This window comes from Bufo bufo, chromosome 2 (assembly GCF_905171765.1).
Source record: "Bufo bufo chromosome 2, aBufBuf1.1, whole genome shotgun sequence".
NCBI lineage: Eukaryota > Metazoa > Chordata > Amphibia > Anura > Bufonidae > Bufo > Bufo bufo.
In genome coordinates, this window is record NC_053390.1 from 38,485,753 (window position 1) to 38,629,931 (window position 144,179).

Genomic DNA, 144,179 nt, shown 5'->3' on the forward strand with positions numbered 1-144,179 from the left:
AACCAGCCCTGTACCTCACATGGATCCAGAGATCTCCACATTCATTGCTCCAATTATTCTGCTAGATTTATTTGAAGCTGGCAGCTCAGAGGGTGTGTTTTTTCTCAGAGAGAGTGTGCTTTCTGCTGCAGCTAGTGGCAGTTGAATGGAGCTGAGCATGTGCTTCCATCTCAGTGAACAGGACAGAGGAATTAGAACCAGAGCAAACAGAGGGTGGCGCTATACAGATAGATTTCAATGAATAAATCAGAAGCTACAATATTTTTTAATCCCATGCAATTACATTAGTATTCAGATCGAGGTGAAAACTAAAGAATATTATTTGTGGGACAACCCCTTTAACAAACAGCCTATTTAAAGGGTTTTTCCAGTTATAATGATATTTACCCATGTCTGGACCGGGCCATTTTCCGTCTTTTTGTTTCTTACTCCCAGCCTTATCAGAGTCATAACTTTTTTATTTTTCCATTCCCATAGCTGTATGATTCCTTGCTTCTTGCAGGAAAAGTTGTACTTTATAATGACACCATTTACTGTTGTATAAAATGTAGGGGGGAAAAAATCTAATGGGTTGAATTAGGAAAAAACTATTCCTTCACAGTTTTACAGGTTTTATTTTCACAGCATTTTCTATGCTGTAAAAATGACCTGTTACTTTCATTCTCTGGGTCAGTACGAATACAGCGATATCACATTGAAATGTTTTGGTTTTTTTTGTGCATTTTAATACAGTAAAAAAAGAAAAACTTTGGAAAAAACTATTTTTTTCTTTGCATCACATATTCTGACCCTGATAACTTTTTTTTATTCTTATGTGTACGGAGCTGTGTGGGGGCTCCTTTTTTCTAGGGCAATCTGTGATTTTTATTGATTTCGGAGTCTGTATTACTTTTTGATCACTTTTTGGTGGAAGTGAAGTGACAAAAAAATGGCAAAACGGTGATTTTGATGTTTTTTTCCCATTACATCTTTCACTGTATGGGCATTTTCGGCAATGCCTATGATGGGTCTTTTTTTAATTGTTTATTTTAATTTTGGGAAAGGGGGGTGATTTGAATTTGTACGGCATTTTATTTTATTTTTTATTTTATTTTTTAAAATGTGTTTTTTCTTCTTTTTTTTTTACACTTTTCAATAGTTCCCCTAGGGAACCTTAACAAGCAATCATTAGATTGGTTCTCTCATTGACTTCAATGCATTTACAAGGTGTTCAGTGTGTTTCTATGGAGCCCTGACCTATGTGTGGCAGCCTCGGTTCATTAGCTTCCCCGATCCCCACTAGAGGGAGCTGTTGTATTCTGGGGAGTGCACACTCCCAGGTTTTTGAGATCTCAGATGACGTAGTCACATTTGACCATGAAATTTGAGGGGCAAAATGTGTGCAACTGACGTTATTGTTGATCGCATACATTAGCCCGGGTGTCTGCTGTTAAAACAGTAGGCACCCTCTGGCTATGGTGCCCTCTGCGCTCACGAGCGGGTGTCATATTTAAATAGCCGACCTCCACTGTAAACTTACGGGAAGGGGTTAGGCAAGTGACTGCAACCTGCTCCCTGAAACAGAAGATTCACACTTACCTGCTCCACGCTGCCTCGGTCCTCTGCTCTGCCTCCGTTATCTCCATCTTCTGGTCCTAGCAGGCACTTACTTAAAAATCTTATTTACTGGAAAACCCCTTTAAAAACACACCGCTCAGTCTGATTTTTTATTTATTTATTAAAATAGGGTCCATAAGGTATCCATTTTTTATGGCAAATGCCTTCTTCTTGTTAAGGAGTGGATGTGGATCTGCTGTGTCACTTGAAGAGGTTTGACTTGGAGTTGCTCCTAAGGGCGTTGTTCTGGCGGCCCCCTGGTATCCACCATTTAACCCCTGTACAGGGATCTGAACTTCGCTGCAGAGGAACCACCAGGCCACTACTTCCTAGAGTAGTCTCTGTGTGAGCCAGAAGGGACAAAAGATACTTGTGCAGAGCACCGAGGGATCAGGCTAAACTGTAGTCAGGAACAGGCCGAGGTCAGGGCAGGCAGAGTTTGTGAGATCTGATACACACTCCAAAGTTAGGGCAGGCAGCTCGGGGTCAAAACGGAAATCAAGCAGAGGTCAGGTCAGGCAGCTCGGGGTCAAAACGGAAATCAAGCAGAGGTTAGGTCAGGCAGCGAAGGGTCCTGCCATTTATATTGATGACCTATACTCAGGATAGGTCATCAATATCAGATCGGTGGGGGTCCAACACCCGGCACCCCCGCCTATCAACTGCTGGAAGAGGAGGAGACACTCACATTGGTTTCCTGTTCATTGCACTATATGTCATCTCAGAAGTGCAGTGTAATACACTTGAATAGAGCAAGTACTTTCAATTACACTACGCCCCACAGGAGACGACGTGTAGTTGAACGACCAGGGAGCAGCGCTCGCATGGAGTCAAACAGTTGCTTGGCGCGGGTGCCGGGTGACGAATCCCTGCCGATTAAATATTGATGACCTAACCTGACAACAGGTCATCAATATAAATGGCAGGACAACCACATTAATAATCCATACAATGTAGTAGGAAGCTGGAATTTTTTTTTAAAATCACTTGGCCTCCCACCTACCATGTGCCATTTATAATACTGGGGTGTTGTTATATGGCGGAGTGGCCTTTGGTTCCCTCAGGCACCATGACCTGGATGCAAGTGCAACCTCTTCACTCCTATAGCTAGGCCTTCTCAGTGACCTGACCCCTCATGTTTTACTTGTTTTACTGCTGCAATCTTCAGGACCAACCTAAGAAGTGGGGGCTCTGAGCAACTGCCCAGTTTTTCACCCCCTAAAACCGTCCCTCTTTCTGATAGTAGCAAGATCCGTGGACCTTTTGTGTATTACCTTGGAGGTCCGCTCTAACACCATGGAATTTGGATAGCTCCTTCCGGCAATGGCTATTTCTCCCAACCGTACAAACGCATGCATGCTCAGTTCAGCCATGCATGCATGTATTCTCAATAGAAAGAGGGATGTAAGCCTCTTCCACACATCTCTGGTGGCAGCTTATCTCCTCTCAGCTGGAAGGATTGGGCATCTTGAAATTCAACTTATCCTTCTTTCTCCAACATCTTGGCGCATCGCAATAGTCATTCGATGATTGGTCAGTCCTGCCGAAATGGATGGGTACGGCCGATGTTCATTTAATGTGTTTAGTAATACAACAAATTCGAGCTGCCTGTATCAGAGCGAAAGCCAAATCTCAAACCTAGCACAAAGGGACTTTTCAATCTTCACATAAAAGCAAAAGGAAATCTCTGGCTTTGTTTTTTTTTGTTTCACTTGAGCTCTTCCTGCATATAATAATAATACTAATCCAATAAATACTCCGACCATCAGATTTTCACTGATTGGAAACCGCTGTCCATAGCAATTATGCTAAAAGGGGGTTGTCTCATTACAGACATCCCCTTTAATAGGCGGTGATCGGCTGATTGACATGGATCCAGCAGCTGTCTGCTGCTCGTTTCTCCAGCAGTGGCCACTACAGGAGAAATGTAGTATTACATGCGGCATGGCTATCTGTGTAATCCATGGACAGCTCAAGTCCTCCAGAACATGACCCTCTGGTAGACCTGGCCGAAGGAATTAACATTAAATATAAAGACGTTCTCTGGACACTGAGAGTGTTGCTTTGAAGTGACAGGTATTTTAGTGCTCACATAAACATTGTATTATGACACCCATGGCTTTAAAGACGATGTAGAAGAGAGGCATGGTGGAATAGGAAGGAAGCAGGAAATGGATCTCATTTCCCATCCATTTCAGGTTTGAGAAACTTAACTACACTGCAGAAAAACATTTCTTGGTAAAACAGATCAGGCAAACCAAGCTGTGAGGTTTCATGCTCGGTAAATAATATTAGGGTGTCATACTGGTGACAGTAGACAAGTATAAGTGTAATGGTACCCCACCCCCACATGTCCCCAAGAAGGTGTGGACCATTGATGACTTTGCCATTTTGACTACTTGCCTATGTTGTGGCTGGGGAGGCTAAATAAGATCCTACAAAATGGTATTCCAACCATCATCATGGATCAGCGACTAATTGTGGGGGTCCCATCGCTGGACCAGCAAGATGGCAGCCAAGAAACCTCTCTCCGATATGGCATCGCTCCTGAACAGGCATGAATGTATGTCTGTGAAGGTTCTCAATTTTCCAGGTCATGGTATATCTGTAAAGAATAAATCAAGGCAACTGGACTTACTGTAGATTTCTTGAAGGAGGCCATCTACATAAAAATTGAGAAGCCAAGCTTGAATAGAGGCGAGGGGGGGGGGGGGGTTAGACATCTATTGTCCGCCACATACAATGCTGTCTTGACACCTTTTTATGGGAGGTCATTGTCACCTACTGACTCCAATTAGGATAATGGAATCAACACCTTTGACCCCATGCTGGGTATAATGACCTCTGACCCCATGCTGGGTATAATTACCAGATGTTGATTCAGTTACATATTTATTCCCAGAGAATTCTTGTACAGTCACTCAGAATTGAGAAAGCTCGTTGGAAGAACGAGTAAAACGTTTTTAAGAAATCTACAGTAAGTCCAGTTGCCTTGATTTATTCTTTACAGATATAGGCATGAATGTAGCGGATTCTAGTTCCTAAAAATTTTTGGGTCAGGAATGGTGCTGTATAGGAGAAAAGCCAATGGGACAGGTCTGATCTACCTAGCATGGAAGCCTGCAGCTTGTTCTAGACATGGCAGAGTTTGGACCCTACACCATTTAGACATCTGATATTCATGGAAAACTCAGTCAAAGCCTTGTTACGGTTCTCACAAAAAAATCTCCACATTCTCCACCCTAAAACCACTAGTATGGTCTTTCTCAGGTAGATTTTCAGATCATGGTTTCTAGGTACGGCGCGTTGTCCAATGAAAAACATTCTACGGTTTTCAAACCAGCACCTGGATCTGAAGTCTTTTGTAATTGCATGTAATTAAAAAAATGTGTACAGCCACCGAGTTATTCAATGAAATCTCATTGACAGCGCCTCCTGTGTTTTTTCTTCTTACAATTTCTATGCTCACCTCACTGAGGTGGACTCACATGCTCAGTTCCATCCTTCAACTGCAGCTGCAGCAGGCAGGACATGCGGCCTGAGAAACAACATGCCCCCTAAGCTGCCAGCTTGAAATAAATTTAGCAGAGCAATTGGAGCAATGAATGGGCAGATCTCTGAGTCCATGTGAGGTACAGGGCTGGTTCTAGTTAGTTAGAAAGAGACTGTCATGTCCTACAGTATGTGATGTTTGATTTTCAATTTTACGTTAATCATGGGATAACTCATTTACATAGTGGGATTAAAGCTGGAAGACAATCCAGAGGAGTAAATGGAACATTACCAGAAGACAAGTCCATCTAAAGGCAATCAACTAGGGTTAACAGATGGTAAAGCCAGAAGGGACAACATAAAAGGGTAAATCCCAATGTGAAGCAGAAACCAGAGGTCACGATCAACACAGAAGAAAACACAGGTTAGAAGCAAGTGTCCGTAACTTACCCACAGGTAATGGTCAATGGGTTGATTTCTCTTGAAAGGGGTATTCTCAGCGATGGCATATTGCTAGGATGATCGTTGGGGTCCAACCATGATCTAGAGCAGTGGTCCCCAACCTTTTTAGTGGCAGGGACCAGTTTCACATAAAAAAAAATTCAGAGGACCGGTGGGGGAGTGCCCTCTTCACATATAATGGCCTCCAGTTGTGGCCTCTTCACATATAGTGCCACCCCCCCAGTAGTGCCTTACATATTGTGCCCCCCAGTAGTGCCTCTTTACATATTGTGCCCCCCAGTAGTGCCTTTTTACATATTGTGCTGATCTAGAGAATGAAGATCACTGGTGTGCTCCTGCTTCATTCCCATCACAGTTTTTATTCCTGCACAGTGACACCATGGCAGCTGTTTTGCAGGGAACTGGGGCATGGCCCTATTCAAGTGTTCCATGGTGGTCCCAGAGGTCACATAGGAATACCTCTTTAAATCTGGAAGAGGAGAGGCCACAACTGCAATAGTCAGGACTGGGGTATGATTAATGGAAAATTACCCCAGTAGAAAAAATAGGAGTCGGGAAAACTGAGATAAAAGGAGCTGTTTGATGGTGTTTTCACTTATCTATAGCTACTTCCAAGAAGGTCCTAAGTTTTGTGTCAATAAAATATCCCATCAGTTTCCCTAATGAACGCTTATGAAATTTCCTGCAAAACACTTTATAAACAGATACTGGACCAAGACACAAGATCACAGTAAGAGCACAAAGCAAACAGAATAACAGGACATCATAACAGTGGAGGGCTCAGTGGGGCATCTTCTCAAGAACATACCGGCAGGCGGGGAAGGGTCTTGAATACTGTATATAGTTTTGAAAAATAAAATTTCCTGTGTTCTCAGCTTATTATTTCCTGGGAAGATGAATCACCAATGACTCCACCAATTATAAATACCCAAAGGTATTTCTAATTTTATGTTCTATGTATACATCCTAATATTCCTCCTGAATGTCAATGAAGGTGACATTAGTTTACGAACACTGGTCAGCACAAGTAGTCATATCTTCTTGTCTGAGCTAAGAGGCACTAACTAGTGATGATCGAGCACCAAAGTGCTCGGGTGCTCTGGCCGAACACATCGGGATGCTCGGGTGCTCTGGCCGAACACATCGGGACCGAGCACCCGAGCATAATGGAAGTCAATGGGAGAACCCGAGCATTAAACCAGACACCCTCTGCTCTGAAGAGGGGAGGGTGTCTGGTTCATAGGAAAAGGTCAGAAATTGATGGAAACACCACCGAAATGGTTCTGGAACAGCATGGGGAGGATGTCTCGATGCATCTTGGCCTTCCAGGTCGCTGCTGGGAACCATGTTGTCCGAGTAGTACGCCACTTTTACAGACTGACAATAATGCGCACAAAACGAAAAAAATATATAACTATAGAGAAAAAATTGTTAAGAAACATTCTTTCTTATATATTTACTTGTATATAAAGTGCAAGTGCTGCCAAAAATTACAAGGAAGAGGCACTCCGATACAACCTGTATATCACATAAAGGAGGGCCTCATTTACATTGTGGTACAATTGTTCAGGTAGTGGGACTCCTACACTCATAAAGCCTATGCACTAAGGGAAAGGGCTGCCAAAAATTACAAGGAACCGGCACTACAATACACCCTTGTTACACATAAAGGAGGGCATCATACACACCCTTGAAAAATTATGATTGATGGCCTGCTGGTGACCCTCAAAAACATTTGGAGCAAGGGCCTGCTGATCTGACCATCTAAAACCTTAGGGGCAAGGGCCTGCTGCCGCATTGTTGACTCTAGATAACCTCTGGGCAATTGCACATCCTCGTGACGGCGACGATCCATTTGGATCAACTTTGGAGCAATTTTTCAACAAGGAACCTTCTGGTATTGCACCGTTTTTCTTGTCCTCTCCACCAGAGGAATCAGAGATGAGAAGTTCTCTTTGTAGCGGGGGTCGAGAAGGGTGAACAACCAGTAATCCGTGTTGTCTAAAATGCGTATAATGCGCAGGTCGTAGGAAAGGCAGCCTAACATGAAGTCAGCCATGTGTGCCAGAGTACCAACAGGCAAGACTTTGCTGACCCTGTAAAACATTATATGCGAGGGCCTGCAGTTGAGCTGACCCTGTAAAACATTATATGTGAGGGCCTGCAGTTGAGCTGACCCTGTAAAAGATTATATGTGAGGGTCTGCATTTGAGCTGACCCTGTAAAAGATTATATGTGAGGGCCTGCAGTTGAGCTGACCCTGTAAAACATTATATGCGAGGGCCTGCAGTTGAGCTGACCCTGTAAAAGATTATATGTGAGGGTCTGCATTTGAGCTGACCCTGTAAAACATTATATGTGAAGGCCTGCAGTTGAGCTGACCCTGTAAAACATTATATGCGAGGGCCTGCAGTTGAGCTGACCCTGTAAAAGATTATATGTGAGGGTCTGCATTTGAGCTGACCCTGTAAAACATTATATGCGAGGGCCTGCAGTTGAGCTGACCCTGTAAAAAATTATATGCGAGGGCCTTATATGCGACGAATAAGCATGTTGATATGGAGGAGGAGGAGGAGAAAATGAAGATTTAACCATATACCCTTTTTTGTGGTGGAAGGGGTGCATGGGAATACAGTGTATTGAGTACATTAAACAACACATTTAAAGTGCCTTTATGTTCAGCTGCTTTCCTCTGGTGGAGTCGAGAAGTCTGGGGCAATCCAGGCCTTGTTTATTTTTATAAGAGTCAACCTGTCAGCATTTTCAGCTGACAGGCGGATGCGCTTATCAGTTATTATGCCCCCAGCAGCACTAAATACCCGTTCAGACAAAACGCTGGCGGCAGGGCAGGCCAGCACCTCCAAGGCGTAGAGCGCCAGTTCATGCCACGTGTCCAGCTTGGACAGTAATCCGGGTCGCGGGAAAGGCAGCCTAACATGAAGTCAGCCATGTGTGCCAGAGTACCAACAGGCAAGACTTCGCTGTCATCATCAGGAGGATCACTCTCAATCTCCTCAGCCTCCTCTTCTGCCCACCCACGCTGAACAGATGGAATTAAACGTCCATGGGTACTACCCTCTGTAGCGGAGGCAACCGTCTCCTGCTCCTCCTTCTCTTTATCATCCAATTTACGCTGAGAAGACGAACTGAGGGTGGTCTGGCTATCACCCTGCCCTCTGCTGCTCACAAAGCCTGGCCAACATGTGGAACATGGAGTTCCAGCGCGTGCTCACGTCGCACAAAAGCTGATGAGCTGGCAATTTCAAGTGCTGCTGCAGCGTTGACAGACTGGCTGAAGCTGTAGATTTGCGGAAATGTGCACACATGCATCGCACCTTAACCAGTAGCTCAGGCAAATTGGGGTATGTTTTGAGAAACCACTGAACCACTAAGTTTAAGACGTGGGCTAGGCATGGGATTTGTCTGAGCTTGCCGAGCTCCAAAGCCGCCACCAAGTTACGGCCATTATCACACACAACCAGGCCTGGTTGTAGGTTGAGTGGCGAGAGCCACAGCTCAGTCTGGTCTCTTATCCCCTGCCACAGCTATGCGGCGGTGTGCTGTTTGTCCCCTAATCATATCAGCTTCAGCACGGCCTGTTGACGCTTCCCCACTGCAGTGCTACACTGCTTCCAGCTACCGGCTGATGGCTGACTGGTGCTGCACGCGGATAATTCGGAGGTGGAAGTGGAGGAGGAGGCGGAGGAGGAGAAGTGAGGGTTGGAGCCACTAACGTAGATGCTGGCGGAAACCCTGATGGAATTAGGGCCCGCAATCCTCAGCGTCGGTAGCACCTGTGCCATCCCAGGGTATGACTTGCTCCCGGCCTCCACAACATTCACCTAGTGTGCTGTCAGGGAAATGCAGCATCCCTGGCCGAAAGCACTTGTCCATGTGTCCGTGGTTAAGTGGACCTTCCCAGTAACGGCATTGGTCAGGACACGTGTGACGTTTCGGGACACATGTTGGTGTAAGGCGGGCACGGTACACTTTGAAAAATAGTGGCGGCTGGGGACAGAGTACCGCGGGACGGCCGCCGACATGAGGCTGCAGAAGGCTTCAGTGTCCACAAGCCTAAATGGCAACATTTCCAGGGCCAGTAATCTTGAAAGGTGCGCATTTAGTGCTATGGCCTGTGGGTGGGTGGCTGGGTATTTGCGCTTGCGTTCAAATGCCTGGGGTAATGACATTTAGACGCTGCGCTGGGACAGGGAAGTGGATGTGGTCGCTGATGGTGCTTGCGAAGGTCCAGATGCAGGGCAGGAGGCATCCTCGCCTGCGCCTTCGACAGGCGATTGGCCAGCACGTACCATAGGGGAAGAGGAGGCAGTGGTGTGACCCGCAGACACAGATTGTGGACCCAGGCATTCGTCCCACTTATTGCGGTGCTTGGATGCCATGTGGCTGATCATGCTGGTGGAGGTGAGGTTGCTAGTGTTCACGCCCCTGCTCATTTTGGTGTGGCACAGGTTGAAAACTACTATTCTTTTGTTGTCCGCACTTTCCTCCAAAAAGCACCATACTGCGGAACACCTACCCCTTGGCAAGGGAGATTTACGCAAGGGGGTGCTCCGTGGAACAGTTGCCGGCCTGTTTGGTGTGGCCCGCCTTCTCCCTTTTGCCACCCCACTGCCTCTTCCAGCCTGTTGCGGTGCTGCAGATCCTTCCCTCTCTGTACTGCTGTCATCGCTCAGATTTCCACCTTCCCAGGTTGGGTCAGTGACCTCATCGTCCACCACCTCCTCTTCCACTTCCTCACTCTGATCATCCTCTTGATTTGCCTTTCCCCACCGTCATGTTCTTGTGACTGTGGATGCTCAAGAGGTTGGGAATCAGGGCACAAGATCTCATGTACCTCTTCAAGCGTGCTTGGCGAGAGGGCCAAATCAAGTAATGGCGATAAAAAGAGATCCTCGGAATTTCCGAGTGTGGGATCACTTGTTTATCCAGACTCTCCATGGTGGGAGGAAGGAGGATTCTGTTGACCAGACTCTTGGCTACTGAGACTGGACTTGGTGGAAGACAGGGTGGTGCTTTACCGACTGGAAGCATTATCTGCTGCAATCCAACCGACCACCTGGTCGCACTGGTCTGACTTCAAGAGTTCTGCGACACCCTGCAAACGGGGACATGAAGCTAGGTATCGTGGATGATTGTTTTTCTTGTGTTCTGGCAGCAGGCAAAGTTTCAACGCGCCCAGGGCCACTGCCTCTGTGTGAACCATCAGCATCACAGCCACTTCCCCGTCCCTTACTGCTCACCTTGCGCAAATTAAATGTTATGTGCACGCTTGACACACAAGATGTGGCACGGATGTCACAGTTCACAGCAAGCACAGTATATGTGTTCAGTGAAACTCGCACCATTTTGCAAGCAAGTTCAGTCAGTATTGTCTGCAATTGCATTCGGTTGTTCATTTTTTTTTCCGCGCAGGTGCAATGCGTTTTGATGCATTTTTCACGCGTGTGATAAAAAACTGAAGGTTTACAAACAACATCTATTGGCAACCATAGGTGAAAAACGCATCGCATCTGCACCTGCTTCCGGATGCAATGCGTTTTTCACTGAAGCCCCATTCACTTCTATGGGGCTAGGGCTGCGCGAAAAACGCAGAATATAGAACATGCTGCGTTTTTCACACAACCCAAAACAGATGGGTCTTTCACAAGAGTGAGTTTTCCGCGCGGGTGCAATGCGTGACGTGAACACATAGCACCCGCACTGAATCCTGACCCATTCATTTCAATGGGTCTGTGTACATGAACGTTTTTTTCACGTATCAGTTTTAATTTCTATATTCTGCGTTTTTCACGCAGCCCTGGTTCCATAGAAGTGAATGGGGCTTCAGTGAAAAACGCAAGTGCGGATGCGATGCGTTTTTCACTGATGGCTGCTAAGAGATGTTGTTTGTAAACCTTCAGTTTTTTATCACGCGTGAGAAAAACGCATAAAAACGCATTGCACCCGCGTGGAAAAAACTGAATAACTGAATGCAATCTCAGACAAAACAGACTGAACTTGATTGCAAAATGGTGCGCGTTTCACTGAACGCACCCTGAACGCATCCGGACCTAATCCGTCACGCTAGTGTGAAAGAGGCCTAAGTCTATACGATTGTCATATTTTTCAAATTATATTATTATATTATATTTTTTGCTTTTCTCTTTTTAAATATTTTTAAACATTTGGAACCTTTCTATACCTTGATTTTGAAGGGGAGTTGATAACATGCTCAGCCATGCATGTTAACCCCCCCCCCCCCCACCCCTTCTTGGGTCATGTACTGTTACACAGTGAGAGGAGGATCGACACCTCTACTCCTGTCACTTCCTCTGACTCACATGAGAGCCGGCTGAAGGAGGGGCTATTTCAACCTGCTCTATCTCACACACTGTATAGGCTCAGGTATGTATTTTAAAGGGGGTTTACAGGATTAGAAAATATTGCTGCTCTCTTCCAGAGACAGTACTACACCCGTCCATGTTGTGTCTGGTATTACTGCTCAGCTACATAGAAGAGAATGAGGCTGAGCTGCAATACCACATACAACCTGTGGACAAGTGTGGTGCTGTTTTAGGAAAAGAAAACAGCCATATTTTTCTGATCCTGGACAACCCCTTTAAAGGTAAGTATTTTTAAAAAAACAAGAATGTGATCATGGTGGTAGCCGTCATGCAGCCAAAGAGGCTTTGGAAAGCAGGTTAACCACTGTACAGGGATCCAGACTCTGCTGCTGGAAAGTCACCAGTCTCTGTTCAATGACATCTGATGCAGGCAGTAGTCATGTCAGGCAGCACAAGGTCAAATTCAGTAAACACGCAGAGGTCGACCATGAGATATGGAATAATAGCATGCCTTTCTCATGGTGAAGGTGCCAGGGCATGCATATATTGACTGGAGAGAGATTTGTTTGTGGGCCGTGGCATTTTAGGAACCAGTGAGAACGTGTGCACCCACCCTAAGGAACAGGAGACAGAGCAGGACATGGGCACTGGCAGAGCAGCAGTTGAGGTGGGTTTTTTCGAAAGCTGTGGCCACTGAGAGTAGGGAGAAGCCAATGGCCACATCCCGTCGACATTAAACTATTAGCTGCTGAATCTGCTGAATCATGTCTGTGTTAAGTTTGCCTCTCTGTTTTTATCTGCACATTCTCCTCCCCCTCCCCTCTCCATAAACCTCTTTGCAATGATCTAATCTGATCCCTCAGAAAGAAGACAGCCTGTCTTGGTCTCTCAAGATGTATTTATCCAAAACTTCAGAGAGAAAGTTAGTTTAGAAAAGGGAAGGGGCAGCTGATAACTGGAGAACAAGGCTTTTTTTTTTCTGATAAGATATATTACAAAGTTTCTTATATTCACCTGTACTTTTGATTTATGCAAAGTGGTTTGAAATTACAATGACCATTTACGCTACCATAATCTCCACTGACATGCCCAAACTCACCTGCTGATTTCATTTTTAAATTAATTTGTCTTTGGTCAAAATCTCAGTGGTCTGCACCCACAGCTGTTCTGCCATCCGGACAGACATGCATGCCGCAACACTCACCATGTTGTTACACAGTAGCCCAGTCCCGCTGGGTCCTCCCTGCCATCCAGTAGCAGGGCTGACTGCCTGGGTTCTGTGCCTGGCATTGGAGGTTACAAAGTTATGCCAGATATATGCCTCCTTCACAGTAGTAATGCCCACATGTTCCCCTCATAGTAGTTATGCCCACATGTGCCCCCTTCACAGTAGTCATACCCAAATTGTGCCCCCTCACAGTAGTTATGCCCACATGTGCCCCCTTCACATTAGCTATGCCCAGATGTGCCCCCTTCATAGTAGTTATTCCCACATGTTCCCCCTTCATATTAGCTATGCCCAGATGTGCCCCTTGAAAATAGTTCTATTGAAGTAAATGGTTCCGCATATGGGCCGCAAAAAAAAAACAGAACGGACACCAAAAAAATGTCATTATTGTGCATGAGCCCTTAGAAAGAGGTTGTCATGTACTAGATTATGTATGATTTTTATTTTTTACATCAATCATGGGATAACCCCTTTAGGGTTCGACCACACTGTCACGTTTTCTGATGCAAGTTTGGAAACCAAAACCAGGAGTGAATAAAAAAAAGAAAAAAAAAGAGGAGAAGTTGTCTGTCCTTAATACTTTCTCTCTTTCCATGATCTATTCCTGATTTTGGCTTCCAAGACTGCGTGCAGAAACCTGATCATGTGGCCGTATCCTTAGCGTAACTAAATATAAATGTAAAAAAACAAACTGTAAAAAGTTTTTTTTTTAAATATATAAAAAGCCAAAATGGTATAAAAATTCTAATCCCCCTCTTTCCCAATTTTGCAAATAAAAATAAATAATAAAAAAGACAATAAATGTCAGATTCGCCGTTTTTTTTTGTCACTTCACCTCCCAAAAAATGTAATAAAAACTTGTCAAAAAGTTATACACGTCCCAAAATAGTATCATTGAAAAATACAGATCGCACTGCAAATATCCCTCACAAGGCTATGTGAATGGAAACGGTAAAAAAGTTAAGGCTCCTGGAAGGCCAGAGTAAAAAAAAAAAAAAATTGGAAGACTGCTGTATCAGGAAGGGGTTATCTGGGGACAATGCTGCTGCCAGTGGGGTGAGGGGTGTCCAAGGGGCAGTGGTGCTGAGAGGTATCGGATGCTGCTGGGGAGGCAATATGAGCTTTGTCATGGTATGTCTTGTTGTTTTGGAGGGTAACATATGCCCCTGACCATGTGATAAGGCATTTTTCTTTTCTACTTTTACTTCCTTTTTTTGCATTGATGATTTACATAACAGTATGAACAGGTTAAGCAAAATTTGCATAAGCATTGCACACCACTATTTTTACACGATATCTTATGTGGCTGGTGTGTAACTGTTGTGTAATTCTGGTCCTGCCCTGATCTCTTTTGACCCCTTATCTTCTCACTTGTCTCTCTTTTCCTACCCTCACTCTTCTTCCTCTTTTTTTTACTTAGTTGCTTAAACCTTTTCTCCAACCTCTTTATTGCATACAAGGCAATATCTGGAATTTTATGTTTATGTAACAGGTCCTCTTTTCCCTTACCAGAAAATCTTCCCTTGCAGCACATCTCCTCCTCTGTATCATCAGATCCTCCCCTCTGTTGCAGCACATCTTCTTTTCTGTAGCACCAGATCCTCCCCGCTATTGCAGCACATCTCCTCCTCTGTATCATCAGATCCTCCCCTCTGTTGCAGCACATCTTCTCCTCTGTAGCACCAGATCCTCCCCGCTATTGCAGCACATCTTCTTCTCCTCTGTAGCACCAGATCCTCCCCACTATTGTAGCACATCTTCTCCTCTGTAGCACCAGATCCTCTCCGCTATTGCAGCACATCTTCTCCTCTGTAGCACCAGATCCTCCCCACTATTGTAGCACATCTTCTCCTCTGTAGCACCAGATCCTCCCCGCTATTGCAGCACATCTTCTCCTCTGTAGCACCAGATCCTCTCTGCTATTGCAGCACATCTTCTCCTCTGTAGCACCAGATCCTCTCCGCTATTGCAGCACATCATCTCCTCTGTAGCATCAGATCCTCCCTACTATTGCAGCATGTCCTCCCCTCTATTGCAGCACGTCCACTCCTTTATTGCAGAATGTCCTCCCCTCTATTGCAGCACATCCTCCCCGCTATTGCAGAACATCTCCTGCTCTGTATCATCAGATCCTCCCCTCTGTTGCAGCACATCTTCTTTTCTGTAGCACCAGATCCTCTCCACTTTTGCAGCACATCTTCTCCTCTGTAGCACCAGATCCTCCCCACTATTGTAGCACATCTTCTCCTCTGTAGCACCAGATCCTCTCCGCTATTGCAGCACATCATCTCCCCTGTAGCATCAGATCCTCCCTACTATTGCAGCATGTCCTCCCCTCTATTGCAGCACGTCCACTCCTTTATTGCAGAATGTCCTCCCCTCTATTGCAGCACATCCTCCCCTCTATTGCAGCACATAATCCCCTTCATTTCTTCCCTTCTATAGCATCTTCCCTTCTATAGCATCACATACTATCCTCTATGGCAGCAGATAATCTCCGCTATTGCAGCACATATCCCTCCACTGCAGCATACAATCCTCTCTAGTACAGCACATCTTCTCAACCATTGCAGCACACAGTCCCCTCTGTTGCATCACATGCCCCCCTCTATTGCAGCATATCTGTATTGTAAGGTTGTTTTTTAAGTACTGGTTCTGTCCCTTTCATTCTGTTCCCTTTTATTATTACCATTCTGTGTAACGATGTGCCTTGTAATGTAGTACAATTGTGCTAATAAGACCACATCCCTGAGTGATCTCAGAGACATGCGTGCTGCACACTGGAGGAGGGGCTAAAAGGTTTAAACTCTGTGGCACATATACATTTGGGGGACTCCACCTGAAACTTCGTCCTAGGTAGGACGTAAGTATTGATTTGCCCTATCTCTTACACACCCAGGGTTGTCGGTCAGCTATGTGTTAGAATGATCGACTGAGTCTCACCCCATTTAGGCTCGTGATGTATTTACTTTGTATTATTCTGTATGTGATTTGTCTGTGTTTCCTTATATTTAATCACACTTAGTACATATATTTATTCACTTAGCCTGCATAAGCTTATTCATTCTCAAATCTTTTGAATTCACGTTTTGTAACAATATCATTCCCTTCAAGGCGACACACAATCCCAGTCAATTGCAGCATATCTTCTCAATCATTGCAGCACACAATCCCATCTATATCATCACATCTTCCCCTCGATTGCAGCATATCCTTGCTTCCATCACAGCACATCTTCCCTTCTATTGCACTGCATACTATCCTATACTATACTATGGCAGCACATCCTCTCACCATTTTGCAGCAGTCCTCAATACTCACTGCAGCACATCTCCCCCCCCATGAACACTATGCCTTGTCGCAGAGATAGCCAGCAGTCAAAACACTGGAAGTCTGACTACTCTCAAAAGGAATGGAGTAACAAGGAATAATTATTTTTTGTGTAATTATGACGACTTTGCACCAGGGCACTAGAGAAGAAGCTGCACAGTTCCCTTTAAATTGTACAGTTTTCAGAATCTGTGATGGTCCAGGAGACACTGAAAGTGAATGTAGAGAAGAATAACACAGGAAACTGCCCCAGCATCAGCAAAACAGAGCGCTTTCTTCATGTGAAGGACAAGGGTCATGGAAGGTCCTGCTGAGATCTTGAGAGGATGTCAAGGAACGTTCTGAGTAAACATCAGCGGCAGTAGGAGGACATAAGTCATTATGAACAGCAAGGACACATTTTCTATGGTATGCAGTAATGGGGGAGAGGGGGGGGGGATGAAATATTGGACCATTCCAATACTGTTGGCTTGGATGTGAGTGTCCAGCTGGGTAGAAGGCCAAAGGATCACACAAAAAACTGAGCTCGGAGCCAAAAATAACATTTCTTATCATATCCTAGGGGTGCATCGTCTCCTCATGGAATCTGGTAATTACGGATGCTGTAAATGAGGAGGGTCTGAGGCTTGAGAAATTGTGTCAAGAAATTTTGGGAAGTTCCGACCTAGCAGGAGGTCCAAAAAGTCATAAAACAGCCAATGAAAAGTGCGTCTTTTTTTCTAGAAAAGTCATAGTTTTATCTATTTCCGGGAAAAAACTAATATGGCTGCCATACACAGGGGCCTACACGGAACTTATGGGGCCCTATAACAAAACTTAGTATGTCTCATTGTTCCCTTCAGTACGAGATATAATGTGCAGCTTGCAGATGCCACTAAGGGAAGATCAGCGCACAGGAATGTATACAGTTACCAATGAACTTAATGGAAGCTGTAAAAATCCCTATGCATGAGCCCCCCCCTCCCCCTAGTGGCGGCTGGTGGAAAATACCATCAGTTTATGTTGGGAACTGAAGTTCCGTGTCATGTAGTGCCCAGACTAAATCAGCGTCCACACAACACAGATGACCTGAGACTGAATAGGCCCCACTGGCCCTTGTACTGACCACTATGGCCAACTCTGGGCTGAGTCAGTGGTCATGCTCAGTAGTGTACGTAGTCAGAAAACACAGTGATGAGAGGGGGAAGCCGAGAGAACTCCGCAATCACTGGCATACAGAGGACTGGCCTTCCTGAGTGGTAGTTAGCTAGGTAGTGGAGGTTGAGTGACGCTCGTTAATTGGCGCACCACTGTACGGACAGCCACGGAAGAGGACATTTCAGGAAGAACACGGCGGCCAGCTTGCCGCCTAGAGGAAAACAACAGTACAGAGACCAGTCTGAGTGTGACGACAATTCAGACATCCCAACCTGCAAAAACTCATTTCAGGGAGGTGCACTTCTCATTTCAGGGAGGTTTTCATTTTTTTTCTTTCACAAACTTTTTATTACATTTTCCAAACATATGCAGTATCTGCACACTTTGCTCTATGGTGTGGAGGACCGGGCTCATTACCCTGCCCCAAATTATCATATTTATGTATATGATTAAAGGGATTCTGTCACCACCTATAAGCCCTGTGAGCTAAACATCTGCTTATGTCCAGGGTAGCATTCTGATATCAGAGGTGGCCTTATAAAAGCTATTTGTGGCTTTTACTAACCTGTCAATCACTGAATTAAGGTGCCCAAGCAGGGGAGGTCTGTGGATGCATGGTGCCCGGCCGCACGCATCGCCTTTCGTGCCCAGCGCCGCCTCTCCCTCCCCCTCCTCCCGCTTTGAGATCCCGGTCGTGCGCACAGGATCAGCCTGATGCGCCGTTGCGGAATACTGGCATCGGCTTCTTCTTGCACTGTGCGCACGCGCCGAGAAGGAGACACTGCTACAGGTTGCCGCAAAGGTTTACTGCGAGTAAACTAGAGATGGAAAGTTCGGATCTTTCACATGAATTGGTTCATTCGCTGAGCTGACAAGAAGCAAGTGAACGGAAGCTTAGGTTGCGCAATGCGCATGCGCGGATGCTTCGATTCACTTGCTGACTCGCTGAGTCAGCTCTTGGTCTGAGTCAGGAAGTTTATTCTTTAAAACCCTGTATGTAAATATCTGCCCCACTGTAGGAAAAAAAACAAGCATCCAGGGGGGGTGAATTTAACACTGGGGTAAATAATATAATTAAAATGGAGGGTTAAATGTGTAAATGTATTTTAAAAAAAATACATCTCTCTCAATAGTTATATAGCTACTGAATGAGACAGAAGGAGGGATGCCTTTAACATATATATCTCCTTGAGAAGCCAATTTGACCCTAAAGGGTTAATTCAACCTGTAATGTAAACTCTGTCCTGTCACTTCTCTTATCTCTCTGCTCTGCTATCAGTGAACCTTTCTGGGATATATTGTCTCACATGCTGGTGTCAGGGAGCCGCTATCTAATAGAGGGAGACTCCCTGAACGTCCGGGAGACTTGAGATCCCTGACAATCACCGTGTCGTATATAGTAGGAGACAGCACACCATAGAATTCATATCATTGCTTTTTTTATTCAATTCTTATTTTTTTTAACAGAAAGGTAGAAAAGTAGAAAAGTGCATTTCAGTGCAATATAAATAATTCAGTAGAAATAATAAAATTGTAGACATTATTTATTCATAAAAGACAAACATAATTCAGAAGACACAGATGTGTTTGGGGCAGTCATAGGGGAGCGTACGGGCTGGAACCCTAAAGGGGGGGGGGTTATTTTATAAATAAATAATGTCTACTATTTATATCCATCAGCTTGATAAAGGGCTCCCACCAAGGAGCTGGAAACGTTGGACTGATGCACTGGTGTTGAAGAACAAGAATTCAAGAGGGGGACCTATTCAGGTGACGTGCACCCACGGAAGCCTCTAAAGGGGAGAGTGCTGTGGTCAACGTTCTGCATACGTCCCTCAGGACTGTGCGCGTGCGTGGCGTGTAGAGAAGCGCGGCCTAATATCATGCACGCAAAAAGCGTGTGCCGTGGGCTGAGGACCTGTGAAACAAAGCCGTCACCCCCTCGCTCCTGAGCTGGCGCTATATATGTAAATGGCGTGGCGCTGTTTTAAGAACAAAGCAGCCATGTTTTTCTGATTCTTTGCCAGTCAGGGCTCTGGGAAAGCTGTGGGTGCAGAGACTGAGAGACATCATTAGGTCACATGGCCGCCATACAGCGTGCAGCAGTTTGGGCGGGTCTTCTGACTGGCTGCACATGTGTGGTCTCCCATAGCAACCAATCAGATCATAGCTTTCACTTTCTAACCTCCACAGATAAATGTACTGGTTACTATAGCAACTGCCCCAGTCCTGCATACTTACAATGTATAATGTATACACCACCTGGTATAACCCTACATGGAATCTGTATAATGTATACACCACCTGGTATAACCCTACATGGAATCTGTATAATGTATACACTGCCCGGTATCACCCTACATGGAATCTGTATGATGTATACACTGCCCGGTATAACCCTACATGGAATCTGTATAATGTATACACTGCCCGGTATAACCCTACATGGTAATCTGTATAATGTATACACTGCCCAGTATAACCCTACATGGAATCTGTATAATGTATACACTGCCCGGTATAACCCTACATGGAATCTTTATAATGTATACACTGCCCGGTATAACCCTACATGGAATCTGTATAATGTATACACTGCCCAGTATAACCCTACATGGAATCTATATAATGTATACACTGCCCGGTATAACCCTACATGTAATCTGTATAATGTATACACTGCCCGGTATAACCCTACATGGAATCTGTATAATGTATACACTGCCCGGTATAACCCTACATGGAATCTGTATAATGTATACACTGCCCAGTATAACCCTACATGGAATCTGTATAATGTATACACTGCCCGGTATAACCCTACATGGAATCTTTATAATGTATACACTGCCCGGTATAACCCTACATGGAATCTGTATAATGTATACACTGCCCGGTATAACCCTACATGGAATCTTTATAATGTATACACTGCCCGGTATAACCCTACATGGAATCTGTATAATGTATACACTGCCCGGTATAACCCTACATGGAATCTGTATAATGTATACACTGCCCGGTATCACCCTACATGGAATCTGTATAATGTATACACTGCCCGGTATAACCCTACATGGAATCTGTATAATGTATACACTGCCCGGTATAACCCTACATGGAATCTGTATAATGTATACACTGCCCGGTATAACCCTACATGGAATCTGTATAATGTATACACTGCCCGGTATCACCCTACATGGAATCTGTATAATGTATACTCTGCCCGGTATAACCCTACATGGAATCTGTATAATGTATACACTGCCCGGTATAACCCTACATGGAATCTGTATAATGTATACACTGCCCGGTATAACCCTACATGGAATCTGTATAATGTATACACTGCCCGGTATAACCCTACATGGAATCTGTATAATGTATACACTGCCCGGTATAACCCTACATGGAATCTGTATAATGTATACACTGCCCGGTATAACCCTACATGGAATCTGTATAATGTATACACTGCCCGGTATAACCCTACATGGAATCTGTATAATGTATACACTGCCCGGTATAACCCTACATGGAATCTGTATAATGTATACACTGCCCGGTATCACCCTACATGGAATCTGTATAATGTATACTCTGCCCGGTATAACCCTACATGGAATCTGTATAATGTATACACTGCCCGGTATAACCCTACATGGAATCTGTATAATGTATACACTGCCCGGTATAACCCTACATGGAATCTGTATAATGTATACACTGCCCGGTATAACCCTACATGGAATCTGTACAATGTATACACTGCCCGGTATAACCCTACATGGAATCTGTATAATGTATACACTGCCCGGTATAACCCTACATGGAATCTGTATAATGTATACACTGCCCAGTATAACCCTACATGGAATCTGTATAATGTATACACTGCCCGGTATAACCCTACATGGAATCTTTATAATGTATACACTGCCCGGTATAACCCTACATGGAATCTGTATAATGTATACACTGCCCGGTATAACCCTACATGGAATCTGTATAATGTATACACTGCCCGGTATAGCCCTACATGGAATCTGTATAATGTATACTCTGCCCGGTATAACCCTACATGGAATCTGTATAATGTATACACTGCCCGGTATCACCCTACATGGAGTCTGTATAATGTATACACTGCCCGGTATAACCCTACATGGAATCTGTATAATGTATACACTGCCCGGTATAACCCTACATGGAATCTTTATAATGTATACACTGCCCGGTATAACCCTATATGGAATCTGTATAATGTATACACTGCCCGGTATAACCCTACATGGAATCTGTATAATGTATACACTGCCCGGTATAGCCCTACATGGAATCTGTATAATGTATACTCTGCCCGGTATAACCCTACATGGAATCTGTATAATGTATACACTGCCCGGTATCACCCTACATGGAGTCTGTATAATGTATACACTGCCCGGTATAACCCTACATGGAATCTGTATAATGTATACACTGCCCGGTATAACCCTACATGGAATCTGTATAATGTATACACTGCCCGGTATAGCCCTACATGGAATCTGTATAATGTATACACTACCCGGTATAACCCTACATGGAATCTGTATAATGTATACACTGCCCGGTATAACCCTACATGGAATCTGTATAATGTATACACTGCCCGGTATAACCCTACATGGAATCTGTATAATGTATACACTGCCCGGTATAACCATACATGGAATCTGTATAATGTATACACTGCCCGGTATAACCCTACATGGAATCTGTATAATGTATACACTGCCCGGTATCACCCTACACGGAATCTGTATAATGTATACACTGCCCGGTATAACCCTACATGGAATCTGTATAATGTATACACTGCCCGGTATAACCCTACATGGAATCTGTATAATGTATACACTGCCCGGTATCACCCTACATGGAGTCTGTATAATGTATACACTGCCCGGTATAACCCTACATGGAATCTGTATAATGTATACACTGCCCGGTATCACCCTACATGGAATCTGTATAATGTATACACTGCCCGGTATAACCCTACATGAAATCTGTATAATGTATACACTGCCCGGTATAACCCTACATGGAATCTGTATAATGTATACACTGCCCGGTATAATCCTACATGGAACCTGTATAATGTATACACTGCCCTGTATAACCCTATATGGAATCTGTATAATGTATACACTGCCCGGTATAACCCTACATGGAATCTGTATAATGTATACACTGCCCGGTATAGCCCTACATGGAATCTGTATAATGTATACACTGCCCGGTATAACCCTACATGGAATCTGTATAATGTATACACTGCCCGGTATAACCCTACATGGAATCTGTATAATGTATACACTGCCCCGTATCACCCTACATGGAACCTGTATAATGTATACACTGCCCTGTATAACCCTATATGGAATCTGTATAATGTATACACTGCCCGGTATAACCCTACATGGAATCTGTATAATGTATACACTGCCCGGTATAACCCTACATGGAATCTGTATAATGTATACACTGCCCGGTATAACCCGACATGGAATCTGTATAATGTATACACTGCCCTGTATAACCCTACATGGAATCTGTATAATGTATACACTGCCGGTATAACCCTACATGGAATCTGTATAATGTATACACTGCCCGGTATAACCCTACATGGAATCTGTATAATGTATACACTGCCCGGTATAACCCTACATGGAATCTGTATAATGTATACACTGCCCGGTATAACCCTACATGTAATCTGTATAATGTATACACTGCCCGGTATAGCCCTACATGGAATCTGTATAATGTATACACTGCCCAGTATAACCCTACATGGAATCTGTATAATGTATACACTGCCCAGTATAACCCTACATGGAATCTGTATAATGTATACACTGCCCTGTATAACCCTACATGGAATCTGTATAATGTATACACTGCCGGTATAGCCCTACATGGAATCTGTATAATGTATACACTGCCCTGTATAACCCTACATGGAATCTTTATAATGTATACACTGCCCGGTATAGCCCTACATGGAATCTGTATAATGTATACACTGCCCAGTATAACCCTACATGGAATCTGTATAATGTATACACTGCCCTGTATAACCCTACATGGAATCTGTATAATGTATATACTGCCCGGTATAACCCTACATGTAATCTGTATAATGTATACACTGCCCGGTATAGCTCTACATGGAATCTGTATAATGTATACACTGCCCGGTATAACCCTACATGGAATCTGTATAATGTATACACTGCCCAGTATAACCCTACATGGAATCTGTATAATGTATACACTGCCCAGTATAACCCTACATGGAATCTGTATAATGTATACACTGCCCGGTATAACCCTACATGGAATCTTTATAATGTATACACTGCCCGGTATAACCCTACATGGAATCTGTATAATGTATATACTGCCCGGTATAACCCTACATGTAATCTGTATAATGTATACACTGCCCGGTATAGCTCTACATGGAATCTGTATAATGTATACACTGCCCGGTATAACCCTACATGGAATCTGTATAATGTATACACTGCCCAGTATAACCCTACATGGAATCTGTATAATGTATACACTGCCCAGTATAACCCTACATGGAATCTGTATAATGTATACACTGCCCGGTATAACCCTACATGGAATCTGTATAATGTATACACTGCCCAGTATAACCCTACATGGAATCTGTATAATGTATACACTGCCCGGTATAACCCTACATGGAATCTTTATAATGTATACACTGCCCGGTATAACCCTACATAGAATTTGTATAATGTATACACTGCCCGGTATAACCCTACATGGAATCTGTATAATGTATACACCACATGGTATAACCCTACATGGAATCTTTATAATGTATACACTGCCCGGTATAACCCTACATGGAATCTGTATAATGTATACACTGCCCGGTATAACCCTACATGGAATCTGTATAATGTATACACTGCCCGGTATCACCCTACATGGAATCTGTATAATGTATACACTGCCCGGTATAACCCTACATGGAATCTGTATAATGTATACTCTGCCCGGTATAACCCTACATGGAATCTGTATAATGTATACACTGCCCGGTATAACCCTACATGGAATCTGTATAATGTATACACTGCCCGGTATAACCCTACATGGAATCTGTATAATGTATACACTGCCCGGTATAACCCTACATGGAATCTGTATAATGTATACACTGCCCGGTATAACCCTACATGGAATCTGTATAATGTATACACTGCCCGGTATAACCCTACATGGAATCTGTATAATGTATACACTGCCCGGTATAACCCTACATGGAATCTGTATAATGTATACACTGCCCGGTATCACCCTACATGGAATCTGTATAATGTATACACTGCCCGGTATAACCCTACATGGAATCTGTATAATGTATACACTGCCCGGTATAACCCTACATGGAATCTGTATAATGTATACACTGCCCGGTATAACCCTACATGGAATCTGTATAATGTATACACTGCCCGGTATAACCCTACATGGAATCTGTATAATGTATACACTGCCCGGTATAACCCTACATGGAATCTGTATAATGTATACACCACCTGGTATAACCCTACATGGAATCTTTATAATGTATACACTGCCCGGTATAACCCTACATGGAATCTGTATAATGTATACACTGCCCGGTATAACCCTACATGGAATCTGTATAATGTATACACTGCCCGGTATCACCCTACATGGAATCTGTACACTGCCCGGTATCACCCTACATGGAATCTGTATAATGTATACTCTGCCCGGTATAACCCTACATGGAATCTGTATAATGTATACACTGCCCGGTATAGCCCTACATGGAATCTGTATAATGTATACTCTGCCCGGTATAACCCTACATGGAATCTGTATAATGTATACACTGCCCGGTATCACCCTACATGGAGTCTGTATAATGTATACACTGCCCGGTATAACCCTACATGGAATCTGTATAATGTATACACTGCCCGGTATAACCCTACATGGAATCTGTATAATGTATACACTGCCCGGTATAACCCTACATGGAATCTGTATAATGTATACACTGCTCTGTATAACCCTACATGGAGTCTGTATAATGTATACACTGCCCGGTATAGCCCTACATGGAGTCTGTATAATGTATACACTGCCCGGTATAACCCTACATGGAATCTGTATAATGTATACACTGCCCGGTATCACCCTACCTGGAGTCTGTATAATGTATACACTGCCTGGTATAACCCTACATGGAATCTGTATAATGTATACACTGCCCGGTATAACCCTACATGGAATCTGTATAATGTATACACTGCCCGGTATCACCCTACATGGAATCTGTATAATGTATACACTGCCCGGTATAGCCCTACATGGAATCTGTATAATGTATACACTGCCCGGTATAACCCTACATGGAACCTATATAATGTATACACTGCTCTGTATAACCCTACATGGAGTCTGTATAATGTATACACTGCCCGGTATAGCCCTACATGGAGTCTGTATAATGTATACACTGCCCGGTATAACCCTACATGGAATCTGTATAATGTATACACTGCCCGGTATCACCCTACCTGGAGTCTGTGTAATGTATACACTGCCTGGTATAACCCTACATGGAATCTGTATAATGTATACACTGCCCGGTATAACCCTACATGGAATCTGTATAATGTATACACTGCCCGGTATCACCCTACATGGAATCTGTATAATGTATACACTGCCGGTATAACCCTACATGTAATCTGTATAATGTATACACTGCCCGGTATAACCCTACATGTAATCTGTATAATGTATACACTGCCCGGTATAACCCTACATGGAATCTGTATAATGTATACTCTGCCCGGTATAACCCTACATGGAATCTGTATAATGTATACACTGCCCGGTATAACCCTACATGGAATCTGTATAATGTATACACTGCCCGGTATAACCCTACATGGAATCTGTATAATGTATACACTGCCCGGTATAACCCTACATGGAATCTGTATAATGTATTCACTGCCCGGTATCACCCTACATGGAATCTGTATAATGTATACACTGCCCGGTATAACCCTACATGGAATCTGTATAATGTATACACTGCCCGGTATAACCCTACATGGAGTCTGTATAATGTATACACTGCCCGGTATAACCCTACATGGAATCTGTATAATGTATACACTGCCCGGTATAACCCTACATGGAATCTGTATAATGTATACACTGCCCGGTATAACCCTACACGGAATCTGTATAATGTATACACTGCCCGGTATAACCCTACATGTAATCTGTATAATGTATACACTGCCCGGTATAACCCTACATGGAACCTGTATAATGTATACACTGCCCGGTATCACCCTACATGGAATCTGTATAATGTATACACTGCTCTGTATAACCCTACATGGAGTCTGTATAATGTATACACTGCCCGGTATAGCTCTACATGGAATCTGTATAATGTATACACTGCCCGGTATAACCCTACATGGAATCTGTATAATGTATACACTGCCCAGTATAACCCTACATGGAATCTGTATAATGTATACACTGCCCAGTATAACCCTACATGGAATCTGTATAATGTATACACTGCCCGGTATAACCCTACATGGAATCTGTATAATGTATACACTGCCCAGTATAACCCTACATGGAATCTGTATAATGTATACACTGCCCGGTATAACCCTACATGGAATCTTTATAATGTATACACTGCCCGGTATAACCCTACATAGAATTTGTATAATGTATACACTGCCCGGTATAACCCTACATGGAATCTGTATAATGTATACACCACATGGTATAACCCTACATGGAATCTTTATAATGTATACACTGCCCGGTATAACCCTACATGGAATCTGTATAATGTATACACTGCCCGGTATAACCCTACATGGAATCTGTATAATGTATACACTGCCCGGTATCACCCTACATGGAATCTGTATAATGTATACACTGCCCGGTATAACCCTACATGGAATCTGTATAATGTATACTCTGCCCGGTATAACCCTACATGGAATCTGTATAATGTATACACTGCCCGGTATAACCCTACATGGAATCTGTATAATGTATACACTGCCCGGTATAACCCTACATGGAATCTGTATAATGTATACACTGCCCGGTATAACCCTACATGGAATCTGTATAATGTATACACTGCCCGGTATAACCCTACATGGAATCTGTATAATGTATACACTGCCCGGTATAACCCTACATGGAATCTGTATAATGTATACACTGCCCGGTATAACCCTACATGGAATCTGTATAATGTATACACTGCCCGGTATCACCCTACATGGAATCTGTATAATGTATACACTGCCCGGTATAACCCTACATGGAATCTGTATAATGTATACACTGCCCGGTATAACCCTACATGGAATCTGTATAATGTATACACTGCCCGGTATAACCCTACATGGAATCTGTATAATGTATACACTGCCCGGTATAACCCTACATGGAATCTGTATAATGTATACACTGCCCGGTATAACCCTACATGGAATCTGTATAATGTATACACCACCTGGTATAACCCTACATGGAATCTTTATAATGTATACACTGCCCGGTATAACCCTACATGGAATCTGTATAATGTATACACTGCCCGGTATAACCCTACATGGAATCTGTATAATGTATACACTGCCCGGTATCACCCTACATGGAATCTGTACACTGCCCGGTATCACCCTACATGGAATCTGTATAATGTATACTCTGCCCGGTATAACCCTACATGGAATCTGTATAATGTATACACTGCCCGGTATAGCCCTACATGGGATCTGTATAATGTATACTCTGCCCGGTATAACCCTACATGGAATCTGTATAATGTATACACTGCCCGGTATCACCCTACATGGAGTCTGTATAATGTATACACTGCCCGGTATAACCCTACATGGAATCTGTATAATGTATACACTGCCCGGTATAACCCTACATGGAATCTGTATAATGTATACACTGCCCGGTATAACCCTACATGGAATCTGTATAATGTATACACTGCTCTGTATAACCCTACATGGAGTCTGTATAATGTATACACTGCCCGGTATAGCCCTACATGGAGTCTGTATAATGTATACACTGCCCGGTATAACCCTTCATGGAATCTGTATAATGTATACACTGCCCGGTATCACCCTACCTGGAGTCTGTATAATGTATACACTGCCTGGTATAACCCTACATGGAATCTGTATAATGTATACACTGCCCGGTATAACCCTACATGGAATCTGTATAATGTATACACTGCCCGGTATCACCCTACATGGAATCTGTATAATGTATACACTGCCCGGTATAGCCCTACATGGAATCTGTATAATGTATACACTGCCCGGTATAACCCTACATGGAACCTATATAATGTATACACTGCTCTGTATAACCCTACATGGAGTCTGTATAATGTATACACTGCCCGGTATAGCCCTACATGGAGTCTGTATAATGTATACACTGCCCGGTATAACCCTACATGGAATCTGTATAATGTATACACTGCCCGGTATCACCCTACCTGGAGTCTGTGTAATGTATACACTGCCTGGTATAACCCTACATGGAATCTGTATAATGTATACACTGCCCGGTATAACCCTACATGGAATCTGTATAATGTATACACTGCCCGGTATCACCCTACATGGAATCTGTATAATGTATACACTGCCGGTATAACCCTACATGTAATCTGTATAATGTATACACTGCCCGGTATAACCCTACATGTAATCTGTATAATGTATACACTGCCCGGTATAACCCTACATGGAATCTGTATAATGTATACTCTGCCCGGTATAACCCTACATGGAATCTGTATAATGTATACACTGCCCGGTATAACCCTACATGGAATCTGTATAATGTATACACTGCCCGGTATAACCCTACATGGAATCTGTATAATGTATACACTGCCCGGTATAACCCTACATGGAATCTGTATAATGTATTCACTGCCCGGTATCACCCTACATGGAATCTGTATAATGTATACACTGCCCGGTATAACCCTACATGGAATCTGTATAATGTATACACTGCCCGGTATAACCCTACATGGAGTCTGTATAATGTATACACTGCCCGGTATAACCCTACATGGAATCTGTATAATGTATACACTGCCCGGTATAACCCTACATGGAATCTGTATAATGTATACACTGCCCGGTATAACCCTACACGGAATCTGTATAATGTATACACTGCCCGGTATAACCCTACATGTAATCTGTATAATGTATACACTGCCCGGTATAACCCTACATGGAACCTGTATAATGTATACACTGCCCGGTATCACCCTACATGGAATCTGTATAATGTATACACTGCTCTGTATAACCCTACATGGAGTCTGTATAATGTATACACTGCCCGGTATAGCCCTACATGGAGTCTGTATAATGTATACACTGCCCGGTATAACCCTTCATGGAATCTGTATAATGTATACACTGCCCGGTATCACCCTACCTGGAGTCTGTATAATGTATACACTGCCTGGTATAACCCTACATGGAATCTGTATAATGTATACACTGCCCGGTATAACCCTACATGGAATCTGTATAATGTATACACTGCCCGGTATCACCCTACATGGAATCTGTATAATGTATACACTGCCCGGTATAGCCCTACATGGAATCTGTATAATGAATACACTGCCCAGTATAACCCTACATGGAATCTGTATAATGTATACACTGCCCGGTATAGCCCTACATGGAATCTGTATAATGTATACACTGCCCGGTATAGCCCTACATGGAATCTGTATAATGTATACACTGCCCGGTATAACCCTACATGTAATCTGTATAATGTATACACTGCCCGGTATAGCCCTACATGGAATCTGTATAATGTATACACTGCCCGGTATAACCCTACATGGAACCTATATAATGTATACACTGCTCTGTATAACCCTACATGGAGTCTGTATAATGTATACACTGCCCGGTATAGCCCTACATGAAGTCTGTATAATGTATACACTGCCCGGTATAACCCTACATGGAATCTGTATAATGTATACACTGCCCGGTATCACCCTACCTGGAGTCTGTGTAATGTATACACTGCCTGGTATAACCCTACATGGAATCTGTATAATGTATACACTGCCCGGTATCACCCTACATGGAATCTGTATAATGTATACACTGCCCGGTATCACCCTACATGGAATCTGTATAATGTATACACTGCCGGTATAACCCTACATGTAATCTGTATAATGTATACACTGCCCGGTATAACCCTACATGTAATCTGTATAATGTATACACTGCCCGGTATAACCCTACATGGAATCTGTATAATGTATACTCTGCCCGGTATAACCCTACATGGAATCTGTATAATGTATACACTGCCCGGTATAACCCTACATGGAATCTGTATAATGTATACACTGCCCGGTATAACCCTACATGGAATCTGTATAATGTATACACTGCCCGGTATAACCCTACATGGAATCTGTATAATGTATACACTGCCCGGTATCACCCTACATGGAATCTGTATAATGTATACACTGCCCGGTATAACCCTACATGGAATCTGTATAATGTATACACTGCCCGGTATAACCCTACATGGAGTCTGTATAATGTATACACTGCCCGGTATAACCCTACATGGAATCTGTATAATGTATACACTGCCCGGTATAACCCTACATGGAATCTGTATAATGTATACACTGCCCGGTATAACCCTACACGGAATCTGTATAATGTATACACTGCCCGGTATAACCCTACATGTAATCTGTATAATGTATACACTGCCCGGTATAACCCTACATGGAACCTGTATAATGTATACACTGCCCGGTATCACCCTACATGGAATCTGTATAATGTATACACTGCCTGGTATAACCCTACATGGAACCTGTATAATGTATACACTGCCCGGTATAACTAGGTGATTTTCCTAGTCTATGACGGAAAGTCATGGTTTTATTAAAGACACGGAGGCGAGTATTGCTATCTCCTTCTTTACTGTCACCACACAGCAGCAAAGAAAAAACTTTACATAACATGACGTAACCATGGTAACATCACCCTCCCCTCATAGTCCATATAATAGACGGCTCCTCCTATAGATCCTCCTCTTTCTTTACGAGCCTGACACCATGACCGGAACCACCGAACACGAAACCGGAACCTTGAATCGGGAAAACGACCATCATGGAACCCCCGGAACATCCGAACGAACATCATCAGCTGAGATCACTGGAACCTTTCTTCCTTGAAAGCCAACATGGCTATAACTGGAGCAGAGCAATTGAAGCCCGCAGCGAATCAACTTCCTCCTGAAAGTGATAAACAAATTAAGCAATGGGCAGAAGAATACATCGCTAGTCATACGCGATCCTGCCATCATAAAAATCTTAAGCCGACTATGCAGACAAAGCATGCAAATCAGAATGAAAACCACAGAAAATACATTGTAAGGGAGGGAATCCCAGGGTGGGCAATACTCGCCTCCGTGTCTTTAATAAAACCATGACTTTCCGTCATAGACTAGGAAAATCACCTAGTTTTACAGCAAGACACGGAGGCTCCTATTGCTAAGTTTAAAGTTGAGCAATCACAGCAGAAAACAAATGTGGAGGCGGTCTAAAATAATACTCCCTGAAGGTCGATGCCGAAGACCAGTCCGCAAGACGTAGAATATCCTCCAATCGTGCCCCCGAAACAGCCAAGGCGGTAGCTGATGCGCCTCTAGCGGAATGAGCTGTAAATATGGAAGTATCAATTCCTGCTAACGACATAATCCACTTCATCCAACGCGCCAAAGTAGGGCTGGAGACAGGACCAAATGGATGCCGAATGGACAAGAAAAGCTGAGGAACCGAAGACAACCGGTAAGTACGCGTCCGAGACTCATACTCCTTCAAACAAGCCACCGGACAAAGAACCGGCGAGGCTGGAAACGATGGGTAAGAGACCGACCTAATGTTGGTCTTAGTACGTCTGGATATATTGAAGGTGACCCCTTCCGGAGTAAAAGATCTGGCGTCGTGATCAAGCGCCCGAACATCAGAGACCCGCTTACAGGATATCAGGCAAAAAAGAACCACTAACTTGGCCGACAACTGCCGTAAGGTTAAATCCGGGTTAACTGGCCAGTTGGATAAAAAGGACAAAACCAAAGACACGTCCCAAGTCGTGGTAAAGCGAGGACGGGGAGGACGAGACATGCGGGAACCGCGAAGCAAACGCGATACGGAAGGGTGCTGTCCCGCAGGGACACCATCAAAACCCTGATGCGTAGACGAAATAGCGGATCTGAACAAATTAATTGTCCGATAAGCTTTACCCGCTTCGAAAAGGGAGGTAAGAAAATCTAAAAGATGGGTCACAGGGGCCGAAACGGGATCCAAGTCCCGTTCCACGCACCAACTAGACCAAGATCGCCAGGCTGCCCGATAAGATTTTCTGGTGCCGGGAGCCCATGCGTTGTCCAAAAGGCGTCTAGTTGCCTCTGAAATATTTCCGATTTCTCCAGGCGTCCTGAGATCCGGCAGGCTATCAGACGTAGGGATCCGTCCGACAGGAGCGGGTGGTGTAATCCTCGAGGGTCCTGGAGGAGATCCATCCGATTCGGGAGAAGAAACGGCACATCTATCAGGAGACCCAGTAGTGACGGAAACCAAACCTGAGTCCCCCAGAAGGGAACCACCACTACCAATTCGGCCAGATGACGACGAACATGTAACATCATCCTCGGGATCATAGCAAATGGCGGGAATGCATACATCAGCGGACCGGACCAGGGTTGCAGGAACGCGTCCACTGCCTCTGCCGCCGGATCCGGGCGCCAGCTGAAAAACCGTGGAAGCTGGGTGTTCAGACGTGAGGCAAATAGGTCTATCGCAAAAGGACCCCAATTCCTGGATAACTCTGAAAATGTCTCTGGCGCTAGCATCCAATCGCTGCTGTCCGTAAGGTAGCGAGAGCCCCAATCCGCCCGACTGTTGTGGAGTCCCGGGAGGAATTCCGCTTGAACCATGACATCCCTGGAGAGACAAAAGGCCCAAAAATCTTTCGCTAACCGAGCCAAGGTAGCCGAGCGCGTACCTCCCAACCGGTTGATGTATCGCACTGCAGACACATTGTCCATCCTCAAACGAATGCACGCCCGAGCCATCCCGTTGGTGAAACTCCGAATGGCAAAGGAACCGGCAAGAAGTTCCAACGCGTTGATATGAAGTCGTGCCTCTTCTGTGGACCACCGGCCACCCGTGGAGATCCCGTTGCAGTGGGCACCCCAACCGTGAAGGCTGGCGTCCGACTCGACAGTGAAATCGGGATGTAAACCGAATATCGCTTTGCCGTTCCATGCTTCCAGGTTGTCGATCCACCAAGCGATCTCTTCCCGAGATTCCTGGTCCAGGATCAGAGTGTCTGCGAACGCAGCGCCAGAGCGGAGATGCGCTATCTTCAAGCGCTGCAGGGCCCTGTAGTGCAATGGGGCCGGAAACACTGCTTGGATCGAAGAGGCAAGAAGACCTATGATCCTGGCCAAATGGCGTAGGGACAGCCGAGGAATAGACAGGGCATGTCTGAGTTCCTTGCGTATGGAACGCAGCTTCGTTGCGGGAAGCGAGAGGGATTCGGAAACCGAATCCACGGTAAACCCCAAAAACTCCATCCTCTGCGACGGTTCTAAGCACGACTTCTCGTGGTTGACTAGAAAACCTAGACGGGATAGAAGGTCCGTCGTCCAGCGGAGATGTATCAACAGAGTCGAGGCTGACTGGTGCATGACAAGAATGTCGTCCAGGTATATTATGAGGCGTACCCCACGACTGCGGAGCCAGGCCACCACTGGTCGCATAAGTTTTGTGAAGCACCATGGCGCTGAGGAAAGGCCGAAAGGGAGGCAAGAGAACCTCCAGATTTCTCCCCTCCACAGGAAACGCAGTAAGTCCCTGGATGGGGCGGACACAGGTACTGTTAAGTAAGCATCCTTGAGGTCTAGTTTTACAAACCAATCGCCCGACATGAGGAGATCTCGGAGTAGATGGATGCCCTCCATCTTGAAGTGGCGATAGCGGACAATCGCATTCAGAGCCCGTAAATTGATAACAGGGCGCATCTGACCCCCTTTCTTCTGGACCAGAAAGATAGAGCTGATGACACCTGACATGCCTGGTGGTGCCCTCTCGATCGCCCGCTTGTGGTAGAGGGAAGTGAGTTCTAGGTCTACCAGCGCGGCGTCGGGGCGAGACAGCAGGGAGGTGGGAGGGGTTGGAATCTGGTCTGGCGAAGCCACGAGTTCCACGTGGAAGCCTTCTACAGTGGATAAAATCCAAGGGTCGGATGTTATTGCCGCCCAAGCAGGGGAAAAATGCAGGAGTCTGCCCCCTATGCAATGCTCCAAAGAAGCCCCCATCGGGGGAGGACTTACCGAAATGACGTCGTGAGGACTGATTTCCTCTGTAGGGTCTGCCACGCCATTGACCACCTCTGGCAGGGAAGAACGAGGATGGAAACCTCTGTTCCTGGAAGGCGGGGCGTTGCTGAAAGGAGCCTCTGCCCGCGTTGCGGGATTGAAAATTGGAACGGCCGGACAGACGGCCCCTAATACTGCCGGCCCTGGTGGAGACCCGTCCCTGGAATACTCTCTTAATTGAAGATTGGGCCTTATCTAGGGCAGTGAATGCTCCCACGAACCGACTTAAATCCTTTATAAAGGAGTCTCCAAAGAGATGACCCTGAGCGTCTGCGCCTGATTCAGTAAGGGCCAGGTTGGCCAGTTTCGGGTCAATTTTAAATAAAATTGCCTTCCTTCTCTCAATTGCTAGAGAGGAATTGGCGTTGCCAGCGATGCAGATTGCACGCTGGATCCAACCTCTCATTTCCTCAGGGTCGATAGGAGACCCATCTGATCTGGCATTTTCAGCCATCTCAAATAATTTGGCCAGAGGACCAAAGACATCTAGGAGCTTGTCCTGACAGCTGCGCAGAGCTGAGTCTAACCCCTTACGGGGATTCCAGCCGGACTTGGCGAGGAATTGTGTGACCTTGGGATCTACCACAGGGGTGTCACATACCTTATTAGGCACAATGGGCCTAGGGCATTCAGCCTTCATCTTATTTCTCGCCTCCTTGCTAAGGGGGCGGCGGACCCAATGTTCCAGGTATTTACCAACATGGTCCGTCGGCAGCCACTCCGCCGATCTGGGATGGTGGAGGGCGTTAGGGTCAAACATGGGCTCTCCCAAATGGTCAACAAGGGAGGAAGCCGGAGTGGCCCTAGCAGAGGAATCCTTCACTTGAGAAGTGGAAGGAGTGGGGCAGAGGGGGGAACTGGGCCCCGCATGCGTTTCATCCTCAGACTCAGCATTTGTATCAGCAAAGGCCTCCTCATCTGACCCAATCTCGGCGTCAGAATCGCTCAATTGTTGCGCTCTAGCGCATTTCCAAGGCCGCGCCCGTTCTGCCTGGCGCGGAAAGGCTCTCTTACGCGATCTATGCGCGTGTTCAAGGGTGGCCGGAGGCGCACCAGTCAATTGTACCTGTGACACAGGACTATTCATAGGAGGTTGCTGAGCTGTGGGGGCCGCAGGCTGCACAGACCCTGAAACAGGATGACCAGCCAGAGCCTGTGCTATCGTCTGAGATAGCACAGAAGACATGGAGTCCATTGCAGCAGTAATTGCGGCCGTGACAGAGCGCTGCAGCGCTACTGCCTGAGTGTCAACTCCAATGTGGACATCCCTATCAGGGGAGGAGGGTGTAGAGGCCTCATGGGTAGGCTCGGATCGAGGCATGATAGGAACCAGGACGGTCTCCCTGTATAACTGACTGATGGTGGGATTAGGCTAAACTGGTCTAAGGTGGGGCTAAAAGAGGGCTTAATAGGCCGGATATATGTTATAACGCAGGGCAAGCAGAGTAGGTACTTGAAACAGGGTTAGTCACCCGATGTGCAGGAGCGCCGGAGAAGGCGACTGGATCCTAGGACGGAAGCGGAGAACCAGGAAGTGCCGCCGAGATCCCGCGAGAATCGGCGGGAAGAAACTGAGAAAAACTAAAATGGCCGCCGAAATCCCGCGAGAACAGCGGGAGACGGCCAAAGGAGTACCAATATGGCCGCTGAGATCTCGCGAGATCACGCGGCCATAGGAAAAGACTGAGGTGAGCGCGGGAAACGCAGCGCCGATGGGGTAGGAATGGAACCTGCAAAGGAAAATTATAATGGGTACAAAGATAAACCGCAATAATCGGCACCTATTGGGCCATAGGGGGAGGACTAGGTAAACCAAGCCTAATAACCTTAATAAAAATGAAAGCGGTAAATGATATGAGCAGAGGGAGCAAAGTCCCAAGCAATGAACAGCAAGAGAAACGCTAGCAGAAGCGTGTAATAACAGCAAGTGACCAATACACAGTAATATAATCACATATATAAGGTATATATAAGATATAAAATCTAAACACAGGAGCTGCCAAAATGAGTACTTATCTTGGTGGCAGCAGCAAAGAAAGAGGAGGATCTATAGGAGGAGCCGTCTGTTATATGGACTATGAGGGGAGGGTGATGTTACCATGGTTACGTCATGTTATGTAAAGTTTTTTCTTTGCTGCTGTGTGGTGACAGTAAAGAAGGAGATAGCAATAGGAGCCTCCGTGTCTTGCTGTAAAACCCTACATGGAATCTGTATAATGTATACACTGCCCGGTATAACCCTACATGGAATCTGTATAATATATACACTGCCCGATATAACCCTACATGGAATCTGTATAATGTATACACTGCCCTGTATAACCCTACATGGAATCTTTATAATGTATACACTGCCCGGTATAGCCCTACATGGAATCTGTATAATGTATACACTGCCCAGTATAACCCTACATGGAATCTGTATAATGTATACACTGCCCGGTATAACCCTACATGGAATCTGTATAATGTATACACTGCCCGGTATAACCCTACATGGAATCTGTATAATGTATAGACTGCCCGATATAACCCTACATGGAATCTGTATAATGTATACACTGCCCGGTATAACCCTACATGGAGTCTGTATAATGTATACACTGCCCGGTATAACCATATATGGAATCTGTATAATGTATACACTGCCCGGTATAACCCTACATGGAATCTGTATAATGTATACACTGCCCGGTATAACCATACATGGAATCTGTATAATGTATACACTGCCCGGTATAACCATACATGGAATCTGTATAATGTATACACTGCCCGGTATAACCCTACATGGAATCTGTATAATGTATACACTGCCCGGTATAACCCTACATGGAATCTGTATAATGTATACACTGCCTGGTATAACCCTACATGGAACCTGTATAATGTATACACTGCCCGGTATAACCCTACATGGAATCTGTATAATGTATACACTGCCTGGTATAACCCTACATGGAACCTGTATAATGTATACACTGCCCGGTATAACTCTACATGGAATCTGTATAATGTATACACTACCCGGTATAACTCTACATGGAATCTGTATAATGTATACACCCGGTCTGGTATAACCAACGGCTCTATATGTATACACATTGGAGTGAAGCAGGCCCCGCCCTCACCAGCAGGAGGCGTGGCCCGCAGCGCTGATACGCCATATGAACGGTATTTGTATCACGACTTACTGTATACAATCACACAGACAGGCCCCGCCCTCGGACAGCAGGGGGCGTGCTGCGGAGCGCTCATACACTATACATAGACCCCGCCCCAGACACTAGGGGGCGGGCTGTGATTTATAAACACTGCTGTCTCCGTACGCGCTGAGACGGGCGCGTCCCCTCCTTCAGGCACTAGGGGGCGGGCTTCCCAGCGCTCATACACATACAGACTGGCCCCGCCTCAGACGCTAGGGGGCGGGCAGTGATTCATAAACACGCTCCGTTGTCTCCGTGTGCGTCCCCTCCCTCAGGCACTAGGGGGCGGACTTCGCAGTGCTCATACCTGATACACATACAGGCTGGCCCCGCCTCAGACACTAGGGGGCGGGCTGGGCAGCGGCTGGTCCTGGAGGAGACGTCACGGCGTCCAGTCTCCGCTGCTGGGATCCTGGGATGTGCACGGAGGAGGGAGCGGTGACTCGCCCCGCACACTGCTCACCGCTGCGGAGGACAGCGCCGGCTCATGTGAGTCAGGGGAGCGGGAGACACGCGGCGAGGGCCGGGGGCTGCTCCGGAGCCGCCACTCATTGTGTGTGGAGCATGTGAGCTTACATAGGGCTGCTGTGCAATGTATACATAGGGCTGCTGTATAATGTATACATAGGGCTGCTGTGCAATGTATACATAGGGCTGCTGTGCAATGTATACATAGGGCTGCTGTGCAATGTATACATAGGGCTGCTGTGCAATGTATACATAGGGCTGCTGTGTAATGTATACATAGGGCTGCTGGGTGGCATAGGGCTGCTGTGCAATGTATACATAGGGCTGCTGTGCAATGTATACATAGGGCTGCTGTGCAATGTATACATAGGGCTGCTGTGCAATGTATACATAGGGCTGCTGTGCAATGTATACATAGGGCTGCTGTGCAATGTATACATAGGGCTGCTGTGCAATGTATACATAGGGCTGCTGTGCAATGTATACATAGGGCTGCTGGGTGGCATAGGGCTGCTGGGTGGCATAGGGCTGCTGGGTGACCTAGGGCTGCTGTATAATGTATACATAGGGATGTTGGGTGACATAGGACTGCTGTGTGACCTAGGGCTGCTGTATAATGTATACATAGGGCTGCTGTATAATGTATACATAGGGCTGCTGTATAATGTATACATAGGGCTGCTGTATAATGTACACATAGGGCTGCTGTATAATGTATACATAGGGATGTTGGGTGACATAGGACTGCTGTGTGACCTAGGACTGCTGTGTAATGTACACATAGGGCTGCTGTATAATGTATACATAGGGCTGCTGTATAATGTATACATAGGACTGCTGTATAATGTATACATAGGGCTGCTGTATAATGTATACATAGGGCTGCTGTATAATGTATACATAGGGCTGCTGTATAATGTACACATAGGGCTGCTGTATAATGTACACATAGGGCTGCTGTATAATGTATACATAGGGCTGCTGTATAATGTATACATAGGACTGCTGTATAATGTATACATAGGACTGCTGTATAATGTATACATAGGGCTGCTGTATAATGTACACATAGGGCTGCTGTATAATGTATACATAGGACTGCTGTATAATGTATACATAGGACTGCTGTATAATGTATACATAGGGCTGCTGTATAATGTATACATAGGGCTGCTGTATAATGTATACATAGGGCTGCTGGGTGACATAGGGCTGCTGTATAATGTATACCTAGGACTGCTGTATAATGTATACCTAGGACTGCTGTATAATGTATACATAGGGCTGCTGTATAATGTATACATAGGGCTGCTGTATAATGTATACATAGGGCTGCTGTATAATGTATACATAGGGCTGCTGTATAATGTATACATAGGACTGCTGTATAATGTATACATAGGACTGCTGTATAATGTATACATAGGACTGCTGTATAATGTATACATAGGACTGCTGTATAATGTATACATAGGACTGCTGTATAATGTATACATAGGACTGCTGTATAATGTATACATAGGACTGCTGTATAATGTATACATAGGACTGCTGTATAATGTATACCTAGGACTGCTGTATAATGTATACCTAGGACTGCTGTATAATGTACACATAGGGATGTTGGGTGACATAGGACTGCTATGTGGCATAGGGCTGCTGTGATTGTTTCATTGGGGGTTGTTACAGATGATGGGGTGCTGTTATTTCACATGATGCGCACTGTTTATTATTTATTGGGTTTATTCCATGTCTTTCTACATGTATGTACCGTGTTGATGTGGCCGCTCCTGTCTCTGCAGATGTATAATATATATGTGATATTTGTGTTGATGGGACATGCTGTCGTCTGATCCATAACGGTCCGGCCTCTGGGACCCCCATAATATTTAGGTCACGAGAGTTGTGTCATTTGGTAAAACGCAGCGAAATACGCATTTTTCCACCCACACTGCGTCAAGCGTTACAGGAAGCGATTGTGGCAATTTCCAGGAAAAATGGGGGGGGGGGGGGGGGGGCAGGGCCTCTTTATGCCCTGGAAACCGAAGGGTTGAGGTATGGAAAAATCCGACGTCCCGCTCGAGCTCTATTGTTTTTAATGCAGTTGCACCATCAAAACTGTAATTACGTTATAAATGTGCCCCATTCTGATGCGAGGAACAAATTCGGCTCTGCTACATGTGGCGCTGTGTATACATTGTTGCTGTTTTTCATGCGGACAGAATGTATAGGACAGAGGCTTGTTTTATGGTGGATGTTTTCTGTTGTCATGGATCGGGGGGGGGGGGGGGTGAAATTCTGAAAAACTTCTGCAAAGAAGAATAAGTCCTGCAGATGTTCCATTGAGTCGCCGGCTGCTGATATATAATGTGTTGTGTTTCTGCTGTAGAGTTCCTCTGATTTGACATCCATGGGACCTGGAAGAACGGTCCGATATTCCAGATAATTCAGACGAGCGAGTTTTCCATCCCATCACATCCAGACTGAATCCTGACTTTGGGGTCGGTGCACACGAGCGTCGTTTATCGCCGGTCATCTCTGCGTTCAGGAAAAATCACAGCATCTAATATTTTGAGCGTTTTTCACGCAGCCCTGGCTCCATAGTAGTGAATGGGGCCTGTGTGAAAAACGGAAGGTGTCTGGATGCAAAGCAAAGACTGAACGCAATCGCAGAAAAAAACTTACTTAACTTGCATGGAAAACCATCAGTTTTTCCCTAAAAAGATCCATATTTCCCATGTGAAAGAGGCCTAAGAATCCCCCTTTAAAAGTGTAGTACGTTGTAAATCGGCGCACTCCAGATCTGTGTGGGACAAGAACGCCGCTGAGACGTGGATACTGTTGTATCCAGTCTAGACAATGCTCTGTGAGCTAAACAGCCCGGACTCCAGACTGATACATTGTAACAAACTAGCACAGTTGTATCCAGTCTAGACAATGCTCTGTGAGCTAAACAGCCCGGACTCCAGACTGATACATTGTAACAAACTAGCACAGTTGTATCCAGTCTAGACAATGCTCTGTAAGCTAAACAGCCCGGACTCCAGACTGATACATTGTAACAAACTAGCACAGTTGTATCCTGTCTAGACAATGCTCTGTGAGCTAAACAGCCCGGACTCCAGACTGATACATTGTAACAAACTAGCACAGTTGTATCCAGTCTAGACAATGCTCTGTGAGCTAAACAGCCCGGACTCCAGACTGATACATTGTAACAAACTAGCACAGTTGTATCCAGTCTAGACAATGCTCTGTGAGCTAAACAGCCCGGACTCCAGACTGATACATTGTAACAAACTAGCACAGTTGTATCCAGTCTAGACAATGCTCTGTGAGCTAAACAGCCCGGACTCCAGACTGATACATTGTAACAAACTAGTACAGTTGTATCCAGTCTAGACAATGCTCTGTGAGCTAAACAGCCCGGACTCCAGACTGATACATTGTAACAAACTAGCACAGTTGTATCCTGTCTAGACAATGCTCTGTGAGCTAAACAGCCCGGACTCCAGACTGATACATTGTAACAAACTAGCACAGTTGTATCCAGTCTAGACAATGCTCTGTGAGCTAAACAGCCCGGACTCCAGACTGATACATTGTAACAAACTAGCACAGTTGTATCCAGTCTAGACAATGCTCTGTGAGCTAAACAGCCCGGACTCCAGACTGATACATTGTAACAAACTAGCACAGTTGTATCCAGTCTAGACAATGCTCTGTGAGCTAAACAGCCTGGACTCCAGACTGATACAGTGTAACAAACTAGCACAGTTGTATCCAGTCTAGACAATGCTCTGTGAGCTAAACAGCCCGGACTCCAGACTGATACATTGTAACAAACTAGTACAGTTGTATCCAGTCTAGACAATGCTCTGTGAGCTAAACAGCCCGGACTCCAGACTGATACATTGTAACAAACTAGTACAGTTGTATCCAGTCTAGACAATGCTCTGTGAGCTACACAGCCCGGACTCCAGACTGATACATTGTAACAAACTAGCACAGTTGTATCCAGTCTAGACAATGCTCTGTGAGCTAAACAGCCCGGACTCCAGACTGATACATTGTAACAAACTAGCACAGTTGTATCCAGTCTAGACAATGCTCTGTGAGCTAAACAGCCCGGACTCCAGACTGATACATTGTAACAAACTAGCAGAGAAATTTGTGCAGCTGTTGCTGAAGAGTTTAGCTCTCAGAGCATTGTCCAGACTGGATACAACTGTACTAGTTTGTTACAATGTATCAGTCTGGAGTCCCGGCTGTTTAGCTCACAGAGCATTGTCTAGACTGGATACAACTGTGCTAGTTTGTTACAATGTATCAGTCTGGAGTCCGGGCTGTTTAGCTCACAGAGCATTGTCCAGACTGGATACAACTGTACTAGTTTGTTACAATGTATCAGTCTGGAGTCCCGGCTGTTTAGCTCACAGAGCATTGTCTAGACTGGATACAACTCTGCTAGTTTGTTACAATGTATCAGTCTGGAGTCCAGTCTGTTTAGCTCACAGAGCATTGTCTAGACTGGATACAACTGTGCTAGTTTGTTACAATGTATCAGTCTGGAGTCCAGTCTGTTTAGCTCACAGAGCATTGTCTAGACTGGATACAATTGTTTTCACGTCTCGACAGGATTACTGGCTCGGAGTATGTTCACATGTGACAGATAAGCTGTAGATTTTCTATCATGGAATTGCATATTATTGTACTAGTGAAGTGGATGAGATTTTAGGAGAGATCTGCTGCGTTATTGACCTGTGTTTTTGAGTCTGCAGTATGTCGCTCTGCAGATTTCCACCCTCTGGGATTACATAGGGTAAACTCTGCAGCTAATCCCTGTGTAATCCGTGCGGATTTTGCCACCGGTTTATAATATCTATAAATGCTGCTGAACGCTGTGGCTCCGGAGACAGAAAGTAGCGTCAAGTCGAAATGAATAAATTGTTGACCGGGAATATTGTCTCGTGAGCCAGCTGATTGCTATGTGTTTATGAACATTACAAAATCCTGGTGCAGGTCGGTGCCGTCCGTGCAGATGTAGCAGAGTTAAAATATATCCAGAAAAATTCCTCATCCTGTTCCAGTAGTGGCACCGATAATCGGATATTCTAGATTATGGAACGTCATAGTTTATAAAACTCATAAGGAGGAATGCACAAAATACCATCTTGATGCAAGTTTAGCTGCAATAATTCAGAAATCTGATAAATATTATACTACAACCCTGAACATTTCTTTTCTTGGTCGTCTTCTTCCAGACCTGTGAAATTCCACATCATATGGCGAGTCTGTGCTAAAAGCAAATTCTGGATTATGGCCTTAGCACTATATATTTTATTTAGTAGAGCGTTGAATGTTGGGGGCAGTGGAGATCTGCAGGGATATAGAAGCATTTCCCTTTTTTTTTTTTTTTTTCATTTTCTAAATTTTGTTGCATCCTCCTTCTTCTAAGCTCCTTGATATTGTCCGGGTAGAGACAGGGGTGTAATGGATGGGGGACAACAAAACTGTGGGAGCTGCTCTTGCTCGTTGGTAGATAAAAGGATCCTCTGGGCCATCCGGAGCCTGTGCTCCCTGTGTGCGCCCTCATGGAACCACTGCTCGTAACGCCCAGAACGGCCTAGATGGTGGGACTTTCCTCAAAAAGACCATCCTGCTCCTCTCAGTCCAGTGATGCGCCCCCTCTGTCTGTCAACTGGGCAAAATGTCTTTGAATGTGTCGTAGCAGTCAGCGATCTCTCACCCAGAGGTACACTACCCAAAAGTAGCCTCTGAGAGAGTTTTTATAGGGTAGCGGGGGAAGCACTTTTATGCCCTCTTGTGGCAAGACCCGGTGTCTAATCGGAGCCCATCTGTAATAATTTACATATCTGCCGGGGACAGAAAAGCTTTGCAGCAATCCGACATTTCTATCTGGTTGGTATTTTTTTGTTGTTTGTATAATCTTTTTTTTGTTATTATTTTCCCAAATCCAGTTGCGTCCATTCTGCTACTTATCGGTTACTGTTCCTGAAGAGCATAACATATCAAGGACTTTCATTTTTTATTTTCACTATTTACCAGTTTCCCAAGGAAGGTCGCTACTTTTACCTTGAAATCTATCCGATTTCCTTGAATTCTGATATTTTCCAGGTTTTGACCTTTTTATACTGAGACTACAAGGGCATAACTGAGATCTTTATGTCCCTTGAGAAGGTTATAGAGGGCGGTAGTATTGTAGAATGTGTTACGTTTCAGAACAGCAGCAGATGGTGGTGGTATTCCATTACTGGGAGTGCGGAGGTATCCTTAATAAATGTAGGTAAAGTGGTGCCGCATTCAGAAACTTTTTAGAGACTATGTTTCAATTCCTCGCCATTTCCTAGATCTGTTGTCAGTGAATGAGGACACTGTTGTTTGCATTCAGAGGCAGTAATCCTGTCCATAGCTGGTCCTGCTCTTAGGTGAGAAGTGGATACAGTTGTATTCAGTCTAGACAATGCTCTGTGAGCTAAACAGCCCGGACTCCAGACTGATACATTGTAACAAACTAGCACAGTTGTATCCAGTCTAGACAATGCTCTGTGAGCTAAACAGCCCGGACTCCAGACTGGTACATTGTAACAAACTAGCACAGTTGTATCCAGTCTAGACAATGCTCTGTGAGCTAAACAGCCCGGACTCCAGACTGATAAATTGTAACAAACTAGCAGAGTTGTATCCAGTGTAGACAATGCTCTGTGAGCTAAACAGCCTGGACTCCAGACTGATACATTGTAACAAACTAGCACAGTTGTATCCAGTCTAGACAATGCTCTGTGAGCTAAACAGCCCGGACTCCAGACTGGTACATTGTAACAAACTAGCACAGTTGTATCCAGTCTAGACAATGCTCTGTGAGCTAAACAGCCCGGACTCCAGACTGATAAATTGTAACAAACTAGCAGAGTTGTATCCAGTGTAGACAATGCTCTGTGAGCTAAACAGCCTGGACTCCAGACTGATACATTGTAACAAACTAGCACAGTTGTATCCAGTCTAGACAATGCTCTGTGAGCTAAACAGCCCGGACTCCAGACTGATACATTGTAACAAACTAGTACAGTTGTATCCAGTCTAGACAATGCTCTGTGAGCTAAACAGCCCGGACTCCAGACTGATACATTGTAACAAACTAGCACAGTTGTATCCAGTCTAGACAATGCTCTGTGAGCTAAACAGCCCGAACTCCAGACTGATACATTGTAACAAACCAGCACAGTTGTATCCAGTCTAGACAATGCTCTGTGAGCTCAACAGCCCGGACTCCCTACTAATACATTGTAACAAACTAGTACAGTTGTATCCAGTCTAGACAATGCTCTGTGAGCTAAACAGCCCGGACCCCAGACTGATACATTGTAACAAACTAGCACAGTTGTATCCAGTCTAGACAATGCTCTGTGAGCTAAACAGCCCGAACTCCAGACTGATACATTGTAACAAACCAGCACAGTTGTATCCAGTCTAGACAATGCTCTGTGAGCTCAACACCCCGGACCCCAGACTGATACTATGGACAGGATTACTCCATCTGACTGGTGACTACTGTTCTCATGATGGTGTCTACAGCAGAACCTCTACTTAGACATGCGATGGTTAAAACGGTAAAATACCAAACGGCGTGTGATTTATATTCACTAGTAAATGTTGCTTCGCCTTCCCTGTGTAAATCTGTAGCTTTCATTACTTATTGACCAGTCCTCTACCGGTAATGAATGCAGTCAATAATTAATCCCTGTGCCGCACCCCGGGGTCAGGTCTGATGCCCCCTAGGTCTATGTCATTGCTTGTATGAAAGGCAAAGACGATTTGTAATCCATTTGTATTGCCTTTTTAGAGGTTATTTGTGATGAAAACACATTGGGGGAGATTCCATCTTGCATTTTTCACAGCTGCTTTAGAAAATGTAAGGTGCGATCTGATTGGTTGCTGCATCTAAATCTACCCCCATTGTTGTAGTTTTCACTGCGAACGGCGCCACCCTTGTCCAATGGCTGTGTGTGGTATTACGCTATTTAATTGCATGAGAACGACTTGCCCTCTCACACACAGCCGGTGGGAGTTTCTGAGCAATTGTTCACTTGCTTTTCCAGGATCTGAAGGAGCAAATCTATCCAGAAGTCAGACATACCTGTGACGTGTGCAAGGGGAACTCATGTTTTAGTGGAATCGAATAACCTGAACACCCCCTTTAGGGATGGGTACTGTGGGGGTCAATGGCAGGGATCCCCTGGTAGGACATAGGGCTTGGTGTACAGATGAGAGCTTTGTCCACATTGTATACTTTTATATCCGCCTCTTGGTGTATTTAGTGATGCGTTTTCCTCCTTCTTGTTGGCTCAGCCTCTCGCCTCCACCAGGCATCGCCCGTTACATTGGCATCAGCTGAGCTTGGCATCCCTGCTTGCTGTTTCGGAGATTCTTGGCCCCGTGACATCACCCTCAAGGGCCCTTCCTCCTCGAGCGCTGTGACTTGGCTTTAGGGGGACAGCTGCTTGTTTATCTGAGAGTTTTCATTTTCCTGTCTCCACCTCTGCAAACTATTCTTCTAATGGTTCCATTGCAGCCTCGCAAGGAAAAGGAAAATCTCCTACCGTTTTCTGTCTACGGGACCTATTGCGACCCATCTGTCTCCATGGCAACAGACTACAAACAAATACTCTGTAGTCAGTCTGGTCCTGCATCTGTCAGTAAGGGCTCATGCACACGGCTTTTTCAGTGTTTTGCGGGCCGTTTTTAACGGATCAGTTTTCCCGTTTTTTGTTTCTGGTTCCGTTTTTCCGTATGGCATATGCAGTAATTACATAGAAAAAAATTGGGCTTGGCATAACCTTTCTAATAGACGGTTCAGCAAAAACTGAACGGATACGGAAGACCTACGGAGTACTTTTTTTTTTTTTTTTTGCAGACCCATTGACTTGAATAGAGCCGCGGTACGTGATTTGCGGGCAATAATAGGACATGTTCTATCTTTGAACAGAAAAACGGAAACGGAATGCACACAGAGACACTTCAGTTGTTTTTTTGTTTTTTTTGCTGACCCATTGAAATGAATGATTCATTACGCATTCTGAACTAAAAAAAACGGCCACTATACTGAACGCAAAAAATGTTCGTGTGCATGAGCCCTTAGGCCTCTTTCACACGACCGTTTTTTTTTTTTTTTTCTTCTGTTTACGGGCCATTTTTTGCGTTCCGTATACGGAACCATTCATTTCAATAGTTCCGCAAAAAAAACGGAATGTACTCCGTATGCATTCCGTATTTCCATTTTTCTGTTCCGTTGAAAGATAGAACATGTCCTATTATTGCCCGCAAATCACGTTCCGTGGCTCCATTCAAGTCAATGGGCCCGCAAAAAAAAACGGAACACATACGGAAATGCATCCGTATGTCTTCCATGTCCGTTCCGTTTCTGCGGAACCATCTATTGAAAATTTTATTCCCAGCCCAATTTTTTTTCTATGCAATTACTGTATATGCCATACGGAAATGTGGAACGGAAACAAAAAACTGAACAACGGATCCGTGAAAAACAGGCCGCAAAACACTGAAAAAGCCATACGGTCGTGTGAAAGAGGCCTAAGAATAAGGGGATGGCGAGAACAGGAGGGTTTATTTGTAGTCTGTTACTATGGAGATAAATACGTCTGCAGTGGAGCTGCATACAGAAAAAGGATTTTTTCTCAAATTGCCTAATTTCTCATTTTAGGTGCTATGGAAGAATCCAAAAAACTGTAAATAGGCCTCCCCTCCAGTGGGTCTGGTGCCCAGTCTTTGCCCACCCTCCTGTACACTTGGCTCAGCTGAGTATTTAGTTTCCCCTGACGTCTGCTGTTTCAGGACGCCTAGAAGGATTTCTAGTCCTGCCAAAGTCAACGGGAAACGGCAGACATTAAAGGGGATGTCTCGGGCACTTGACCTCTGTCCATATATTTTAAAGGGGTTATGTCGTCTCAGACTTTGAGGGCTTATCCTAGTGATATGACATCAACGTCAGATAGGTGCGGGTCGCACCTCTGAGACGAGCACCAATCGCAGGAACGGGGCCCCCAGAAGTGAAGGAGAAGACATCGCACATGTGCGTCGTGCTCTCCATTAATTTCTATGGAAGTTCTGAAACCGTTTTTGGAAGTGAATGGAGAGCACGCATCTGCAGCCACCGCTCCATCCACTTCTATGGGACTGGCCGAGATAGCCGAGCCAGCACTCGAATCTTTTCGGCAGTCCCGTAGAAATGAATGGAGGTCGGACTCGCTCCGTTCACTTGAGAGTTCCCGTTCGGGGATAGGTGTGGGTCCCACTTCTGGTACTCGCACCTATCTGACATTGGTGGTACATTGCTAGGACGTACCAATTGGTGGTACAATGTGTAAGATGAGACAACCCCTTTAATGGATGTTATAGCGCAGGGGTCAGCAACCTTCGGCTGCTGTGAAACCACAACTCCCAGCATGCACGGTGGCTTGGCTATTCTTGTAACTCCCATAGAAGTGAATGGAGCATTCTGGGAGTTGTAGTTTCAGAACAGTTGGAGTGCCGTAGGTTGCTGGTCGATGTTCCCTATTTTAGGACCCACTGTGCTACCAGTCATATTCTTCCCCTGCAGCTGATCGCCGGGAGCTTCAGTGCATTTGGAAGTTTTAGAAAGCAGTCTGAGCCCTGAATCTACTGCTGTCATGATTGCAGGGGGTGGGGGATTTAGTCCCTGATGTGATTGCAGCAGGGTCTCCAGCGTGGTGTCTGCAGCGTGCAGCCGTCCAGTTAGAACCTATTGACCGGCGCTCGCTGTGGTCAGCAGCACTCTCAGATCTGCTTTGTGGTTGACATTTGCTGAGTGCTCCAGTTTTAAGTTATCCCCCTCCCTGTGACCCTGGTGCCATTCAGGCTGGGGGTCACACAAGGGATGATCACTTTGATCTTGGCTGTTTAAAAAAAAATTATATCCCTGTAAAACAACTTCCCTGCAAGTCTTCATGCTTGTATGCAAATAGGAGGGAGATAAAAAAGGAAGTTGTGACCATGCTGCTGAAAACACTAGATGGGCGGGGGGGCTGGGGAGAGCAATGGAGACATGCCTTATTTGTAGTTTTTCTCATCAGGAGTAGTGTGACTATGAAGTTTTATTCTGCCAGAATCTTCTCCTGCAAGTGCCCAGGAGGTGGAGCTTCACTGTGAAGTGCTCTCTGCATTGAACTGCTTCACAGCCCCTCCTTTCTGCTTTTGAGTGACAGCAGTAGCATCCAACCAGGAGACCACTACAGCTGTCACTCAGTGCAGAGGGGGAGGGGCTGTGAAGCAGCTCAATGCAGAGAGCACATAATACTGAAGCTCCTGGACACTTGCAGGAGCAGAACCTGGCAGAATAAATACTTCATATTCACACTACTCCTTATAATAAAAGCTTCACAAATGGCATGTTTGTCCTCTGCTTCCTGGCCCCTATCTAGTGCCATCCAAACTGCTGACAGATGCCCTTTTAAGGCAATGAATGCTGACAGAGGCTTTTATACCCCCAATTGTGGGGGGGGGTGGGGCTGCTATAGTGGCCATGGCTGTCATCCAGCTGTCTCAGACCCCTAAAAGACAAACCTTCCTAATGATTTGCCTCCTCTTGTTGCCCGATTGGCCTTGTGGGCGCCTGTTTTATAAGGGTATAATGACCCTTGTGGACTCTAACGTTGGTCATGTTGTTTTTCAGGACTGACGAGGGCATTTTCCTCCCCTGTAGTTTATTCACGGTGACATTTGCTGATTTCCAAGAATAGCCTCCGTCTATGAAGGACATTAGATAATGTACTCGGCTCGTCATTGACATTACAGGGTAACCCGCAACTAAATATAGGCCTGATGAACGCCAGACGTGTAAGTAACGTCCACCTGATGACCCTCATCATTCTCCGCGCTGGAGCAGAATATTCTCTATTACCTCCTGTACGGTCACATCCCCTCGTTGGGTGGGAAAGCTCATTGGGACCGAGCATCCAGGCTAGACGATAATTATGTTGTGTCTTTCATGGTTTTCCCTTCTGTTTCATCTGGTTGAGTCTCTTGAGCTTCCATCTTTGTGGAGAACTCCACTCCCTCGGTGACTGGGGATCGGGGAGGAGATGCAGGTTTCCTGTGGTTAGCCTTTTTTAGCACACCTTTGTCTTACATCAGGTTTTTTATCTTTTACTTTTTTTTATTTTTTTATTTTTTGTTTTGTGTTATAAGCTGGATTTTTCCACCATTTTTGTGATCAATTTATTTTTTTATATTGTCTTTTTGAGTGTTTTGGGTTTATAGTCAAAAAAAGATTATTAGCCCAAAATGAGTTAAGCCCCTTTCAAACGAGCGGGGTTTTCGTGCAGTGCGTGACGTGAACGCATAGCACCCGCACTGAATCCTTACGCATTCATTTCAATGGGTCTGTGTACATGAGCGTTTTTTCTCACGCATCAGTTCTGCGTTGCGTGAAAAATGCAGCATGTTCTATATTCAGCGTTTTTTTTGTTTTTTTTTCACGCAGCCCTGGCCCCATAGAAGTGAAAGACACAAGCAAGTCCGGATGCAATGCGTTTTTCACTGATAGTTGCTATGAGATGTTGTTTGTAAACCTTCCGTTTTTTTTATCACGCGTGCAAAAAACGCATCGAAAGGCATTGCACCCGCGTGGAAAAAACTGAACGCAATCGCAGACAAAACTGACGGAACTTGCTTGCAAAATGGTGCGAGTTTCACTGAACGCATCAGGACCTATGGTAATCTGTCACGCTCGTGTGAAAGAGGCCTTATATGCAATGATATAAAAAAAGCCCCAAAAAAGGTGTCCATAGGTGCCCGCTTCCATCAGTCATGCGTTATATCAAAATGATGAATATATCTAAAAAGTATTTTAGGGTAACACTGTATGATCACCAGAAAAATGTACTTCCGTGTTGTATTTATTTTTTTGATATTTTTCAGACTATGAGCCCAAAACACTCAAAAAGACCATACAAAATTTGAGAAAAAAACACAACATTGATCACAAAAATGGTGCAATTCTTTTTATCTTGAGCCTAAAATTAGTAAAATGCAACGATAAAAAATTGTCCCCAAAAGTGTTCATAGCGTTTCATGTATATTTTATTTTTATAGTACTGTATTTGGAGAAAAGTACAGCAGCTCCAGTCACAGGGGAGATGAGCCCTGTTGGGGTACGTCCACCCGTGACTTGTGTACTGCAGATTTTACTCCCTGGAATTACAGAGAGAGAATTTGCAAAATTTTATGGCACCAGCAAAATGAATGTTGGGTAAACCGCATAACCTGCCGCGTTCCGCTGTTTCGCTAGCTGCTATGCACTGCAACGGAAGCTACTGAAACAGCAAGCAGCGGGTGCTCCACTGTTTCCAGGCCGGCTGGTGAACCAGACTGTGTCTCTAATCGCAGGGTCCATTCACACGTCCGCAAAATGTGGAAAGGGTGCCGACCTATTCATTTTCAATGGGACCGGAATGTGCTGTCCGCATCCGCGTATCCGCACTTCTGTTCCGCAAAGAAATAGAACATTTACACGTCCATTCACACGTCCGTAGTGCATTGCGGATCCGCAATGCACCCGGCCGGCACCCCCATAGAAATGCCTATTCTTGTCCGCAATTGCGGAGAAGAATAGGACATGCTCTATTTTTTTTTCCGGAGCCGCGGACCGGAAGATCAGCAGCACGCTCCGGAAATGCGGATGCGGACAGCACACTGTGTGCTGTCCGCATTTATTCCGTCCCCATAGAGAATGAATGGGTCCGCACAATTGCGGAAGGGATGCGGACCACAATGGAGGACGTGTGAATGGAGCCAGATGAGACAGCCCCTTTAAAAGATCTGGTAAGCCAATGCGGACTGACCGGGACACTGGGAAGGACCAGTAACACCAGGGCTGCTTCATGTCTCCTCCAGCGTTGGCTTCTGACGTGTCCTGTTCCCTGGCAGAGCTCCTGAACGTCAGCTGTTTTGGTTTTGGAAGCCATTGACGTCTGTTTGGGTAATCGGAGTCCTGTCCGAGTCGCCGAGAGCGGACCCTGCACCTGTTCGTGGTTCATTGGTGGTAACCTTTGGGAATCCGTGTCATGAATTGTTCAGAGAATGGGGAAATGTAGTATTACACAGGACGTCTACGGAACCTGCAGGGGGTTACTGAATCGGGGGTTGTTTTCATGAGACCCCTGTAACCCTTTCAGTTTATTTTCATTGAAGTTTGCATACCCGAAATGGTGAAAAATAGAAAGTACAAGGTGTCCCTCAGTACGGTCAGGAACCATTCATTCACATGGGCACAGAGAGCAAAGGTGAAAAAATTTAAAATTCGGTCCTCAAAGGGATTTTCCCAGTATTTTGATCAGATCGCACCCCAGAGAACCGCCTGTTTAGGGGTATCTTCAGTGCTGAAACTAGTCACAAACTACACGGCTCCGTCCATCCCCCGCTGCTCCCAGTATGTGAGCTGTGTAGTTCCAGGACCTGTTTCCACTGCCAGACCTCCTGCAGAACCGCCGACTGCTAGGGGTGCCGGGGTTCGAGCCTCCGTCCATCTGATATTGATCTTTCCTAAGGATATAAAAGTCACTGACAACAATCTGTGCCTCGGAATGTGGTGAGGTGTCACGTATGAAGCGCGCTGTGTCCTGAAGGCCAAGATTGGCCACGTCATTAAGGGGTTAATATCCGGCAGCAGAAGGGATTGTGCGAAGCGTCTAATACGTTTGTGCACTTCAGGGAACGCAGCGTAACAAGGAGGCCCATTGTGGTAGAGGAAGCTCACGCCGTCCCTTCTTATCAATGGGCGGCCTGTCTGGTCCAGGAGCCGGTAGTGAGGTGTACTGCCCGTTATGGGTTACAGAGCAGTGCACGCCCGTGTAACGGAGAGATGTTATTGGGGGGGGATGCTGCTGATGATGAGCTCTTGTATTGACCTCTCGCCCCTCCGCTGAGTCTCTGCTCTCTCACTTTGTGTATATACAGCTCTACCCTGTCGACAGAGTGGGAACAATATTGCAGGAGCCGTTCGCACCCCCAACTGGTAACATCCATCTGGACCTTCTTTGCAAACTGCTAGTAATTCATTCATAACTTCTAGAAGGAGTAGTAGAGGAAAGAGATGCTCTCGAACTCTTATTACACAAGGCGTTACTAAAACAGACATGTCAGGAGAGGGGGTAGGTCCTTTGTATATCTTCACAGGCGGGTTTAGACGGGCCGATTGTGAGAACGCTTCCTTCTAAAGGACACCTTTTACATGCAGCGATCTCCTTCACAGTATGAGGCCGAGCGATCCCTCATCACCATACAGAATCCTTATTTCTGGGAAGCCGATCGCCGTTTAGACCGCACAATCTGCCGCCCAGAAGCCATGATTGGTGGTGGCTGCACGAACAGCAGGATCACCCGATGGACGAGCGTTTTCCTCGTTTATCAAGTGATCGGCAGCACATTCGGCCAGGTTATCGGGAATGAGCGGTCGTTCCCGATAATCTGGATGATTATCGGTTCATCTAAATGCACCTCGACTGTTTTTGTTACTTTTGTTTCTTGTCTCTTCCGTTAGTAACTGTTTTATTATTTGGACCTTAGTGAAATGCAAACAAATGTTGCGGTTGAGGAGGCGCAGGAAACCTATACTCTGAAGGTAAACAACCACAAAATGCTTTCTGCTAATGAATAATGCAAATAGAGATAAACGCACAAGACGATCAGAACGCTGCGCAGGAGGGACGGTCACCAGAATATTCACGCTACATTATCAGATCAGCCAGTCCTGTCTGAATAGTCGGGTTAGGCCGATATTCATGTAACATGTATGTCCATTACTGCAGCATCCGACTACACAGGGAGGGTTTGTAGTCTGTAACAGCGGAGACGCATATGTTTGCCTGTGTGCTGTAAGATTAAAAATTAGTGGGATCCCATGAGGAGCCCTTATACTGTTACTTCCTTCCAAAAGGCCAATGTAATTAAGAAACGGTAGGAATAAAACAACTGGCTGTCGCCGTCTTTACCAGAATGCACTGTAATTCCGGACAGGCTGCACCGCGCTGTAGGTCTGGGATCTCGTATTGACCGTGGATTATTTGATATCTGATGTATTTTTTATATAGTTATCGCCTCATAGGTCGAAACGCGTCAGTCAGGTTCTCGTAAGGATACAGCTTGTTCTGTTTATTTAGGTAATTTCTCGGAGTATCTAACACTTTAGTTGCAATGAGCTGAATGATTGAGGTCAGAACGACTTCTTCTGCCAGCTGCCGCGTTTCATTGACTTCCCTAATAGGTACCAGATGACTGGGGTCTGGTCTGTGAAGCCTGCCGCAGGACGGGGGAACTTATCCCATTCCTATCATCACAATGTGGAATGTTCTGACGTGACCTTCTGTTTAGTGGAGGGTAGTGTTGAGCGAACTTGTGTTTTAAGTTCGGCGTCTAAAGTTCGGGTTATCGAAGAATCCCGTTATGGATTCCGCTACCAGGGACCATAACGGAATTTAGAATCCATAACCCGATTCTTCGATAACCCGAACTTTAGACGCCGAACTTAAAACACAAGTTCGCTCAACACTAGTGGAGGGTTTTCAAGGTGGACACCATATTTGATTGCCATGGTGAAGTGTTTTTCTTGTCTGGAACCCTTTTTATTTTTTTTTATTTTTTTTGAAGCCCAACACCAGAGTAGGGGCATTTTGACCCATAGAGATTTAAATGTTGGTGACCTCCTCCGCTGAACATTGTGGCCTCCTCTGTGACATCATGTCCATTGGTCCCAAGACTTTTCCACATCTAAGGCTTTGTCAGGTTGTTCCAGTAGAGTACTCTGGATCCGCCATTGCCGGATACTACTGCTTTCTCTCCGGACCCCATTAACTATAATGGGGTCCGGCAGAGATCGGGCCGCTACCCGCCAAATATGCAAAGAATTAGGCAGCCTAAAACTGCTGCACATAGCGGCAATTCCTGGCATTGTCTATCGGACATGCCGGCCGGAACACTCAAGTGAATGGGACAGAGCTGCATTCCCGAGCACAGCCACTATATAATGTACAGCGCCATACTTGGTATGTAGTGAAGAGACTACGACCAGATCGATGGGGTGCCCGGAGTTGGACTTCCCCCACTGATCTAATATTTGACCTATTTTAAAGGGAGTCTTTCACGCAGGCCCCTGGGTCATTTTCATACAAAGGCACTCCCCCTCCACCGCGTCTGCCCGCCCTTAGTCTCTGTTCTGACCTCCCTCCTCCCGTCCGTAATCCTGCGCATGCGCCGATGAACGCGATATCGGCTCGTACGCATTGAATGGGCACTGTCGGGCTGGGGCATCGCAGTTTAGCGTGCGCATGCGTGGCATTACGGACGGGAGGGAGGTAGGTTAGAACAGAGACTAAGGGCGGGCAGACGCGGCGGAGGGGGAGTGCCTTCGTATGAAAATGACCCAGGGGCCTGGGCACCGGCCGTTGTAACGCTGCCCCTGGGCACCTTCACAGCCTCATTTGCATGCGGATTAAAAGTGTTTTTCTGCACAACGATGCTAGCAAGGAACAAACGGTAAGCACCGTTTTAATAGGGGAGTTGCCGTGGACATAACACTGTTATTAGGTTAATAGGGTAAATCTGCGTGAAAGACTCCCTTTAAGGATAGGTCATTAGTATTTAAAGGGCACTCGCCAGCAGGGTCAACCCCGTTAAACTAGACCTGTTGCGTGGCTGGGTTGATCCTGCTGATCAAGATGATACCTGCCTTGGTAAAATTGGTTCCAAGAAAAAATACTTTTTTATTATTCATGCAACTAAAGGCTTCAGTACATGAATGGATGGGGCCTAGTCAATAAGTGCTGACCATGACCCATCCTCAGGATACGTCATCCATATCAGCTTCTCGGCACCCTCGCCAATCAGCTGTTTGAAGTGCTGCGCTCGTGGGTCTCTTCACAGCATTGGATAGCGGCTGTGCTTGATATTGTAGATCAGCCCGATTCCGTTGAATGGGACGGAGCTTCGCCTTGGCCAGGTGACCGTTGTACGGTGGCCTCACTTGCCTTGGAAGAGTCCTAAGCACTCGCGAAGCACCGCAGCCTCTTCAACCGGCTGATCAGTGGGGGTGTCGGGAGTCGGACCGCTGTCGATCTGATATGGATGACTTCTCTTCCGGATAGGCCATCAATAGCCACTTCCTGGAGAACCCCCTTTAACTGTCCTATTTTGCAAGAATGTTAAAGTTAACAGCCGGTTTCAGTCCAACATCTCATTAATGACCAAATGGAATATTCAGATCCTATTGCAGAAGACGTCTTCTCTGACACTTGCGTTTCCAAGAATTCTATTTTTATTTAAGGCAAATTCCTCCGTAAAGGAAACGTGGCAATTAGTAACGGGATTTCAGCGAGGTTGTGTGCCCGGCAGGACAAGAGGAGCTTATCAGCTCTGTGACATTGTGTTCTCTAAGCTGTCCTCGGTGTGACCGCGTCTGATGATGATTTCCAGTCACCATGCATGGATCCATCAATCGTGGAGCATTCCCAGTATGCCAGCCGGTATCCCAAACTCCTCCCAGTTAAACTTTCTCAAATAACTAGATGATTCTTCTCCATTTTTAGGACCATTCATAGCGGGCAATGCGCAGAGTTCATAGGGGATTTTGCTTTTTTTGACCTAAAAATTGCTGCATTGGGATTGGAATAATTATAAACATATGGCTGGAATTAAAGTGAAACTCCGGGAAAAGTCCCATAATCGGTAGGATGAAGTTACTAGGATTATGTATTCCATCACTCTGGTCCTTCAAATGCAAGTTCCCAGTGTGAGCATAGGAAATATCTACTGGTGCACCTTCCTGGGCTGTGCAGCAGAGGTTTCCAAAAGAACCTCCCCCTTCTGACATCACTTCCTGCTCTGCAGCTATTGGCTGAGGCTGCTCTGCTGTGCGCCTAATGCCGGTAATAGGGAGAGCTTTCTAGTCCAAATGGCGGTGGGAATTTGTAAAATGGCGGAGAGATCTCTCAGTATTACCAGTATCCTGTGCAGTGTGCATACAGGTGGGCTGAACAGGAAGTCTTTGAAGTCCAACTCCAGCCAATAGCTGCAGAGCAGGAAGTGATGTCAGAAGGGGGCGTTGTTTGGCCAACCCCCGCGGTACAACCCAGTAACTTTCCGCAGTAGTTGTTGTAAAGACCAATCGTAAATTGGAACGTGTGTTTGAGGGACCAGAGTTTGTTACGCGATTCTAGAAGAGCCATTGGAGTTTCACTTTAAAGCCCACCTAAAACTTTTATATTCTATTAACTGTTCACATCCATCCAGCTTGTAGAGACCCCTTGAAAATGATCTGCCTAAAACCAGGCATTCGCTAAGAAAACTCTCCATCTGGGCGTTAACGTTGCTTTCAGTTTTGATGCGTAAAGCCTGATACCTCGTGGCAGAGCGACATCCCTTATCTTGGCTTTGCCCGGTTCCCATGATTGTACAGGCCGATTATATGGGAACTACGCAAGAAAAAATTCTGCTATCATAAAGTAAAATCACTTGACATGGGAAAAAAATAATTTGAAACATTTGCTCCAAAGAAGTAGCTGAAAGAGATGGAATAACGATTAGAAGGATCCTCTGAAGTAGTTGCTTCCAACTTTTTGAAAACTTCAGTAGAAGATGCTGTCACAGGACGCGAAACGCGATAGGTCCGTAGGGTCAAGTTCACCTGTCGGACGCTACAAGCGTCTTTTTCTGTGTCTGTCACTGACCAGAATAACAGTGTGTCATACTTACTGGTATTCTACAGCCCGCAGCAGTGATGTGCATTTATATTGTGAATAGCCAATTTAAAGGGGTTTAACAAAATTATGGCAGTGGGATCTCAGTCGGTTAAAAATAAAAATAAAAAAAATTAAAGAACCGATACCTCGCCGATGCCCCACCGCTCCTTTTACAATGCAGCTCTGGTCTCTGCTTCCTAGTCCCATCTTGGCATACAGGAAATGCCCCCTCAGCCAATCAGTGGCCACGTCAGTAACCCGCCTCAGCCGGTGATTGGCTGAATCAGCGTTTCCTGTGTGTTGAGACAGGACCAGGATATAAGATGAGATGTGGGCAGTGTTAGAACAGGAGTCACAGAGTACTGGCTCTTTTAGGCCCCTTTCAGACGATTGGGTGTCACACTCCGGACTCGCAGCGCAGCAACCCACCTGAACTTCCAGCACTGCCGGGGTCACATAGCATTATATTGATTTATGATGCTATGTAACCCTTACAGTTCTAGAATGTATTGGATAACACTGACAGTGTTATCAGGTACATTCCAGACCTCTAAGGGTTACATAGCATAATAAATCAATATAATGCTATGTGACCCCGGCAGTGCTGGAAGTTCAGGTGGGTTGCTGCGCTGCGAGTCCGGAGTGTGACACCCAATCGTCTGAAAGGGGCTTTATTGTAATTTACTATTATTTTTTTTTTCTTCCGCTGGAAAATTCCTTTAAGACCCTTATCAGATGGCTGTAGTAAGGCCGTATTTACAGCCGTTGCGCTCCCCCCACCGTACTTCTACTGAATTAAGAAAACCATGGGGCTCCGCAGTGAATTGCCTTCGGTCCTGCAGAACAACGCAGGGTCTAGCTGTGGTCTGAAGCCTAAAATTAGATCCTATTGTGGGAATAAGAAATGGATCTTAAGTGATGGAAGCGGACTTTATGTCGGCATCTTGTTCTGGACCGTCTTCGGGGTTCTGTAGTGTTAAAAATAACATGTTTGATAAACCAACGGGAACAGACCTATTTAGGGGCTAATGGGATGTTACTGGTGTCTTGTTTAGGACGCCCATACAAGAGGCGTAGCTTTACGCCACAAAAGCCTCATCTTACATCCAAATCTTGATGCAGATTTCCCCCAGATTGCAGTAGAAATGTGGCATGGTCTGAGGGGGGGCCTTCCAATGACTTCTTCCTGATGTCTTTTTATTGGGGGTGAGGGGGGATTAATAATGAATAGTAGTAAATAGTAATATTAAAAGTTAATGTTTAGTTTTTTTTACTATAATATTTACAATTTACTAAAATTAACCTGCATTGTAACAGCGTATAGATGTCAAGTATACAGTATGCCCATCTGAATGAGGCCTTACAATGCTTAAAGGGATAGTTTAGGATGTCTGTAAACGTGACAGAGCTTTACACCACAGACGGATCCGACCCCAAAATCTGAGTGTCAATTTTGATGCAAACTTCCCCTTCCCCTTACAGTAATACGTCTCCTAACGTGCCTGAAACAAATGTCTTTAATCGGGGCAGGAGAATAATAGTAATAATAATATAAATGGTAATAAAATTATATGTAATTTTATATTAAATATTTTTTTTATTTTTTTATTATAGACAATAGACTACAAATAAATGGAATAAATTACTAAATAATGATACTGTAAGATCTGCATTGTAACAGTGTACAGCTGTCAGTACTCCTAATGTAGAGTATAAAATATGCCCATCCGAATGGGACCTTACAATGGAACTTATTTTCTGCCATCTTAAAGGGGTCTTGTGGTATTTGCTGTATATATTGATGAGCTTCCCTGCAGAATACATCACTGATATCCTATAGGTGGGGATAAGACTCCTGGCACCCCCACCAAACCGCTCTTTCGGGCACTATATAGCAGAATGCTCAGTCCTCGGTGTAGTGGGGTGTCGGGGTCCTGCGGTATTAAAGTGAACGCTGACGGCGGAAACTACACAGTGAATAGAACCTTCTATCCAGTGTAATAGTTTCCGCCACCGGAACAGCTGATTGGTGGGAGTGTCGGCCCCCCACTGATCTTATATGGAGGGTCTATCCCGAGACTCTGCTAAGTCCTGGGGGGAAAAAACTTTTAAAATATGTTCAAAACGTTCTCAGCTGATCACGATGAAATCTCTATAACATGCACTGGAAAGAAGCAAATCCTCATGCTAGTAGGGTCCTCACTAAAATCCTGTACCCCCTCACCCCCCCCCTACAAATTACAGAGAAATTACTTCATCTGTTCCTGGGAAAGCTGGGGGACTGAGAAATCCTTGCTGCAGTATTGCCCTGTTATGTCTGCGATGGTTCCCATCTTCTTGCCGGTCATCCTCCTCCCAAATTCTGCGTCCCTTGAGGTTTTTCTCTCCAGCAGATGGCCTCGCTGCAGTTTTTCCTATTTATTTATTTTTTTTCTTTTTCTTTCCTCTAATAAATTGGATTAGTAACGGAAATGTCTGTGCCCACGGACATGGGGGGCGATAGATATTTCCAGCTGGCAGCGCGTCTACTCCAGGAACGTTACCTCCTCACAACTGAACCACCTCTGTTCTTCCTAAATGCTCGGCCCAACTTTCCCGCTCATCCCAGCGCAGCAACTGTTTGTGTAGTCACCTAGGGGAGACGCTCGAGGGCACGGACACAAAGAGTTAAGTATACGTGTGATAGTACTCTGCGGGAACGTCTTCCCTTCCCTCCTGCAGGGGAAAAAATAACTTGCTGGGAGGCGTCTTTCGCTTTCCTGAACATGTGACCGACATGTACGAGCTGCCATGTAAAAATAATGTTATAATAATCTTTTTAATATTGAGTTGAAAAAATTACAATGTAACAATTTTCCAACTTCTTGCATTGAATGATTTTGTAATCTGTAACATTCGGCAAGTGAACAATGTAACCCTACAGAGAGCAAAATGTGTTATTCACCTGATTTGTGGAGGTCCCTGTGTTTGAACCCAGACTTTGCATTTCAGGATCTCTGATTGCCATTAATGAATTAAAACACTTTGGGGGTCATTTACTAACCAGAAGTACGCCTATATTAGGTCTATTTCTGGTGCAGATTGCGGTGCAACTTTTCCCTGGTCACGTAGAGTCTAAAAAAGTTGGCGGGGGGACTCCAGACTGATACATTGTAACAAACTAGCGCAGTTGTATCCAGTCTAGACAATGCTCTGTGAGCTAAACAGCCCGGACTCCAGACTGATACATTGTAACAAACTAGTACAGTTGTATCCAGTCTAGACAATGCTCTGTGAGCTAAACAGCCCGGACTCCAGACTGATACATTGTAACAAACTAGCAGAGTTGTATCCAGTGTAGACAATGCTCTGTGAGCTAAACAGCCCGGACTCCAGACTGATACATTGTAACAAACTAGCAGAGTTGTAGCACACTAGCAGAGAGGTGAGTTGAGCTCACAGAGCATTGTCTCATTCACTGACAACAAGCACCTTTCCAGTCCCTTACCAACTCGCCTCCGTAGGGTTTGACTTTTTCTAGTCCAGTCCAGAACATCTGGCAGTTTTATTGAATTGTCCGTTGACCCACGGAATAACAACCCCTTCAAGACTGTTCTATTGTAGAGTTTAAGTGGTTGTCCCACCGTAAGAACTTATTGCTTATCCACAGGATTGGAGACAAATACCTGACCAGTGGGGCCCCAGGAGCACAAGAACGGGGTCCCTAACACAGGTGGATCAATGGTCGTGCATGGACACTGTGTGCACGCGCTTAACATTCCCTTTGGATGATACATGGGGGTCCCAATGGTCTGACCTCTGCCCCCCCCCCCCCCCCCCAGTCAGATTCTCATTACTTATCCCATAGATAGGCGATCCGAGTTTATGGTGGTAGCTTCATAAAGGACAAGCTATTGAGGTCCTCAAGGAGCAACCATCACACCCTTGCACCCACACCCCACCATATTTGACCACTGTGACAGTGCCGGGCATATAGCTGGGTCCAGGGTTGATCTCTGCCCCCTTAGCAGTTGTCGACTGCCAGTTTGCTCAAATGCGTGGACATGCAAACCCTACTGGGCCACTTGTCAACAAGCGCCCTGACGCCCTGCTCCGGGTTTGTACAGGCATTGCATAGAGCTGTCATTCTGCGCAGATGTGCCGTTACATCAGGCTGAGCCACATCCAGTCTCGCAGTCGTCACTTGTGTACGCCGCCGAGGGACATTGTGTCTTGGCAGGACATCGCTTCCTTTCATCTTGGCAGAGGACACGATTGTAGGCGGGAAACATGTGGTTAAATCCAAGAGGGGAAAAAAAAAAAGATTTCTTGGGACCGAGCGCTGAGCCCTCGGAACTTTGTATGGAAAATCACCAAGAAACATTTCCGCTTCTTCTGACCTCGGAAAGCGCAAACACGCGGAGGTTCTTCCTAGTATTGTGCCAAGGCTGAGCGCTCCTCAAGAGCCGGGGAAGGAAGGACGCCGAGGACTACAGGGGCTTCCTCCTTCACTTTTATTTTCTGGGCTGGCTGTATCCATACCCCTGACTGATCTATTCTTATTATTGTTTAACCCCTTAAGGGCGTGGCAATATGTTTAAAATTTTTTTCAATATATGTGTTTCAAAAGCCCTAACTTTTTTTTTATTTTATTTTTTCCCAATTTTTTTTTGGGGAGGTGAAGTGATGAAGACAATTCTAGCATTGGGGATTTTTTCTGCTTTTTTAGACTGCAGCTATCGATTATTTTAGTAATCAATTATTCTATCGATTAATCTAAAGATTAGTCGAGTATTCTAATAAGAAAAAACGAATTAAAAGAACGTTTATATAAAAACTCATCAGCTCTCCCCCCCCCCCCAGTGCCATCAGTTCCCCCTACCTTGTGCCATCAAGTCCTCCTCCAGTCTCATTAGTTCATCCCCCAGTGGCACCAGCCCCCTCCAGTGCCATCAGTTCCCCCTCCAGTGACATCAGTTCCTCCTCCAGCAGTGCCACCAGCTCCCCCCCAGTGACACCAGCTTCCCCATGTCATTAGTTGCTTCCCCTCCCAGTGCCATCAGGTCCCCCTCCAATGCCATCAGTTCCCCCCACTCCCCCCTCCTTGCCATCAGTGCCCAGCCGCAGCGCCAGTTAACTAAAATACTTACCTTTCCTGTATGGGTGATGCCGACACTCCAGAGATCTTCCATCCTCTTCTTCACGCGCTGTCATCCTGAGGTCACACAGCATCAGGTCATAGTGTGTACTTACATGCACTACGTCCTGACGATGTGTGTACATCAGGATCCAGTGCAGCGCTGTGCGGGCAGGCGGGTGACCGCGGAGCATGAGTAATAGCAAGATCTTCCATCACACTCCGAGGTCACATGGCACAAACGAATCATCGATGCAAAAAATTTGCATCGAGGATATATTTTTTGTATCGAGTTAATCTATTAATTCGGGTAATCGTTTTAGCCCTAACCCAGTGACACCAGTTATGTGTAGCTTTGTTTTATGAGAAACAGAAAAACATTAGAAAATATATACGGTATGTTTTTTTAAAAAAAATTTAATACACTGCAATACTTGCATGCCAGTGTATATGGATTTTGACTGCTGGGATTGGAGTGAGAACCAGTACAGCTGGCACCCTGAAGTGATGACGTGGGAACAGCTCCTGTGCCACCACCACCATCGGAGCACCTTCCAGACCACCTACCTACTGGACTATTAGGCCTCTTTTACAGGAGCGAGTTTTCCGTCCGGATGGGATGCGTTTTCTAAACGGATAGCATCAGGACTGAATCCAGACTCGTTCATTTTCATGGGTTCCGGGCATACGACCGTCGTTTGTCACTGATCATTTCTGTGTTTAGAAAAAAATTGCAGCGTGTTCTATATTGTGCGTTTTTTTTCACTCAGCCCTGGTTTCATAGAAGTGAAAGGGCCTGTGTGAAAAACGGAAGACATCTGAATGCAATGTGTTTTTTTTTTTACTAATAGTTATTAGATGTTGAGTGTTCATCTTCATTCGCATGATAAACGCATCAAAAACGAATTGCATCCACGTGGAAAAACAAACGCTGAACGCAGCGGTCAATTTCACGCGATCGTATTCAGTGTGAGAAGTCTGCTCCGTGTCTCTGAGATATTTCCCGTCCTGAATGGACCCACAGCATTAGGCCTCTTGCACACGACCGTATGTTTTTTGTGGTCCACAAAAAACTGTTCCGCAAAAAATACGGATGACGTCCATGTGCATTCCGTATTTTACAGAACAGAGCAGCTGGCCCCAAATAGAACAGTCCTATCCTTGTCCGAAATACGGACAATAATCGGACATGTTCTATTTTTGTTGCTGAACGGAAATACGGAAAACGGGATGCACACGGAGTACCTTCCGTTTTTTTTTTTTTTTTTTGTGGACCCATTGAAATGAACTCTCCCCATTTTGCAAGCAAGTTGTCTGTTTTTTTTCCGCGCGCGTGCAATCAGTTTTGATGCGTTTTTCACGTGAGTGAAAAAAACGGAAGGTTTACAAACAACTTCTCCTAGCAACCATCAGTGAAAAACACATTACATCCGGATGCGACGCGTTTTTCACTGAAGCCCTATTCACTTCTATGGAGCGAGGGCTGCGTGAAAAACACAGAACATAGAACATGCTGCGATTCTCACGCAATGCAGAACTGATGTGTGAAAAAAAAAAAAAACTAGCAGAAGGACTCTGCTTCGCACGGTATATTTAATCTATTTCATTTAATGTTTGTGTGTCGTTAAAAGATATTGACAGTATCCCCCATAACAGTGACCTCTATAGCACCCTGCCCCTTTAACACTGACCCCCCCCACAGTGCCCCGCCTCCTTAAGATGGGACGCCTACAGCAGCCCGTCCCCTTAACTTTGACCTTCACAGCAGCCCGCTCATTTAACAGTGAGTTTCGCAGCACACCACTCACTTGACACTGACCTCATCAGGGGCCTGCCCCCTTAACAGTGACCTATACAGCACCCTGCCCCCTTAACAGTGACCTCCACAGTGCCTGCCCCCTTAACAGTGACCTCCACAGTGCCTGCCCCCTTAACAGTGACCTCCACAGTGCCTGCCCCCTTAACAGTGACCTCCACAGTGCCTGCCCCCTGCAGTGGAAAAATGGCTGGGTTGCTATGGAAACCTGGAGTAAAGCTGTGTGTGTGTGGAGACTAAAGGCCTGCGAGCTTCTATTGGCTGATATGGGACATGTGACCTTGTGTATGGCAGTTGGCATATGAAGAGAAAGACTTGCAGGCTTGTATTGGCTAATGAAGGTCATTTTTTGGGAATATCTCAGGAACGGTACGTCCTAGAGAGCTGAGACCCCCATAAGATTTCTTTCAAGGTAGCAAGGGATGTGTATACCAAGTTTCGTTGAAATCGATGCATGCGTTTTTGAGTGATCGCGGAACATACATGCATATATACCTACGTACATACATTTTTTTTATATATATTGATATAAAGGTTTTCTACGGAACTGGTGTATGTATTTCTGGATATCATTTTTGAAGTCACTCCACGTATTCCACTTCCTGTCCTGGCTCTTTAAAGGGGAAGTAGAATATTGATGACCTATCCTCAGTGAAATCGTGGGGCTCTGATCGGTTACCATGGCAACTTGGATGCTTGTGTAGCCCATATGGGCACTGCTGCCGGTCTGGAGAAGGCACCATGCTTAAGCATGGTGTTTGTGGCATCTTTGGTACCTACCTTTTTATCTATTAAAGGAGTTGTGCCACAAAAAATATTCTACATTTTTAAACCGGCACCTGGATCTGATTACTTTTGTAGTTGCATATAATGAATTAGTAAAGCCAGTGAGCTATTCGATAGAATCCTATCTGTATAGCGCCACCTGCTTTTTTTTTTTGTTTCCTTATTTCTTATCTAGTTCACTAAGGTGGTCGCACGCGCTCAATTAAAATCTTTAACTGCCGCCAACCATGTGTTCTGTTAGAAGCTGTGAGAGTTACAGGGAGAGAGCTGCAGCAGAAAGGACACGCCCCCTGAGCTGTGATAGGGAGAGAGCTGCAGCAGAAAGGACACGCCCCCTGAGCTGTGGTAGGGAGAGAGCTGCAGCCTGAAATAAATCTAGCAGAGCAATGAATGCGGAGATCTCTGGATCCATGTGAGGTACAGGGCTGGTTCTAGCTTTGTTAGAAGAGTTAGAGGTTGTCATGTGCTGTATAATGTCAGATTTTTTTTATTTATTTTTTAAGTAGTCATGGAATAACCCCTTTAATTTTTTTGTCAAAACTGAGGGGACGACGTGGTTGTAGGTATTGCTTTTGTATCTGGCGGTAACATCCCACCGAACCGTAACCATGGAGTGACCAGACCGAATAGTGTTCAGCGTCTGATCAGCGTACTGCATTACCATAGGGATAAGCGGCTAAGTGAGCCTCTGGTGGCTCTCCTCTCCTGAGGAGCAAAGGATCGCAGGCTGTAAAATTCAAGACTTGCATTTTAGGTACCGTCTGCTTGCAGGGGAACATACCATGCCTGACAGTGCCAGCATCCTGGACTGAATGTACTGTGATATTGCGGTGTTCAATGTGTTTTGGCTGCAGCCCAAGTAAAGCCTGCACCTTGCTGATTGCGTCCTGAGTGATGGCCTTTCTCAGCACCCGCTGACATGTTTTATGGCAAGCCAGACAGGAGGGTTTTCTGCACAGAACACTAGTGCAATACAATCATATAAAAATGCTAAATACACTGAAAAAAAATACTACAATGCTTATGGGGGAAGCTGGCTGTAGGCGAAAGGGGCTTGTAGGTAAGCACAATGCCTGAAAGGTGCACTGAAAGCCGCTCTGCAATGTCTATTCTTTACTTGGTGTGGAGGAATTGCATTATGAGTGACTCCCTTCTGCGGTCCTGAAGCTTGATGGGCTGTAAAATCTGCAGTTACCGCCCGATGAGAACAGGGGCGGTTTATGGCGGTCTGTGTTTTGTGACTGGCGCCATGATATTTAGACACCTCTTCTCACTGGCTGAAATGGGCCGCATTGGGCTCCAGGGCATGATGGGAATTGGAGCCTGACAATAGCTGGAGGGCTACCGTAAGGCGTTCCGCCCCAGAGGTGTAGCTGTAGGGGAAGCCGCTGATTGGAGGCCTGAACTCAGGAGGAGGCCTAAAAGATTTTGTCACGGCCCCCTCATAAGTATTATACAATTACATTATATACAGTGACAGGACATACAGTATATACATGTAGGTGACAGACGGAGCGGCTACCAGGCCTCATTTGTGAGCACGATCTTGGGGGGGCTGTTCAAAAATTAGCTGTGGGGCCGAGTCATTTCTAGTTGCGCCACTGGTTCTGCCCGAGGCAATATTCGAGCATATATAAAATAGAAGGTGATTGTTTATTCCGAGTCATTAAGTGACACGCGTGACAACCCCGGCCCAGAATCCGGCGTGTGGGAAAGCGGCCCGACCAGTTTTGTACATCAGATGTGTTTATTTTGGAGGAACGCACACAAGACTTTTGTCACCTTTAATTACGTCAATAATTGAGGCTTAGGTGCCAAGCGAAATAAATCATCAAATGTTCCTACACGCAAGCGAGAGCTTAAAGGAGAACTCCACTTCTAAATAACAATCCCAGCTACTTTAAAGGGGTTGTCAGGGCTTTTACTATTAATGACCTATCCTCAGGCTAGGTCATCAATATTAGATCGGTGGAGTCCGGCACCCAGCACCCCCACCAATCAGCTGTATGAGGAGACGGCGCGCAGGGTGCTTGTGCCGTCTTTCTTCTCTCTTCCTGTTCAGAGCTGCTGTCTACGGCAAAGACAGAAGGGAGACATACTCGTACAGCTGACCCCCGCCAATCTGATATAGATGACCTATCCTGAGGACAGACGTTTCAAAGAAGAAGACCGGCACTTCGCAGATGTAGATCACAATGTAGATTTATTCAGTCACATATTCAAGTGGCATAGTGACGCGTTTCAGCACAAGTGTGCTTTCATCAGACTGCAATGAAACATCTTACACTCCAGCTATTTATACATAAATGAGACACTAAGGAACTGACATCATCAGAGGAGCTCCGCCTCCCTCAATAAATAAAAATTCGCATATCAAATAATCGCAATGAAAAATTCGCATTAGAAAATTCGCAAAAAAATTCGCAGAAAAAAATTCGCAAAAACATATCCACTCTGTACTGGCGAAGATTTTCAGTCAAATAGTCCATTTTGGCAGTGATTAATCACGCTGAAGAAAGAAAGAAATATATTTATCTGATTGCATAAAGCCGAATGCCTTATAGGAAGCAGGACACATTGTACTCACGATTGAGGCCCCTGGGCTCCATTGTCTGAAGACGATGGATCCAGTAAGCCTCTCTTTTCAGTAACAATTTATTTCTATCACCCCCTCGACGGGGTAATGATACACCTTCAATGATCTGATACCTCAACTGCGAGATATTATGTTTTTTATCATGAAAATGAAGGGGTATTGGAAGTAATAAATTCTGTTTGCGGATAGTAGATTTGTGTTTACTTAGTCTGTCCTTCATTCTCATCGAGGTTTCCCCCACATATAATAATCCACATGGACATTTAAGAATGTAAACCACAAATCTACTATCACAGGTGAACGTGCCCCTTATTGGAATATTTTCACCTGAGTGAGGGTGGGAAAAACATGAACCCTTTATGACGCTGGAACAATTGACACAATTTAAACAAGGAAAAGTGCCCCGTCTAGGTGTAGATAAAAAACTCTGTCCTCTTTCTATTTTATTACTTCCCACATCTGCCCGGACTATTTTATCCCTAATATTTTCTGCCCGTTTATAGCATATCATGGGTGGCCTCTGGAACTCTCCTATCCGTGGATAGGACTTGGATAATATGTGCCAATGTTGATTAACAATAGTCCTCAGGCGCTGGGACCAGGGATGGTATTTAATCGCTAAGGGGATCCTTGTTTCTTTCTTAGTTCTATCCGGTGGTGTAGTCTCAGCTTTATTACGCTGTATTTTCAATAGATCAGGGGGGTAGCCTCGCTCTCTAAATTTATTGGTCATATCGTCTAATCTTATTTGGCACATATCCCTATCACTGACGATCCGTCTAACCCTCTGGTATTGTGAATATGGGATAGATTCCTTGATGGTTGCTGGGTGACTACTTGAAAAGGACAGCAAACTGTTCCTATCAGTTGATTTCACAAATAAATCCGTCTGTATCTTACCTTCTTTGTCCCTAGTCACCTAGGTATCCAAAAAGGAAATTTTATCAGAACTATGGTGTACAGTGAATTTAAGTTCATCCCAGATGGAATTTAAATACGTGGTAAATTCCGTAAGGGATCGGACGTCGCCTCGCCATACGCAAAAAATATTGTCAATAAAACGACGCCAAAATATACAATGTTGATGATATAGAGGGCTAGAGTAAACAAATTGACACTCAAAAGAAGCCATATATGTATTTGCGTATGGCGGCGCGACGTTCGATCCCATCGCGGTCCCACGGCACTGCTGGTAAAAAGAATCTTGAAACAAAAAATAATTTTGCTCAAGGACTATTTTCAAAAGTTCCAGCCGGTCTTCTTCTTTGAAACGTTTGTCTGGACGCCATTCCACGGACACGTGCACCGCGAATTCAAGAAGGTAGTGCCGCCCTGTTTTCACTAGAATCTATCCTGAGGACAGGTCATAAATGGTAAAAACACAAATGCAATCGCACTCTGCAACCAGCACTCTGCCCTGCCTCTATGCTGGATGTTGAATGGGGCATTGGTGTACATTTTGGCCAAAGCGTAATAAGCCACTCGCCACGTCAAGGTTGCCTCTATGAGTGGTCCCTAACACTAGTAGCTACTTGTTATGGGCCATGATAGCCACACAAAGTCCAGGGAGCGCAGGTACAGCATGCACGCCAGGCACACTCTGCTTTTAACCCCGTCCGGTGCCGTGACAGCTTTCATCGGATCCAGGGATGCAAGTATCAACATGCATGCTGAGCCCACTATATACACTGCTCAAAAAAATAAAGGGAACACTTAAACAACACAATGTAACTCCAAGTCAATCACACTTCTGTGAAATCAAACTGTCCACTTAGGAAGCAACACTGAGTGACAATCAATTTCACATGCTGTTGTGCAAATGGGATAGACAACAGGTGGAAATTATAGGCAATTAGCAAGACACCCCCAATAAAGGAGTGGTTCTGCAGGTGGTGACCACAGACCACTTCTCAGTTCCTATGCTTCCTGGCTGATGTTTTGGTCACTTTTGAATGCTGGCGGTGCTTTCACTCTAGTGGTAGCATGAGACGGAGTCTACAACCCACACAAGTGGCTCAGGTAGTACAGCTTATCCAGGATGACACATCAATGCGAGCTGTGGCAAGAAGGTTTGCTGTGTCTGTCAGCGTAGTGTCCAGAGCATGGAGGCGCTACCAGGAGACAGGCCAGTACATCAGGAGACGTGGAGGAGGCCGTAGGAGGGCAACAACCCAGCAGCAGGACCGCTACCTCCGCCTTTGTGCAAGGAGGAACAGGAGGAGCACTGCCAGAGCCCTGCAAAATGACCTCCAGCAGGCCACAAATGTGCATGTGTCTGCTCAAACGGTCAGAAACAGACTCCATGAGGGTGATATGAGGGCCCGACGTCCACAGGTGGGGGTTGTGCTTACAGCCCAACACCGTGCAGGACGTTTGGCATTTTCCAGAGAACACCAATATTGGCAAATTCGCCACTGGCGCCCTGTGCTCTTCACAGATGAAAGCAGGTTCACACTGAGCACATGTGACAGACGTGACAGAGTCTGGAGACGCCATGGAGAACGTTCTGCTGCCTGCAACATCCTCCAGCATGACCGGTTTGGCATTGGGTCAGTAATGGTGTGGGGTGGCATTTCTTTGGAGGGCTGCACAGCCCTCCATGTGCTCGCCAGAGGTAGCCTGACTGCCATTAGGTACCGAGATGAGATCCTCAGATCCCTTGTGAGACCATATGCTGGTGCAGTTGGCCCTGGGTTCCTCCTAATGCAAGACAATGCTAGACCTCATATGGCTGGAATGTGTCAGCAGTTCCTGCAAGACGAAGGCATTGATGCTATCGACTGGCCCGCCTGTTCCCCAGACCTGAATCCAATTGAGCACATCTGGGACATCATGTCTCGCTCTATCCACCAACGTCACATTGCACCACAGACTGTCCAGGAGTTGGCAGATGCTTTAGTCCAGGTCTGGGAGGAGATCCCTCAGGAGACGGTCCGCCACCTCATCAGGAGCATGCACAGGCGTTGTAGGGAGGTCATACAGGCACGTGGAGGCCACACACACTACTGAGCCTCATTTTGACTTGTTTTAAGGACATTACATAAAAGTTGGATCTGCCTGTAGTGTGTTTTTCCACTTTAATTTTGAGGGTGACTCCAAATCTAGACCTCCATGGGTTAAAAAAATTTGATTTCCATTTTTTAATTTTTGTGTGATTTTGTTGTCAGCACATTCAACTATGTAAAGAACACAGTATTTCAGAAGAATATTTAATTAATTCAGATCTTGGATGTGTTATTTTTGTGTTCCCTTTATTTTTTTTGAGCAGTGTACTTCTCCTGGAGCCAAATGGCCACTGGTAGGTTCTATATAAGCAGACTCAGTTTTATACTGACTTTAAAACCAGCCTCCAGGACAGACTAACTGGTCAGGTGGGCATGACTCCAAGGAGATCGCCACGCCTCCAATATATACTACAAAGAAAAAATGTGGGGGGTTCAGTCAGCACAACCTGTATGCAGGTGCACATCGCTATGGCAAATTACACATACAAACGCAAAAACACAAATGCAATAGCACTCTGCAACCAGGCGTGGCGATCTCCATGCAGTCATGCACACCTGACCAGTTAGTCTTCCCTGGAGGCTGGTTTTAAAGTCAGTATAAAACTGAGTCTGCTTTTAAAGCGCCTACCAGTAGCCATTTGGCTCTAGGAGAAGTATATGGTGGGTTCAGCATGCATGTTGGTACTTGCATCCCTGGATCCGATGAAAGCTGTCACGGCACCGGACGGGGTTAAAAGCAGAGTGTGCTTGGCTTGCATGCTGTACCTGCGCTCCCTGGACTTTTGTGTGGCTATCATGGCCCATAACAGGTAGGTACTAGTGTTAGGGACCACTCCATAGAGGCGACCTTGACGTGGTGAGTGGCTTATTACGCTTTGGCCAAAATGTACACCAATGCCTCATTCAACATCCAGCATAGAGGCAGGGCAGAGTGCTGGTTGCAGAGTGCGATTGTATTTGTGTTTTTGCGTTTGTATCTGTATTTCGCCATAGCGATGTGCACCTGCATACAGGGTTGTGCTGACTGAACCCCCCACATAAATGGTAAAAGCCCCTTTTAAATGATGGATAATTTTGCTTATGCCTCGGCCTAGACTGGTAGACAATCTGTGGCCTCCAGACTGATACATTGTAGCCATCTAGAACAGCATTGTCTATATCGGATACAATTGTAACCATTTCTAGGCTGAAAGCAGGACCAGCTATGGACAGGGTTGCTGCATGTGAGTGGAAACAGACAGCAAGCAGATATTTTGAAAATGGCAACAAATGAAACTAAAAATCTATTAGGTTACAAAACGTAATTATACAGAGGATAGGTCTAATTTCAATTAAAATGGAAAACCCCTCTAAATGTGAGTGAGCATTCTTTGAGCGTGGCAGGTATATTGGAGAAGTAAGACCCCTGCTACATGGCAGCCAGAGAGGCATCCAGTTTCTTGTGGCTTCCCTGTAGGTGCAGGGTTCCCTGCCCATTTCCAACTGTTTGTCGCCGTGCCCATCAGTGTATTATACCCGCCCCTGTGAGATTGTTGTGCGGAGCTCGGTACCGGCCATGGAGCGGCCTGGGCTGTGCTTGCTGCGTGGCAGTGTTATCTGACTTACACAGGGAGCGAGTCCAAGAATATCAAGGATTTACTTGTTCTGTTCCCTGGTTATAATGGCGGCGGGGCCCGGGCGCGGCAGCTGGAGGTGCACCGAGGTGACAGCTGCCTCCGAGCCGTGTTTTTATATGCCGATAATGTTTTGTGTCTCATTAATCAGGCCTTTGTATTTAATGAAGGCTTTACTGGTGCTGGCGCAGGTGGCAGACGGTCTTGGCACAGATCCCCTGCCAAAGGCGGTGACAGAGGAGTAGGTTTTCATCAAGTACATATGGTGACGTATTGGATGACCTTAAAGGGGTAGCCCGTCTGGCATTAAGAAAAAAAAAATCACTGATCCTGGTTCCTCACTGCCCTCTGCTTTCTGGCCCCTCTTGTCGCGCCCGTCACTGCCAATCACTGCCCACAGTGGCCGCTTCCTAGGTGTATTTACTGCTGTTTTGTGTCTGCAGACCTATGTGTCCCCAGGTTTACCAGTGTACTCGGATCCTGCCGCCATAGACCTGTCCATCCCTTCCCTTTTATTAAAGCCGCCCGCCCTACACATTAGTGGAACCCATCAGGACCGGTGGATTTGGCCGACACTCTAATGCAGGGATCAGCAAGCCTCCAGCTGTTCTGAAACTACAACTCCCACAATCCCCTTTTCACTTCTTGCTATAGCAGCCAAGAAAGTGTGCATGCTGGGAGTTGTAGTTTTTACAGCAGTGAGCTGATCCCTGCTCTAATGTGTGGGGAGCTCTTGACTCTCCCCAGACAGATTGTCAGGATAGGAATGGACCGGGTTTTGAAATCTTTCTCCTTTTGCATTGTTGCATTTGCTCCTTTTGTGATCATCTTTTCATAATGCAGTAGGTGGTCACTGGGAATCGGTGGGTTTTGGGTGTGACGCGGTCAAGGGGTCCAGTTTCTGGACTGGACAGAGTCCAACGCCCTGCTAATCTCCAAAAGGGGTTACGGGCAGATATCGGTAAAGGAGCGGGCTGTTTTCCAACAGCGCCGCCCTGTCCAGAGGTTATAGGTGGTATTGCAGCTCAGCTGTATTGATATGAATGGGTCGTAGCTACAATACCAGACCTAGCCCATGGACAGCCCCTTTAAATGTCCCATATTAAGAATTTATATTACATTTCCAGTATCTGCGGAGCTTTTACCGGCATCATTAGCAATTGAGCACTTCTGCAGTATTTTAGAGGAAAATCGAAGGTGACTTTGTGCCCCGTGTGGTTTTCTGATTTTCTTTTCGAGCTTTGATTTGATCATTAATGTTGGATTTATCTTCTAGAAGTCGTCTTTTTATAAAAAGGCAGGTCTGGAAAGTCTCCAGCTAAAGCCGGGGAGTAAAGTAAACTTTTATAGAAGGATCGGTGTATGTATAAGGCTACTTTCACACGGGCGTTTTCGCTTTCCGTTTGTGAGATCCGTTCAGGGCTCTAAAAAGCGGTCCAAAACGGATCAGTTTGCATTCTGAATGGACAAGGATCCGCTCAGAATGCATCAGTTCCGTCTCCGTTCCGCTGTGGAGGCTGCTTGCAGCGTTTTGGTGTCCGTCTGACGAAACGGAGCCAAATGGATCCGTCCTGGCACACAATGCAAGTCAATGGGGACGGATCAGTTTTCTATGACATAATCTGGCGCAATAGAAAACGGTTCCGTCCTCCATTGACTTGACTTTCAATGGTGTTCAAGACTGATCCGTCTTGGCTATGTTACAGATCATACAAACGGATCCGTTCTGAACGGATGCAGACGGCTGTATTATCTGAACGGATGCGTCTGTGCAGATCCATGACGGATCCGCACCAAACGCGAGTGTGAAAGTAGCCTAAGTCATGTGCAGTTATAGGTCACCTCTCCATGATGACGTATGTTCATGTTGTGACAGGATCCTGAGCGTAGTACAAATGATGGTTTATATAATGTGTGTGTGTGCGCGCGCTGCAGTGTAAAGCATGGCTAATGACAGTGACCAGATACAGTTAGGGAATAGCCATGAGCATATAAGGTTACACTGCAATCATGTCCTTCATAGCGGATGGGTGACGTGATTGCTACGGTCCCACTTCTTATACAGAGTAGACTGAGACCCGGGAAGTGCTGTAATCTGGAGGAGACGTTCCTGGGAAACCTCGCTGTGTGCGGGCGGGCATTATCCTGCTGATGGATACCAGTTGGAAGCCCTACATGAGAGGAGCACACTGGCGGCAGGATGTCCTGCACATATCACTGAGATGTTAGTGTCCCTGGTATCACTACTAGGGGTGACCGACTCGTATGCGGTGGCCACAGATCCTCACCAGCAGGGGGCAGTGTGTCGCTCCACAGCAAAGGCAGGATTGAAGCACTCACCACGAGGCCTCCATACTGGAACCTGACCATCGTCCAATCCCAAACAGAACCTGGATTCATCACTGCCGATGATACTGTTCTAGTTTGTAGCAGTCCAGGCTTCTTGTTCCTGACACCACTATGACAGGGCTGACTGTCAATGGCAGGACATGAAATGAGTGGCGTGCCACCAAATTTCCTTCTGTTAAGCGCAGGGTGGATTTGATTTAAATCACTAGTCAGTAAGGCTTGATTTAAATCAGTTTTCTACATAAAGACTAATTCTTGCTGGTATAACTTATAATATGCAAGTAGATTAAGATTTTTAGAATAACAACTTTTCATATTAGTTTGATTAGGTTGATTCTGTATTCATAGGTTTGTAGAAGTTAGGATTAAGGTCTTTTTTCTCAACTCTGTTCATGTTATAACATTTTTGCTGTGAAGAAGAGGCCTGTGATCTCTGCTGAGTCAAATTCAGTTTTGAGAACTGCAAAAGTAAACCAAGCATCTGTGATAATATCTTGTAGGCAGAGAAACTGCCCAATAATCTTACAAAAACCTCTGGAAGAGCATGACATTGTGAATGGATTCATGGAATTTATTTACCAAAAAAATTACACATATAGAAACATAGAATGTGTCGGCAGATAATAACCATTTGGCCCATCTAGTCTGCCCAATATACTGAATACTATGGATAGCCCCCGGCCCTATCTTATATGAAGGATGGCCTTATGCCTATCCCATCCATGCTTAAACCCCTTCACTGTATTTGCAGCTACCACTTCTGCAGGAAGGCTATTCCATGCATCCACTACTCTCTCAGTAAAGTAATACTTCCTTATATTACTTTTAAACCTTTGCCCCTCTAATTTAAAACTATGTCCTCTTGTAGCAGTTTTTCTTCTTTTAAATATTCTCTCCTCTTTTACCTTGTTGATTCCCTTTATGTATTTAGCAGTTTCTATCATCTCCCCTCTGTCTCGTCTTTCTTCCAAGCTATACATATTAAGGTCCTTTAATCTTTCCTGGTAAGTTTTATCCTGCAATCCATGTACCAGTTTAGTAGCTCTTCTCTGAACGCTCTCCAAAGTATCAATATCCTTCTGGAGATATGGTCTCCAGTACTGCGCACAATACTCCAAATGAGGTCTCACTAGTGCTCTGTAGAGCGGCATGAGCGCCTCCCTCTTTCTACTGGTAATGCCTCTCCCTATACACCCAAGCATTCTGCTAGCATTTCCTGCTGCTCTGTGACATTGTCTGCCTACCTTTAAGTCTTCTGAAATAATGACCCCTAAATCCCTTTCCTCAGATACTGAGGTTAGGACTGTATCACTGATTTTATATTCTGCTCTTGGGTTTTTACGCCCCAGGTGCATTATCTTGCACTTATCAACATTACATTTTAGTTGCCAGATTTTTGACCATTCCTCTAGTTTTCCTAAATCCTTTTCCATTTGGTGTATCCCTCCAGGAACATCAACCCTGTTACAAATCTTTGTGTCATCCGCAAAAAGATACACCTTACCATCGAGGCCTTCTGCAATTTCGCTGATAAAGATATTAAACAATATGGGTCCCAGAACAGATCCCTGAGGTACCCCACTGGTAACAAGACCATGGTCTGAATATACTCCATTGACTACAACCCTCTGTTGTCTGTCCCTCAGCCACTGCCTAATCCATTCAACAATATGGGAGTCCACGTACAGCCTTATTCTACATAATTAAAAAACTAATCTTTATTTCATGATGGAATAACCTTTTGGATGGTAATATATTTTCCTCAAAAAGCATTTTATATAAAGAAAAATCAGATTTAAATCAATTGATTTTTATCCACCCTGGTTAAGTGTCTTGAAATGGTCCAGGCAGAGACAGGGGGGTAATGAAGGGGGCACCTGTAACTGGGAGGTGGATGCTCGTGCTTGTCGGCGGATCAAACGCTCCTCTCTGCTGGTGTCTGTTTTGCCCGTCTGGAGCGTGTTCGCCACGCGTGCGTTTCATCACAACCACGCTGCCAACACCTCTTAAGGCTAGCGCTACACAGCAACATGTGTGTCATACGAAAAAAAGGTACAACTACACTGTAACATGTGTCGCGTGGCATTTTTTGTAATGTTAGTCAACGGTGTCACCTTCGACATTCTGCGACATACATGACAGTCGCACAAAGCGTGACACCATCATTACAAAAAATGTTGCACGACATTGCAGTGACAAATGTCGTTGTGTAGCTCTAGTCTAATCGCTAGGTCAGAACAGTCTAGATGGTGGACAATTCATCGGAAGGCCATCCTGCTCCTCTCAAAGTCTGTCAACTGGCCAGAATGGGTTTGAGTGCGTTGTAGAGGCATGTCTAGCCAAGAGGTACACTACCCTAAAGTAGCCTCTGAGAGCCTTTTTATAGGGCAGCAGGGGAAGCACTTTTACGCCCTCTTGTGGCAAGACCCAATGTCTAATCAGACCAGACTTGTAATCATTTACATACCTGCCTGAGACATAACTGCAGGACATTTCCAGGTGGGTGTATTTTTCCTTTTTTCTTGTAGTGCCTTTCTTGTGTGTCGGGTGTGAATCAGGTTTTGTGCCAGTAGCTACGAAGACTCTGAATGCAGAGGAAACCATGGGAAACACAGACCCAGAGGTGTAAGAAGACTTGTATATCAACTAGTACAGGGAAATTCAGTTAAAGAGAACCTGCATCAACCCAATTGCATGAGGCATACTACCTGGTTAGGGTTGATCCTGCTGATCAAAGTAATACTTGTCTTGTGAAAATCTGTTGTGGCGTTCCCAAGGAAAAAAATATTCTTTCTGGAGTTGAGGTGTGTGACCAGCATTGGAAAGCTGAGGTGCACTGAGGGACTATGTCCTGCCCCCCGGTGCACGGAGTCCCTCATCATTTTTATTTTTTATTTTTTCCATAAGGCACACCACAACTGATTTTCACAAAACGGGTATCATTTTAATCAGCAGAATCAACCCAATCAGTCAGTATGGCTGGTTTAATAAGGTTGATCCTGCTGACCTTCCCCCTTAATCTGGCGTCAGTGGGATCTGACACGTGCTGGATTAATGGCTTGGAGTAAAGTAGATAAAAGCCAGCCAAAAGGAAGAACGACTAAGGTCCAATATTACACGACCAGAAATAGCCCTGATGGGTTCCCAGTGCTCAGCGGTCTTTCCCTGGTCTTGTTCCAGTTCTGTACTGGAAACCAGTGCGGATTATCAGACGGATCGGGTGCTTCATTACTATCACACCCTGGAAATCACAGGGACCAGTGAGCACCCAGCCTTCAGATGTAAGACCCCGATGTTGTGCCCCCGTTGGACAATATACAACCATTTTGGCAATCTGTAGCTGTATACAGAGACTGGTGAGAACAGCAAGCAGAGGTCTTAAAAATGATCACCTTGGGAAATGTCTTCATCTATATGACCATTGCTATTAGCTCCAATCCTTTCACGCCGTGCTTGCTGGATGTCGGACCCTTGCCAGTTAGATAATGATGGCCTATCCTGAGGAAAGGACATCAGTACAAAAGTTCTTGAAAAACAGTGAAAGCACCATAAAAAAAAAATGCAACAGAATGCTGTGTATCCAGCTTTTCCTCATAGGGAAGAAGCTCACATGCCAGACCCTGTATTTGGATTGGGGTCCTCTATGGCAGCCCCTCGTTTTCTGCTACTAATAGTCTTTCTGTATCGTCCCTGACCTCAACTCTGCTTGGCCTGGACCGACCACCTTGTCCCTGGGCCTCGAGTAACCATGAATAATGTATAGGTCACGGCTCCTTATCAGCTGGTGAATCAATTAAACTCTTAAGCCTGTCAGTCTCAGATTGCATTTCTGTAAAGCTAGCCACATACCCACTGAGCCAGGCCGGTGTAGAGTATCCATATGAACGCATGGTTGGCCACGGGCCTGGGAGATCCTTGCACTGTATGATTGACTTGCATCTGGTGCCAGCAGCACCTGTAAATGAGATATAGACTAACACACGCACCGGGGGGTGGGGGGCGACCACCGGTTTAATGGGGATGTTTGGGTCAAAAGCGTAAATACACAGATTTATGGAAACAAAGTTTTTTCGGTTTTCTTTCTTCATATAATATGTTTTTTTTTTTTTTCTCTTGCAGGATTTGGTGAATGGATAAGAAATGCTGCTATAACATAGCAAACCCAGAGAATGTGGCGTATTTTCAGTGTGGTCAACGTGCTGGCTGCTCTGCTGCACCATGTCTGCGGTCGGGACTCGGGTAAGTGACACAATTTCTATATCACTGTTGTAAATGTATTTTCTGACCCTGAGTAAAATTCTGTCTGCCTGCAACAACCGCTAGAGGAGGCTCAGGAGATTACTGCATACAGATATATACAGCCACCACTAGAGGGAGCTCAGGAGATTACTGCATACAGAGATATATACAGCTACCACTAGGGGGAGCTCAGGAGATTACTGCATACAGTTATATACAGACACCACTAGAGGGAGCTCAGGAGATTACTGCATACAGATATATACAGCCACCACTAGAGGGAGCTCAGGAGCTTACTGCATACAGATATATACAGCCACCACTAGAGGGAGCTCAGGAGATTACTACATACAGATATATACAGCCACCACTAGAAGGCGCTCAGGAGATTACTGTATACAGATATATACAGACACCACTAGAGGGAGCTCAGAAGATTACTGCATACAGATATATACAGCCACCACTAGAGAGAGCTCAGGAGATTACTGCATACAGATATATACAGCCACCACTAGAGGGAGCTCAGGAGATTACTGCATACAGATATATACAGCCACCACTAGAGGGAGCTCAGGAGATTACTACATACAGATATATACAGCCACCACTAGAGAGAGCTCAGGAGATTACTGCATACAGATATATACAGCCACCACTAGAGGGAGCTCAGGAGATTACTGTATACAGATATATACAGACACCACTAGAGGGAGCTCAGAAGATTACTGCATACAGATATATACAGCCACCACTAGAGAGAGCTCAGGAGATTACTGCATACAGATATATACAGCCACCACTAGAGGGAGCTCAGGAGATTACTGCATACAGATATATACAGCCACCACTAGAGGGAGCTCAGGAGATTACTACATACAGATATATACAGCCACCACTAGGGGGAGCTCAGGAGATTACTACATACAGATATATACAGCCATCACTAGAGGGAGCTCAGGAGATTACTGCATACAGATATATACAGCCACCACTAGAGGGAGCTCAGGAGATTACTGCATACAGATATATACAGCCACCACTAGAGGGAGCTCAGGAGATTACTGCATACAGATATATACAGTCACCACTAGAGGGAGCTCTGGAGATTACTGCATACAGATATATACAACCACCACTAGAGGGAGCTCAGGAGATTACTGCATACAGATATATACAGCCACCACTAGAGAGAGCTCAGGAGATTACTGCATACAGATATATACAGCCACCACTAGAGGGAGCTCAGGAGATTACTGCATACAGATATATACAGCCACCACTAGAGGGAGCTCAGGAGATTACTACATACAGATATATACAGCCACCACTAGGGGGAGCTCAGGAGATTACTACATACAGATATATACAGCCATCACTAGAGGGAGCTCAGGAGATTACTGCATACAGATATATACAGCCACCACTAGAGGGAGCTCAGGAGATTACTGCATACAGATATATACAGCCACCACTAGAGGGAGCTCAGGAGATTACTGCATACAGATATATACAGTCACCACTAGAGGGAGCTCTGGAGATTACTGCATACAGATATATACAACCACCACTAGAGGGAGCTCAGGAGATTACTGCATACAGATATATACAGCCACCACTAGTGGGCTCTCAGGTGCTTACTTCCTACTGATATACATTGGCAGTGCAGGTTTTGCTGCGTTTGAGTTGCATACAGTTTTATTTGTTGCGGGTTTACCCCGGATTTCATCCTTTGCCATGGGTGAAATGCACAAATAATTGACATACTGCAGATTTCAAAGTGCGCTCCTCAGGTCAGTTTCTGACAACTTCTGCACAGTGTAGAAGCTTTGCTGGTCGTGTATTATGCTGTGGATTCAGTGTGTAATATGCAGCATGTACAGGTGCCCCAAAGATTTGACCATATGTGGGGCTGATCTGGACATAGTACGGTGGTCCTCTGAGTCTGGTTAGGTTTGTATGAATGAGGCTGCCCCCGGTTGTTTGGCAGAGCGGTATCTCTGCTTCTTCCTCCCCCTCGGTCTTGGCTATGACCATCGTCAGCCATAATGGGGATGGATGCTCAGCACTGAGCCTTTGAGGCAGCTTCAAGTGCAACTCCAGTAAACAGCCATTAAAGTGTTGACCTAAGGAAGAGTGCGGATCATAAAAGCTGCAAATCCCCAACGTGTAATAAATCGTAGGGGATAATAAAATCTTGGCGGAGGTCTTTATTCACAGATTTGGTTTTACTTTTCTCCTATTGAAATTTTTCAGGGGCTGGTGAACTGCTGCTCTCCCCGCGCGATCACTGCATACAAAGGGGCGCGTCCTCTGTGTGTCACGGGGAATCCTTGCCCGATCCGTACATCTCAATGGGTCTATTAAAGGACCCCAGGGCTGTCTGACTCATCTCCTGTTAGGACTGTGTGTCCTTTCTTTTCTTCTAGGCTCAAGATATCCTGCAATGAGTGGCGCACGAGGACCAACTTTGCGAAAAATGTTTGCATTACTTTGTTGGCTGTAAAAAAATAAATAACCAGATATTATTATTTTTTTTTAAATTATCTCGGGCCATTCATCTCGGAATCTCTTGAGGCAAGAGGAACGGTAAGGAAGGCCACAGCACTCAGTTTAGCGCTGCAGCCTCTTCCTTAACCTGACGCGTCGCGTCCATTGGCCCCACGGCGTTTGTGCAGTTCAGTCACATTAAAGTGAATAAAATTTAGCTGCAGTACCAATCACTGCCACTATACAATATATGGCGCTGTTCCAGTGCTTGACCGAGCGCAGCTCCCGGAGTTTCACAGAGACAAAAAGAGGGGAAAGTTTTGTCAGGTGGTAAATATACATGGGAGGAATGGATGTGCGGTATTTACACCACTGACTCCGCCATCCAAGTATTATAATGGCGGGCACGACTTTTCTAATTTTCTTATTTTCTTCAATGAGCTTTTTTGATCTACAGATCAATGAAACCTAATGGGATTTCATCAGTAAACCCATGCTCATTCCAAAAATGTCAGTCATGACCCTGTCCCACGTGGGTCTGAGGGGCTGTGCTGCAGAACCCACAGATGAGAGGTGCAGCCATGTTTTTTTGGCAGCTCCTTTATACTCCATGACTCTGCACTGTCTCATGTGTTAGTAGTTATTTATGCAGCGCTAGAACGATGCAGGACGCACCTAGACCTGACGTTACTGCAAGGTCTTCTCCATTATTTTTGGTTTTATCTTTCAGATTTCTTCAAGAACCTTCACTGCGTCACGCATGATTTTCAGATCATGTCCTGTCAGTGGGACACACCTCATCCTCCTGACCAGGAAATCGCCTACAGGGTTTGTTCTAGGTAAGAATCAGAAACTCCTTACTGACTGTCTCCTTTACACTGCGGAGAAGGTTGGCGAATAATATTAATGTATGGTTCTTAGGCAATATTCCTGTCCATATATAGTCCTGCTCTCAGCTGAGAAGTGGATACAGTTGTATCCAGTCTAGACAATGCTCCGTGAGCTAAACAGCCCGGACTCCAGACTGATACATTGTAACAAACTAGTACAGTTGTATCCAGTCTAGACAATGCTCTGTGAGCTAAACAGCCCGGACTCCAGACTGATACATTGTAACAAACTAGTACAGTTGTATCCAGTCTAGACAATGCTCTGTGAGCTAAACAGCCCGGACTCCAGACTGATACATTGTAACAAACTAGCACAGTTGTATCCAGTCTAGACAATGCTCTGTGAGCTAAACAGCCCGGACTCCAGACTGATACATTGTAACAAACTAGCACAGTTGTATCCAGTCTAGACAATGCTCTGTGAGCTAAACAGCCCGGACTCCAGACTGATACATTGTAACAAACTAGCAGAGTTGTATCCAGTCTAGACAATGCTCTGTGAGCTAAACAGCCCGGACTTCAGACTGATACATTGTAACAAACTAGCACAGTTGTATCCAGTCTAGACAATGCTCTGTGAGCTAAACAGCCCGGACTCCAGACTGATACATTGTAACAAACTAGCACAGTTGTATCCAGTCTGGACAATGCTCTGTGAGCTAAACAGCCTGGACTCCAGACTGATACATTGTAACAAACTAGTATAGTTGCACAAATCTCTCTGTTAGTTTGTTACATTGTATCAGTCTGGAGTCCAGGCTGTTTAGCTCACAGAGCATTGTCTAGACTGGATACAACTGTGCTAGTTTGTTACAATGTATCAGTCTGAAGTCCGGGCTGTTTAGCTCACAGAGCATTGTCTAGACTGGATACAACTGTGCTAGTTTGTTACAATGTATCAGTCTGGAGTCCGGGCTGTTTAGCTCACAGAGCATTGTCTAGACTGGATACAACTGTGCTAGTTTGTTACAATGTATCAGTCTGGAGTCCGGGCTGTTTAGCTCACAGAGCATTGTCTAGACTGGATACAACTGTACTAGTTTGTTACAATGTATCAGTCTGGAGTCCGGGCTGTTTAGCTCACAGAGCATTGTCTAGACTGGATACAACTGTGCTAGTTTGTTACAATGTATCAGTCTGGAGTCCGGGCTGTTTAGCTCACAGAGCATTGTCTAGACTGGATACAACTGTGCTAGTTTGTTACAATGTATCAGTCTGGAGTCCGGGCTGTTTAGCTCACAGAGCATTGTCTAGGGCTGTTGTACATGGATAACATCTGCCCTTACAACTTTTTGCCAGGATGATCAGCAGGATTTGTGACTTTCTTTACCAGACTCGGATCCATACATGAGATCTTAGGAGACCTCATTAGACTTGTATACCAGGCTACACGATGGAATCACTGATTGCTGTTGGCTCGCCTCTTACACAGGTCCGCTATCCCGCCCATGTGTTTCGACACAACTGGAAACAAGTTAGAAGTGCCGTTTCAGGTTTTCTCAACCTCTGATATATACGTAGAGGCCAAAGATGGTTCAGAGAACCGATCCGTACGCATCCAGAAGACCGCCTTAGATATTCGTAAGTCTTGTTTCTTGTTATGACACCCCCTGTTACATAATTTGTAGGACATCCCCTGCTGTTTCATACTTGTTATGTCGCCCCCTACAAGTATTTAACAGCAGGGGGCGCCATAACAGGTACTGTATGTGACATCAATATATACAGGTGTAGAAACGTTCTGTTTCCTGCATCAGCACAGCTCCTGATTAACACGTTGGTGTTTAGGGGTTAATAGAGGTGGTCATTCAGCACACAGGAGTACCCCGCAGAAGTATGGGGAGAGATCAAGATAGATTTCCCCAACCAAGTACTTAGCAAAAGTGCTGTGTACCATTGCCATAGACATTATGTAATTAAGTTGTAATTTTATTTTATTATGATTATAAATAAAAGCTAAGTTTTAGGTCCTTGCCCTTAGTGATACAGTGCTGTGTACCATTGCCATAGACATTATGTAAAAAAATGCCTAAAAACTATGGGGGTCATTTTCTATGCTGAAATTAGGCATATTTCAGGCCCAAATAGTGGCGCAACGGTAATAAAGTTTTTTTATTTATTTTTTTGGTACATACGTGGTCCTAAACTCTTCTAATAATGGGATGTCCCCACTGAATGAATTTCCAGAATATCCTGAGGATGTTTGACCTGTGAAGGCGATGGAGACCCCTAAGTGCTCCAGAAACGGGGCCCCATGTTCCCAGTTTGTGCCCTCATGTGCGTCTTCAGCTTCTCCCCTGCGTCCCTACATATGGAGAGCGAGCGCAGACTTCAGTCCGTCTATTCACCCTGGGATGGGGTTAAGGGCTGCGTCTTGGGCCTCTGTGATTATATGTTTTTAACTGTAATAAGTATATTTTGTATCTTTTGTACACGGATATTAGGAAGCTGAATAGGTGACGTAGAGGGAGTATTATATTTAAAAAAACGTAGTTACATCCCATTAGTATGCATAGGTAAGGGGGCGTGACCCCCCAAAACGTTGTGCGGAATGCGATTGTGCGGACTGCGATTGTTGGGAGCCTTATACAATATAATATACCGCATCTTGTCTCCATAATGTGCTGTGTTGATCACCACTGGTCTATGACCAGCATTAGCTCAGCATGGTGCTCGCATGGGGTCCTATGTACCCCCAGCAGAGGAGGGGTTAAATCCATTTCCTGTAAATCTCGCACTGACACTTTGTATCCTGAGCCTGTTCTGCTGATTAGCTGCATCTTCCTGTGTGTGATTTCATTAGTGAGATGGACCTAATGGAGGCTGCTTTTCCTCGGAGAGGTTGCGCCGTGTTGCGCTTCCATACTAAGTGTGTTTGTTTCTTGCAGCTTTTGTTCCGTACCCGCCGGAGATTCGCTCCCTGGACGCCGACTATCAGTCTGACATGCTGCTGGTGGAGTGGACGGCGAATTCATCTTCTATCCTGGAGGAAGCGAGATTGACCTGTGAGATGAATGTGCTGCGTGGAGAAGACCTAGTAGTCCAAAATGTACGTTCATGCCTGCACATAGCTGTAGATGCATCTGTATCTTATGTGGTCTGCAAACAGCAGATCTAATGTGTAGCTGAGCATATGATACCAGATAATGGGTGGAGGTGTAAGAGTTCTACCCACTGGCTGTTTATGTAATGACTGGGCAGACTGCTTTATAGAGTGAACTATGCAGCTCTTCAGAGCTGCACAGTCTCCTCTGCCCCTGCTCTTCTCTGGGCTGCGCCCTCTCCTCTGCCCCTGCTCTTCTCTGAGCTGCGCCCTCTCTTCTGCTCTTCTCTGAGCTGCGCCCTCTCCTCTGCCCCTGCTCTTCTCTGAGCTGCGCCCTCTCCTCTGCCCCTGCTCTTCTCTGAGCTGCGCCCTCTCCTCTGCCCCTGCTCTTCTCTGAGCTGCACCCTCTCTTCTGCTCTTCTCTGAGCTGCGCCCTCTAGTCTGCCCCTGCTCTTCTCTGAGCTGCGCCCTCTCCTCTGCCCCTGCTCTTCTCTGAGCTGCGCCCTCTCCTCTGCCCCTGCTCTTCTCTGAGCTGCGCCCTCTCCTCTGCCCCTGCTCTTCTCTGAGCTGCGCCCTCTCCTCTGCCCCTGCTCTTCTCTGAGCTGCGCCCTCTCCTCTGCCCCTGCTCTTCTCTGAGCTGCGCCCTCTCCTCTGCTCCTGCTCTTCTCTGAGCTGCGCCCTCTCCTCTGCCCCTGCTCTTCTCTGAGCTGCGCCCTCTCCTCTGCCCCTGCTCTTCTCTGAGCGGCGCCCTCTCCTCTGCCCCTGCTCTTCTCAGAGCCCGCGCCCTCTCCTCTGCCCCTGCTCTTCTCAGAGCCCGCGCCCTCTCCTCTGCCCCTGCTCTTCTCAGAGCCCGCGCCCTCTCCTCTGCCCCTGCTCTTCTCAGAGCCCGCGCCCTCTCCTCTGCCCCTGCTCTTCTCAGAGCCCGCGCCCTCTCCTCTGCCCCTGCTCTTCTCAGAGCCCGCGCCCTCTCCTCTGCCCCTGCTCTTCTCAGAGCCCGCGCCCTCTCCTCTGCCCCTGCTCTTCTCAGAGCCCGCGCCCTCTCCTCTGCCCCTGCTCTTCTCAGAGCCCGCGCCCTCTCCTCTGCCCCTGCTCTTCTCAGAGCCCGCGCCCTCTCCTCTGCCCCTGCTCTTCTCAGAGCCCGCGCCCTCTCCTCTGCCCCTGCTCTTCTCAGAGCCCGCGCCCTCTCCTCTGCCCCTGCTCTTCTCAGAGCCCGCGCCCTCTCCTCTGCCCCTGCTCTTCTCAGAGCCCGCGCCCTCTCCTCTGCCCCTGCTCTTCTCAGAGCCCGCGCCCTCTCCTCTGCCCCTGCTCTTCTCAGAGCCCGCGCCCTCTCCTCTGCCCCTGCTCTTCTCAGAGCCCGCGCCCTCTCCTCTGCCCCTGCTCTTCTCAGAGCCCGCGCCCTCTCCTCTGCCCCTGCTCTTCTCAGAGCCCGCGCCCTTTTCTCTGCCCCTGCTCTTCTCAGAGCCCGCGCCCTCTCCTCTGCCCCTGCTCTTCTCAGAGCCCGCGCCCTCTCCTCTGCCCCTGCTCTTCTCAGAGCCCGCGCCCTCTCCTCTGCCCCTGCTCTTCTCAGAGCCCGCGCCCTCTCCTCTGCCCCTGCTCTTCTCAGAGCCCGCGCCCTCTCCTCTGCCCCTGCTTTTCTCAGAGCCCGCGCCCTCTCCTCTGCCCCTGCTCTTCTCAGAGCCCGCGCCCTCTCCTCTGCCCCTGCTCTTCTCAGAGCCCGCGCCCTCTCCTCTGCCCCTGCTCTTCTCAGAGCCCGCGCCCTCTCCTCTGCCCCTGCTCTTCTCAGAGCCCGCGCCCTCTCCACTGCCCCTGCTCTTCTCAGAGCCCGCGCCCTCTCCTCTGCCCCTGCTCTTCTCAGAGCCCGCGCCCTCTCCTCTGCCCCTGCTCTTCTCAGAGCCCGCGCCCTCTCCTCTGCCCCTGCTCTTCTCAGAGCCCGCGCCCTCTCCTCTGCCCCTGCTCTTCTCAGAGCCCGCGCCCTCTCCTCTGCCCCTGCTCTTCTCAGAGCCCGCGCCCTCTCCTCTGCCCCTGCTCTTCTCAGAGCCCGCGCCCTCTCCTCTGCCCCTGCTCTTCTCAGAGCCCGCGCCCTCTCCTCTGCCCCTGCTCTTCTCAGAGCCCGCGCCCTCTCATCTTCCGTAAAGCTGCCTCTGCCCCGCTCAGCGCTCGTTTTTTTTTTTAAGGAGAGGTTGTGGGGGGAAAACTTGTTGTGTGGACAGATTTCCGCTTCCTGAGAAGAGCCTGGAGAGGTGATTAAACCACTAGACCACTCAGTGTTAACCCGTATTTTATACTATACTAGTAAGAAACAAAATATTCCCAACCCCTTCCCCCCAGACCACCAGGCATTAAAGAGGATTTGTCACCAGCGACCTCCCTGTCCAACTGTTTGCATAGATACATAGCTGCGGTTCAGCTGATTAAAACACTGTTGTTCTTTTCTTGATCTTGGGCTCCTTCCTAAGTCATGATACTTTTTCTAGTATACTTTTTTACATTTGTTTTGCTCTTGTTGCTCCCAAGCTCTACTCCTTTATGTGACCTGCTGCTCCATTGCTAAATTGCCACTGCCTGACCTTGTCAATCAAAGCAGTGAAGGAGGGGCTGGCCACAGAAAGGAGCAGAGCTTGAGTGCAACAAAAGCAATGGTGACGCCCTCATTGCACAAAAGGCCTAATTTGTACATTTTAGAAAAATTATCATAACTTTGGAACAAAGCCTCAAATCAGCAAAAGAAAAACTGTTTTAATTCGGTGAATGACAGCGATGTGTCTGAGCAGATAGTTGGATAGGGAGGTCGCTGGTGACAGATTCCCTTTAACTTCACTATAACTGTGCATCATCGAGGAACAAAATATCACCACTTAATAAAACCTTGGCCCTAAGTTCTCGTATGTGTACCTCAGGGGGTGCATACCGTCTCTCTAGGGGTACTCTCACTCTTAGGGCTCATTCAGACGGCCGAATGAATGACTCTGCATCCGTTCCACAATTTTGTAGAACGGGTGCGGACCCATTCATTTCAATGGGGCCGCAAAAGATGTGGACAGCACAACATGTGCTGTCTGCATCTGTGGTTCCGTTCCACGGCTCCGTGGATGGTGGCCAAGAATAGGCATATTCTATTATGGTTGCGGGCATGTGCGGTCCGCAAATTGCGGAATGCACGCGGCCGGTACCCGTGTTTTGCGGATCCACAGAGCACTACAGCCGTCTGAATGGCCCCTAACTATGCTGGGCTTGACCAGTGGCGTATAAGTTGGTTTATTTTATTTTTTAACCATTTGTGTGCCATTGGGCAGTGTTTTTAATGTGGTTGAATACCTCTTTCGCCCCTTCTACTACTCCCAAGACCAGTACATGTTAAGGCCTTCTACTACCCTAGACCACCAGGTAATTAAATGTTAAACCACCTTCTGCCCTAGTCTGGCAAGTAAGAAGGGCATAACCCTATTCTATGAGGAAATCAAATATAAACAGTAACTCTATCCTAGACCCCCAGAGGTGCTGCCATAGACCCCTCCACCAGCTCTGACCACCAGGCCATTCTTACTTAGTATTTGTATTTGTCCAAACCCATTCAGTTTTCCTCTTGGAATATAATTTTCACTTATCTGAGAAGCTTCTATCATATCTGTTATGTCCACTTGTGCTGAATTCTCCACCTGCGTTCTACAGACTTTCTTTTCTGTACATAGGAGACGGTGGTGGTGTATTGGGATACTCCGGTCAAGGTGTTCCACTGGAATTGGACGTCTGATTTCCCTTTAAATTGCTCATCGCACTCAGTGAGGGTCCGATGCTTTGTCCATGAAGAGCACTACGATGGTGAAATAAGGATGAGCGACTGGAGTGCCACCAAAACAATCAGCGGTAATCATCTAAAGGATGTGCATGAATCTCCTAAAATGAAGCGGCACCCATAGACTTCTTTAGTTATTAGCTGTTCCCACCTTTTCTCACCTAACTTTCTCTCTAAAATGCGTGAGAAATCCATCTTATTGGATCAAGAGGGGCTGTCTGCAAACTGAGGGATCAGATGACATCATTTCGCAGAAGTCATTGGATGGGGGGAGGCATCAGTTTTTTTGCAGCCCCTTATACTTCAATGGGGCCATGTCCTTATTTTCACTGATAAGTATAGGACATGTTTCATTCTTTGTTTTGCGGAGCTGTGGAATGAAAGAAAAGGGCCCCATAGAAGTGAATGGGTCAGCATCTAAGCCGCAAAAAAACGGATCCGCATTTTTGCGGACAGCATACAGCTGTCTGAATGAGCCCTAAGTGTAATATCTAACCCCAAGTGCTTTATTCACATCTATACTGCTCTGTACTTCGCCATAATGTTCTATATTGTGCTTCTGAGTGAGAGTTAGGAAGCAGAATCTCCTGTCTCTATGTACTGTCTATGGGGAGACATCAATACAGCTAGTCGTCACCTACCAGCTCAGAGACAACTGAGAATAAGAGATGGAGCCTGCAGAGGGGAAAACTGCTAAAGATGCCAGATAAGTCATAATGGTCTGATATAGTGTTATCACTCATATATGCACACATCGCAGCTTATTCTGAAAAGACAAGTACACTTTAAGGGTCCATTCACACGTCCGTATATGTTTTGCGGATCCGCAAAACGCGGACACCGGCAATGTGCATTCCGTATTTTGCGGACCACACATAGCCAGCACTCTCATAGAAAATGCATTTTCTTGTCCGCAGTTGCGGACAAGAATAGGACATGTTCTATTTTTTTGCCTAACGGAAGTGCGGATCCGGAAGGAATGCTGTAAAGTAGAACTGCTCGTATCAGAAGTGGTAAAATCCTGCCTACTTGACCAGGGTTGGTGCTGACCATCTCTGTCCTTGCTCTATCTGTTGCAGTTAACATTAGTGAAAACTGGGTCTTTCCTCAAGATATCGTCGTTCCTGTCGGCTCAGATGTGAACTTCTGCTGTCGAGTCATAAGCGGAAAACCAATACAATCCATTACGTTCAAGTCTGATAAGTGTCCGCTAGTAGAGCTGGGAAACAGCAGCCGCGGGATCCGATTGACGAATCTACAGATGTCTGAACCCAGCGGAGACAATATCTTCTGTGACGTCCACGATGACCTGGAGCCTGCCGGGACTGTCGTATTTGTCGGAAGTAAGTAGATGAGCCTTAGGCTACTTTCACACCTGCGTTCAGGTGTCCGCTCGTGAGCTCCGTTTGAAGGGGCTCACGAGCGGTCCCGAACGCAGCCGTCCAGCCCTGATGCATTCTCAATGGAGGCGGATCCACTGAGAATGCATCCGCCTGCCAGCGCTCAGCCTCCGCTCCGCTCAGTGAGCGGACACCTGAACGCTGCTTGCAGCGTTCGGGTGCCCGCCTGGCCGTGCGGAGGCGAACGGATCCGTCCAGACTTATAATGGAAGTCAATGGGGACGGATCCGTTTGAAGATGACACAGTATGGCTCAATTTTCAAACGGATCCGTCCCCCATTGACTTTCAATGTAAAGTCAAAACGGATCCGTTTGCATCATCATGACCAAAAAAAATAAAAAAAATTTTTTTTTTTTTTTTTTTTTGTTCATGGTTATGCAAACGGATCCGTTCTGAACGGATGCAAGCGTTTGCATTATAGGAGCGGATCCGTCTGTGCAGATACCAGACGGATCCGCTCCTAACGCAGGTGTGAAAGTAGCCTTAATTGTTTGTTCTGCGTCGCTAGTGTACTTTCACACTTGGGGCAGAGTGATCCAGCAATCTGCATGCAATCGGACAGCATTTGTAGACGGATCCGGATGCGGATCCATCTTAAAAATGCATTGCAAGAACGGATCAGTCTCTCCGGATGTCATCTGGAGAAACGGATCAGTTATATATATTTTTTTTCACATTTTTACCGGCATTGCAGTATTTTTAATTTTAATGCCGGATCCGACACTAATACATTTCGATGTAAATTAATGCCGTATCCGGCATTCCGGCAACTGATCTGGAATTTTGGATGGAGATAATACCGCAGCATGCTGCGGTATTTCCTCCGTCCAAAACGCTGTTCAGTGACTGAACTGAAGACATCCTGATCAGTGATGGTCAGTTCGCAGTGTTCGGCAGCGAACACATGCGGGCTGCCATTAGACTCACCCGTCCGGCGATGCACAGGTAAGCCCTTACCTGTGCCTGTACCGCGAGCCGGTTTGAAATCAAATGCGGTCACCGGGAGCAGGCAGTTCTGAGAACAGCCCGATGAAGGCCCCCGGCGGCTGTTCTCGGAACTTCCTGCTCCCGGTGACCGCATTTGATTTCAGACCGGCTCGCGGCACAGGTAAGGGCTTACCTGTGCATCGCTGGATGGGCGAGTCTAACCTTACTAAAGATGGCAGCCCGCATGTGTTCGCTGGCGAACACTGCGAACTGACCATCACTGATCCTGATGCATCCTGAACGGATTGCTCTCCATTCAGAATGCATGAGGTTAAAACTGATCAGTTCTTTTCCGGTATTGAGCCCCTAGGACGGAACTCGGCGCCGGAAAAGAAAAACGCTAGTGTGAAAGTATGCTAAGGTGATAAAAATGTAAAAACACGTAAAAAAATTTTTTTACTGTGGTTTCCCTGATCATGTCTCATGGAAGAAAATGGCTGTTTTCCAAACAAAGATTGTTTCTCCGTTTCAAACCAGGTCATTAAAGGGAAGGCTCTTGATTTTTGACCCTGTGACCAGGCGTGAAAAGGCTAGCTTTTTACGTGATCTATAGGGCTGTTTATGAATGTGTACGTATTTTTTTTTATTTTTTTTTTAAGTTTAAGGAAACTTTTTTTTAAATTATAGCGCTTTGTTTTTTAAACTTACAAATTTTAGGCAAATTTTACACCAGCAAAAAATGGCTTCCGTTACTGATAATTCAACCGTCTGCATCTGTTATGAACGGATCCGGTTGTATTATCTTTAACATAGGCAAGACGGATCCGTCATGAACTCCACTGAAAGTCAACTGGGGACGGAACTGTTTTCTATTGTGTCAGAAACAGATTCGTCCCCATTGACTTGCACTGTGGGTCATGATGGATCCATCTTGCTCCGCATCCCATGACGGAATGATAACCGCAGCATGCTGCTCTTCTCCGGTATGAGAACGGAATGCATTTTGGAGCGCTCCGTTCTGTTCAGTTACGTTTTGTCCCCATTGACAATGAATGAACAGTCCTATCCTAGGATATGTTCTTTCTCTTTATTTTTTTGCGGAACGGACATACAGAAACGGAATGTACACGGAGTAACTCCCGTTTTTTGCGAACCCATAGAAATGAATGATTCAGCAAAAAAAAAAATTTATAGTCTCCTTCTAAGAGCTATAACTTTTGTATTTTTCCATCAATGCAACCATATGAGCGCCTGTATTTTGCATGGCAAGATGTCGCCTTTAATGGCGCCATTTTGGGGTGCACATAACTTACTGATTAACTTTTATTAACTCTTTATAGAGGGGGGGGGGACAGCAGTACTGCCACTGAGTTTTTCCGTTCTAAATTTGGCTTTGTTCATTTTTCAGCATAAATAAAACTGATTTTATTCTCTGGGTCTGTATAATTACAGCCATGCGAACATTTTGTCACAAAGGTGTCTTGTGGCAAAATCTGCGACTTCTTCCCCTTCCAGTCTTAAAAAATTACCCCAGTATATTTTTTTTAATTTTTTTTATGGAGCTGTGAGGGCTTGATTTTTGTGCTTTTTCATTGGTATAATTCTGGTGTACGTAACTTTTTTTTAAATCGCTATTTATTTATTTTTTTAACAATAAAAAACAACAGCTTCTGGCTTTATTTTCTTCAGATGCAGCTGGATAGGGATACATTTAGGGAAACCCGGGGGGGGGGCTTTATTAGGCCCTTGGCTGCCACGCTGCACTCTGCAGTCTCATTTGCATGGGTGCCAATGCCTAATAGAGGTAGCTCCCTCCCTCTGAAACGCTTAGATGCCACGGTACCTTTTGACTGTGGCATTTAGGTGCTTAAATGGCCCAGATCAGCGTTTCTGCCAGTCCGGGCCGTTGGAGCAGGAGCTCGGCGGTCATGCTCTGCAAGGGAAACCCATGCAGTGCTTGCACTAGGCGGCGGCCTAGCCTAAGGCCCCTTAGTGACTGCTGTAAAAAGGCGTATTGGCTTTCACTAGGGAGTTGTTAATGAAACCACTTTTGTATGGTGGCGAAAAACCTACAAGGATTTGAGACGTTTTTGCAGAATCTGCGTTCATCTTTAGTTCATTCAGAGGATCTGGTGTAGTAATGATGGCTTCATATCTCGTAGATCCTCCGGACAAGCCCCAAGGACTCAGCTGTGAAGCGCGCCACCTCAAGGTGATCAACTGTACCTGGAAGGCAGGCCGGAGCACTGGACTGTATGGCGAGCGCGGGACAAAGTACACGCTGTATGAAAGGTAACAGCCACGGTTCACAGTGCAAATAGGTAAAAATGCACAATGGAAAATCCCATTGCGGAGTGGGGGACAGTCCTCCCGCGACTTCGCCTGGGCTGCAGCCCCTGGGTCCGTAGTAGCATTTGGTTTTCCCATAATGCATCTTTGTGTGTGTGTGTGGTGGGGGGGCGCACTCTGTTGTCTGATAATGAGGCGATCACTAATTGCAATTTCAGGTTCTCAGGAATTAACACTTCATGTTCTGGATACAAAGAAGATCTGGATGAATTCAACTGCAGCTACGACATAAAGAAGGAACAGGAGCTTCACGAATTCTTGCTCCTCGCTGGGAATCCATTGGGAACAGCCAACGCCTCTCTGGCCATTAATGTCACTGAAAGAAGTAAGTATGGCCGTCGCTCCCTAGGTGATCAATATCGGAGACTGTAATTCCCCTCTAAGGAGCCACAACATCAGTTAACTGTTCTTGTCTGCTCAGTGGATAGAGCCCTGTACAGAGACGCTTGCTGGGAGCGCTGCTCTGCAGGTACAACTTTAAAGGAAATGCAGTGCCAAAGTTATCTTCCAAAAACAGCAGCACAGCTGTCCACAGGTTTGTGTGTCTTATTGCAGCTCAGTCCTATTCACATGAGTGGAAAAGAGCTGCAGTACCACGCACAACCCAGAGACAGGTGTGGCGCTGTTTCTGGAAGTGTTATAAGGCCAAGACTTTGGCCCTGCATTTCAATGTATCCTCTCTGTATCATGCGTTATATGAGGATTGGAAAAAGCTTGAATATTCTTTTCCTTCAGGAAAATTTTAGATTGTGTTTTTTTTTTTTTTTTTTTGTTTGTTTTTTCCTACAATAGGCCTGATTTTTATTTTTATTTTTATTTTTTCAGTTCATCCACTGCCTATTGAAAATATTATATTCCGTGGCTCAAGCCCTACCGAAGTTTACCTCTCCTGGTTGATGCCTGGAACGTATACATCCATTAATCTATTATGTGAAGTTGAAATTAAGCCCGTCCACGGCGAGGTGGAGACGGTAAGGACCGATTCTGGTTATTAAAGGGGTTATCCGGGAATTAAGGAAATTTAAAATACTTCTATATTAGTTTATTAAAAATATATTTCCAAATACCTTTCACCAGTTATAATGGCTTGTTTCATTTTTTGAGCAATCATTAGGAGAAATAAAATGGCCGCCGTCCTATTAGTACAGCGATGCCAAATACATATAGGAGGTCATTTATAACCAAATATATGCCACTTTTTGGCGTATATATGCCGCAGATTTTGTCACAAAGTCCTAATCACACAGCAGGACAAGTTGGTTCGCAACACTGAACTAAAGTGCTGCCTCATCCTCCTCTCTGCTCTAATCGTCGGGGATTATGATACTGAATACAGCTGAATCTCTGTGGGGATGGAGTTCATGAGGAGACATGAAGTACAGAGAGGATGACAGCCCCACATCTCCACAGTCTGTCCTGTTCGTCCTCACTGTACTTCATGTCTCCTCATGAATTCCATTCCTACAGATATTCATCATTCATAGATCATATTAATCTGTGTTCATTATCTGACTAATCCCTGACAAGCAGAGTAGAGAGGATGATGAGGCAGATATTTACCTCCGTGCTGTAAAGTAACTTGTCAGGTTCCCAGGGTTTTTTCCTGGTACACTGGGTTTCACAGCACCAAAGACCACAACATCCGGTTATATCTGCACTGGTGTCCCAGGTACCTTATAATTGGGACTTCCATTACTGTACCTACAATCAGCTGTAGATGTGGTGCAGATTTTGGGTTGTCTTACTGGTCTGATCTTACCGGTGTGATTTTTACCCTTACTGTAATACAAATTCCAGTTTCTCATACATCCCTTAGTCTCCTTGTTTCTGCTCCACCTCCTTTCACTGCATGCTGTTTTATAGAGAGTCTGTCAGTAGTTTTGACCATGCTAAACTGCTAATAGCACTAGGTATTGGCTGGGGAGAGCAGGACAAACATACCTTTTTTGGAGCTTTTCTCATCAGGAGTAGTGGGAGTATGAACATTTATTCTGCTAGGTTCTGTTCTTGCAAGTGCACAGGAGGCGGAGCCTCAATCTGAAATGCTCTCTGTATTGAACTGTTTCACAGCCCCTCCCCTCTGCTCTCCGAGAAAGTTGCAGTGGTCTCCTGGTTGGAGGTTAAAGCTGTCACTCAGAGCGGACAGGGGGGGGGCTCTGAATTAGCTCAGTGTAGAGAGCACCTCACAGTGACTCTCCGCCTCCAAGACTCTTGCAGGAGCAGAATAGAACTTCATATTTACACTACTCCTTTTACTAATGGGCAGATTTTTATTATGTTTTGTATTGCTCTCCGCAGCAAACAAAAACTGCTGACAGACTCCCTTTAGGAGTTAGAGAACCTGCAGCTGCATACCCCTCCTCTTCCCCGCTTCTTTTCTAGTATATACAATGGGAATTGGTGAATTACTGCCTCTGTTCTACTAAAGATTTATGAATAAAACACAATCTAAAAAGGAAAATGCTCACAGGCGGCACAAAGCACTTTTGAGGTTTATATTTCGAGGAGCAAATATCTTAGCAGAAGGGAGAGACCGCAGGAGGGCGGCCTGGGAAATAGGGCAAATAGACCTGTGACCTTTGCATTCAAATGTGCAGCCTAGCTGATTTTAATGTAATATCTCTTACACAGCGCAATGTTAGCTTCAGTGGGTTAAAGGATGCCCAGTATCACTGCGTCATAGACCGGCTGCACCCGTTTCATGTCTATGTCTTTCGGGTTCGATGCGCGTCTTCTGATCGTTTTTGGAAGTGGAGTGATTGGAGCAGCAGGAACAGTCACAACACGTCAGCTGCAGGTATGTCATTTCTGCGTACCGGAAGGGCCTGGTCTGTATAGTCTGGTCCTGTATTGGCTTATTACATGCATGGGCGGCCATGATGGGTCCTCCGCTGATCCCATGTCAACATCTTGCAATCTAAAGCACCATTTCACTAGGGGATGATGATGTTCTCTATTGAATGGTGAAGGAACCAACGATGGCTTGGCTGGAAATTCCTTGGCAAGTCCCAATTAAAAGGATATTCCGGTTTCAGCAAATAGTTTTTCTTTGTATAATAAAAAGTGATAGCCTCTAAATATACTTATTGTATCAATTCCTTTAGGTTTCCAATACCTCTGCTTGCTCTCATCCAGTACGCTAATCATCTAGGACACGCAGGCATACAACTCGTGACAACACATAGCTCTGACAACTGCAGTGTAATGAGCTGTGCACCTGTGTGACTATTACATGACCAGGACTAGAGGTTTCTACTGAATGACAGCAAACTGAGATCTTGAAAACTGCAAGGAATTGAGGCAGAAAGTATATTGGAGGAGAGAACAGATATAACAATATAACCTGATTTTTATTTTTCCTTCCGCAGCTCCTTCGAGAAAGCTGGATATTTGGAGAGAAGTCGTCCAGACCCCAAAAGGGCGTGAAATAAAAGTGTACTGGAAGGTAGGCCGTCATCATGACAGAATAACCCGTTTATTAGGATAATTTATGTAGTGTGTGTGCCAGATCCTTAGTCCGGTATGTGTTGCAGCCATCATATATTCATGGCTATTATGGTATCTACATGTTGTCTGGAGGGGGTCCTGCTTTGCGACATCCAGTCTTTCCATACATGATTTCATTTTTACCCTGATACCAGTTCTACAACCCTTTTTGTAATGCCCTCCCCCACGTTAACAGTGGGGGGTGGCTCTAACGAAAAGGAGATGTCCTTAAATAACGGGGTGGATGGGGGGTAACTCTGCTGCCGTCAATGGGACCATGGCATGTCAGAGAGCTGGGTGCTCCCTACTGGTGGCAATTGCATGGGCCACTGATGGGTTGCTGGGAAGGTGGGCATAAAGGACCCCCGATTCTGTGAGGTGCCTGGCAGGCAGAAAGGCCGTACATAGAGGGAGAGAGCAATGGATTATAGTAAAATAATTCATAAAGGTCTTTTAGTTTTTGACAAAACATAAAAATACAAAAAGGAAACGTGATAACTAGTGATGAGCGAATCGACTTCGGATGAAACATCCAAAGTCGATTCGCATAAAACTTAGTTCCAATACTGTACGGACCTGGAGCTCCGTACAGTATTAGAATGTATTGGCTCTGATGAGCCGAAGTTATTGCTTCTCGAAGTCTTGCGAGACTTTGGGTTAGAACTTCATAAATTTATTTGTACTTTAAAAAACCATTTCCCGAACTCTATTGGAACCGAACCCGATTTCAAGAAATGTTTTTTTTTTTTTTTTTTTTTACAGTACAAATTCATTTATGAAGTTATTACCCGAAGTTTCGCAAGACTTCGCGAAACAATAACTTCGGCTCATCGGAGCCAATATATTCTAATACTGTACGGAGCTCCTGCTCCGTACAGTATTGGAATGAAGTTTTATGCGAATCGACTTCGGATGTTTCATCCAAAGTCGATTCCCTCATCCTTAGTCATAACATATAAAATATAAAATGACTGCACCTTTTTAAAAAGGGTTAATTGGATCTACGTAAAGCATGACAAAACATAAAGGATATTAGAAGGTTTCTTACCTGAAAATGCACAATACCCATGAAGGTCCTGGATTCCATTTTCCTTTCTGGTGGCAGAGGTGCTGCGGGTACGCATGAATACTCACCCCCAGCGGGTAGATATAGAGGTGCTACAATAGATGTTATATAGCGCCGGCTTAGTCTATAGTAACCTGTCTGATTATCTCTTCCAGCACTTAACAGTCAGAGAAGCTAATGGGAATGTGATCTCCTATAAAGTGACGTGGCGACCCCTGACTGGTGCTGGCTTGTCCCAGGAGAGATCACTGCTTGCCAACCTCAACAGGACGAGTATATATCTGAACAGCAGCGATGATCAGGATTATGAAATTAAAGTGACAGCCATCAATTCTGCTGGATTTTCACCGCCGTCCAGGATAACGACTGTGCTGCTGTCAAGTGGTGAGCGTCTCGAGACTGGGGACTGCGTCGGAAGAATGATCTGTCCAGTATCCTGTCCTGCTTCTCTTTGTAGCAGATATGCATAAAATTATTTGTGTTTAGCTTAAAGGATCTATTAACACGGCTATTTTACCATACCGGTCCAATAATGGAACACGTGAGAGTAGATTACAATTTTTTTTTTCCCCCTTAAACAGCGCCACCGTTAACCATAGGTCAAGCCTGTTATTGCAACTATATTAAAAAGCCGATACATTGTGGCCCTGTTTCAGTTCCAGGTCACCTGGTTATGTGTCGGGGTCGGCTCGCAGGAGCGCGAGACGGGACCATTAGATTATTAGTTTCCGTGCGGCTGGCAGGAAGGCGTTAATCTGTATACAGCAACATTTGGTGTTAGGGATATTTGCAGAGCTCCAAAATAACTGGGTAAATATAGCCACTGGGAGTCCACTTATTTCTGATGGTATTCCGCGATGTTAATCTCCCTGATGTTTTTAGTTGCTGCAGATCAATGAAAATCTCCATGCACTGAGCTCGTGGTGGGCTTGTGCGTATACACAGCAGCCTGACAGAGCAGGCAGAGCTTGCATTTCTTACATGTAATTATCACCAGTGACTGCAGTACGTCCCATGTACCTGGCCTCAACAGGGCAGGTTAATGCAATTTTGCCTGAAAGGAAGCGTTTATTACAAGTTGTGAGTGGGGCTTATTACTGCCTCATATTTGGGCCAGTCTATTTAACACTTTTTTCCCCCCCTCCCTATAGATGTCAATGTAGAGAATCTTGAGGGGGAAGGTAATGGCATCAACGTGACCTGGAGTCCAAACCCGAATGCCTCCTGTGGATATTTGGTAAAATGGACCCCATCCTTTCACCGTCTAGACTCATCGCCCATGTGGAGAAGGTTTTCCTCAAATGCAGCAAGCGGCTTCATCGGCTCAAGTAAGAAGAGCACAACAGAGCGTGACGCATTTAGTCCACTCAATGTCCCCAGATCTCTGCTGAGGTCAGAGACTGGTCAGATGTATGGATAACATGGCTCCTTCCTTCCAGAAACATTTTTAGTGGGGCCGCAAAAGATCTGGACAGCACACCGTGTGCTGTCCGCATCCACACGTCTGTTCAGCGGCTCCTGCCAAAAAAATAGAACATGTCCTACTTTTGTTTTGGCAAAAATAAAACATTTCTATTGAAGTGAAAAAGAAGATGGCAGCATACACACGGCCGGGATACCGATTTTGCAGGCCGTAAAACACATACGGTTGGGTGCATGAGCCCCCCGCTTTACCACCTGCAGGTATCCCACCACTGTTACTTGGTATGCCGGCAAATCAAGGGAGATTCAGGACAGAATTTGTTGAGCAATTTTTTTTTTTCTTTGTTGCCCTATCCTCACCACAGTAGGGAACAATCCCCGGCAAAAATTTCCCTTTTAAGTAAGATGTTGCTGCCCTGTGGCCTTCTTGCATCCTAGAATTCCAGGTGAAGTAATCAATATAATGTAACTTGCGGTTTCTCTGTATCCTCAGAACATTTCCAGGCTGGGCTGAGATACAATGTATCCCTGTACGGCTGCAAGAACGACGACCACCAGTTACTGAAGGAGATGGTCGTGTATGCTGAGGAACTAGGTGAGTGACGTCAGAAGACACTACACTGCAGTGGTCCCCAACATGGTTCTCACCTGCCATTACAGCCTGCAGCTGTCAGGGCATGGTGAGGGTTGTGGTTTTTTTCAATGGCAGAAGAGCCACAGCTTTAGGACCCCCCGTTATAGAGATGAATGTTTTTTTTCTTTGCTTTCAACACAAAGTATGGATGCAGCAAGAAAGTTTTCATGGTCCAAAAACCAAACAAATATCGCGTCGTGGCAACCAAGTAGCAATGATCGAAATGAATGTACAACCCTAGTTCCAAAAAAGTTGGGGCACTGTATAAAATGTAAATGTAATACCAGAAGACAATAATTTGCAAATCCTATAGACCCATATGTTATTTAAAGTAGATCATAGATCACATATCATAGATCATGAAAAAAAAATGAACTCCTTTAGAACTCGATGGCAGCACGGCATCTCAAACAATTTGGGACAGGGGCAACGAAAGGCTGGAAAAGTAATTGGTACTAATTAAAAAAAAAAAAAAACAGCTGGGGGAGCAATTTGCCCACATGACTGGGTATACAAAGAGAATGTTAGAGAGGAAAGGTCTCAGAAGGATTTTAAAACTGTGTCATGCAAAGAAGAATCCATGGGTCAACATGATCCAGAAACGTTGCCGTCTTCTCTAGGCCAAAGCTCAATGAAAATGGATTGATGCAAAAACTGGTCTCTTGTAAGGTGAATCAAAATTTGAAATTATTTTTCAAAACCAAGGACGCAGTGTCCTGTGGACTCGAGAGGAGAGGGACCGTCCATCAGTGCACAGTTCAAAAGCCTGCATCTCTGATGGTATTTGGTTGCCTATGAAGTGGGCAGGTTACACATCTGGAAAGGCACTATCAATGCTGTACAGTTTCTAGAGGTTTTTAGAACATCATATGCTCCCATCCAGACAATGTCTCTTTCAGGGAAGGCCTTGCATATTTCTGAAAGACAATGCTAAACCACATACTACATCTACCACAACAGCATGGCTTCACAAAAGAAGAGTCCGGGGACTGAACTGGCTGCCTGCAGTCCAAACCTTTCACCAACAGAAAACATTTGGGGCATCCTGAACCGAAAACATCCAGGACCCAGGACTGATAAGCAGCTAGAATCCTACATCAAGACAAGGGACAACAATTGTTTCCCAAAACTCCAGATATTGGTCTCTTCACTTTATAGACGTTGTTAAGAGGGGATGCTACACGATGGTAGACACTGTCCTGTCCCAACTTTTTTTTTAGATCCATCAAGTTCTAAATGAGATGAATTTTTTTCATGAAATGGTAAATTTTCTCAATTTCAACTGATATGGGTCTATGAGATTTATTTTTATTTTTATAAAATCAATGTTTTTGTGTGTGTATACATTTTTTATTTAGTACTAAAAACAATCTATTTCTACAGCTCCTTTAGTGGCTCCGAATTTCACCGTTCAGGAGACGACGTCCAGGTCCATCCTGGTGAAATGGGAGGCCATTTCTGAAGAAAACCAGCGCGGCTTCCTGCAGGGCTACCTGTTCTACGTCATGAAACAGCAAAATGACTCGTCCTTCGCAAGGTTCCCGGATATGGGTAATTGATAAAAGTTTCTTCATTTATTTATGCAAGTTCTGCATCCCAAATCCTGGGACATTGAAGCCCTACTCCCTTCTACCCAAGAACGCTCCGGAAACTTCACAAAAACTATGCGGAAGATACAACTCTGAGCCGTTTCAGGGGCTGCTGTGAAGGGATAATTTGGGGTTAAGTCAGACCACAAGCTGCCAGGTATAGTATGGGCAGCGAGGGAGAAGCAATCACTTACCGAACATGGAGTCTAACAGATGGTCTCCTACCAATCCTTAGAAGACGCTCCTGCCCCCTCAGTGTGCTCCTTTAATTTGCAATAAAGTATTGAAGCCCGGCATAAGTTGGCATACGTTCCTCAGTATTTGACGTTGCATTGCATTTTTGTGTTTTTACCTTTATAGTTCGTAACACAGAAACAAAAATTAAGAACATCACTGACCCAGCAGTGCGGGCATTAAAGATCGATGACCTGCAGAGCGGGACAAGTTATACCCTGGGGTTACAAGCCTATACCAAAGGAGGGATGGGCCCCATCAAGTCCTTCTCTGTTTTGACAAATGACAATGGTAAGTGAGGCTTCTGGGGCCCAGTGTAAAACCTGTAACGGGACCCCCATGGGCCATTTGTAATGCTGTCATCTTCTTGTGCAAGACACCTCTGATAGAGAAGTGGCTTCCATATCACCACTGGACTATCTTCGATTGTAGCAGCATTCCAATTTTTCTAGGTTGGGTGAAGCTCATGTTTTTTTAGTCAGATTTAGAGTATGTAGGGATACAGGTTTTTTTGTTTTATCCTAGCTAGCTTTGTATTCCTGGGTGTGTGAACTGGGAACTGAGTGACATAAAAGATACCATTCTCTGCCTCTAACATTATATTTTATTTGTATTTTATTTTATTTTTTTCTAAGCTGTCGGTCTAATACTCGCCATCCTAATTCCAATTGTGGTCGCGGTCGTACTTGGCATTGTGACCAGTGCCATATGTTACCAGAAAAGAGAATGGTGAGTAAAACTGGCCTTTGGAGAGATTTGTCTTGTGCCGATAGAAGTTAAAGAGCTTAAGGGAAATGACTTAGAAAAAGTAAAAAAAATAAATAAAAAAAAGTTACAATTCCCAGCTCTTCCTCATTTCCTTTGATCACATTTTTTCATATTAAAAATTGAGAAACATTTAAAGAAATCTGTCCCAGAATCTTAGCCTCCTCCTCCTCCTCCCAGATTGTTCAGCTCCTCCTCCTCCTCCTCCTCCTCCTCATCCTCCTCATTTTTACAAGACTCTTGCAGAATTCTACAGATTGACAAAACAGTGGGGGAAATATGATCTCGGCAGGCAGTTCCGTTGCCTGATCAGGCAAACTGTATGCAAACGCATGTCATTTTTTTTGACTGATCAATCAGAAAAACTGATCCGTTATAAAAATGCATTGCAATACTGGATCTGTTTTTCCGGTGTCATCAGGCAAAACGGATCCGGAATACCAGATCCGTCAATGCGGCAATTTGAATTCCGGATCCGACACTAATACATTCCTATGAAAAAAAAAAACAAATCTGGCATTCAGGCAAGTGTTCAGTTTTTTTTTGGCCAGAGATAAAACCGCAGCATGCTGCTGTATTATCTCCGTCCTGAAAAGACTGAACTGAAGACATCCTGAACGGATTACTCTCCATTCAGAATGCATTAGGATAAAACTGATCAGTTCTTTTCCGGTATAGAGCCCCTAGGACAGAACTCTATGCCGGAAAAGAAAAACGCTAGTGTGAAAGTATCCTTACTTGTATCATTAACTTGTAGATTTACTGTTCCTATAAAGGGGGTCGTCATTAAAAAAATCTGTATTAAACTGGGTCCAAGGCTCGATCTTGTAATCATACAGGTGTGTCTCAATAATTTAGAATATCATCGAAAGCTTAATTTATTTCAGTAATTCAGTTTAAAAAGTGAAGCTCATATATTGTATAGATCCATTACACACCGAGGGATCTACTTTAAGTGTTTATTTCTTTTAATGTTGATGATTATGGCTTACAGCTAATGAAAACCGAAGAGTCAGGATCTCCTATAATCTAGTTTTCTAAAACCAATTAAAATATATCATTTTTAATACGTAAATGTTGGCGTACTGAAAAGTATATGCTCTCAATATTTAGCCAGGCTCCTTTTGTATGAATTACTGCATCAGTGAGGCAATGTGGCATGGAGACGATCAGCCTGTGGCACTGCTGAGGTGTTGTGGACGCCCATGTTGCTTTGTATTGTTGGGTCTGGTAGATTCTCTGTGGGGTTTAGGTCAGGCTGGTTTGCTGTCTAATCAAGAACAGTGATACCGTGGTTATTACACCAGGTATTGGTACTTTTGACAGTGTGGGCAGGTGCCAAGTCCTGCTGGAAAATGAAATCGGCATCTCCATAAAGCTTGTCAGCCGACATAAGCATGAAGTGCTCTGATAGACGGCTGCGCTGAGTTTGGACTTGATATAACACAGTGGACCAACACCAGCAGAATACATGGCTCCACAAACCATCACTGACTGTGGAGACTTCACATGGACCTCAAGCAGCTTGGATTGTGGCCTCTCCACTCTTCCTCCAGACTCCGGGACCTTGATTTCCAACTAAGGAGCACTGAGCACCAGTCCAGTCCTTTTTCTCCTTAGTCCCAGTAAGACGCTTCTGACATTGTCTGTGGGTTATGAGTGGCTTGACACAAGGAATTGTAGCCCATGTCCTGTATACGTCTGTGTGGTGGCTCTTGAAGCACTGACTCCTGCCGCAGTCCACTCCTTGTGAATCTCCCCCAAATTCTTGAATGGCCTTTTCTTGACAATCCTTTCAAGGCTGCGGTCATTCCTGTTGCTTGTGCACCCTTTTTCTACCACCCTTTTTCCTTCCACTCAACTTCTCATTAATATGCTTAGATACAGCACTCTGTGAATAGCCAGCTTCTTTAGCAATGACCTTTTGTGGCCATCACTGTCAATGACTGTCTTCTGGACAACTGTCAAGTCAGCAGTCTTCCCCACGATTGTGTAACCGACTGAACCAGGGACCATTTAAAGGCTTAGGAAATCTTTGCAGGTGTTTTGTGTCGATTAGCTGATTAGACTGTCACACCATGAGTCTAGAAGATTCAACTTTTTCACAATATTCTAAATTTCTGAGATCCTGACTTTTGGGTTTTCATTAGCTGTAAGCCATAATCATCAAAATTAAAAGAAATAATTGCTTGGAATAGATCCCTCTGTGTGTAATGGATCTATAGAGCATATGAGCTTCATTTTTTTAATTGAATTACTGAAATAAATGACGATTTCGATGGCATTTTACTTTATTGAGATGTACTTTATGTGCCAGGACCAGTTCTCCACTCCAGGGCTTTTATTCCAGTGTGTGACTTGCTGTCTTATGACTAAGGCCTCGTCCCGACGACCGTAGTGTTTTGTGGATCTGCGAAACGCGGATGCCACGGAATGGAACTACGGATGCGGAAAGCCCCATTGCGGCCATGTGAATGGGCCCTAACTTAGAGCTTTAAAAGAAACTGCCACATCACAGAACAGGCCAGTCAGTCGCACTCCCAGTATGGTCTGTAATGGTGAAGTCACATGTGACCCGCAACTGAAAATGCAGCAGTGTTTCAGGTCTCATGTTGCAATGCAACCACAATGAGGATCACTGGATACAATGTCGTAATGCGATTATTGCAGTCTTTATGCCGCCTTATTGCCCCAGCCGTCATGTGTTGGAGGCTTTCATGCCGAACCGTCCTGGGTATTCAAACAAGCAATAATAAGAATAAAGTCCTTGTAAGATCCGTCAATAGCACACAGCCAGCTTAAAATACCGTAATAGACCAAGAAAAAGGGGCAGCACTCCAAAAAATAGTAAACCCATGCCGGTGCAAAGTTTCAGCTCAACTCAATGAAGCCTTTACCGAATGTCGTTACCACGAACGTAATTGAACGAGCCTCGCGAGATGTAATAAGTATGACCGATTAAACGACAAGTGAGGAATCTCTAGATCGTGATCTTTCATCTTGCTAAAAAAAAATTTATCTTTCCTGGTTCGTATAATATGGAGTCGTCTACTCGCTTACAGATCACATAGAGGCGTTCCACCAGAAGCCTACCTTCATGAGCAAGCATATTTCCATCATCCTCACATGTGATCTACAGTGACGACTTTGTAGCGAACGATTAACGAATGAAAGTACAAACTATCCTCGCTCTATGTAATAAGCACATTTTTGGTTGCTCGATTCACAAAATCTTCACGTTATAATAAACGTCTGCTGGTCTAATATAAAGCCTTAGAAATTATATATATATATTTTTTTTTTTAACAGACGTCTGTTTAATTTGTTTCCATGTGAGACACTTGCACAGCATGCATTTGGAGACTTTCCCAAAAATGTTCTTAAATTTTTATGCAGACATTTATTAATAGCGTGACTTCCTGCGATTGTGATTCACGAGACTGCAAGTTGGAAAGTAAAGACCCAGGTCATAGGAAGTTGTGTCACTGCTGCTCGTGTTATTTAGCTGGGAACCTGTCGCCATGAAAATACAATCTACAGGCAGCATGTTGTGGAGCCGAAGGTCCTTAACTTCAAAGCCCAGAATAAGCAGGAATTTAAGAAAATAAATTACAAGTTATACTTATTATTGTCACATAAAACTATATATTCAGCTCCTCCTGCTCTATAACCTGCTGCCTGCAGCTCAAACACCATGTTCAATGTGACCGGTTCCCTTTAAAGGGGTGGTACAATCTAGGCTTCCCCTGTCCCCCTCTCTCCTTCTATGGCTCGGGGTCCTATCCCATCAGGTCAGAGTCTCTTGGACCATCCATGTATTACATGGAGGACATACATGTTATCCTGCAGAAGAAACAGGTGGTCGTGTGTACAAAAGCATCACACGCAGTGCATGACGTCATCGTGTGCACGTGTCTCAATATGGAAGCCAGTGAGCAGTCTGCTGCCGGGGTTAAGGAGATGGCCGGGATGTGAAGATCCTCAAATCAAATTCCATATTGTCAGAGATTTGCTTTACTGCATACAGCAACCTCAACTTAATGGGGTTGTCTCCTCTCGACAGCCTCTTTTTGAAAGGATGCCGAGCCAACGATTGACTGATCGCCACAGGTCCAACTATTAGAACCCACCCCTATGTGGTTGCTGCAGGGAAAATGTGGTATTACATGCTGTCCATTGACATGGACAGTCATTCTGATGATATAATGACTACCCCATGCCTCTGAGTGCTGCTCGTTGGCAACGGCTCTGTCTCTCATCAAATTTTTATTTTATTTTTTGTTATAATAATAGTATTCTCTTTTCTTCTAGGATCAAAAAAACCTTCTATCCTGATATCCCAAATCCAGGAGACAGTAAAGCTCTGCAGTTCCCGAAGAACGTCTCTGAGGTATTGTGATCAGAATTGACCATCATAATCATCCTTTCCATAGAAGTCCACCCCGTAACCTAGAAGATACATTATAAGCTTCCAATACCCGTCTCCACTTCCGAGCAAAGTCTATGTAGTGTGTAAATAGCAAGTGGCAAAATGGTTTACTTGGTATCCCCCATACTTATGGTGACACAGAGAAAGATATGGTCACTGGTAAAGCCCTTAGGGTTAGGAATACAAGGTAACTAACATTACACTACTAACTAAAACAGGATGTCCTCAGCTGGAGCGCCATAGAAAATCATTAATATGTGACAGCTGCTTTTGTTAAGTAATTCTATGGAATTTGTGCTCTGCTTCTTCCAAGAAAAACGATCTTTGTGGTAGCGAATAAGTGCTATTTTTGTTTTTCCCCAATGTCATTGCGGGAGGGGGAAATTTAACCTGTTGGTTAATTCAAAAATATATATATTATATACGGTATATATTTTCCAAAAGCAATACAGAAATTTCTAACTTATCTTTTTTTTTTTAGGGGAGCAAAGCCATAAAGACTCTGGAGATGAACCGGTGCACCCCCAGCAGTGTCGAAGTGGTAGAACCATTTCCAAAAATCCTAGACACAGAGCTTAGTTCCCCATTGGAAGACTGTGATCAGATTCTGGAGGACGGCTCAGAGACTGGGGAGGATAATCACGCTGGTATTATATATACCCAGGCCACCACTCATGAAGATACTTCCAACCCAATGCTGAATGGGTCTGCCTCACCATCTGTGGTGTATATAGACGTCCAGTCCATGTACCAGCCGCAGGCCAGTTCAGAAGATGAACCAGATGTCGACTTACTGGATGGCGCCGGATATAAACCACAAATGCAGTTGCCTATTGGTGTTGTGAACATGGACAACCAGGCTTCTACAGAAGATGACCTTGCGGCATCTTCAGGTTACAGACCTCAGGGACAAATCGATACCTGGACCCCTGATTCTCCAGGTTCTCCTTCGTCTATTGGAAGTGAAAATGCTTCTTTTGGTAGCCCTTGCTCTGTGAACTCCAGACATTTCCTGATCCCTCCAGCGGACAATAAAGACTCTCTCAGACCAACCCACGTTGGCTGGTCAATATCTTCACTGTTTCAAGCCAAGCAAGATGAATGAGCGCAAGTAGCCCAATATCCTACGGCAACACCTTGCATGCCCCTCCAGCTGCTCATTAATGAAGACCTTCATAGCTGGCATCCATTGACTTGGGGAGTAGAATGCGGTCTTCTTTTCTTACGGCATTAGTATCAATGCAATCATTGGTTCATTCTCTTAAAGGGCAAAAGACTGATTTTAAGGGATTTACCAGGTCATGGAGAATGTGCAAAAATTTTAACTTGTGTATATGCTGCATATGTCCCTTCATGAGAAAAGCCACCAGGCTAGTATTGGCTATGGCAGTCCGATGCCGCATGGTGTGGTTCCATGACTTTAATGGCTAAGTGGAAGCCAATGTGCACATCAGTCATTCTTGGTGATGACCGTTGAGTATATATTGTCACGTCAAGCTTCCAGGAGTCCATGGTTCTTATAATTGGTGTTGCTGGACTGTTAAATCTGGTGGTTGACACAATATCCTGGTAGAACCATGCACTATGTGGTCCAATCACATCCATGGTCCAGTCTTCTTCGTGTATGGAGTAATGATGGACCCATGGTGGGATTGTCTATGTGCTGGAACTGCGTGTGTAGTAATAAAATAGAAATTTATATATTTTATTATTGCACAAAAAAAAGATTTGAAGGGACAAACAAGATGGTGGTTTGATGATTTCCGAATGATCAGCCACCTGGAAACAAGAATTTCAATAGAGTAGAAATAATCTTGGATGGCCGGGACTGGATTTTTTTTTATTATATTTTTTTTATTTCAAACCTGTTACGTCCAGATCAAAATTTCAGATGGTCACATGTTTCTAGAAGGGTTAGAACCACTAATTAACCCCTATAAAAAAGGGTTCAAACTACATTCAGGTCTTCAAGAAAGTGGCTGTCTTCTTAATGTGATGTTGTATGTAGCTGTCAATCCAAAATTGTGAATTTTTTTTTTTTTTTTCTACAAGATTTTCTCATCTTTTTGCATTTTTTTTTTTTTTTTTTTCTGTGAAAATGTATCCGCACTTCCTGCTTTGTCAGGAGGTTTATGAATGTATTGTGTATTGTTTTTTTTTTTTTTGTTTTTTTACTTTTAGTGAGGACACTACTTATTTTTAGGGAATTTATTTTGTACTAGGCTCTATTCACACTTGCGTTATACGGATTCTGCTGGAGCATCAGTATTTTTGATGAGCATACACTTAGGGCTCATGCACACAAACGTATTTTCTTTACGTGTCCGTTCCGGGTTTTTTTTTTTTGCGGACCAAAGTTTTTTGTATGTCTGCATTTCCGTTCCGCAAAAAAATAGAACATGTCCTATTGTCTGCATTATGGACAAGGATAGGACTGTTCTATTAGTGTCCAGCTGTTCCGTTCCGCAAAATACGGAATGCACACGGATGTCATCCGTGTTTTTTGCGGACCGCAAAATGCATACGGTCGTGTGCATGAGCCCTTAGTCTGCTGTCAAGAATTTAAGGACCCCGACAAACTTTACACACCCCGATATATAAGTCAGTGGGATCCATCCGGATCTGTAGGAATCTTGCATACCTTGTGTGTTCAGAACCTTGGCAGGGAATGTGAACGCTTTTGCTTTGTAGAGGTCATTTTGCATTAGATTCAGGTTTTGTTTTGTTTTTTTATTTCTAGCTTGTAGACTCAAGTGGTCCACATTTTACATTTGGGAAAATTTTTGCAACCTTGAAATTGTGTTCTCCGTGTGTCAGGTTTATTGCAGGATTTCTAACTGTCCAGGAAGCTACTACGGACCATAGGTTATAGTCCATGGTAGCGGAATCCATAACGGAATTCTTAGATATCTCGAACCTTGTACGCCGAACACAACGCTCAACACTATTGGCTACTCATTCTAATGGGCGCCATGTAACACTACATTTACCCTAAGAATATGTAATACACAGGAAGGCAGATTACTGGTGATGATCGCATAGGCTTCAGTCTTAGAAGTCCTGTCATGAAGATAGATCCAAGTAACACTAGCCCCATTGGGAAGTTTAATCGTGTACAGGTCCACATTCTAGTCCATAGATCAGTGTTATTAGGTTGTGCCTTTAGATTTGGCTTGACCGGCCGTTGGCTATATCGGCTTCCAAATTGCAAAATGTTTTTTTTTGTTTTGTTTTTCTTCACAGTTTGCACTGTGTAGCTCTAGTTTGTGTTAATTGATAATGACGAGACTGCAGGATGTGGTAAAGCTAGAGATTTGCAGGGCCCCTGCCATAACCTGATCACTCGGGGTATAGGTGGTGGGGTGGCTGTACTGCTGCGGGGCCAATCAACTGTTTATGGTCGAGAAATCACAAATGGCTGGATACCGGAGTTGAATGGTTTTCTATGTATTCTTGCTTGGACATGGGCCGCCGATGGCTGTCTACTTTAGAGAATAAGAGGAGATAAGGGGTCCCAAAATTGGGACCATTTACCTGAATTTTCTGAAGGCCAACAGGCCCAGTGTTGTCCAGTCACTGTTTTACTGTTTTTGCTTTTATTTCAGAAATCAACGCATTAATCCTAATTATGTGAATTCCTCCAAAAAATGGCTCAGATAAAGGGAAGACTTGCACGTCCAAAGCATGATTTTTTTTTGGGGGGGCATTAAGCTGTAGTGTTGTAGCTTCAGCGCCCATTGATATCGCTCCAGGTTTGGTCATGTAACAACTACGGCCAAAGCTGCCATGTAGCTGATCCTCCAATGGTCGTGGGGACCTGTGCCGTGGTGGTCTGCAATCTACACACTACTCATTTATAGATGTAGGATTTGTCCATAGAAATCCATGTACATATCCCATCCATATGGGCAAAATTCTATAACCTGCCACTTCTATTTTCTTTTCGATATGAGCATATGTCCACCTTCACAGTCCTATGATGCATCTAAAATAAAAAAATAAAAATGTTGTAACTTTGCAAATTTTAATAAAAAATGTTCTGCCATTTTGTGTCTACAGCTTTAATGCAGACTTGTGTGTCTCCATGGTCACAGACTACAACCTGTGTAGTCTGAGGCCTAGTTCACACGAACGTTTTTTTTTTGCGAGTGTACGGGCCGTTTTTTTGTGTTCCGTATACGGAACCATTAATTTCAATGGTTCCGCAAAAAAAAAGGAATGTGTTCCGTATGCATTCCGTTTCCATTTTTCCGTTCCGTTGAAAGATAGAGCTTGTCTTATATTTGGCCGTAAATCACGGGTCGTGGCTCCATTCAAGTCAATGGGTCCGCAAAAAAAACGGAACACATACGGAAATGCATCCGTATGTCTTCCGTTTCCGTTCCGTTTTTTCTGAACCATCTATTGAAAATGTTATGGCCAGCCCAATTTTTTCTATGTAATTACTGTGTACTGTATATGCCATACGGAAAAACGAAACGGAAACACAACGGAATTCAAAAACGGAACAACAGATCCGTGAAAAACGGACCGCAAAAAACAATAAAAGCCATACGGTCGTGTGAACTAGGCCTGATCCTGATATATATACACATACCCGTAGTAAGTAACATATGATATCAGGACTACACAAGGCTTATTTGTAGTCTGTAACCATGAAAACACAAAGGTCTGCATCGGAGCTGCAGATACAAAATGGTATTTTTAACAAAGACTATTTGTAAAATTGCTTCATTTTTAATTTTAGATGCTTTTGAACAACAATCTATAAAATTTTGCTTGTGAAGGTGGGCATGATCATGCTTTTTTTTTTTTTACATGCCATTTTGGCTCGTAGTCTCAGACATTTCCTGGGAAGTAGCAGGTATTGCACTTTAGGGGGGTGAAGCTACTTTACTCAGAAAAGATTTTGATATCTCTAATCAACTCTTTTTGCTCTCCTATTGAAATTTATGGGACTGTTATGATCATCCAAATTTAAAAGGATTGTCCAGGACTAGAAAAAAAGCAATTTTCCAGAAACAGCCACGTCTTCTTTTGCTGCTTAGTTTCATACACTTAATTGGTACAGACACGACCCATAGACGAGAGAGATGTTTTTTATGGATAAAACTAGACCTCTTTTTCTAATCTTGAACAACCCCCTTTAATTCCAGAGCGTTCCATGGAAGCTTCTTCGTGACCGGTCAGAATGTTTTTATAGGTCAACATTCCCTTTAATCTAGTATAAGTTCTCACTCTTTTCCATCTGCCCTCCTTATTTTCTACATTTTTTTTAAAAATCGTTGATAAAATTGTTTTTATTTTTAGATAGAAGTATTATTTTTATCTTCTGCAGATACTTAGTATTTAGTGATATTTTCTATCTACTGATTTTTTTTTAAATTTTTTTTGTGGCCTTGCACTGTAACTAAGTTTTATATAGTTATCGATGTAAAATTAATCACAGCATTATAGATTTTTTAAATTTTATATTTTGCATTTTTTTGCTGTTTTTATCCAATATTTGTTGATTTTTCACTACTAACCTGTTTTTTTTTATGTTTTTTGGATTTTTTATTTTATTTGTGCTAGTCAGTTATTTAAAGGGGTTATTCAGGTATACTCAAAAAAAAAAAAGGTGCAATCTGCCCTCTCCTCCATCTTACACCCTAGCCCAGGGGTAGGCAACCTCCGGCACTCCAGCTGTTGTGAAACTACAACTCCCAGCTTGAATACTTGCTCTGCACTTTAAAGAACTCTCACAAATGAATGGAGCATGCTGGGAATTGTAGTTGCTGGTTGCTGACACCTGCTCTAGCCAATAGCTGCAAAGACAAAGTTGGGCTGGATAGAATTTAGCTTCTTATTGGTTCTTCAGTGCGTGCTGAGATTTCTGCTGTGGTAGAGGCAGGGAGATCTGGTTTGTTCATGGCAGCTAAAAAAGATCCAATGTTGGCAAATATTTTTTTCCATGTAGACAGTTTTTGTTTTACCACAGCTGTGGTGATGAAAGTACGGTAGCCACTTATCTGCATGCTCTTAGGCTGGATTACTGTATGATCTTCGCAGATTTTGCTACAGCCTAGTATTTGTCAGTGTTCCGGGTTTCTGGTTGCATTGTGTTGCAAATGCTACATATCAGGAATAAATGTTACACTACTATATGCAAAACAGCAGTGAATATAAAGAATTGTAATCTATGCATGTATAACAGTCATATGGGTGGGCATAAGTAAACAGTGATGGGTAGGCATCCTATAATATACATTACTACAGGGGAAATAACACTAGGAAATGCACTGCAATATTTTACATTTTATATTGGTGCAGCCTCAGAGCAAATTCTAAAAGAAGGTTCTAGTAATGACGAGGGTTTTTTTGTTTATTTTTCTAATAGGACAGTGAACTTCATTACGTTGGGTATAAATATGCACTTACAGTAGGCTCATCCGGTGAGGTTGGACCTGTGTTATCCCAAAGATAAGTCAGTGCCTGGACTAAAATATAAACTAGTGCTTCCAGTACAATATAGTTGGGTGAACAGATTTTTGAAACCTGTTTTTTTTATTGCTTCCAAAATAAATAAATAAAATGCAGTGAAAATGTTCTAATTTTGTGTGCAGATCCTGTTCAGACCTATGTGTCTCCATGGTAACAGACCACAAACCCTTATGTAGTCTGATCCTGCCTTTCATACCCCCATCCATCTGTCCCTTACATCTTACTAACCTCGGAAAGTTATGTTCGCTATTAGAGGACAGATAAAAAGGCAGCAAGACTACAGGATCAGACTACAAACATTTTGTAGTCTGTTACCATGGAGATGCAAAGGATGGTAGATAATTATTCATTGAATACATCCGTGCCAACACCTAGGAGTGTAATATGGAAGGGAATTTATAGGTGGGAACCTCTCATCTAACCCATCTTTCTGTCCCTTACATCTTACATACTTAGGAAAGGGATGTTAGCTATTTGAATACTGATAAAAGGCAGTTTTGACTACAGGATCAGACTACACACGGTTTGTAGTCTGTTACCATGGAGATGCATTTTGTATATAGACAAAAGGATAGGTTGTTATGGAATACATCCATGTCCACGCCTAGAAGTGTAATATAGAAGGGGATTTATAGGAAGGAAGCTCACAACCTATTTTACATCAATTTTGCAGTTTGTGAATGACTCTAGTAACTCAGTGTTTACGGTCACAACATTTACATATACTCTACATCGGTCGTCCAACATTTTAGCCATTGTGCAGATGTTTTCTATTTGTATATTGGTGGGGAGGCCGCTGTCTGGCTCCAAGGTATTTGCCCCCTTGATATATACACAAGGGATTAGAGCAAAGTCCCAAGATTGAGTTTACTAGATGATTTATATCATATGATGCACTTTCTAGACCAGTGGTCACCAACTTGAGACTCTCCAGCTGTTGCAAAACTACAAATCCAACAGCTTTGAGTGCATGCTGGGAGTCGTAGGTTTTGATTAAACTGCAAAGCCGCTGGTCTAGACTATGAAATGTGGCAGGCTGTTCCTGATGGGCATTGCACTGACTTGGCCCCTGCTAGGCCACAGTTCCCTCAGGTGCAGACAGGGTCACAGGTTTATAATGACAGTCAGTCAGAATAACCGGTATTGTGTGTGTGTGTATATAGTAGAATATATAAAAAGATGTAACATTTTTGCTTGGATTCTGACATTTGCATGTTATTATCCCCTCTGTGAATGACACCAACCCCTCAGTGCACCAGTCTTCTACAATCTCACCAAAAAAACTGATTTAGTTTTTTTTTCTTTTTCTGCAGAAACAGCGCCACCCTTGCTCAAAGGCTATATCTGGTATTGCAAGCATTCACTATAATAGAGCTGAGCTGCAATACCAGACACTGGCAAGAGTGGCACTGTTGGGAAGGAAGCATACCGTCTTTAAGAGTAGACGATGCCTTTAAGTAATAAATGCTGATGACTGACTGCTCCTTTTTGGCTAATAAAAGAAATACATATATTAAATAAAAACAAGTTCTAAAGGGAGCTGTGTGTGGCACCAGGTCTGGAGAATGACACTGGAAGCACCTGCTGTGGGGTCAGAGGTGTAAGTGGAAGCTCCAATGCCGAATATGTATCTGAGCCCAGCATGAGCACCAGGGCCCGGGAGCAACTACGACCTCCGCACCCTCTATCGCTACCTGTGTGGGGTTTTGCCTGTATGTAATATTTTATATGGAAGTAAAGTTCCGGGCATTTCATACCCAGAATCCTCTGGGGTTCTGCCGTAGCTGTATAGGGGACGCTTCATATTTTTATTTTTGTAATCTCTCGGTAGTAGGTTCAGTAGAAGTATGATTTTCCGAAGCGACATCTACGTCAGACCCTCATGATCGACACTGCCAGTAGAATTTTTGTGATTGCTCCATTGTATCCATGTGTGTAATGCTGTAAGTAAGCGAATCGCTGTACTGTGCAAGCAATGCCTGCGCCGCGTAATCATCACTCTGGTCAAATAAGCTACAAACAGTATTTTAGTTTTTTCTTTGGATGATGTAAGTTTTTCATGCTGCTTTTTATTTGAGTCAAATCATAATTTGAGCTTTTGGGTTTTGTAAAAAAATAAAATAAAATCTAAGTTGCAACCTGTTTTTTTTTTGTGTTTTTTTTCTTTTCTTTTTTTGTCCTTAAATTTATTTTTGGGTTCAGCAACATTCCTGGGAAACCCTCGCGGTGTGCGGGCGAGTATTATCCTACTGAACAATGCCAGTTGGAAGCCCTGCCATGAGAGGAGCACACTGGTGGCAGGATGTCCTGCACATATCACTGAGTTAGTGCCCACTACTAGGGGTGACCGACTGCCGTATGCGATGGCCAAAGATCACCAGCAGGGGGCAGTGTGTCACTCCATACTCAAACCCGATCGTCATCTGATCCCAAACCTGGATTCATCACTAAAGACAATATGGTTCCAGTCCGTCGCATGTCCAAGTTTCTTGGTCACGACACCACTGCAAACGAAAGAGGTGGTGGCTGACTGTCAATTGCAGGACGCGTAATGGGCTATGTGATAGCAAATTTTCTTCTGGGTCTTGACAGAGACAGGTGTGTAATCAAGAGGCCACTTGTGTTTGGACGGTGGGCAATAAAACTGTGGGACCTGTTCGTGCTCGTCAGTGGGTCAAACAATCCTCTCTACTGGTGATCTGTCTGGAGCTCGTTCACCGGGTGTGCATTCCCCTTGTGTAACCATTAATCCCAACACCTCCTAACAGATGGGCTAGATGGCAGACAGATCATTGGGGAAAAAAAAAAAACTTAATTCAGTGATGCGCCCCTCTCAAAGTCTGTTAACTGGGCAAAATGTCTTCAAGTGTGTTGTAGAGGCTTGACTAGCCATCAACAATGTATTACCAACAGGTACACTGCCCAAAAGTAGCCTCTGAGAGCCTTTTTTTTTTTTTTTTCAAGGTGCAGAGGGGGAAGCACTTTTACTCTCTCTTGTGACAAGTCCCCGTGTTTCAGACAATGTTTATGATCATTTACATATGTGACTGAGACTTAAAGGGGTATTCCCATCACAATGATCACAGTTTAATATGTTAATAGGGTGCCAATGATCATTTTTGTAAATATATTGTATAAGCAAATTCCCACCCTTCTTGATCAAATTCTTTCTCTCCTACCTCACTGTTGTCATGTGGTCTCCCATAGTTACGGCCACCGTTGCCTGACAATTCCGTGGGCCGCGCCTGCGCAGATGAACCATATCCATTCTGTGGCCGTCCTCTCAGTTCATTCACTAAAGAAGCACGTCTGAAACAGAGTCGCGCATGCTCTGTTTGCAGGGCAGACTTCAGAGACTCTGTAAGGACCTAGGTCACGTGGGTCGGGAGCCGGAGCGCTCTGTTATCACCGGCACCGGCCGAATGGTTACACAGTAGGAAGGTCTGCAGCACTGAGAGGGGAGGTGGGTGTAACTACTGGGGAGGGGCTGAGAATTGTATGTAGTGGGGGGGATTCTGTGTGGGACTGTATGCTGGGGGGAGGGGGCTGCCGTGCGAGATTATATACTGGGAGGGGGCTGCCGTGTGAGATTATATACTGGGAGGGGGCTGCTGTGTGAGATTATATACTGGGGGGGAGGATGTGTGAGATTATATACTGGGGGGGGGGGGGCTGCTGTGTGAGATTATATACTGGGGGGGCTGCTGTGTGAGATTATATACTGGGAGGGGGCTGCTGTGTGAGATTATATACTGGGGGGGAGGATGTGTGAGATTATATACTGGGGGGGGGGGCTGCTGTGTGAGATTATATACTGGGGGGGCTGCTGTGTGAGATTATATACTGGGGGGGTGGATGTGTGAGATTATATACTGGGGGGCTGCTGTGTGAGATTATATACTGGGGGGTGGATGTGTGAGATTATATACTGGGGGGGCTGCTGTGTGAGATTATATACTGGGGGGGCTGCTGTGTGAGATTATATACTGGGGGGGTGGATGTGTGAGATTATATACTGGGGGGGCTGCTGTGTGAATGCACCCTTACCCATAGTAAACTAACTACACAGATTGGATGCACAGAAATCCAGCATTTTATTCATATGCAAATAAGGGTCCATTCACACGTCCGCAACGTGTTTTACGGATCCGCGGATCCACAAAACACAGACAGTGGCAATGTGCATTCCGCATTTTGCGGACCGCACATTGCCGGCACTAATAGAATATGCCTGTTCTTGTCCGCAATTGCGGACAAGAATAGGACATGTTCTATTTTTTTCGGGAACGGCATTGCGGACCTGGAAGTGCGGGTCCGCCATTCCGTGTCCGGGCAGCACATCGTGCTGCCCCATAGAAATGAATGGGTCCACAATTTTGTTCCGCAAAACGCGGAAACAAAATTGCGGACGTGTCCAGAGAGTCAGGGTCTGCAGTAAACCAGTGTGCTTTCTTTACTGGAGGAACTCCAGTGCAAAACAATACAGGCAGTGCACCGAGCTGGCTTCTCCAGTCTCCTCCCTGGCAGAAGAAGGTTCTGTGCTGAGGAAAGGCCTGAGCCACCTGTCCCTCTCTATTCAAAGGCTGGTACTCTGGGGCTGGTGGCACAAGGTATCTGGCTCAGTCGTCTGGCTGGTGACCCAGGATCTGTGACTCAGTACCCACATCTCAGCATCTTGTTCTGGTCACTCATGAAGTCTGGCAGAGTCTCTCCTACTGAACACTGGTCCCTATCTTCAGACAACTAGGGGCTCTGACTGCTCTGCTTATATACTGAACTAGAACAGTCTAGTGGGAGGGGTGGAGTGGAGAAGCACAGCCTAACCGAAACAATGTTGCATCTCCAGTCTGCCATAGACTTGTATTGAGCTTCAATGAGAATGACAGCAGTTTTCAGAGATAAACAATAGTCTTCTAGACAGAGCTAAACCAGGTGGTCAAAGGGTCAATATTTAAAGGGTTTTTCTCACCTTAAATATGTAATATAGCTAGGATATTCCACTAATGTCTGCTAGGTGCCTGTTTCTCAAAGTGAACAACGGTGCACTGCGCATGCACAGCCGCGGCCACCCTCCATTAATTTCTATGGGAGTGCCAAAAACAGCCGAGCGAGCATGCTCAGCTATTTTTGTAAGTGCCACAGAAATTGATTGAAGGCACACAGCGCAAGCGAGGCTTCTGCTCCATTCACTTCTATAGAACTGCCTGATTCGGCGGAAGTGCATGCGCAGTGTGCTCTTGTTCTCTTCCGGAGCTCTATTCTAGAGATAGGTGCAGGACTCACACCTATCTGACATTGGTGACATATCCTATGTTCCCAATGTTTAAGGTGAGACAGCCCCTTTAATTCCCTGAAAAAAACAAAAACGTAATGCCAAAAAGAGGCTTAGTTCATAGGGGTTATTAGAAACACTGGAGCATTAAAGGTATACGTGCCAACTTTGCATTTGTTAAATTTGAGACATATAGATCATTCCCCCAGGAGGGCTCCAAATCATATGGGAACACCCATTTTTGACCCAGGACAGCCTGAATTTGCAGGGACCATCTCTGAAATTTAGGGAGGGTCACTGCACATTAGGGACTGTCTGTGACTATATAAAGTGACTGCTGTAATAATATAAGGGGCAGGATTCAGGTGGGGCTTTTATCCCTCAAATGTAATGCCCAGTGGGCCTCCACATTGAGGCTTCTGAATGGTAGGTGCTCATAATTGTGGCCCTCAGAACGTGTCACCAATTCATTATTGTCTCCTAGAAGGTGGCCCCTGCTCATTATTGTGTCTCCTAGAAGGTGGCCTTTTCTCATTATTGTGGCCCCTATTCATTATTGTGGCTCCTAGAAGGTGACCCCTGCTAATTATTGTGTCTCCTTGAAGATGGCCCCTTCTCATTATTGGGTCTCCTAGAAGGTGGCCCCTACTCATTATTGTGGCTCCTAGAATAGGGCCTCTGCTCATTCTTGTGTCTCCTAGAAGGTGGTCCCTGCTCATTATTGTGGCTCCTAAAAGGGGGCATCCGCTCATTATTGTGGTTTCTAGAAGGTGGCCCCTGCTCATTATTGTGGCTCTTAGAAGTAGTATAATAATGGAGCCTGTGTGCCGGGCATTATAGAATCCACACTACCGGTCTATATGTGACATCCTCTATGGATCCAATGTTCTAGAGCAGGGATGCTCAACCTGCGGCCCTCCAGCTGTTTCAAAACTACAACTCCCAGCATTCCCAGACAGTATACAGCTATCAGCCTGCAGAAGAGCATGGTGGGAGTTGTAGTTTTACAACAGCTCCAGGGCCACAGGTTGAGCATCCCTGTTCTAGATAATATTTAAAATCTTCCTCCAACAGGTTCAGAACCGCAGTTCTGTTCTCCTGGCCGGCATTCAGGTATTTATCAAGAATCCGCCGTATTCCTGCTATAATGTAAGAATCTTCTATAGAACGGTCATCCTGGAGACACGTCTTCTGGATGATATATTCTCTACGTTGTGACTGGAGTTTTATTTTCATTATAGATCCGACAGATACAAAGAAGCCAGAACTTGATACTATAATGTATGTTTCTAGAAAGAGTTACAGCCATTGTCTTCTCCACAAGCATAGAACATCCCAGAGAATGTTCTACAGAACAATCCATATAGCAATCCATAGAACATCTCAGAGAACATTCTATAGAAAAGAAAGGGATGTGTTAATCAGATTAGACATATAATGAGGGATATAGGGCTCTGCCACACATACTCGCCATGTAGACAGGAGCCTCTTCTAGCCATATTTATCACCAATAGGCCATATAGACATCAAAGAGACCTCATGAGCCTAAGGCCTCTTTTACACGGGCGTTGCGGGAAAATGTGCGGGTGCGTTGCGGGAACACCTGCGATTTTTCCGCACGAGTGCAAAACATTGTAATGCGTTTTGCACTCGTGTGAGAAAAATCGCGCATGTTTGGTACCCGAACTTCTATCGGTGTTCTGTAAATAGTATTATTTTCCCTTATAACATGGTTATAAGGGAAAATAATAGCATTCTGAATACAGAATGCTTAGTAGGTGATCAATTGAGGGTTAAAAAAAAATTAAAAAATTAACTCACCTTCTCCTCTTGTTCGCGTAGTTCCCGCTCTCTTCTTTACTTCTATAATGATGAGCTGTGGGCTAAAGGACCTTTGGTGACGTCAGATCACATGGTACATCACCGTGGTGATGGACCATGTGATTGGAGCATGTGATCTGACGTCACCACAGGTCCTAGCCGATAGTTCATCTTTTGAGAAGTAAAGAAGAGATCGGGAGCTACGCGAACAAGAGGAGAAGGTGAGTTAATTTTTTTATTTTTTTTTAACCCTCAATTGATCACCTACTAAGCATTCTGTATTCAGAATGCTATTATTTTCCCTTATAACCATGTTATAAGGGAAAATAATACAGTGAATAGACTGTCACCTAGCAACCATGCGGGAAAATCGCACCGCATTCGCACTTGCTTGCGGATGCTTGCGATTTTAACGCAACCCCATTCACTTCTATGGGGCCTGCGTTGCGTGAAAAACGCAGAATATAGAGCATGCTGCGATTTTCACGCAACGCACAAGTGATGCGTGAAAATCACCGCTCATGTGAACAGCCCCATAGAAATGAATGGGTCGGTATTCAGTGCGGATGCAATGCGTTCACCTCACGCATCGCATCCGCGCTGAATACTCGCCCGTGTGAAAGGGGCCTAATAGCTGCTATGGAAGAGCCCATCCAGTGTTGGAGGCCCCTCCGTGTGCAGTCACCCTCAGGAGAGGCAAGGAGGATGGGAGTGGTAGCGGCTCTGATGGTGGTAGTTATACACTTTGGTGGACAGTTCACTTTGGTGGTCCTCACTCTGGTGCTCCCTAGGGCCTAGTAGTGAATGGAAGGCCCACCCTTTCCTCCCTCGGGGCACACCCTGGTGTTGGGGCTCATACCTGGAGGTAGATGGAGTGCCCTTGATAGTGGGTTTGTTGCAGGGTGTGAGACAGGAGTGCAGGGGGGAAGCAGATGGTGGACTCAATAACCAGGCATGTTGGTTGCAACAAAGTCTCTCTTTACTGAATAGACAATAGAAGTAGTAGTACAAATAGCTGCAAAATCACAGTTCCAAGGTGTAACACAGTGCTATCCACTCACAATGGTACTTGTAGTACTCCTTGCCCTCTCTCTATAGGTTACTTTACAGTCTGGCAGGCCATTAGGTTCTCATTAACTCCAGCTTCAGTTCACGGAGTGAGAACAAAGAAATGGGTGGCCAAACCATCTGAAAGTATGGGGAATACTTTGGCGAAATTCCCTCTCCACAGCAGGAAAGTCTTTCTGCCATAGATGAGCGCAAAACCTTGTGGTCTGATCCCAAAGCAAGGCCTTATGGGTTGTGCACCTTCTAAGATGTCTGGTGTCTTTACTTCAGGGGTACTTTGGTAGTAGAGTAGCTTCTCTGGAATCTCTAGACTCAGAAATGAGGGTTCTCTGGACTTAGGTTTAAATGGCAGGAGAGTGAACACACATGCATGTCTTCTTTCTTGCCTGCTTCAGACTGGACTCCACAACTAACCAGGAGGCGGACCTTGGTCCATGGCTTTGGCAACCTAATTAGTCAATTAGCATTTTCTATTGGATTTACATAATGCAAAGAAAACAACGGTTTTAGAAATAAATAACAACATTTACTGTAATTTGGTAATTATAAATTAACAGTTTCAGCAGAAATTAACCCTTTGCAGTGCCCCAATGGGTACTGCACATGTATTACATGGTTGGATATTTATACTGGCACTGGGGGGGGATATAAGAGAGAACAGCCTCTGGTGGTGCCGGTCATTCCGCAGACTGTACCATACGTAGAGGGCCTGTTAATTGTAGATTAACCATTTTAGCAGGGATTAACCTATTGTAGTGCCCCACTGGGGCACTGCACATCTATTACATGGTTGGATATTCATACAAATGACTTGCATGTACAATGTATTCGAAACTTGAACTTTTTTCACATTTTAAGTTTTCTTGTGCTAAAATAAAAGAAAAAATTGTTCCCCCATCATTCTCCTCTTAAAGCCTCACGCACACGACCGTTCCGTTTTTTTGCGGTCCACAAACCGGGGATCCGCAAAAAACAGAAGCCGCCCGTGTGCCTTTCGCAATTTGCGGAAACGGAACGGGCGGCCCATTGTAGAAATGCCTATTCTTGTCCGGAAAACGGACAAGAATAGGACATGCTATATTTTTTGGGTGGGGCCACGGAACAGAGCAACGAATGCGGACAGCACACGGAGTGCTGTCCGCATCTTTTGCGGCCCCATTAAAGTGAATGGGTCCGCACCCAAGCTGCAAAAAAAATGCAGCTCGGATGCAGACCACAACAACGGTCGTGTGCATGATGCCTAATACCCAAAAAAAGAGAAAGTGAAAACCGGATTTTTTTAATGTTTGCAAATTTATTAAAAAGGAAAACTTAAAGCTTCGCCTGTACATAAGGATTTCATACTCTGTGCTCTGACATTTGACATTTTTGCTCTGGGGCCTCCTGTTTCTCTTGATCATCTTTGAGATGTTTCTTTACCTTGATTAGTAGAGTCGCCTGTGGTAAATTCAGATGATTGGACATAATTTGGAAAGACACAGCCCTGTCTATGTAAGGTCTCACAGCTGACAATGCAGATCAGAGCAAAAACCAAGTCACGAGGAGGAAAGAACTGCCTGTAGAGCTCGGAGACAGGATTGTGTGGAGGCAGACATGTGGAGAAGGGGACAAAAAATGTCTGCTGCCCTGAAGGTTCCCAATAGCACAGTGGCCTCCACAATTCTTAAATGGAAGATTTTTATTCATGAAGAATGAAGGACTACATTTAATTCCAGCAGTGGTGAGTGCCGCCCTCTTTTTCATATTTTTCTTCTCTATTTTTTTGTTCATATATTGGGACTAACTCTCCAGGGCAGAGCACAACGTTCACTAGCTGCACGCATGGACAGGGTAGCCTAGGATCCCGTGCACTCCCACGTCACACACTGCAGTGCCACCCCACTCTTTTCTATCCTTAGGTCTTAAATAGAAGATGTTTAGAACAACCAGGACGGTTCCTAGAGACAGCGGCCCACCAAACTGAGTAATCGGGGAGGGCCTTGGTAAGAGAGATGACCAAGAACCAGTGGCGTACATAGAAATCACTGGGCCCCATAGCAATAATCTAAATTGGGCCCCCATGTCCCATTCATAGTCCCTCCCACTACCTGTTCCTGACCAGTATATACAGCATTATACTTATATGTGCGGTATGAGGTATAAATTACAGCTCATACTTCACATGTCAGAACACTGCTGTATATACTACATATCTTTACACACTTCATCTATTATACCTCGTACCTCACATATCAGTACACTGCTATATATACTATATATCTATACACAAAGAAATATATATAAAATGAAATAAAAAAAAATAATAAATAAAAAAAAAATATGAAAAATAAATAAATAAAAAATTAGAGAGGTAGTGGTGTTACCACTTCTGCACCAGGCTGCTATCTCTAATGGGCTAACTTGTATGTCATCTTGTGTATTTATTCCAGGTCCTCAACACTGTGCATTCCTATTTTGTTATGTAACCGTACATGTAATGTGTCTGGTTCACCAGCAGATGGCAGCAAACATGGCAGAGCTGTATGTAGATACAATGGAACTTACCATTCCACTGTAACCCCCCTCTGGAGAGAAGTGGGCGAGTCCCACTTCCTGCAGAAAGGGTGGGGACCAGTTAGAGTTAGTCTAGCTTACCCCCTGCTAGGGGACAGGTGTGCAGGGGGCACGTCTCTGCTGGACGTGCCCAAGTAAGCCAGAGCACCCTCAGCTCTGCTGGCCATGGAGGCCAAAGCTAAGAGCCTCAGGAGCCAGGAGGAAAGTTCCCTGGCCTAAACTAGAGACAGATCACACAAAGAGAAGTGCAGCATACAAGAAGAAGCAAAGTCATACAGTCAGCCTGTCAGTACAGCAGACCCAGAGAGAAACAGATGTAGCAGGGTCGAGATTGCCTGCCAATTTTAATGCTAAAGCCTGCTGAGACCAAGACAGAGCTTAAAGATTGTTTTAAAAACGTTTACTCAAGTAAAGCTGCTGTTCAACTACATACAAGGTCTGGACTCAATCTTTCTTTCAAATCCCTCAATTATTCCCCCTATTTATTGCTTTGGAGCCAAAGCCTGAGGTCCAGCCATATCCAGGTAGGAGCACCGTGACACACATAAAGGGACATTTTAGGCCGCACTTTACCACAGATTTGACAGACATCCCACTGAAAATGACTTTATTGCGGAGCGAGAGGCGCAGGAAAGTGAGCGCCGGCATCCAAGGGGTTAATCCGCCATCTTTGCCAGTAATATCGTATGTTCTTCTTGTACCTCAAAAGCGGGAACACAGGGAAACCCCTAGCCCTGCCCACAGGGAACTGCCCAGTGCAAATGAAGGAAGTGAAGACTCCACCCCTAAAACTCCTTCTCCCTCACCAGTTTGATTTGGCCAAAGAGGAAACATGGCGCGACCTAAGCCAAACTGAAGCGAGATGGTGTGGGGAGACGAAGAGCATGAACTGCGGGCAGCCCTGCAGGACATCCGATTGTCACAAATGCAGCGGGGACTGGAGAAGAGGTCCGAGGCATCCGCCTCGCCGGTTGGAGTGTCCAGGAAGAGCGGCTCATTCGTCGGCCTGAACCCGGTGGTCCTGCCAGGAATTACAGCCAGGTCCAGGACTATGTGGGAATATAAAAAGGCCATTGAGGACTGGGTGGTCCACGTCTTAGACCATCCACGGCCGGGGAATCCAAGACTTGAGCACCACCGGGGCACCGTCATCTGGTTCTCGGTGGAGAGAGGGAGCGGTTTCCTAATGGACGACGAAAACTGTGAGGAGTTGTTCGTGGGTCGCCGTTATGTCAAACGCCCCTACCTGTCCCAGGCCCGTCACAGCCTATACGCAGGGGATCATGTCGAGTACACCCCCATGGAAATTCCTCAAGGGACCCTTTGCCACTGGGGTGACCCTCCTACCCAGACCCCTGGTCCCAGCGCCAGCAGCTGAGTGCTGGCAAAAAGATCCAACTGCCGCGGAGGGGGTCCTCTGCTTTCAGGAGAAGCCGCAGCCTAAACCGGAGTTTCTTATCCCGGGTCTGCCTCCACCACCAAGGGATCAGCGGGGATGCATGTCCACCGCAATGTTTACTTACAGTCCGACAGTGGTAAATTACCAGCTCCCGTGGAAGAGGGCGTCTGCTGCAGCGAGAGCTTCCCGAGTTCCATCGCCACCCCTGCAGGATCGTCTACCACAGCCTCTGCAGCTGGAGATTCTCGGTCCATCTGTCCCGGCAGGAGGTTCCGGTGCTGTGAAACATAATGTTGCTACAGCTATGGCAAGTGTGATCACACGGTCACTACCAAAATCATCTAGCAGAGGTCAGCAAAGCACCACCATGGCAGCCAGCCTGGCTTACAAGAGGCAGGAGCGCCCTCTCATGTCATTTAGTAGCAGCAGCAGCGAAGAGGACTTCAGGTACCTTCTCTAAGGAGCTTCTTCCTAGGTATCCTGAAAAGAAAAGAAATCATGGACTAATGGGAGCCACAGCTTGGACTACTCTTGATGGGTGAGGACATGTTGGCCCATTTTATGTTTTTGTAGCCTTTGTTTGGCCCTCATCTGGATGGACATGTTTGTCAGGACTCCCCCCATTTGCAGAAAACACTCCCAAGTTGCGCACGCCTGCGCCCAATTCCTTTTTTTTCCCCCTTCTCAGGTTAAGTGAGAACCTCCTTTTGCTAAAAGGGTTCTCATTACAATTGCTTTATAGCATACCCATGTGGATTACAAATAATGACATAACGAAGCTCTGGGGTACCCAAATTAAATGCAAAGTGCTGCATGAGATAGACATAAAGACATACAAAGACAAACATAAAACGGCTACCCCAAGGTTCCTGCCCGCATGAGTAGGGTGTCCTAATTAACAGTTTCCCTCTCTGTATACCCAGTGAACCAAAGGTCTGCACTAAGCAATCACTACTGACTAACTTTGAATTGTTCTGAGCTCTGTAAACACCAAAGGAAGCATGGGGGTGTCTTTACTCTGTAGTCCCACCATTGTGTAATGAAATGCCCGCAAATGGAAGGGTGGCTTTATCCTGTATTCCCTTCCCTGCACCAAAGTCAAAATATAAGGCTTATAGCACGATCACTATGGTGACTATGGGTAGCTAAAATGGCTCTAAGGTGGAGGCACCATACCTCAGGCAAAGGCACAGAAGGGGGAGGTATCAGCTTCTCCATGCGCTTCTGGCAATGTCACAGGAGGAGGGTATAATAATCCCATGAAACTCCTGGTAGACACCTCAGGATGGAGCAATCCTGAACAAATAAAAAACGGGAAGGAGGGGTCAAAAACTCCTCTAACCATTTCCAAAGCAGCGGGGTTACCCTTGTAGTTGCTGGACCTTCCCTGGGACTTACCACTTGTCCTATCTGGGAACCTAGAATACATGACACCAGGAGTAGGCCATTAGTATTAAGCGTCCACAGAGGTAGTCCGTATAAAGAGAGCAGAGCTATAAGGCACAGAAAAGTGCAAAGGTTAAGTGCAATATCACAAAAAGTGCATAAATTCACATTGCGGCATCTGTAAAAGAGTCCATACAATGGGCACGAGTACTTGAACGTTGCTACACCTGTAAACCTGAGTGCAAAAACATAGTGCAAAATATTACAGTAGAGATCACAAAGAGCTCAGGTACACGTTTGAGTCCTTTCTTTAGGTGCAAGCTTATAACGTTGCATAACCTGTAGACAAGTTGGGAAAACAGTGCGAATACATTATGCATTTATTAGTGCAATCAATGTTCAATAATACGCTCAAATATGACTTGAGTCCTTTTACTTGAAGTGCTTTAACCACCTCAGCTCCTCTAGCTTAAACCCCCTTAATGACCAGACCACTTTTTACAATTCTGACCTACACTACTTTCACGGTTTATTGCTCGGTCCTACAACTTACCACCCAAATGAATTGTACCTCCTTTTCTTCTCACTAATAGAGCTTTCATTTGGTGGTATTTTATTGCTGCTGACATTTTTACTTTTTTTGTTATTAATCGAAATTGACCGAAATTTTTGCAAAAAAAATGACATTTTTCACTTTCTGTTGTAAAATTTTTCAAACAAAACTACATTTCTACATAAATTTTTCTTTAAATTTATTGTTCTACATGTCTTTGATAAAAAAAAATGCAATAAGTGTATATTTATTGGTTTGCACAAAAGTTATAGTGTTTACAAACTATGGTACAAAAATGTAAATTTCCGCATTTTGTAGCAGCTCTGACTTTCTGAGCACCTGTCATGTTTCCTGAGGTTCTACAATGCCCAGACAGTAGAAAAACCCCACAAATGACCCCATTTCGGAAAGTAGACACCCTAAGGTATTCGCTGATGGGCATAGTGAGTTCATGGAAGTTTTTATTTTTTGTCACAAGTTAGCGGAAAATGATTTATTTTATCTTTTTTCTTTTTTTTCTTACAAAGTCTCATATTCCACTAACTTGTGACAAAAAATTTTTTTTTACATGAACTCACCATACCCCTCACAGAATACCTTGGGGTGTCTTCTTTCCCAAATGGGGTCACTTGTGGGGTATTTATACTGCCCTGGCATTTTAGGGGACCTAAAGTGTGAGAAGTAGTTTGGAATCCAAATGCGTAAAAAATGCCCTGTGAAATCGTAAAGATACTCTTTGGAATTTGGGCCCCTTTGCACACCTAGGCTGCAAAAAAGTGTCACACATGTGGTATCGCCGTACTCAGGAGAAGTAGGGCAATGTGTTTTGGGGTGTCTTTTTACATATACCCATGCTGGGTGAGATAAATATCTCTGCAAAAGACAACTTTTCCCATTTTTTTATACAAAGTTCTTCTTGTACCTCAAAAGCGGGAACACAGGGAAACCCCTAGCCCTGCCCACAGGGAACTGCCCAGTGCAAATGAAGGAAGTGAAGACTCCACCCCTAAAACTCCTTCTCCCTCACCAGTTTGATTTGGCCAAAGAGGAAACATGGCGCGACCTAAGCCAAACTGAAGCGAGATGGTGTGGGGAGACGAAGAGCATGAACTGCGGGCAGCCCTGCAGGACATCCGATTGTCACAAATGCAGCGGGGACTGGAGAAGAGGTCCGAGGCATCCGCCTCGCCGGTTGGAGTGTCCAGGAAGAGCGGCTCATTCGTCGGCCTGAACCCGGTGGTCCTGCCAGGAATTACAGCCAGGTCCAGGACTATGTGGGAATATAAAAAGGCCATTGAGGACTGGGTGGTCCACGTCTTAGACCATCCACGGCCGGGGAATCCAAAACTTGAGCACCACCGGGGCACCGTCATCTGGTTCTCGGTGGAGAGAGGGAGCGGTTTCCTAATGGACGACGAAAACTGTGAGGAGTTGTTCGTGGGTCGCCGTTATGTCAAACGCCCCTACCTGTCCCAGGCCCGTCACAGCCTATACGCAGGGGATCATGTCGAGTACACCCCCATGGAAATTCCTCAAGGGACCCTTTGCCACTGGGGTGACCCTCCTACCCAGACCCCTGGTCCCAGCGCCAGCAGCTGAGTGCTGGCAAAAAGATCCAACTGCCGCGGAGGGGGTCCTCTGCTTTCAGGAGAAGCCGCAGCCTAAACCGGAGTTTCTTATCCCGGGTCTGCCTCCACCACCAAGGGATCAGCGGGGATGCATGTCCACCGCAATGTTTACTTACAGTCCGACAGTGGTAAATTACCAGCTCCCGTGGAAGAGGGCGTCTGCTGCAGCGAGAGCTTCCCGAGTTCCATCGCCACCCCTGCAGGATCGTCTACCACAGCCTCTGCAGCTGGAGATTCTCGGTCCATCTGTCCCGGCAGGAGGTTCCGGTGCTGTGAAACATAATGTTGCTACAGCTATGGCAAGTGTGATCACACGGTCACTACCAAAATCATCTAGCAGAGGTCAGCAAAGCACCACCATGGCAGCCAGCCTGGCTTACAAGAGGCAGGAGCGCCCTCTCATGTCATTTAGTAGCAGCAGCAGCGAAGAGGACTTCAGGTACCTTCTCTAAGGAGCTTCTTCCTAGGTATCCTGAAAAGAAAAGAAATCATGGACTAATGGGAGCCACAGCTTGGACTACTCTTGATGGGTGAGGACATGTTGGCCCATTTTATGTTTTTGTAGCCTTTGTTTGGCCCTCATCTGGATGGACATGTTTGTCAGGACTCCCCCCATTTGCAGAAAACACTCCCAAGTTGCGCACGCCTGCGCCCAATTCCTTTTTTTTCCCCCTTCTCAGGTTAAGTGAGAACCTCCTTTTGCTAAAAGGGTTCTCATTACAATTGCTTTATAGCATACCCATGTGGATTACAAATAATGACATAACGAAGCTCTGGGGTACCCAAATTAAATGCAAAGTGCTGCATGAGATAGACATAAAGACATACAAAGACAAACATAAAACGGCTACCCCAAGGTTCCTGCCCGCATGAGTAGGGTGTCCTAATTAACAGTTTCCCTCTCTGTATACCCAGTGAACCAAAGGTCTGCACTAAGCAATCACTACTGACTAACTTTGAATTGTTCTGAGCTCTGTAAACACCAAAGGAAGCATGGGGGTGTCTTTACTCTGTAGTCCCACCATTGTGTAATGAAATGCCCGCAAATGGAAGGGTGGCTTTATCCTGTATTCCCTTCCCTGCACCAAAGTCAAAATATAAGGCTTATAGCACGATCACTATGGTGACTATGGGTAGCTAAAATGGCTCTAAGGTGGAGGCACCATACCTCAGGCAAAGGCACAGAAGGGGGAGGTATCAGCTTCTCCATGCGCTTCTGGCAATGTCACAGGAGGAGGGTATAATAATCCCATGAAACTCCTGGTAGACACCTCAGGATGGGAGCAATCCTGAACAAATAAAAAACGGGAAGGAGGGGTCAAAAACTCCTCTAACCATTTCCAAAGCAGCGGGGTTACCCTTGTAGTTGCTGGACCTTCCCTGGGACTTACCACTTGTCCTATCTGGGAACCTAGAATACATGACACCAGGAGTAGGCCATTAGTATTAAGCGTCCACAGAGGTAGTCCGTATAAAGAGAGCAGAGCTATAAGGCACAGAAAAGTGCAAAGGTTAAGTGCAATATCACAAAAAGTGCATAAATTCACATTGCGGCATCTGTAAAAGAGTCCATACAATGGGCACGAGTACTTGAACGTTGCTACACCTGTAAACCTGAGTGCAAAAACATAGTGCAAAATATTACAGTAGAGATCACAAAGAGCTCAGGTACACGTTTGAGTCCTTTCTTTAGGTGCAAGCTTATAACGTTGCATAACCTGTAGACAAGTTGGGAAAACAGTGCGAATACATTATGCATTTATTAGTGCAATCAATGTTCAATAATACGCTCAAATATGACTTGAGTCCTTTTACTTGAAGTGCTTTAACCACCTCAGCTCCTCTAGCTTAAACCCCCTTAATGACCAGACCACTTTTTACAATTCTGACCTACACTACTTTCACGGTTTATTGCTCGGTCCTACAACTTACCACCCAAATGAATTGTACCTCCTTTTCTTCTCACTAATAGAGCTTTCATTTGGTGGTATTTTATTGCTGCTGACATTTTTACTTTTTTTGTTATTAATCGAAATTGACCGAAATTTTTGCAAAAAAAATGACATTTTTCACTTTCTGTTGTAAAATTTTTCAAACAAAACTACATTTCTACATAAATTTTTCTTTAAATTTATTGTTCTACATGTCTTTGATAAAAAAAAATGCAATAAGTGTATATTTATTGGTTTGCACAAAAGTTATAGTGTTTACAAACTATGGTACAAAAATGTAAATTTCCGCATTTTGTAGCAGCTCTGACTTTCTGAGCACCTGTCATGTTTCCTGAGGTTCTACAATGCCCAGACAGTAGAAAAACCCCACAAATGACCCCATTTCGGAAAGTAGACACCCTAAGGTATTCGCTGATGGGCATAGTGAGTTCATGGAAGTTTTTATTTTTTGTCACAAGTTAGCGGAAAATGATTTATTTTATCTTTTTTCTTTTTTTTCTTACAAAGTCTCATATTCCACTAACTTGTGACAAAAAAATTTTTTTTACATGAACTCACCATACCCCTCACAGAATACCTTGGGGTGTCTTCTTTCCCAAATGGGGTCACTTGTGGGGTATTTATACTGCCCTGGCATTTTAGGGGACCTAAAGTGTGAGAAGTAGTTTGGAATCCAAATGCGTAAAAAATGCCCTGTGAAATCGTAAAGATACTCTTTGGAATTTGGGCCCCTTTGCCCACCTAGGCTGCAAAAAAGTGTCACACATGTGGTATCGCCGTACTCAGGAGAAGTAGGGCAATGTGTTTTGGGGTGTCTTTTTACATATACCCATGCTGGGTGAGATAAATATCTCTGCAAAAGACAACTTTTCCCATTTTTTTATACAAAGTTGTCATTTTACAGAGATATTTCTCTCACCCAGCATGGGTATATGTAAAAAGACACCCCAAAACACATTGTCCTACTTCTCCTGAGTAAGGCGATACCACATGTGTGACACTTTTTTGCAGCCTAGGTGCGCAAAGGGGCCCAAATTCCAATAAGAATCTTTACAGCAAGTGTGCGCACAAGATCAGGCCTGATCGGGCGAACACTGCGTTTTTTGTAGAGCCTATAGAACATGTCCTATTCTTGTCCGCAATTGCGGACAAGAAAAGGCATTTTCTATATAGTTCTGGCAAAGTGCGGATCCGCAAAATGTGTTTTGCGGATCCGCGGTGTCCGTGTTTTGCGGATCCGCAGAGCCGCAAAACACATACGGACGTCTGAATGGAGCCTTACAGGGGGGTGATCAATGACAGGGGGGTGATCAGGGAGTCTATATGGGGTGATCACCCCCCTGTAAGGCTCCATTCAGACGTCCGTATGTGTTTTGCGGATCCGCGGATCCGCAAAACACATACGGACATCTGAATGGAGACTTACAGGGGGGTGATCAATGACAGGGGGGTGATCAGGGAGTCTATGTGGGGTGATCACCCCCCTGTCATTGATCACCCCCCTGTAAGGCTCCATTCAGACGTCCCTATGTGTTTTGCGGATCCGTGGGGGTGATCAATGACAGGGGGGTGATCAGGGAGTCTAATATGGGTCGATCAGGGGTTAATAAGGGGTTAATAAGTGACAGGGGGGGTGTAGTGTAGTGGTGTTTGGTGCTACTTACAGAGCTGCCTGTGTCCTCTGGTGGTCGATCCAAGCAAAAGGGACCACCAGAGGACCAGGTAGCAGGTATATTAGACGCTGTTAACAAAACAGCGTCTAATATACCTTTTTGGGGTTAAAAAAATCGGATCTACAGCCTGCCAGCGAATGATCGCCGCTGGCAGGCTGTAGATCCACTCATTTACCTCCCGATCCTGTGAACGTGCGCTCCTGTGTGCGCGCGTTCACAGGAAATCTCGCGTCTCGCGAGATGACTCGCCGAAGCGTCAAGGAGGAACAAATCGACCGCCTCCGGAACGCAATCCTGCGTTAGACGGTCCAGAGGCGGTTAAAGTAGAATCCTCTGGACACAAAACAAAAGTCACTTGTAATCCACAGGAAACAATAGAGTTAATTGTAATCCAATAGAAGGTATATTTGTAATCCAAGGGATGGTATAAAATGTTATATAAAACACATATAATAGCAGCATGATGAGAACCATAGTCCCATAAGGCTCTCAAGTAACCTGAGAAAGGGGGGTAAAACAATGTGCAAACTGGGGTAAAAACAGTTGTTGATGATGGGGGGAGTCCTTACAAGAGTGGCCATCCAGCTGAGGCTGTAACTTGTGGCAACGGATACAACAAAACTGGCCAACAGTCCCTCAGATTTCAAGACCAGTCCACACTGTGGCTCCCAATAGTCCTTTATTTGTAGCAAAGGAGCATTTGGAGAAGGACTTGCAGGTCCTCCTCACTGCTGGAGCAGCTGAAGCTCATCGGGGGGGCACTCTTGCCTTTGGTAGCTCATCTTAGCAGCTGTAGTGGTGTGCCACTGCCCTTTTGTGGTACTTTTAGGTACTGACTGGGCAGTCAGCCTGGTAAATGCTGTGGTGACCTGCTGCAAACCGGGATCCCTAGCCGGTGCAGAGGTAGACAAAACCTCTGGCTGAAGAGGCTCTGGAAGGCCAAAAGGGGCACTACTGCAGCAAAGGGACCTTGAATGGACTGCATGGGGGTATATTCCACCTGTTCGCCCACATACAGGTTGTGTCGGCCCTGAGGCAGGTAGGTCCGCTTAACGGAGCGGCGGCCCACAAACAATTCCTCCCCACTATGGTTGTCCTGCAGAAATCCGACCCCTCTCTCTACAGAGAACCATAGGACAGTCCCGGTGCGCCGGACGAGTTTGGGTTCGCTGGGCCAGGGGTCATCCAGGACCTGTTTAACCCACTCTTCCACTGCAGTCTTATAGTCCCATTGGCTTTGGGCGTGACCAGTTATTTCGAGTGGGACCTTGGGATTAGGGTGGCTTGGCCTGGGGCTGTCTTTCCTGGGCGGCAGAGTGGAAATTCCGTCCGCCTTGCCAGCGGGCATGCGGAGCGGGGCGTCTCTGGGCCTAGTAGTAGTGACGGGGACCACCGGGCGTAGTGCAGGGGCAGCTATGGGCTGGACCGGGGCCTCAGGGAGCTGGACTGCTTCTACCTGATGTTGCGGCCGGGTGTCTGGTTCCGGTGCCTCCTGCTGGTGCTCAGCGGCAGTCTCTGTGGTAAGTAGCGTAGTCGCGGCTGTCTCCGAAGCTGAAATCGACTCTGCAGGGGTCGTGGCTTGCTTCTGGCCGGGACATCGGTTGCTGGCAATGGGGCACTTGACAGTGCAGACACTTCCAGTGTCTGGACAACTTGACAGTCTTCCGCGGGAGCGGGTTTGAGTGCTGCGACCATCTTGGCGGACATCTGGGCTGCTGGTTCAGCAGCCGCGGAGGGATCCACTGCCTCCGGGATCACGGCAAGCGTTGAGAGGCTGGTTTTCCTCACCAGCTGGGAGGCTTTGATCTCTGGCGGGTGGTCCTCATATACAGGCTCGCCTCCGATGACCATCTGGTCTTATCTCGGCTTTTGGGGCTGTGCCATCTTCTTTGCTTCCTCTGTCACAATCAGTGCAGGAACTGAGGGTGGAGCCCAGAGGGAGGAGTCTTCACTCCCTTGGCTCACATTACAGAGTTCTTGGTGGGCAGTCTTTCGTTTTCCCGCTTCCAGGGGGGCGTAGTTATCATTTTTGTGCTCCTGAGAGGGCTTCTTGAGTTTTACCACTTCCAAAGGGCATGAAGAAGCGGCGCCATTACAAAAATGTGGCAAATTAACCCTTGGAGTGCTGGTGCGCACCGTGCAGTGCTTTCTGGCACCGCAATAAAGTCAATTTTCAGGGTTTGGGCACAATTCTTAGGCCTTTTAGCAGTGTTAGGCACACAATGCAATCCTGTTAGGCACACAATTCGATCCTGTTCTAGTGACGCCAAATTTGCAATGAGCAGGATATGGGGTAACGCTGACGCCACTTATGCAGTTGCTGGGTCAGGTGGATAATAGTCTGTATTTGTTTGTGACGCCAATTGCAGCGTGCGCAGGGTACTACCCCAGGGCCCTTCCAAGGTGTTATAACACACGTCCCAGATTAGGAATGCCAGAGTGGTGTAATGGCCTATAATGTCTCTATAGGGTGGTGATAATTGTGTCAACAGTGTCTCCTACCTGGATACGGCTGGACTACTGGCTCTTGGCTCATTTGCAATAAATTTGAGTGTAGTGATAGTAGGAGTAATAGAGGAATTTTGCAGCAGAAATGATGTCCAGACCTTTAGGTGAGGTTCAAACGTTTCTTTACTGAAGATAACTTTTATCCAAGCAGTATACAGTTTTTGTCTCTGGTCCCAGCAGGTTTTGGCATTCATTGGCAGGAATAAATGCTTCTGCTTGATATGTAGGGAGCTTGCAGGATAAGACGTCTGCTTGATAGCTCTGTAACTTCTGCACTTTTCTGTACCTTCTGCTTTGTGGGGACAGACTAGCTGAGGAGGAATGGCTTCTCCTAGGTCTCTGGACTTAACTCACAGATGATTTCTCAGGGGATGCTTTCTTCCTGGAACTCTGGAGGTTGTCTGTGGCTTTCTGCTTCTTTTTATCCAGCTGAGCGGCAGGTGCTCAGACTGGGAATCTGATCAAGTCTCAGACTGAGACTTGGTCCTTGCTGTCTTCCCTATGCAGGTGATCTCCTGAACGCTATCACACAGCCTTCCCCAAGCAGGGTAGAGGCTACACTGACTCTAACTTCCTTTTCCACCCATGCTGCAGGATGTGGAAACAGCCCACTTCGCTCACAGAGGGGGAGTTAAGCTGGAATAATCCATTCCAGCCTAGATACACTAAACTAGGACTTGTACCTGGCCAATGTGTTGCTGCCACCTGCTGGTGAACCTGGAGAATTACAAGGAACAATTGAATTTAACATGGTTTAAGATGCACATTTGTGAAGACATAATATAAATTACATCAGATGACAATATACAGGCTCTTAGAAGATAGTAGCGGGGTAGAGGCGTGTAATAACACAACTCTGGGGTGTTACATTTCCCCCCCTCCATGTCACATTTCTCCCCCTCCTTTTTATATAATCCCCTCTGTCACATCACCCCCATGTCAGATTTCTACCCCATGTCAGATTTCTCCCCCTCCATGTCAACTTCCTCCCCCTCCATGTCACATTTCTCCCCCATCGTGTCACATTATGATCACATCATTACCCCCTATTGTGTCACATTTCTCCCCCCCCCCCCATGGCACATAATTTCCCCTCCCCCCCGGCCGGCCCTGGCCCCATCCCCATGTCACAGACTACAGACATTGTCCCCCTCCCATCATGTCACAGTGACCACCCCCCCCTCCATTTATGATTGTTTGTGTAATAATTTTTTTGAAACACATTTATGCCATGCACTCTGACGCTAGTGCGCTTATCAGTGATCACCTACCCACCTGTCCTGCTGCTACGGCAATCTTGCTCTTGCTGTGTGTGAGTCAGACTCACAGACACAGTCAGCTCCAGTCCCTGCTGCCGCCGCTGCGCCACTCGCCAGTCACACCCCCCAAGCCTGCCCCCATGACCGTCTTGTCGTGCTGCCAGGCCCGTGCCGCTCTATAAGTGATTTTTAAAAAAGTAAGTGATTTAAAAACCAAAAAAGTTTCATTTTTTCACGCCCCCCTAGGGTGCGCCCTAAGGCAGCCGCATATCATTTTTGTAATATACTTTAATTACTGAAATCGGACATTTTAAAAATAGCTCTAAAAAGGCCCATTTGAGCCTTAACAACGCTCCTCTGTCTTCTGTTTACATAACTTGACTCTGACTCTGGAAAGTCTCCAACCACGGTCAGTTCAGCGCCATTTTCTGGTGGAAGCTACAGCCGAAACTTTTCTAAGCGGAGGCAACTTCATAACCTATTGGTCCACAGGGCCATTTCCTAAGCGGAGGCTACTGCCAAAGCTACTTATGGGAGCGAACAGCATTCCGGACCTTCTAATGGTCCGGAATGATGTTCGCTCCCATAAGCGAATCTGGGCTTGCCCTGGACCAGACTTTTGCAAAGGTGGGTTCATATTCGTTGGATCCCCACCAGATGGTTCTACTGGGTTAGGCACCACTTGGTCTTCTGCGCCACAATTTGGGTTTGCGAAAAGCTCCTCTGGAACTGGGGGTGAAGTACAGGGCCAATAAGAGTAATGGCGGGCTGTATATTCTTGGTAAGCCTCCCAAACGAGCCTGTCATCCTCCTCGTACCTCTGAGAAGCCAAGGCTAAACTTCCCAGTCGTTTCTGGACACTGCGGACTGGGCCCTCTCGCTCACTCTGGTGCATTTCCGGCTCTTCAGTCAGGGCTTCAGAGATCGGGGCTCTCAACTGAGTCAATCGGGTCATGGAACCCCATGGGACGAGCTGCGAGATTGCGCTGATCAATATGGGCTGCACTTCTCTCATCTGGCACGGGCGTATGGTCAGCCGTGGATCTACCGGGTCAAGGATGATCCCGTTCCTTCTCCCGGAAGGTGAGGTCGAAGTTCCAGCCGCTTCTGCTGCACTAGCCAGTGCAGGGTTTACTGATAATTCTCCCTCTGAGGCTGACAGTGATTCCGGCAGTTCAATCCTCCATTGGGACTGTAACGGATCTCCTGGCACCCCGACCGGGTACCTCCGTTGAATGGATGCTCCTAGTGCTTTCCGAGGACTCCAAGCACTCCACTTGACACCGTACGCACTGCAGACCCCACGAACCGCTGAAGCTTGGTTGAGGTCTCACCGTCTCCTACCCACCCTGGACCTACGACAAGGCTCCAGGCTCCAGTGGGTGAACCTCTCCTAAAACCAGAGAGCAGGAACAGCTCTTAAAAGAGCTAGTAGTTATAGCCAGGGGAGTATAGCAAATCTTCAGCGTATAGCAATCCCCCAGTGTTGATCAGTTACCCAAACACCAGCCTCAACATGATGAAGGATAAAACAGGAACCCTTTATTGAGGGCTACCCGCCCGTATTTATGCAGGTCCCCATCTGGTGGACACGCCCCTAGGGGACCAGAATGAAGACTGTGACAGGACAGATATGCAGCACTGCAGGATACACAGACACAATACATCCCCACAATGCATCATGGCTTCCTCCTCTCTGCCCTGGAGACACCCGAGGAGTAATCCAATCTCTCAAGACAAAGGGAAATCGCCAATACACATGTGGGGACAACAGGACAGAAATCACCACCCAATGTCACACCCCCACAGCAAACACAGACATTTAACATATTCCCAGATAGCTCAAGTCTGAGTGCATATCATTAGGTGAATGGCACTCAGAATACACAAATACAATAAAATTAGCTATCTGGGTACCCTCACATAACAAAATACAATTGCAAAGACAGATTTAAGCTGTGCGGCCGGTCTGTCTGCTCCTTTAAAGTTAGTATGGGCCATAATCCTGAGGCAAGAGGCTGGTAGCCAGGCCCCTCCGAAACCCAGTGGCGAGGTTGGTTTCGCCACAGGGACCACTCAGGATGCACCATTGCGTCGTTATTTTCACTTCCTTGCTTCATAATACAAAGTAGTTCCCTGTGGGCAAGAGCGACTTTCTTTTCAGCCATGCTGCCTCTCTCTTCTATGTCCTTCTCATTGTAGTACTTAGCGTCATCTGACGTGTTCGGCGTGCATACGTAACGCTCCTCTGGTGAGCGACCCTCCCACTGGGTTCTCTTTGCATAGGGGAGGTGCCAGCTCTTGGGCAATACAACATTGGAGGTAGGCACATTTTGAATTACTTTGCATAAAGGGTGTCACCAAAGCTTTTCCCGCTCTGAAGGGGGTGTAGCTCCATTTTCCCGCTGCTAGCAGGGCGTAAACACAAAGATGGCGCAGTAAGCAAGAAGGCCTCCAGCGACTATTTTAGGTTCAATACAAAAGTCCATTCACTGACAGCAAACAGTATTGTTGACATGAAAACATGCGATTTTTCCACTTTTAACATAGAGATTTGATTGCAGGTGATTGTAGCATATATCCATGCAATTTTAAGCAATTTAAACAGTTTTGCAGCCCAATAAAAATGTTTCAAGTTTGCACTGTATTAAAGCACATTGACAGTCTCTCAGGCAAACAAGTGGGGCTTACTCTCATAAGGCAATGGCAATATGGCACATGGTTATACTGCACGGTTCCTGTTCTTTATATAGTTCGCATAAGGCACAGAGGAATTTATATCCTGTTCGTGACGCCAATTAAATGCAGCGTGCCAGACCTCAGGGGAAAACACATGAGGCTCACGGTGGGCCAATGGGTGCAATAGTTCATGTACTCACGGTTAGCAGATGCCTCCCTGGGTCGGCAGTGAAGTAGATGGGAAGACAGCATGAGAGCTTCCCGTGGCACTCTCTGTTGCAGGGAACACCAGCCAGATGTTGGTTGAGGTGCCCTTGATGGTGGTGATGTTTAGGGTGCTTGTGGCTGGGCCCCTGTGTTCGTGACGCCAGCACCGTTGTAAACCAGTTGAACATTTACTGAAGATCAATCTTCTCTGGTACAGTTCATCAATGGACAGCTTCTGTATGCAAAAAAAGTTCAATGGTATTCTATTGTCTGGTAGTGGCAAATGTATTCAAGGAATTTAGGAGTAGACTCACAGCAGGCAAGAATCCTGATAGAAATCCTATATTTACTTCACAGCACACTGGCACTGAAGATGCTAATAATTATTTATCTAGGAGTTTTCCTTTAAGGGCGTCCCCTTCACGGCAGGGAAACACATTTGCTTCATTCTTTAAGTTGTCTGGTTGTGTCCAGGCACTCTGTAAGCTTCTCCTGGTCACTGGTGCTAATGAGGGCTATAAGCCTTGGTTAGCTGTTACCCTCAATAGTCTCCTTGCATCTCTGTGTATAGACTCACTGTCCGGTGCTGGTCTTCTGTAGGTATCTTCTCTAAGCTTGATCAGAGCCCAGAGGAAAATTAAGCAGCTACATGGTGAATTTTGCCTGTCTCCTTCCTCCATGGCCTTGCTTCTTACTCTGACTACATTCTTTACACTCTCCACTAAGCTAGACACATATACTGCCTGTCCAAAAAAAAAGTCACCACCTGGATTTAACTAAGCAAATAGTTATGAGTCTCCTATTGGATTATTACTGCATGGGCAATTATTTTTCAGCTGGCAATAAGTTATTTAACCCCAACTGGTGCAATGAGTTGCTTCTCATTTCTTAAACAACCATGTCGAAAGACACATCTCGTGGTCGTGGAAAAGAGGTTAGTCTGTTTGAGAAGGGTCAAATCATTGGCATGCATCAAGCAGAGAAAACATCTAAGGAGATTGCAGAAACTACTAAAATTGGGTTAAAAACTGTCCAACGCATTATTAAAAACTGGAAGGATAGTCAGTACGGTTCGCGAACGCTATCAAATGTTCGCGAACCGCAAGTTCGCGGCGGGTCCCATTCATTTTAATGGCAGACGAACCTGAAAAACCTTCAGCTCATATTTGCAGCCAAGAAATAATTACTAGAAGTGCACAAATAGTCCCACAACATGGACATTGTATTATTCGAATTTGCGATCTCCATTCATTATTTTTTTAATGCGAAATATCGGCAATATAATTTTCGTGTACGCGCATGCGCAAATGCACTATACAGTACCCAAATGCACTATAAAGAAAGTATATTGGTATATAACACCCCGCTTCAATCAGTTTTTTTGGGGGGCGACTGGTATATCACACCAGTAGAAATTATTTGTTCCAATAACGCTTGTCCCTCTATATACCTGCAGTATCGCAGCAGAACCGCACACAACTGCCGCACAATACAAATGCGCTATAATATACTTTCTAACATAGAAAGTATATTATAACATTGTACAAGGAAGGCAATCCATTAGAATATACATAAAGATAAAACGTAACCTTTAATAATGTTACTATGAGGGTCCATTCACACGTCCGTAAGTGTTTTGCGGATCCGCAAAACACGGACACCGGCAATGGTCATTCCGCAATTTGCGGACCGCACATTGCCAGCACTCTAATAGAAAATGCCTAATCTTGTCTGCAATTGCGGACAAGAATAGGACATGTTCTATTTTTTTGCAGAAACGGAAGCACGGATGCGGAAGTGCGGATCTGCAAATGCGGATGCGGACAGCACATTCCGGCCCCATTGAAAATAAATGGGTCTGCACCGGTTCCGCTAAATTGCGGAACGGATGCGGACCCATTTTGCAGACGTGTGAATGGAAAAGATATCCCTCAAAATGAAAATAAATTTAATTATTAAAGTTAAGCAAAAAGAATAGATGTGGTCGGCAATAACAAGTGCTCGGCGGCACCAAATCAGAAACCATATGTCCTACCACAATCCGGGGGGTTCCAGTGCACATCGATGAATCCAGGAGGGAAAGCAAAAAAACATCTATCCCTGGGCTAGATGATGATGTGGTATTGAAGGACAGGGTGGGCAAAGAACTGTCCCTGATATTGCCCCACAGGGGGGTGCTATTCTGGCCCCGATAGACTAACCACAGACCACCCGCCCTGATAAGTGACCCCGTCCAGGACCTTACCCTATATAAAAATGGCCCTAGTAAGCCCCTAGCCCCTAGGCCCCTGACTTCCAGGTGATCACTATATAGATCTATGTGTTTTTGACTCATTATAAAAGTATATTATAAGTATATCGCACCCCTCTGTGTATCAACACCTATACCAGTCCTTAAAAATACTTTTGTGGCCCTATTAGCTAGCGTTTGGTGTCCCTAACAGCCTGTCCCTACACTGGCAAAAAACTGAATGTAAAATGGCGGCCAGATCAGGTTTATTTATAAGGTAGGGGGTATGTCCATGTGCTGAAACGTCTTAATTGGCTGTCCTGTACCACCTGATGGATGTGTCATGGGTCAAAGTTCTTCACAATGTAAAAGAATATGGCGGGCGCGAATATCTCCATATGTTCACATGTTCTGCGAATCGCAAACACGCAAAGTTCGCCGCGAAACGACCGCCGGGCGAACCGCAAGGCCATCTCTAGTGGGGACCTATCGTATTCGAGGAAGAAATGTTGCGGGGAAAAAAATCCTGAATGATCGTGATCGGTGATCACTTAAATGTTTGGTGAAATCAAATCGAAGAAAAATAACAGTAGAAGTCAGGGCTATGTGTAATAGTGAAAGTAAGAGCATTTCCACACGCACAATGCGAAGGGAACTCAAGGGATTGGAACTGAACAGCTGTGTAGCCGTAAGAAAACCAGAAAAAAGGCTTAAATTTGCTAGGGAGCATAAAGATTGGACTCTGGAGCAATGGAAGAAGGTCCTGTGGTCTGATGAGTCCAG

The 144,179-nt window shown here is 45.3% G+C and overlaps 1 protein-coding gene and 1 long non-coding RNA gene across 4 annotated transcripts; one reads left to right on the plus strand and one right to left on the minus strand.

Moving 5' to 3' along the window:
- Positions 1–38,821: 38,821 nt before the first annotated feature.
- On the plus strand, positions 38,822–110,931 carry LIFR (LIF receptor subunit alpha). Of its 3 annotated transcripts, XM_040420952.1 has the most exons (20): positions 38,822–38,921; positions 80,088–80,210; positions 83,423–83,536; positions 85,020–85,168; positions 86,476–86,636; positions 90,320–90,494; positions 91,503–91,766; positions 94,914–95,043; positions 95,259–95,425; positions 95,926–96,071; positions 97,732–97,897; positions 98,469–98,545; positions 99,808–100,036; positions 100,804–100,980; positions 101,568–101,669; positions 103,092–103,259; positions 103,658–103,822; positions 104,167–104,260; positions 108,608–108,686; positions 109,207–110,929. In XM_040420952.1, the coding sequence occupies exons 2-20, from the start codon at positions 80,098–80,100 to the stop codon at positions 109,828–109,830; spliced, it is 3,300 nt and encodes a 1,099-aa protein (XP_040276886.1). In that variant the 5' UTR covers positions 38,822–38,921; positions 80,088–80,097; the 3' UTR covers positions 109,831–110,929. The 3 variants fall into 3 exon arrangements, with proteins under 3 accessions (XP_040276886.1, XP_040276887.1, XP_040276889.1); XM_040420953.1 differs by lacking the exons at positions 83,423–83,536; positions 85,020–85,168 and having other exon boundaries at positions 80,088–80,207; positions 109,207–110,930; XM_040420955.1 differs by lacking the exons at positions 38,822–38,921; positions 83,423–83,536; positions 85,020–85,168 and adding an exon at positions 38,922–38,998 and having other exon boundaries at positions 80,088–80,207; positions 109,207–110,931.
- LOC120992170 lies at positions 98,375–112,301 on the minus strand. The gene is made up of 3 exons (XR_005776934.1): positions 111,659–112,301; positions 103,442–103,447; positions 98,375–98,385 (listed from the first exon to the last, which is right to left on the minus strand). It is a non-coding gene; the product is annotated as an uncharacterized LOC120992170 (long non-coding RNA).
- Positions 112,302–144,179: the final 31,878 nt, after the last annotated feature.

What these genes read in the sequence shown, in the direction of transcription:
- LIFR (XM_040420952.1), top strand. Translation starts at nt 80,098, where the DNA reads ATGGATAAGAAATGCTGCTATAACATAGCAAACCCAGAGAATGTGGCG. An exon ending in GAAGACCGCCTTAGATATTC is followed by an intron (nt 85,169 to 86,475) that starts GTAAGTCTTGTT and finishes TGTTTCTTGCAG; the next exon opens with CTTTTGTTCCGTACCCGCCG. An exon ending in CGCAAGGTTCCCGGATATGG is followed by an intron (nt 103,260 to 103,657) that starts GTAATTGATAAA and finishes TTACCTTTATAG; the next exon opens with TTCGTAACACAGAAACAAAA.